General features: G+C 54.4%; 2 protein-coding genes and 1 pseudogene across 5 annotated transcripts in view; 1 reads left to right on the top strand and 2 right to left on the bottom strand.

Moving 5' to 3' along the window:
* MDFI (MyoD family inhibitor) overlaps positions 1-12,204 on the bottom strand; it is a 15,748-nt gene extending 3,544 nt beyond the window's left edge. Inside the window, exons 1-4 of one of the 2 annotated variants that reach the window (XM_058306705.2) lie at positions 12,106-12,204; positions 10,517-10,603; positions 3,051-3,230; positions 106-330 (exon numbers count right to left, since the gene is read on the bottom strand). In XM_058306705.2, the coding sequence (XP_058162688.1) occupies positions 106-330; positions 3,051-3,230; positions 10,517-10,592 (481 nt within the window). In that variant the 5' untranslated portion in view covers positions 10,593-10,603; positions 12,106-12,204. Of the gene's footprint in view, positions 1-105; positions 331-3,050; positions 3,231-10,516; positions 10,604-10,750; positions 10,873-12,105 lie in introns of those variants that run through there. The other variant, XM_004462849.4, reaches the window with a different exon arrangement.
* Positions 12,205-34,369: 22,165 nt separating this feature from the next.
* On the top strand, positions 34,370-41,094 carry LOC101413353 (dnaJ homolog subfamily A member 1 pseudogene; annotated as a pseudogene).
* A 20,814-nt stretch (positions 41,095-61,908) lies between these two features.
* Positions 61,909-120,033, bottom strand: FOXP4 (forkhead box P4). Of its 3 annotated transcripts, XM_058306703.2 has the most exons (18): positions 119,543-120,033; positions 102,640-102,814; positions 101,436-101,661; positions 83,390-83,485; positions 76,813-76,935; positions 76,136-76,222; positions 74,504-74,651; positions 74,186-74,399; positions 73,807-73,911; positions 72,994-73,081; positions 71,838-71,921; positions 71,217-71,424; positions 71,060-71,136; positions 70,202-70,303; positions 66,856-66,977; positions 65,510-65,576; positions 64,968-65,137; positions 61,909-63,697 (listed from the first exon to the last, which is right to left on the bottom strand). In XM_058306703.2, exons 3-18 carry the CDS (start codon positions 101,643-101,645, stop codon positions 63,550-63,552), a joined length of 2,049 nt encoding a protein of 682 aa, XP_058162686.1. In that variant the 5' UTR covers positions 101,646-101,661; positions 102,640-102,814; positions 119,543-120,033; the 3' UTR covers positions 61,909-63,549. The 3 variants fall into 3 exon arrangements, with proteins under 3 accessions (XP_058162686.1, XP_058162685.1, XP_058162687.1); XM_058306702.2 differs by lacking the exon at positions 102,640-102,814 and having other exon boundaries at positions 119,543-120,032; XM_058306704.2 differs by lacking the exon at positions 102,640-102,814 and having other exon boundaries at positions 71,217-71,388; positions 119,543-120,030.
* Between the last annotated feature and the right edge of the window lie 20,040 nt (positions 120,034-140,073).

Raw genomic sequence — 140,073 nt, 5'->3', positions numbered from 1 at the left:
TTGGAGTGAGGCTAGGAACTGCATTTCTAACCAGAACCAGGTGAAGCTGGGAAGGATCCAGCTTTGGAGACCTCTCCCAGGAAGAGGTGGGAGGCAGGTACTCACCCTCCTGCGCCTGGATGGGGATCTGGGAGGCGGCAGACTTGGAGCTGGCCCTGCTCTTTCTGCTGCCCTGGCTGGCGAGAGATGGGTGCGCCTGCAGCTTCCGGTGGGCCTTGGGGCCACCCAGGGCACCGTTCCCTGCCCGCCTGGCGCCACCCAGCTCCAAGGGGTGGCCAGAGCCGTTCGGCAGTAGTGAGGTGCAGCCCAAGGGGTTCCCCTGAGGCTGACCTGGAGATTTGAAGAGAAAGGGCAATGAGGAAGGGGGGTGAGCAACAGCCCCCCAGGGCCCTGCTCTACCTGTGCCTTCTCTACTCTTCAAAAAACCACATGGCACTTAGGGAGACTTGTGCAAACGCGGATGCTGAGGCCGAGAGAAGGCACGCCATGAAACAGCCACAAAGCTGGGCCTGGCTCTGGACTCCCAGTCCAGTGCTCATTCCACAACACAGTCCTGCTTTGGTTCTTGGCAAAGACAGAGAGACAAGGCAAGGGGCGGGGCTTGGAGCCCCGGGCCCCGCCTTCTTACCCAATGTGACATCAATTCTTCGGATCTTGGGGTCGTGGGCTTTGGGCAGGAGGTGCTTTGGCTGGGGTGGGGGGGGACAGCAACGAAGCAGTTAACCTTGGAGTTGGCCTCTGCCAAGCCCCCGGCTGTTTTTGCCCTTGGTGTGCTGGTTGATTTATTGGAAACATCTGTTTGGAGATGTACGCCCTGCCCCTGGAATCCAGGGGCTCCTCACAGCAGCCCCTCTATCTCCCGCTTCTCCCTCCCGCTCAAGCCTCCTGCCCTGCCCCGCCACCTCCCCGTCCTACTTTGGTGGGGGCAGCTGGCAGGAAGAGTGTGGTGAGGGATCTTGGGGATGGGGTGAGGAAGGAGAGAAGAAAGGGAGAGGGAGAGCAGCAGGGAGACCTCTACCTCCAGGAAGCCCGGGTCTCCACCCCAGATGGACGGACACACTTGAGCTTCGTCCGTGGAGAGCAGGCAGGCTGACCTGGAGACCCCCCAACGCCCCTACCTCACTCACGGATGCCCCACTGTTCTGTCCTCGAGAGATGGGGGTGTGTCTGTGTGTAGAGGCGGGGCCTTCAGCCCTGAGGCCCCCTCTGGACACGTAGGGCACTGGGGTCCCTCAAGCTCTGGGATCCAGAATCCCACTCTCTCCAAACCTGGCCTCTGCATTTGAATCGTGGTAGGAAGGAGGCATCTGGGCGCCCTGGGGGCCGAGAAGAGGGGAAGGTGACCTCAAGTGCTTCCCTCGGATGAGAGTGTCAGGCCTTCCAGTAGCGGGAGAAGTCATAACATGGAGTGCTAATTGAGCACTGACTGTGTACCAGCCCTGTGCAGAGAGCACTTGGTGTGCTAACAATTCTGTCACTGAGTCCTCTTAGGATTTCTACAGGGCCTTATCCTCCTTTTACAGATGAGGAAAAGTGTGGCCCAGAGAGGTACAGGAGCATACCCAAAGTCACACAGCTACCAAGTGGTAGAGGTGGGACCGGCCTGAAGGCTCAGAGGACAAGTTTAGGGGCAGAGGTTGGGAGTCAAGGGACTGGCGAATAACCTGCCAGGATCACAAATCATTACTCTTATAACCAGTAGCTTACTTTTTTTTCTGAGTGATTATTATGTGCCGGGTACAGTACTGGAGCTTTGTATGTAGCATGCAGTGACTCGTATAAGCATCATAAAAATTCTATTTTTATGGGTCCCATTTCACAGATTAAAAAATTGCAGTCCAGAGAGGTTTGAACTTGCCATAGGTCCCACAGCTAGGCAGTGGAGGGAGCGGATGGAGAGGAGGACCAGGAGGGGGAGGCTGGGAGGAGGGGCGCCCAGACAGGCTCTGGACAGGCTCCCTGCGGGGAGCCGCTGGCCTGGAGGCGTGCCGGGGGCGTGCCGGGGGCGTGCCTCTGCGCAAACAGGGCTAAGGCCGTGGGAAGCGGCCAGCCCTGACCCATCCCGCCCGCCCCCTCCCGACCCACGGAGGGTGACTGGACAGCCCTTGGCCAGCTCCCGTGCCCCCTGCCTAGACATGGGCAGAGGGACCGGAGGCCAGGAGGGTGTGGCCCGCGGAAGGCGCGGGGAGGCGCGGCGGGCGCGGAGCTCGCCTGTGGCCGCGGCCCCGGGGGCGGCGCCGGGCTGAGTCACAGAGCAAACACCCTGGGCCCACGGACACAGGCAATGTCTGTCCAGCTCCCAGGCCGGCCCCTCCTCGGGGCCCACGGCGCTGACCTCTTTCTCTAGATTCTGCGGGCGGGTGTGTGTGGAGGAGGCCGAGGGCCGGGTGCCAGCGGGGTTTGGTGACCCTGACTTCCAGGGAGCCCGGCTGAGCCCCGGGTGCCCGGGCTGAAGGCAGCCCCGGGCCCTGCGCTTCCCTGCCTGTGACCGGGGCGACTGAGCCTCGGGGCTCACTGTGGTCATCTGTAAAATGAGCTTGGGGAGAGCCACCCGGCTGGCCTGCAGAGCATGTGAGATCTTTGCAGGGGGAAAAAAAAAGTTGGGAAGTAAAAAAGTGTCTGTCGATGGGGTGGGGGCGGGTAAGGAGTAGCTGTGGCCTGTGTCCAGCGGCCCCTTCCCCTGCTCTGGAGGGGTAGAGAACTCCCTCCCTCCCAGGACCAGGCATGGGGGCCTGGGAACAGAGGGGCACGGTGCCCCTTTCTCCACCGAGCCGCGCTCCTTCCTTCCGCCCCTGGAGCCCTGCAGGCCCCCCCACCCTCCTCCCGGGGAGAGGGGTCTCTCCGCCCCTGCCTACGAATCGTCTTGTACGTGAACCTTCTTCCTCGGCCAAGGGCAGTGATTGTCTTCCGCCGTCCCACTGCCCGTACCACCTCCCTCAAGGCCCTGGCCAGGAGTGGGAACCCGTGGGCACCCTCCGCCTTCTTGCCCATCTAGCTGGACTGTCACCCCCACGTGTTCTACCCCAGCCCCCCAGCCTGCTAGGACTCACATGTCACAGCTTCTGTGGGGACATCGAAGTCAGGGCCACCCAGGGCTGGGTGGGCCCCAGAGCCACTGCCTTGGGGCACAGGGTGCGCCTCCTCCTCCAGGGAGTCCTCTGGTGCCGCCTCCACAGGGTCAGCGGATGCTGTTACTACCTCCAGCCCAGGTAGGAGGGGCGGGGTCTGGGCTAGGGGAAAAGCAGATGACCAAAGCACGTTTCAGGTGTCCTTCCGGTCCCCCAGTCCTGGCGCACTTCCCACAGCCCAGCATTCCCAGGGAGCCCCTGGTCTCAGTCTTTGCACCCAGCCCTTCAATCTGTCACCAGTGCCAGGCTCCAAAATAGCCAGTCCCCAAGCCACAGCCTGTGAGCGAGCAAGGGCGCGCGCGTGTCTGTGCGTGTGCACGCGGTGGGGGAGGGCCCAGGGCTGTGCAGTATAAAGGGAAGCCTCGAGGAGGCAGAAGCTCAGCGCGAGAGAGGACAGACAGATGTCAGTGATGGAGGGACAGGGAGTGGCAGAAGCCGTGGCCAGGGAAAGGTAGAAGCGGGCGGGAGAGCGCAGCCCAGCGGGGGAAGCCGGGTGGGCAGGAGGCACCCAGAGAAACCCAGGGACGCGCAGGGACGCGCAGGCCCGGGCAGGGAGGGGGCGGAGACCCCAGGGAAGGGAAAGTGCTCACAGAGAGAAGATAAAAACAGGGTCAGAGGCAGAGGCGCAAGAAGCGAGCCCACTGGAGGGAGACGGAGAGAAACTGAGTCACGAGAGAGGGTGACAATGCCCAGAGGGACTGCGGGCAGGAAGAGGGAAGGGGGGAAGGCAGCCCAGGGAACCGCAGCCCACGTAATTACAGTGGCGCTCCCAGCCCCTGAGGCAGGGTGGGCGGAGGGCAGAAGCGGCCACCTCCCAACCTACAACTCCCCAGGCGGCAGGGCCAGGGCCCTGGGGCAAGGCATGGCGTGGGGGGGTGGCGGGTGGGAAGCTGGGGGTCAAGGGGTCCGGGCAACCGGGCACCTCTCAGACCCCAGGGTGTGCCACGGAGTGACTGCGCTCCTGGGGATGCCCCCCCCCCACCATTCTGGGAGAAAGGGGCAGGGACGCAGGGATACAGCGGGACTCAGAGAGACACAGACTGAGGGGGAGGGGGAGGCCGAGCAACAGAGAGGGTGGAAGAGAGAGGAGAGCACCCACCCATCTGTCCCCACCCCCCCCAGAGGCGCAGGGAGCCGAGAAATGAAGAACTCAGAGAAGAGGGAGGTGCTCACGTCTGGTGTCCTTCTCTGAGCTGTCTCCAAATGAGAGGAAGAGAGAGAGGGGCAGGGGGGGATGATTAGAGGATGAGGAAGGTCTGGGCACACAGGTCAGGGCGTCCAGAGGGGAAGAGCCAGGGGCTCTGCTTGCTTGCTGGGCCTCTGGCCCCACAGCCCCTGCAGGGCTCTTGTCCCAAAGACCCTGGTCCCCTGTGACCGGGGGAAGGAGGCCCCAGAGGCCCCACCTGGGGAGCACGGGGTGGCCTGCTCAGGCCTGCCCAGGGGCACCACAGGCCCTGCCTGGAGGCAGGAGCTGGGGCAGGGAGGAGGGAGGGGCCGAGCTCCTGGGACACCAGGACGCTGCAGTTACTTGCTGGGAGCCCGGGTCAGGGTGCCCGTGGCTGCCCGGAGGGCTGGGCTCTCTCCAGCCTCATCTGCTTTTTGGGCCTGTAGCCCCAAGGTGAGAAGTCTCTGCTCCAGCCTGAGGTGCAGCCCACAGGTGCCAAGACCTGAAGCAGAGGGAAAGGGGAGAAAGCCTGGAGGTGGTAGGTGAGGGCACCTGCAGTGCCAGGCTTGCCCTGTGAGATGGTGGGGGGGCGGGGAGAACCTGGTGGGGGGAGTAGAAGAGTGCATAGTAGGTGTTCAATAAAAGTGAAACCAAACAGCACAGGGAGAGAGGGGAAGGGCAGGGGGAGGGGGAGGAAGAGAAAGAGGGGAGGAAGGGAAAGGATGGGAGGGAGGGAGGAAGGAAGGAGGGAGGGAGGGAGGGAGGGAGGGAGGAAGGAAGGAAGGAAGGAAGGAAGGAAGGAAGGAAGGAAGGAGAGGAAGGAGAGGGCGAGGGCAGGCTGGTTCATGAACTGCTCCCTGCATGCTTGTGCCACTGTGAGCATTTCATTGACTCTCTGATAAGCACTGGGATCCCCATTTACACACAAGGTAACCCAAGTTCTGGTAACTTGTCCAAGCTGGTAACTGGGGAAAAAAACAAAGCAAAACAAAACAAAAAACACCAGGGCTTGGATCTTACAGCTCCCAGCTCAGGAAATCTTTGATTCCACCACTTGCGAGAGTCAGGACTCCTGGTTCAGGGCCAGGCAGGTGCCTCTGGGGCCACAGTCTGCAGCTGGGAAGGTGGCGCCCTTCCTGGGAATTAGGGCCCTCTCCATGCCAGCGTGGCCTGAGTGGGGTGGCCCAGGCTCGGGGCCTGGCAGGCAGCCTCTTCCTCCTAGGTGCCCTCTCCCTGTGCCTGCCCCGCCCTGTCCCAGCCACGTGGTCTGGAGGAGCCATCTGACTTCTCCATCCTTAGCCGGGGGTGGGGGTGAGGGGGCCCCATTTTCTGGCCTCCCGTGCTTCCATTTAGTTGGTTCCCCTTTGGTGCCTCCCTGGGATCCTACGTGGGATCAGGCCCATCGTCGTTCCTGGGACGGGGCTGGTGGCACCTCACAGGGGGGGGGATCACCCCACACGGAAGCTCCGTACCCACTAAGTGGTAACTCCCCATTCCCGACCCCTGGCCTCTGGTACCCTAGAGTCTTTCTGTCTCTATGAATTTGCCGCGTCTAGATATTTGACACAAGTGGAAGAGGGTGAACCTCAAAAACACGACGCCACGTGAAAGAAGCCAGACATGAAAAGACAAACATTGAATGCTTTCACTTGCATCAGATATTCAGACTGGGTAAATTCAGAGTCAGAAGGATTATAGGGTACGTTCTGACATCCTGGGGAGCGGATGTAGCTCAGTGGTTGAGCGCCTGCTTCCCAAGTACGAGGTCCTGGGTTCAATCCCCGGTGCCCCCTAAAACAGGTCACCACCTCAGGGGCTCTGTCAGGATGGGGACGGGGCGGTCACATACACCGAGGGTCAGTTGTTACAGTAGGGGTAGCTACAAGAATTGTGGCTAGAAACAAAGGTACCATGCTAATACGAAATATTAATAATATATAGGAGTTCTATTTTCTGCATGGCTCTTCTGTAAGCCGACAGCTTCTCTAATTAAAAAAGAACCGTGGAGGCTGAGAAGACGGGTTTTTGGTCTAGACAGGGTGGTGTGCGGCCAGGCTTCGTGCAGAAGGCAATGCCTGTGGGAGTCTTGAGTTCTGAGAAGGGTGGGAGGAACCGCAGGACAAACTGCTGCAGCCTGAACTTGGAGCTGCAGGCCGCTTGGTGGGGTTGGGGCTGCTACGCTAAACCAACAGCTGGGGCGTGGAGGGCTTGCGTGTCACCTTCTAGGCTTTCTCTGAAGGTCACCAGGGTGCACGGGGAACACCACTAATTCCACTACAGAGAGCTAGCGTTTCTGCTCTCGTGGCTCCCAGGGTCAGAGGGGGGGCAGTGAGAGACAGAGTTTAAGGACAGTGGTGTCCCCATCTCTGCCTTCCTCACCCATACCGTCTCCACTCTCGGGGCAGCCTCCTGAGTCATGCACAAAGCCTTGAACCTGGGGCCAGGAAACTACAGAGAGCTGAGACCAAGTGGCCAGGAGATTCTCCTGCAGAAAATCTGCCACTTGAGGGTGACCATCAGCCCTCAGGAGACACCCGGGAGGGAAGAAAACCAAGTTCAGGAATAGTGACTCAGAAACACAGAGGGGCAGAGCTCCTGGAGCCAGGCAGGGCTGCAGAGGCGGCCAGCAGATGCCTGAGGAAGCCACCCTGGGGGCAGAAGAGGAAAGTGAACGAAGCGCTGGGAGACGTGGAAACAGAATAAGCCTATCCGGGAATGAGAACGCTGCCATGCAGGGACGGGACACCAAGAGGCCGGACAAAGAGAGGGCGAGTGCAGCAGAAGGAGCCGAAGCACAGGCAAGAGGCGGAGCCCAAGTGCGCGTGTCTCAAGAGGCCGGAGCACCCAGCTTTCCTCCTGTGACCTAGAGAACTGCTGTCCAGCCACAGCAGGAAGAGCATTTTGGAGGAGAAATTCCATCAGAGACGTCCAAGAGCGCAGAGATGTAGAGCGGGTGGGAGGGAAGGAGTGGCCGGCAAAGGCCGAGAGGGACCTGTCCTTCATCAAGGCGCCTGCCGCCCCTTCCTCCCAGTAGGGGCCATCTGCTTGCACAGCCTCACAACTGCTCCCTTTGATTTAAGGGGGGGAGGGAGTACGATACATGCTGGTGACAGTTCTAAGTGGAACCCTCCTCTCAAGAGCCCCTGTCCACAAGGGGGAAATACAGAAAGGCAGCAGCTGTCCCTGTGCCCCAAAGCTCTCCCGCCCCATAGAGGTCAATGCCCTGAGTTGTGGGGTGCTCCTGGACCTAGAGGAGAGGGAATGTCTTTCAGGTGCAATAGATTCACTGCGAGCTTGGACAGTGCCCTTGGGGGTTCTGGCCGCCAGGCCTCTGGCTGCGGTGGAGAGCCCACGTTCGGGATCTCCAGCGCCTGGTCCCTCACATCCAGCCCTCTCCAGGGTCTTTGTGGGCAGTGGATATGGCCTTTCCCCTAGAGCTCTGACCATCTCTGGAAAAAGAGGGCTAGTACCTGTTCTGGCTGGAGAGTGGCAGCTGGAACCCATCATTCAGATCACCCCTTGACCCAGCCTTCAGGCCTCAGTCTACCTCTTCAAGGTCATCAACGTACAAGGATACCATGTTCCAGGCAGACTGTCCTCTCCAAGGACCCGGGCCACCACCAGGCCTTCTGACCAGTTCACCCGTGCTTACATGTTCCTCTGGGCCAGAGGGTCCTACCCCTCCCCTCTTGCACCCCCCAAATCCAACCCATCCTCGTGACCCATCTCAAGTGCATCTCTTCCTCTAGAAAGCGTTCCCTGACCCTCCAGCCTATGGGCCCTCCTTGCTAAGAACTTAGCACCCAGCGCCCCTGTTGTCAATTATAGAAGTCTGGGCTTCTCAAGCGGACTATTCCTCTCCCCACCTCACTCCCTTGGGCCTGAGGAAGTGTCAGCATCTGGCTCTGCCCCCCAGCGGGCACAACAAAGGTCTGTGGATGACTACTGCGTTCTGCAGTTTGGAATGCCCCAGGTAGGGGGAAGGAGAGAGAATGGAGGGCCAAGGATTAGGGCACCTGGTTCTGAACCCCAAGGAGGTTGGAGGACACAGACTCCTGTAATGCACATGTTGTTAAGGAGAGCCCCCTGGTCACAGTCACAGGCCAGTGGGGCGAGGACCACGAGGCCCAGAGCTGCCCGGTTAGGCTGGGTCAGATTGGTTTTATTTTAGGTCTGAAGGCTCCAATTCCCCAGGAAGTTCAATTTAGAACCACGAGCAGGAATGTGACGCCCCGGTGCTGGGCAGAAATCTGCTGTGGGTTAGGGAGCCAGCCTCTGGGGGCTCTCAGGGGTGGGTGGGGAGGAGGCCACTGGGGGAGCCAAGTGTATGGGGGCTTGGCCATCTGCCCCAGCCAGAGCTGCCCCCGGTACCCTAGTGCCCCATCTGCTCTTAGGCAGCGGCTGGGAGGGGCCAGCTCGCTCTCTGGCTGTCCTGCCAGCAGGGCCCCCGGGGGAGCAGCGCTGTGGCCGCGCTGTTCTGTCAGTGCTCAGGAGGGAGCGTGGGGGATTCTGGTCTCGGCTGCAGGCGTCTGTGGGGTTTTGGCTGGGTTTCCTGTGGTTTGGGCTTCCTGGGCAGCAGGCTGATTCTCCCAGGGCGGCAGAGTGAGGCCTGGCGCAATGAAAGCGGCATTGTCTGGCCCAGCCCAGGCTGGGGAGGGGGTTGGGGGGCTGGGGGCCTCAAGTTACAGCTCTGGGCTTAGCCCTCCCAATAGTCCACCCTCTCCCTTGCCCCGGCCCTGAGCACAGTTAGCCCCCTGCACGTCCTTCTGGGGCTGGAGGAAGAAAGTGGGGAAAAGTGGGAGGCTGGGGGAGAGGCGGGAGCGTGAGCAAGGAGGAGGGAGAGAAGGCTGCCAGACTCAGAGAAAGACCTTTCCCAGCCCCTGCCCCCAGCTCGCTCTCCAGGCCCAAGGAGCCTCCTTCTCTGCAGAGCTTCTCCAGAAGTCCCTGCTCCAGGGGCCCTCCCAGGAGAAGAGGAAATCTGAGGATTAGAGAAGATGCACGGCAGACACACATTAGCCTCAACTATGTGTTGGCCCCTGGCCAGGCATCTCCCACTTGTCCTCCCTCTGAATTAGGAGGCCCCCCTCCACCTCCAGAGTCCTGGGAGCCAGGAGTTCCAGTGTCCCTACCAGGTGGACCTGTAGAGCAGCGTGGAGAGGGGCCCCTCCCAGCAGGCAGAGAGGCCCCTGCGGGCAGATGTGAAGGCTGAGGCCAGAGAGAAGGGGCTTGTCCAAGAACAGCCAGTCCTTAGCGCCTCACAGGGGTGCAGGGCTAGCCCCTTCCATATTCAGAGAGTCAAAGAGAGAGAAAGAGAACGGGGGCTGGGTGGGAGGCAGGCGAAGGAATGAGACTAATCTGGAGGTGGGATTAAAGTCCTGAAATCTGGCCGACACTCCTGCACCCCCTCCGCCAGCCTCTCCGCAAATCCCAGAGGCTCCTGGCCTCACCCTCGCCCAGTCTCTCACAGTGACCCTCCGTTGAAGCGTCTGCACAATAATGGGAAAGGACGGGGAACCACAGCCCACAGGATCCCCACCCCAGACCTGCTCAGGGAGTTGCCAACCCCACCCACCCCCACCCCGGAATCCCCGGGGGGGCTGCAGACCCCGTGAGTTGGGGAGCGCGTGCATTTCACCCAGGTTTGTAGACACTGGGTGGGGGGTGAGCGCATTTGCGCTTGTGTGTGTCTGCGTGGGTCTCGGCCTGCGGGGTGGGGGCGGCGGGAACTGGTCCGCCGGGGAGGGGAGGGCGGCGAGGGAGAGGAGAAGGCAAGAGAGAGGGGAGGGGCCGCTTGCAGCGCGGACAAAAGTTTCGGGAAGCGCCGGCCTCGGGCTGGGCGGGGGGGGAAGGGAGGGAGAGAAAGACTCACACACCACCCCCCGGCCCGAGGCCCCCACAGATATTTACACACTGGGCAGAAATGGCTGGGACACAAATCCCAGACGGACAGACAGACAAACACGGTGTGTGTGTGCGTCTGGCGTTGGGGGTGGGGGAGTTGGAGCCAACTTGGCGCAACCGCCGCGTGGGTCCCGCGCCCTCCCCTCACCCCAGCCCTCCACTCTCCTAGGACCGTCCCCCACTCCAAGATTCCTAGCCCCCGCCGCCACCCCAGCTCCGCCGAACCGCCCCCCGACGTCTCAGGGAGGAGGGGGTGGTCTCGCCCCCGCCCCCACCGCACGCCCCGCTCGCGTTCATCCTCTTTCTCTACGGCCGGTCCTACCTGGGCCCGTGGCTGCGCTGGCGGCTCCATGGGGCGCGTCGCAGTGAGGGGATGGCTGGCTGCTCACCTGGGACATCGGCCCGGGACCTGCGGGAAACGCGGCTCAGCGCGCGGGGCCGACCTACCCCCGCGACCTGGGAGCCGAGTGCCGGGGGCAGGGGGGCCGGGGAGATCCAGCCGCCGACGCGCGCTTCCCGCCTGTCCCCCCTCCAGCGCCGCCAGCGACCAACTTACTCGCGCCAGCGGCACGCTGCGCTCTCGCCCAGCGCGGGTCAGTGCGCGGGGCCTGCCATGCGCGCCTGCTGCGGGCGCCCCGCCAGCGCCCCTGCCCGGGCCGCTCGGCTCCTCGGTGCTCGCCGGGCGCCCCCTCCCCTCTCACTCGCTCCGTTCTCCCATCTCGGCGCCCCCCGCCTTCTTCCTTCTCTTCCACCAGCCCCCTCGCTCCTCCCCTGCCCGCCTCCCCGCCCCCTCCTCGCCTCCGCTACGGCCCCCGCCCCCACGGCCTCTCCCCCTCGGCTGTCTCCGCGCGGCCCGGGCCGGACACGTCTGTCCGCGGGGCGCCGTGGCCCGAGCCCCCACAGGAAGCCGACTCGGCGCGTTTCCTCCGCGCTCTCAAAGCGGGGCCCCGGTCTCCCCAAACCCCCCCCCCACGCCCCCGCCTCGGGCCCAGGGGCTGCAAGCAAGGGAGCTGCGCGTGTTCCTTCGCCTGCCCTCAACTCTGCAAAAAAGTTTGTGAAAAAAAAAAAAAAAAAAACAATAGAAAGAGAGCGAGAGACCGCGGTGACCACACCACCTCCGGCCAATTGTCTGAATAACTGCGGCCCCCGAGTTTTGTTGGCCCAAGGAAGGGGGCGATCGAGTCCTCCTGCACGCTTTTCCCGGGCTCCTACGGCGGGTGCCGCGGGTGGGGGACTCAGAGACCACGCGCCCTCCCCGCCGCCAGTTGCACCTCCGGGAAATCCGGTTAGTGACTACCCAGTCTCCTTCCCCGCTTCCCTCCTGATCCCCCCTCCCCTGCCAGCTGTGCATGGGAATTTGTGTCCGAAACCCAACTTCGGAGGCCCAGAGAGGTTCTCCGAATTCAGCGCCCCTTTCAGCTCCAGGCTGGAATGCGAGGCCTTCGAAGGTGGGGGTCCGTGGAGCAAGGCGAGGGAGGGGGCCTCTCTCGGCGGGGCCAGCGGGGGCGGCACATCTGGAATTGTGAGCAGGGTCCCTCCTCGGGCGCGGGGTGCGGGGAGGACACGCTGCCAGGTAGTACGAGGAAGTTCGAGGCCCCCCGGCGTGACTCCGGGCCCCCGAGAATGTTCCAAGGCTGGGAGCCTGCGGCCCGCCGGGCGGGACTTGGGGGGGCGGGAGGGTCCGCAGGCGGGGCTGCCGCGGGGGGACCGCGTCCCCGCTCCACATGGCCCGGCCGCCTCCGAGTCGCGTCTGGGCTGCACACCACCAGGGCAGCGAGCAGTCAGGGCGGCGGCGGCGCCAGCCCAGCTCTCGGAGCCCGGCGTTCCGGCCGCGGGGGAAGAAAAGCTGGGACGCGGGGAGCCGGGCTTGCCCTCGGTCACCCCTCCACCCTCCCCGCAGTCGCGACTTACCGCGCTCGCAGGTCCTCGGGGCGCCGTCGGGGCCAGGACCAACGTGGCCCCCACGGCGCCGGTCGCGCTCTCGCCACCCGCGCCTGCGTCCCCGCGCTGGGCCCGGGCTGCCGGGGGCCGGGAGGGAGAGGGCCGGGCTGGACCAGGGCGTCCCGCCCCCGGGGCCGGGCTGCGTGCTGCTGGCGTCCCCGGAGCCAGCCCGGAGCAGGCTGCTGTCTGGCAGCTCTGGGGAGCGGGGCGGGCACCCCCTTCCTGGCACCGGCTGAGTCACTGGGACGTGCCCGCGCCGGGACTTGGCGGCCGCTGCATTCTTACCGGCTTACCTGGACCTCACCTGCCTCCACGGGTCCAGTCGAGGTGGGGGCACTGTCTCCAGGGCACCCTCCCCCCATAGTTTTCCCCTGTCCTCTGGCTGCATATGCCCCCCCCCCCCCTCCCGGGCCTGAACCACAGACCCCCGCGCTGGGCCCCCAAAAGCTTCTCAGTCTCTTCTCAGGGAGCAGACTCTGGATGGCTCAGCCCTGAGTTTACTGTCTGAAGTTGCCTGCTCCTCTCAAAAGCCCTCTGAATTTGTCCCAGTACCAACTAAATAACATGTCTGATTTGGGGGAAATAAAGAAGAATGCTTTAAACGTAATACCCACGTACTAGTTACACAGGTGTGACTTGCTTGTGAAAATTCAACAAGCTGATCATTTACGGTGCATATACTTTTTTTTTGGTATACTACTATACTTGAATAAAAAGTTTAAAGAAATCGTTTTGTTTGTTTTTGAGATACTGGTCAAGGGCTATAACCCGGGACCTCATACATGGGAAGCAGACACTCGATCACTTGAGCTACATCTGAAACAAAACGAAACAACAAAAAAAAAACCCCACCAACCTCATTAAAATCAACATCCAGGACAGAGCAGGTAGGCTGCGATGGCCAGGCAGTAGGCCTGGCATGGGACTCCAGTTCAGATCCCAGCTCCATCATCTGCTGTGTTTCCTTGGGGAAGGCTCTTCACCTCTCTGAGCTTTAGGACAGAAGAGCACTGGGACTCTCAATGTGTAACGCCATCATTTCTTTATTATCCAGGTCCAGGACTAGGGTGAGGTGAGTGAGCACTTGTCTGAGGGGCAAAATTTAAGGGAATGCCAAGATAACTAATATTTTAACGTAATATTTAAAAGCAGTCAGCAAACTGCAGCCCCATGGGTCAGTCACCTGTTTTTGAAAATAACATTTTATTGGGACCAGGGCCACAATTCGGGTAAAGGGAGTTGGATAAAGTTGTGCAAGTTCAGGCTCAGACCCCGCCTTTATTTAAAGTTTGGTTCACCGCGGATTTTTTTTCACTAATTTTGACTTTTAAAAATATTACAGTACAATATTGTTTATCTTACTGAGTTTTCTGGTGCCCTCTTAAGTTTTGCACCTGAGCCAAGTGACTCACCCACTCCAGACCTCACGTGTCTCACCGTGGTCCCGGCCCTGTTCCTGCCTGGCTGGGACCCCAGGGTCAATGAGCCGAGGTTGCTGATGTGCCCCTCTCCTGCCCACCCCCGCAACACCAGGTGGGCTCTCCACCTTTGTCCAGTTTTCTTGGGGTCCATGTGTCAGTTCAGTGTGACATGAAAAGTTCTTACAGTGGCCTTCAGACCCCAAAAGATGGGCCCTGCCTCCATAACCTTCATCTCCCCCCACTTTCCCTCCCAGCCATGCTGGTTCCGCAATGTTTTTTATTTGTTTTTTACTTGCCAGGCATATTCCACCTCAGGGCCTTTGCACTTGTGTTTCCCTCTGCTCAGAATGTGCTTCCCCTAGATAACCGCAGGGCCCCCTTCCTCACTTCCTTTAGGTTCTGCCCCTGTCACCTTCTCCAGCTTCCTTCCCAGACCCCTCACTCTGTGTCCCCCCACACTGCTGTACTATTCTTCATAGACCTTCTCACCACTGGACCTATTGTTTAGTTGCTTGTTGGTGGAATGAAAGCTCTTTGAGAGGAGGGACCTTGCCTCGTTCTCTAGTATATTCCCTAGAATTGTGTCAGCTCCGGAATGTGCAATAAACATTTCCAGTTGCATAGATGGGAAAACAGAGGCCAGGCCGGGGAAGGGAGGCTAGAGCGCATCACGAGTTGAGTTAGCTACAAAACCTCACTAAATCCCAGGCTTCCAGGCGCCCAGCCCCGGGCTCTTTCCTGCTCCCAAGCCTTATTTCTCCCTCTCCCCCAGAGCTCTCCAGACAACAAAGGGTACCAGTCCCCTCCTGCACGCGCTGCGCCCGCCCTCCTGCCTCCCAAAGCGCAGCGGGCCACTCCAGGACTCGCCTCCCAAAGTCCTTCGCACACAAGCGTTCACGTGTCCTGGCGCAGCTCCAGCGCCTGGCGCCCACCCCTCCCCAGCGACGGGCACGCATGCAATTCTCCCCAGCTTCCTGTCTCTGGAAGAGGACCAGGCGGCTCTGCAGCTGGACCACAGCTGTAGCCTCAGCACCCTGGAGAAAGGCCCAGGAGGGGAGAGGAGAGGGGCACAACCTCCCAGAAGAGGGTGTGTAGGGGAGAGGTTCGTGTGTGCCAGGAGCTGCCTGATGGAGTCTAAAACCTCTTGCTCCCCTCCCCCACGCCCTCCCTGGTGGGTGCTGGGCTAGGAGTAGGGCTCTAACCCTCCCCCTTCTGGGAGGAGAGGGCGCCCCATGGTGGGGGGAGGGGAAGCTCTGGGCCCCAGGTGATGGGGGAGGATGGCGGCGTGTCCAATTGAGCACACATGAGTTGAGAATGTCTTCTATGCCAGGCCCTTGCTAAATACTTGTAGATTTGATGCTTTCATTAATGCCCACAACAGCCTAAGTAGTTATTATCCCCATTGTACAGATGAGGAAACTGAGGCACGGGGAGATGAATGACTTGCCCCAAGGTCACGCCACCAGGAACGAGTGGAACAGGGACTGGCACCACATTTTCTGAGGCCACATGCGGTGTTCATGCCAACCGTTGCCATGGCCCTTAGCTGTGATGCCCTCCTTAAGGCGCCCCCCCCCCACCAGAGCTGACTGCTGAAGATGGGACGTGGCCCTCTGCATCCTCACTCGGTCTCAGTGGTGCTTGGCAGGGTATAGCAGGAGTGGGGCTTGGTTTGGGGCCACAGAGACCCAATTTGCATGCTGGCCTGGTCACTTCTACCAGCCATGTGATCCTGGGCAAATCGCTGGGAGGCTCCGAGCCTCTGTTTCCCCCGTGTAAACCTGGGGATACCAGTACCCACCTCTCCGTTGTGCTGAGAACGAAGGGAGCACCTGGGAAGAGTCGCCTCCTGGTGAAAGTTAGCTCTGCTGCCAGCACTTCCCATCCCTGAGTGAGGGGAGCTGCGGAAGGCAACATTTCTGTTACATTGAGTTTTATTTACAAATACTTATACAGTGCTTACTGTGTGACAGGCACACTTGGTGTGAGCGCTTCAACAGTTACAATATTAAACACTGATTCATGTTAAGTGCCAATATTTTCCTCACTTTACAGCTGAGAAAACAGAAGGCCCAGAGAGGTTAAGTAACTTGCTGAAGCCCCTCAGCCCCCCAGCCCCACCTGCTGCCTCCACATGCTTCCCCCTAAGCGCCGTCTTTCTTTGGTGGAGGTGATGGTGGGGGCAGGGGTGGGTGAGGGGGCTTCTGACCATCAGGGATTCTCCACACCCATCTCAAAATCTCTCCCTCTCCCTCCCTGTGATTAGTTAATTGACTGAGCTGTTACTCACGGATGATGCCCTCAGGCGGCCATCTCCAAGCTATTTTGACAGGACACCTAGATCATTTTTTAAAAATCGAATGAACGATATACATCTACTTGTAAATTATATGCGTGTGTTTTTATATCAATATATAATGTGCATAATAAGCATATGTCAAAACAGAAAAGTAAAAAGGTGAGACAAAAGTAAACGTAAAAGAATCTGCTATACACAGAAGTAAATGTAGATAGACACTTCTTCCTGCACCCCACTTTGGAGACAATGGCTCTGTAGTACTGCTCTTTCTGAAGCATTATATGCACTTGACAGAGACCCTTGCCTTAACCTGCTGGTTATAGCTTTGTCTGGATCCCGTATTTCTTTGAGAATCTGATGGCAGTGATGGGCACCTTCTCTGAAAAAGTCCCCCCAAAATAAACCTAGCCTTTCCAATACAAATCTAGGAGATATACAGACCCCCCCAAACCCCCATTCAAGAATATTTGCCTTAAACTGAAGACCTGCTCTAGGGGAGGAATTGCCGCTTGGGGTGAAATTGGGGGATGGGGAGAGGGAATTGTGTCTACCCCTGTGGCCCTATTCCAACTCTACAGGTATAAAACAAATCAAGCAAACTGGACAGAAACTATGGAAAGTGGGATTGAGCCAAATAATCAGAAATCACTTCCTAAGAGCCAAGGAAATAAGACCGGATGGCAGGGGATGCTGGAGGGGGTAGAGCTGGAGGAAAAGTGTTGAGTGTGGGATGGGAGAAGCATATCCTGGCCCCTGAGGCTGCCCTTGGACTCCCATTGGGCTGTCCTTGTCCCAAACAGTCAAGTGGATAGGTGGGATGAAAACGTGACCCTACGAAGGGGAAAGTCGCTGACAGTTTGGGTTGGGGGTTTCCTTTCCACTTCGGATCTTGCAATAATAAGAATCAAATCACTTTCATGTTTATCACTGTAGTGTTGCCATCTGTATCAATTAGTGTCCAGTCAGGAAGACAGAAGCTATTTGCACTTCATGTTGAGGGGGGTTTAATATAGGTAGCTTGCTACAAACATGTTGGAAGAGTGGCTGATCAAAAGGGAGAAGGGGGTGACCTTTAGAGGCTAGGAAGCAGCTGCCACTTCTGGGCTGGCACCCACAAACCCACACTTGTTGCTGAGCAGATGTAAGTGCTACTGCTACTCTTGGAACTGTACTGCTTCCACTGAGGAGCAACCTGGGAGCCTAGGCATCTATGGATGCTGCTGAAACTCTTACGGAAACTGTTGGAGCCCCCTGCCAGATACCCACCAATGACACCGCCACTTTAGTAAGTCACCTCCAGAAACAGATAGAGCTGGCTTCTCCATTCCTTGTGCCTTACCATCTCTCCCCAGTTCATTCCATTGGCAGAACCTAACTGGAGTTTGGGAACTGTAGTTCACAGGCTTCCAGCCCCTGCCAAACACAGAAGGGTGGGAATGAATCTGAGAGCCAACAGGCAAATAACCTGCAAATAATGCAGCTCCTCACTCTCTCTCTCTTTCTCCCTCACAGCCTTTACACTAAAAACAGATTCCTTGTTTACAAGGGGACTTTCTGTCTCCCCTCACTAGAATCTGTCTTCCTTGAGGACAGGTGCTGTCTTGTCTGCCATACTTTCTCCAGGACCTAGAATGGTGCCTTAGTCAGTGTGCAATAAAAATTTTCTTACTCACTAATTTGAACTTTCTCAAAGAGATAGAATGAGTGTTCTCTACCTTGAACATACAAAAAACGGAGGTCCATAAAAGAGGTGTGACTTGCCCAAAGGGATCCAGCTGCCAGGACATGCCCTGCCTGGCAAGCGTCAGGAAGGCTCTGGGCAAGGACAGACTGAGTCGGCAGCTGCCCACTCCCTGCCACACCTCCCCGTCTGGCTGCCTCAAGCCAGCAGATGAGCCATGACATAGATGACGTGGATGCCTCTTTCATGTCTCCATGTGCTCATAGAGAAGAGGCCTAGAAAGGCTGACTCAGCCGTGACCTCCTCAGGGCTGGTAAGTTCCTTCTGCCCCAGGAAATGGGGCAGCCCAGCAGATCTGCTAGAAGATGCCATGATGGAGGTGGGCCAGTCTAGACAACTGAGGCAGGGGCTAGAGGAGACAGGGGCAAGGCCCTGTGCTGGCCCCTCCCTCCTGTCCCCCAGGGTGGAGCTCTCAACCACAGAGTCACCATATACTTATGGTGACCATACTTCCCAAACCAAAAATTAGCATACTCAAACACATATGACTGTCCTTATGAGGAAAATGGAAGAGAGTATTAGAAATGGGGTCTACACCAGTTTCCCACGCTTAGCAAATTGATATCTGGGGCTAGGTAATTCTTTGGTGTGTGTGGCTCTCCTGGGCATTGTGCGCTGGTTAGCAGCATTCTTCTTGTTCTTTGACCACTAGATGCTAGCAGCACTCTCGTGGTTGTGACAACCAAAAATGTCTCCAGATTCTGCCAAATGTCCTTTGGGGGGAAAAGTCAGCCCAGTTCAGAAGCACTGGTCTGTCTCCCAAATGCAGGCTGTGTCTCCTTATTGGACATGACCAGTGGCTGGGTAGCCAGGAGAAGGTGCCCACTCTGACAGTGGACACAGCCCTTCCCATCAAGGAGAGATTCTTCCCTCAAGGGAGAGAGGCACAGTCCTTTCTGCAAGTCTGAGGAGCAGAATCCTGCCCTTATGACCAATCCCCATCCCCCACCCCCACCCCCGGGCTAATGGGGGAGACTGGTCCCTAGACAGGCAGAAGTACATGGTGGTTCATGTCCCGGACTCTGGAGTCAGAATGCCTGGATTCAAATCCTTTCTCTACCATTTATAGGAAAAGTTATCTCTTTGTGCCTCAGTTTCCTTATCTGTAAAATTGGGATAACAAGAGCACCTACCTTGTAGGATTTTATTAAATTATTTTTTAGTAATAGACTTTATTTGTTTAGAGCAGTTTTAGATTCAGAGAAAAATAGAAAAAATAGTACAGAGAATTTCCGTATGTGTCCCACCAGTTCTCCCTGTTGATAACATCTTTGTGTGGTACATTTGTCACAGTTAATGAACTCATATCAATGCACCATTACTACCTAAAATCCGTAGTTTATTCAGTTTCCTTAGTTTTTACCTAATGTCCTTTTATCTGATCCAGGATCCCACGTTACGTTTAGGTGTCATGTCTCCTTAAGTTCCTCTTGCCTGTGACAGTTTCTTAGACTTTTGGTGTCTTCCATGACCTTGACGGTTTTGGGGAGTGTGAGGATGCTCCTGAACTGGAATTTAGCTCACGTTATTCTCATGATTAGAGTCGGGTGATGGGTTTTGGGGAGGAAGACCGTTCTCATTGCCGCATATGAAGGGTCCATTCTGTTACCATGATTTACTTATGATGGTGGATGTTGGCCTTGACCGCCTGTCAGGCTTCTCCACTGGGACGTTATCCCCCTCTTTTGCATACTGTACTCTTTGGAAGGAAGGCACTCTGTGCAGCCCACACTTAAGGAGTGGGGAGACTCACAAGATTTTTGTGGAGATTGAATAAGTTAAGAAATAGAAAGCCCCCAGAGCAGTGCCTGGTACACATGGTAACCTGTGTAAGGGTTTGCCATCCATAGGGTTGATGGGGAACTCTCTAAAGGGGGAGCTCGTACAGTCCCCCCCATAGAAAATATGCTTGGAAGACTTATAAGTTAGTGCACCGTGTTAGGCGGAGTCCAGGTCCTAATCCCAGGAATTTATGATGCGTGACCTCACGTGGAAAGCGGACTCTGCGGGTGGGACTCAGGGTTTGGACTTTGAGATGGCAGGATGATCCTGGATTATCCAGGTTGGACCAAGCTAGTCCTTAAAAGTGGGAAACGCTATCCAGCTGTGATCAGAGTGAGAATGATGTGAGGACAGAAGAAGGGGCAGAGAGATGGCCGCGTGAGAAGGACTCTACGCATAGTTGCCGCTTTGAAGATGGAGGAAGTGGGGCGTGGGTCCCCAAAAGGCACGCAATCCTGCTGACGCATTGAGTTGAGCTCGGTGAGACCCGTGCTGGACCACTCTTCCACAGAACTGTATCATAATACGTTTGTATCGCTAGCGTCACTGAGGCGTGGTAATTTGTTACAGCAGCAGTAGGAAGCTAATACAGGCGCTAATAATCATGGGTCTGGGAGGCGGACTATAGTTCTTAAGCAAAAGTTCCTCTTTACTAACTGCAAATTAGTCAGCTTGCCAGTCCCCACCCCTTGTAAATGCAGGGCTTCCTAACAATAATAAAATAAAGGTGATGATGGTGCTGCCGTTTATTGATGGCCAACTTTGTGCCACGCACTCTGCTAGACCTTTCAAAACATGGTGTCATTTCACCTTACACCACACCACACCGTCTTCCTGTATTTATAAGCACAGGCAGAGGGACAGAAGATGGAAAGACGTTTTGCCCTCCTTCTTTCCCAGATCAACTCCCTGTAATAACTGCCTTTCAATAGTAACTTTTCAATATGTTGGCAGTGGCTCTTTGGCAAGTCAAAGTCCCTTTAAATCAGGGGTTCTTAACCAGGGGTCCAAGGACCCCTTGGGGGTCCTTGGAAAGATTTCAGAGGGTCTGTGAGCTTGAATTGAAAAAAAAAATCAACTTATTTTATCTTTATTTTCTCTGACTTCTGATGCTGAGTGTCATAAAACTATCTGCTGCTACATTCTGAGAAGCGGGTCTGTGTTTTCACCTGACTGGCAAAGGGGTCCATGGAACAAAAAAAAGGCTCAGAACCTCTGCTTTAAACCTAAAGTGTTCGATGAAGGAGGTGTATTTAGTACTTTGGAGGACTCAGTTCAAGACTTTCTAACAAACAGTCCTTGCAGATTTATCAGAATATTGCTGGAGTATCTGAAGTATCCTCCAACCACTCATTCATTCACTCATTCATTCATTCAATGAGTGTCCATTAAGCATTGACTATTGAACACTTGCCCTCAAGAAGCTTCCACTCTACAGGGAGAATGAGGCACGGGTGTGGCCTTCAGGATACATGTCATGGTTGTTCGGCTGGGGAGGGGGCAGGTGGGAATCTGGGAAGGTTGCAAAGATGTGGTGCATGAGTTGGGTCTTGCAGAAGAGGCAGGCGTCACCAAGCAGAGATGGCACCGATGGCTTCCAGGGCGGCAGACGGCGTGAACAGAGTCACGGGGAAGGGAAGCGGAGGCCTGTGGATTAGCTCTCTTAGTCTTTGCTGCCTTCTTATTGAGTAGTTACTATTAACATCTCCATTTGGCAGAAGAATAAACCAAGGCACAGGGCAGCTGCATGGCTGTGCCCAGCTTGTACGTGGTGAGCTGGGACCTGCAGCCTGGCAGTCTGGCTCCAGAGCTCATGCCCTTGCTCTTTATACCTCATCCTCTGGGGAAATGCAAGCTTCGCCGGGGAAGTTTAAACCACGGGAGGGAATGAGTGAGACTCGTTTATTTATTCCCCTTCTCGTTCAGACGTTGGCTGAGCACCCACTGGGTGTCAGTGCTGGACTAGGGACACCGAGATGACTCAGGGGCCTGGCTCTCAGGAGCTGCTCTCTGGGGGAGGAGAGAGAAGAGTGGGTGGTGGACTGTCTCACTGCACCCCAAGAGGCCTGGAGAAGTGCGGACAAGGGCGAGTGTGGAGGCAGAATCAGACTCCTGGGGAGCCTCTTCTGGGAGGACGGAAGAGGGAGCAAAGTCAGGGAAGGAGACAGGGAAGAGAGAGAGGTAGGGGAGAACCAGGCAAGGGAGAGACAGGCCCACTCCGACAGCATGTGTGGATGCCGGGAAGGGCACCGTGGAGACCCCCCCACCCCCCTGACAGGGAACCCCTTTCTTTTCAGCCTCCCTGCTCGTGCTGCAGAGTGAGAGCCCTCATGGAAATGCGCGAGGCGATCCAAACACACATCTGCACCCACAAACAGCTGGCCCCTGATCATCCCACCGGCCCCGGGGTTGGCACAGCAAGTCCTGCTTCACCCCCATGTAAAAATCTCCGAGAAGGAGACCTGGCTGGCTCTGGAAGCGAGCTTAGGGCTGTTTGGGCAAAGAAGCCCTGAGTCCTGGGTACCTGGAGCATGCCGAGAGGACGAGTTACCCTCTCCCGAGGGCAGAGTGTCAAATTCTGCAGGGAGGTTGAATGAACGCGGAGTAACAGGAGGTCGCTGCAGGTCAAAGGTCGCCCCGGGCTTTGCTAGAGACCAGAGTCTGAGCAGAGGGTGTGGAGAGATGTAGGGGGGCGTGAGGCGAGGAATGGCCGGCTGAGAGGACAGAGCACTCTTTCAAGAAATTTGGCAGCCAAAGGAAATAAAGTGAGAGGAAAGGAGCTCAAGGGGGAGGTAGGAAAGGGAATATTTTTGTTTATTTGTATTTAGAAGGCAGTAGCCAGGAGTATGCTTTAGCCTGAGGGAAAACAGTCTGCAGAAAGAAGTTGAAAATTTAGGAAAAGAAGGGAATGAAGAGAAAGTATGGTCAAAAAGGATCTTTTTTTCCTCATCATCCGGGGTTACAATGGCCTTAGACACGGGGGACACTCTCAGAGTGAAGATGGCAGGAGATTGGCCTTGACTGAACCTGAAATAATCTCCCCGTCTATTGAACACACACTCCTGGTGTGCCATACGCTGTTTTAGTCGATAAATAGGTACTATCTTATCCTTTTCTCACATCAAGCCAATACTGTGATTATCTCCCCCATTTGACAGTAATGAAAATTGAGGCCCAGAGAGGATGAGCAACTTGCCCAAAGTAACACAGGCAGTTGGTGCTCCTCTCAGACCCGGGCAAAAGGGGCCCCGAATGGGGTCTGCACATCAGAGTTCCTGCATCCACAACCACACACACAAATAAATGTGTTACCACAACAGGGCTTCTGTTTCCGGCCATCGTGAAGCACCAGGTTACCTTCCTGCATGGACACACACAAGGATCCCAGAGGAAATCTATGACACAACGATTTGCAGAGTTTGGACCCAGGCAGCTCAGGACTACGATCCCTGAGGAAAGGAAAACAAACCGGATGAGCCCTACAGGTACCCCAAGGCTTCAGTGCGGGGAGTGGGAACCAGAGAGCCTGGAAATCTTGCTGATTGAGGAAACAGATTCAGAGTTCAGGGAACTAGAATTTCCAAGGCAGCTGGAACTTGCAGGGCAGAGTACCAAAGAGGAGGGACTCTCCCGGGTCTCCAGAGCTCTGCAGAGGCGGCTCCGAAAGTCTTTGCTTGAGTTTTTTTTTTCCTTCTTTCTACCTCCCCTCTCCTCCCCTCCCCTCGCTCTTCTTTTCTTTTTTTCATTAGAGAATTTGTAGATTTACAGAAAACTCATGCATAAAATTCATTGTTCCCATATACCACCCTATTATTACCACATTGCCTTAGTGTGGTATATTTGTTACAATTCATGAAAGAACATTTTTATAATTTTACTATTAACTATAGTCCATTGTTTACAATAGGGTTCACTGTGTTGCACAATTATATGTTTTTGTTTTATTCTGGTAACATATATACAACCTAAAATTTCCCTTATTCATCACATTCAAATATATAATTCAGTGTGCTTAATTATGTTCACAACACTGGACTACGGTCACCACCATTCATTACCAAAACTTTTCCAAAAACTCAAATAGAAACTTTGTATAATTTAAGCATTAACTCCCCATTCCCTCCCCCACCCTTGCCCCTGGTAACATATATTCTAGTTTCAACTCTATGAATTTGTTTATTCTAATTATTTCATATCAGTGAGATCATACAATATTTGTCCTTTCATGTCTGGCTTATTTCACTCAACATGATGGCTTCACTGTTCATCCATGTTGTCACATGTATTAGAACTTCATTCCCTTTTATGGTTCAATAACATTCCATTGTCTATATATGCCACATATTGGCTGAATTCTGATTTGCACACACATGAAAAGACAGGACAGGGAAAGAACCATTGAAGGCAGTAAGCAGTGCAAAGCCTGCAGCACACACAGGGCTGAGATCAGTTTATGTTCCCACCAGCCAGAGTGGGAATACTTCATACGGCATGGGACATTGGGTACAGTACTCAGAAGATGTCTAAGTTAGTAGATGTTTAAGTTAGACTCTATATCTGTCCTAGAATTTCTTAAAAGTAATCCCTAAAAGTATAAAAATGATTGCAAGTATGTTAACTGTGTGAAGAACAAAGTCCAGCACTATTTAAAAGAATACAACAAAATCTAGTACCAAACAATGTAAAATTCACAATATTTGGCATCTAATCAAACTATAGACCAATATTCCACATGAACATAGATGCAAAAATTCTAAAGAAAATTTTAGCAAATCAAATCAACAGAAAAATCACAAAGATAATACAAAGAGTTCTCATATGTCCTGCATCCAGTTCCCCCTAGTAACACCTTACATTTGCATGGTACATTTGTCACAATTAATGAACAAATGTAAATAGATTATTATGTATCAGTCTTATTCAGTCGACTACTGAGAAAGGAATGCTGAAATCTCTACCTATAATAGTGGATGTGATATAATTGCTGTATCTGTGCTAACTGACATATTTGCTAATTTGCTATAATTGTGGATTTTGAATCTAGCTAATCAACAAGGACATGGTGAAGTGGGATTTATCTCAGGAATGCAAGGTTGGTTTAATGTTTGAAAATGAATTGATTTAATTCACTGTATTTAAAAACTATACAAAGGGAAACTATAGGATCATCCCAGATACAGCAAAAGCATTTGGCAGTATCCAGCATCCATTCCTGATCAAATTCTCTTAGGAAACTAGGCATGGAAGGAAAGTTCCTCAGTCTGATAAAAGGCAGCTAAAAACAAACCAAACATCAGAACAAAAGACATGCAAAGAAATAGGAAATGCCCATAACCAGGAGGAAAATCAATCAATAGAAACAGACCCAGAAATGAAGAAATGAAGTAATCATCAGAGGATGGTGAAACATAATGTAAATATGTCTCATATAGTCAAGAACGTGATGAGGAAAGAAAAGTAGATTATAAAAATTATCCAGAGAATTAATAAAAATTAATCCAGAGAATTTCCAGAGATTAAAAATGCAATGTTTTAAATTAAAAATACATTTGAAAGTAATTTAAAAAATGGAAAAGAGAAAATACATTAGGATCAGATGTGGCTCAAACAGTTGAGTGCCTGCTTCCCACATGGTAGGTCCTGAGTTCAGTTCCTGGTGCCTCCTAAAAACAAAACAAAACAAACAACAAGCAAACAAACTAAAAAACCAACTCAGGGGAGTTGATGTGGCTCAGTGGTTGACTGATGGAGTCCCACTTACGAGGTACCAGGATCAATTCCCAGCCCTGATATCTAAAAAATTTTTTTCATTGGATAGGATTAAAAGCAGGTTAGATGCTGCAGAAGCAGTAAATTTGAATACACAGCAATAAAAATCATCCAAAATGAAAAATAGAGAGAAAAGAGAGTAGGAAAAACTGAAATAGAATATTCATAAAATGTGGGACAATATCAAGCAGGCTAATAAATGTATAATTGTAGACCCAGATTGGGAGGGGGACAGAAAATATATTTGAAGAAATAATCATCAAAATTTTCCAAGTTTAATGAAAACTAAAAGCAACAGATTCAAGAGGCTCAATTACCCCAGAAAGAAAACCACGCAAAGACACGGCATAATCAAATTGCTGAAAACCAATGCTAAAGAGAAAATTGTATAAGCAATCACAGAATAAAGACACATCACCTACTGAGAAACAAAGGAAAAGAATAATAGTGGATTTCTCATGAGAAACTATGTAAGCCAGAGGACAGTGGGGAAACATCTTTAAAGTACTGAGAAAAAAAGGAAGTATAATCCTGGAATTCTATACCCAATAAAAATACCTTTCCAAATTGAAGGTAACCTAACTTTATCAGACATAGAAAAATTTAGAGAACTCATCAAGTACAGACATGCACTGCAAGAAATATTAAAGGAATTTCTTCAGGCAGAAGGAAATTATATTGGATGGAAATTTGGGTCTACACAAAGGAATGAAGAGCGCCCAAAGTGGTAAATACATACATAAATATAAAAGATAAATGTAAATCTTTAGAAAAATCTCTTGAAATGATAATTGCTTAAAGAAAAAGTTTTTGAAGTTAATTAATTTTTATTTTTATTCCCAGCCCCCACCCTGAGATGGCTCCCTTGTCTGTCTGCTCATTTTTTTAATCTACTTTAATATTTTTATTATTCCATCAACCATAACCGAACTTTTTGTAGCATTCTCAGTCTAAAAATTAAACTGGATTTTTACAGCCAATACTTTTCTGTAATGCTTTTGTATTATTTATGGCCTCTATGCAGTTTAAAAACATTACATTCCTTCTCTCAAACTCCTTCCCCTGCTTTTCATTAATTTACTCTTGAACTTATAAAATCCTTATATTATTTCACCATATTATTTACATCATATTAAGCCTTGCACAATGCTTAAAATGCTAAAGACATTACTATATTTATTAATGAATACACTAAACATTTAAGTACAAATTAACCTATTCAGCTTCTGTAAAGCCATCAAATGTTTGAAAAGAATTTAAACACAATCCAGAGCCTAGTTTTAAGAACTTAGCTATAAATGGATGAGAGCACTACACATTTTATATAGTCCCCAGAATGAGTAACAGAATGTGTGAAATAAAAAGGTGCCTTGATTTGAAACTCTTCTGCTTCGCAATCCTGTCTTCTTCATTCAAAAGATTTGTAGTCATTTTCAGAATCCACCTCGGAAGACAACATTTTAATGTGGATATCAGGCAAACCATTCAGGGCCAAAAATACACGAAGAAAAACACCACCAGGTCGAAGAGGATGAAGAGCCAAAGGTCTAACCAGTATGAGACCTTCGGGTGCCCGTTGGTCCCGGACTGAGGCAGCACAACGGGATTCTGCTGCTTCCTCCCAGGCTCACGCAAGCTGCTCGGCTCCCGGAGGCCGTCCCCGCTGTCAACCGTCACCGCGGTCACCTCCATCCTGCTTGCCTCACCGCATGGCAGCCCGAGGCTGTCTGTCTGCTCATTGTCTGCTTGTCTTCTTTTTTAGGAGGCACTGGGAATCCATGTGGGAGGTGAGTGCCCAACTGCTTGAGCCATTTCCACTCCCTCCTGGTTGCATCATCTGCTGTTTGCAGCATCTTGCTGGTTGTGCCATCTGCTCATCTTCTTTAGGAGGTACTGGGAACCAAACCCAGGACCTCCTATGTGGGAAGCAGGTGCCCAACTGCTTAAGCCATATCCACTCCCCAAGAAAAAGTTTTAACATAATTTTGTGGAGTTTACAACATATGTAGAAGTAAAATTTATGACAACAATAGCACAAATGACGTGAGGGAGATCAAAGTTTACTTTGTAAGCTACAGTGGTACAATATTATTTAAACCTGGAATTTGATAAGTTAAAGCTATAAATTGTAAATTCTAGAGTAATCACTAAAAATCCAAATTGAAGAGGTTTACCTAATAAGCCAATAGTGGAGATAAAATGGAAACAAAAAATCTCTTAATTCAAAAGAAGGGAGTAAAAGAGGAAAAGAAACAAAGACCACATGGGGTAAATAGAAAACAAATGGCAGAATGGTATACTTGGTCTTTGTTTTCATATAGTCATATCAATAATTAAATTAAATATAAATGATCTAGAAATTCTAATTAAAAGGCTGAGATGATCAGAGTTGATGAAAAAGCAAGTCCCATTATATGTTATCTATAAGAAATCTACTTTAATTATAAAAGACATAAACAGGTTAAAAGTAAACGACTGGAAAAAGATATATCATGCTAACACTAATCAAAAGAAAGCTGGAGTGATGATATTAATAGCAGAAAAGTAGATTTCAGAAAAAAGGATTATCAGGTATAAAGAGAGACCTTTCATAATGATAAAGAAGTTGATTCATCAAGAGGACATAGTAATCTTAACAGTGTATGTACTTGGGAACATGTGTAGTTTAGTGACTGAGGGCCTGCTTCCCATGTATGAGGTCCCAGGTTCAATCCCTGGTACCTTCTAAAAAAAAAAAAAGTATATGTACCTAATAACAGAGCTTTAAAATGTATGAGACAAATCTGATAGAATTGAAAGGAGAAATAGACAAATCTACAATTATGGATGGACATTTCAGCGTTCTTCTCTCAGTAATTGATAGCATGAAACTGATGCATAATAATGTGCCAATATTGGTTTATTAAGTGTAAGATGTTAATAATAGGGAAACCTGGGTGTGGGATATATGTATTAGATTTGTAATTTTTTTTCTGTAAATCTAAAGTTGTTCTAAAATTCAAAGTTTATAAAAAATAAATTAATTAATGGATACTGGTGTTTTGTTTTATTTTTTTTAAGTGGAGATTCCCAGATTCTATCCCAGACCTACTGAATCTGAGAATCTGGAGTGGAGACTCTGAGAGCTACTGGTCATGCAGGAAGGACTCACAAATAAATAAACAGAAAACTCTGGGCCCAGGGGTTTCACAGGTGGATTCTACCAAACATACAAAGAAAAAAAAGAATACAATTTCTATATAAATACTTACAGAAAATAGAAAAAGAAGGAATGTTTTGCAACTCACTCTGTGAAGCCCGGGTTATTTTGGTAAAGAAAACCAAGTGAAGGTGCTAGAAGAAAGGAAAACTACAGACAAATATCCCTCCTGAACATGGAGGCAAAAAGCCTTAACAAATTTGAGCAAAATTAATTCAGCAATATGCAGGAAAAATAATACAATACAACTCACTGGGATTTATCCCAAGAAGGCAAGATTTGTTCAGCATTTGAAAGTCAATCAATGTAATTCACCATATGAACAGAGTAAAACTGAAAATCTGTATGATCATCTCAATAGATGAAGAAAAAGCATTTGACAAAACAACACTCAGTTAATAAAAAAACTCCAGCAAACTAGGAACATAATGGAACTTCTTCAATCTGATAAAGAAAAGAAGGCAAGGATGTCCATTCTTACCACTTTATCATTGTACTGGAGGTTCTAGCCAGTACACAAAGGTAAGAAAAAGAAGAAAAGGCATCCAGGCTAGAAAGGAGAAAGTAGGACTGTCTCTATTTTCTATGTAGAAAATCTAAGAATTTACAACAAAGCTGCTAGAACCAATAAGTGAGTTTACCAAAGTCACAGGATACAAAATCAGTATATAAAAATCAATTATATTTCTATATTTTATCAACAAACAGCTGGAAATTGAAATTTAAAAAGCAATACTGGGAAGTGGATATGGTTCAATCAGTTGGACACCTGCCTACCACATGGGAGGTCCCAGGTTCAGTTTCCAGTGTCTCTTAAAAGAAGATAAACAGACACTGCCACTCAACACAACAGAGCTACATGCTGCCCCCATGACAAGGAGCAGCCAGCAAACACAGGAGCCCATGGCGAGCAGATGTGGCTCAGCCCGTTGGGCATTCACCTCTCATATGGGAGGTCCTGGGTTCGATTCCCGGTATCTCCTGGAGAAGGCAAGCAATGAGTTAACCATCTAGGGGAAAGGGGGGATAAATAAAGTAAGTAAATTTTAAAAAATATCTTTTTTTAAAAAAAGCAATACCATTTGCTATGTGTATTAGTTTGCCAAATGGGTGCAGATGCAAAGTACCAGAAATCTGTTGCTTTTATAAAGGGTATTTTTTGAGGGTAAAAGTTCACAGTGACAAGGCCCTAAAGAGTCTGGCTCAAGGTTGTTATCTCACCAAAGTCAGTTGCCACATGCTCCTTTCCCTTGTTTTTTCCAGGCCTGCTCAGCTGCTCTGTTCTCTTCCGCTGCAAACTATCAGGTGAATGGTCTATTTCTTTTCCTAGGACTTAAGCTGTTCGAGCCTTCTCCTTTCTGTCACCAAGTTCTCTCTTCTGGTGTCTATGAAGCTCTCTCTCTTCTCGTGTCTTCTTGAGTGAGTGTCCGTTTATATGGGCCCACCAAGGGGGCGGGGACTGAACTTGAGTCATACCTTACAACCCTAATCTTGACAGGTAATTTAATCAAAGACCTCTCAGGTGAATCTATAAAATCTAAGGGTACTATACCTGGAGGAAGAGATTAATGTACAAATATAATCTTCCTCTTTTGGAGATGGACAAATAATCTGAAACTGCCACACTATGACATCAAAATATGAAACATTTAGGGATACATTTAATAAAATATAGGCAAGACCTGTACACTGAAAACTACGAAATATTGCTAAGAGGAATTAAAGAGGAATTTAATCAGTGGAGGAAAAAACTATGTTCCTAGATCAGAAGATTCAATGTTGTTAAGATCTCAATGCTTCCAAATTGATCAGTGAAATTCTAATAAAAATTCAACCAGGGTTTTTGCTGTTGTTATTGTTGCAGAATTTGACAAGCTGATTCTAAAATCTATATGGAAACACAAAAGATTTAGAGCAGCCAAAGCAAAATTTTTAAAAAGTACAAAGTAGGAAGATTTACATTACTGATTTCAAAAGTTATTATAATTTGCATTTTTCACATTTTAATTGTAATAGGCAATGTTGACTGTTTTTAAATTAAAAAATTTAAAAGTTTATGAATAGTTTTAATTTTTAATTTTTTACATTCTTAAAGTTCATTTTTGATGAAAATATATTCAAATATTTTATACTTTGTATACAATTATATTTTATTTTTAATCTTTTATATCATTACTATTAATTTTAAAATTACATGAAAATCTTGATTCTAAAAAATATAATTGGCATTTTTCCTGGAATAAAGACATGAAAAGGAAATTCATAGAATAAATTATAATAATCATGAATTACAGATGTCTTTATGGATTATTCATCCAGAAATTGCCATTCCATTGACAAAACCCCCAGACATACGCAATAATTAAATTCCTTGATTTTATCACTTTGCTGTCTTTTGACATATAAAAACCACAGCTTTATAGCCACACATGCATGCGCATGCACATTTTGTTTGGTCAGAATGAAGGTGTATTTGTCAGACCAGGCAGCTGGATCTTAGTTTATGTAATGGTTTGCCAGCTTGATTTGTGACTTTCAGCTATCGAAATGTAGGGTCTGGGTGCCTCTGTTTGTTCCCACTCTTGCCCAGGGCTCCACATGTGAGGAGTGGGCCTCTGGGGTGGGGGGGAGCTAGGACACCCCAGGGGGGCTAGCCCCAAGACACAAGTGCCTCCCACTGCATCACACTGCCTGCCCTGGCAGAGCAAAGCCCTGAGAAGTTTCCTGAGGCCAACTGAAGGTGCCACGGGACATGAGTAGGAAGTGAAATGTAATACTGAGTTGGAATAGGAAGAAAGTCTGATGAGGAAGGGAGGGAAGGGGTACAGATGGAGGCGTTTGTGGGATGTGGGGCTCGGCCCTTTCCTCTGAACAGGAGCCTCACTGAAAGGACGGAGGGTACCAAGAGAGAGCTTGTAGCGGGAGCTAGGACCTCCTTGGGTTCTGGCCCTCTCTTTACAGGGATCGACTTCCTCCTACTCAGAAATGGAAAGCCAGCGTCACTTGGCAATCATAAAAGTGAATGCAAGGGAAACAAAGCAACGTACTACCTTGTGGACAGATGCCGTAGCCTGTCAGGTACTGATACATGGCGAGCCAAAGATTTGCAATGTTAGTGCGTTAGGGACAGGCTAGCACTAACCTGAAGAGTTTGCTCTTCGAGCATATCAAAACGATTGAAAGAGAAGTCAAAAGTAAAGTCATTTTCGCACCATGTCGGAAGCCCCCCAAACACACCCGGTGAAGTCCCGGCTCCATCACCACCGGATGCAGCCCCACCCCTCACATGCAGCCGAGGGCAAGAGTGCAAATGGAGGCCCCAAATCCTACATCTTGAGAGTAGAAGGTCACAAATTAAGCTAACAAACCATTAAATAAAATAAGTTCCAGCTTCCTAGTCTGGCAAATATACCTTCTACCCTGGCCAGACTCCAAGAAGGTGGTAATCCAATTGGCCAAGTGACACGTCCACCGTTCGCCATCTACCACTTAGCTAACTTGCGCCGAGTCTCCAAAGATGGCCCCGACAATTCCTCCCATTTCTGTGCTGTGTCGCTCCCCCTACGGGAGGTGGAGGCTCTTTCCCCTTCCTGAGTCTGGGCTGGCCTCGGGACTGGCTTTACCAGGAGAACACAGCACACAAAAGTCTACCCTGCTGGTGGCAGAGGTCCAGCCGGTCCCCACCCGTTCCAGCCATCCTGGCTGAAGTGCCAGGCTTGTGAGCGGGGCTGCCTTCGGAGTTCCAGCCCAGGTGAGCTGCCAGGTGGGCTGACACTTGTGTGACTCCAGCCAAGACCACGAGGCTGTGCCCAGCTGAGCTCATGAGATGTGATAAAGAGTTGTTGTTTTAGGGCATGAAGTTTCAGAGCAGTTTTAAACAGCAATAGACAAATGAGACAGACGCCAAGCACTGCTGAGAACCTTACACATGGTATTTTTTAATCCCTACAGCATCTCTGTGAGATTTGTCTGGTACCTTTAGCTCCCATTTCATAGATGAGAAAGCCAAGGTTCAGAAAGGTGACATGACCTGCTCTACTGTCTCCCAGCTAGAGGGTGCTGGAGCCTAGGCTTGAACCTAATCTGTCTGACTCCAAGATGGGTGGGAAAAGGGGATGAGTGGGAGACCAGGAGCCTGTGTTGCCATGACACAAGGGAGGGAGAAATAAGGATTTTCATGACCCGGAGCTCTTTGACCCGAGCAGACTTTAATCCCTCCCCTGACCTGAAACACCACCAGACTTCCCACGGTCACAATTGGATATTATCCTTTGAAAGTTCTCCCAGCCTCATTCTACTGCTGTGGTGGTGGTAGTGAAGGGGTGTGTGTGTGTGTGTGTGATGCAAAATGGTACAGCCACTTTGGAACAGTCTGGCAGTTGCTTTTGAAGCTGAGCATAGGCTTACCATGTGACCCAGCAATTACACCCCTAGGTATTTACCCAAAGGGGCTGAAAACTGATGTCCACACAGTAACCTGCACTTGGATGCTTGTAGCAGCTTTATCTGTAATTGCTCAAAATTGGAAGCAACTGAGATGTCCCTCAGCAGGTGAATGGATAAACAAACTGGTACATTCATCAGTGGAATATTACTTAGCAATGAAAAGAAATGAGCTTTCAAGTCATCGAAAGACATGGAGGAATCTTAACTGCATATTGCTAAGTGAAATAAGCCAGTTTGAAGAGGCTACAGTATGCTGTATGATCCCAGCTCTTGACATTCTGGAAAAGGCAAAGCTATAGAGGGAGTAAAAAGACAAGTGATTGCCAGGGGCTCAGAGGAAGCAGAAGAGGGGTGAATAGGTGCAGCACAGAGCATTTTAGGATGGTGAAGTTATTCTGTATGATACTGGAATGGTGGAGACATGACATTATACATTTGTCAAAACCCATAGAATGTACATACAAAGAGTGAACCCAAATGTATATTACGAACTTTAATGATAATACGGATCAATATTGGCTCATCAATTGTAAAAAATATACCACAATAATGCAAGATATTAATAAGAGGGGAAACTGCTGGGGGAGGGGAAACACATGGGAATTCTGTACTTTTTGCCTTATTTTTCTATAAACTAAAACGGTTTTTTGGAAAAGTCTATTTAAAAATAAAAGTTCTCCTGGCTCATCGGACTGAGCAACCTGGTGACCCATGCGGCCAGCCTCCCCTGCCCGGTGCCCACACAGAGGCTGTCCAGGACTGAGGGGTCATGTCAGATGCCTTTGGGGACACTATCACCTGCTTCCTCTCTCTTGAACTCACTGCCCCCTCCTAACTCGCACGTCAGCCTCTGGCCTTCTGCCAGGCCACTGCTCTTGTCACCTGGCTAAACCTGCAATTCTCCTTCCCTCCCAGGCTTCCTGACGTATGAGAGGGGAAGCACGGGTTAGCCCATTAATGACGCCAGGACCTCCTCAGGCACGTAGCGCAGGGTGTCTCTGCTATGCCCTCACCGGGACTCAGAGTTGAGCTATGTGTGGAATGGCTTGGTGCGGGGCCCGTCCAGGCATCTGTTTGCATGAGTTTCTTAACAGGCAGGAAGACATTCTTTTGGGGCCTGGGAAGGGAAGGGACAGGGGCAGAGAGGGGAGGGATGACAGGAAAAGACGGAGGGTGGGGCGGGGGCCGTGCAGTGCTGCTCTCAAGCTGTGCCCCCCTTCTTCCGCGATGTCAGAGGGCCGAACGCCGCCGTGTCCCAAAACTCGGGCTGTGCCTAGGAATCATCTCCACCCGACGTTGATGCTCTGGGGGATATGTGGGAAGCGGAAGTGAGGCAGAGGCTCACTTTTTTTTTTTTTGGTTGTTTTGGCTCAGAGGTTCAGTGGTGGAAATGAGTTTTTCTTAGGGGCATTCGGGGCCTGGTCTGCCGTCTCCCGCGTGGGGAGAAGCAGGTTCGGCGGCGGGAGCAGCCGCGGCGCGTCCTGACGTCTCAGCTCCCGCGAGGCCTCGGAGGCGCCGCCCCTGGCGGGCCGCGGGCCGCCTCCTCTCGCGGGAACGCCGGCCCCTCCGCTCCTCTCGCGGGAACGCCGGCCCCTCCGCTCCCCTCGCGGGAACGCCGGCCCCTCCGCTCCCCTCGCGGGAACGCCGGCCCCTCCGCTGCCGCGCTGCCACGCAGTCGCGGGGGAGCCCCGTCTTCCTCCGCAGCCCCTCCTCCTCCTCCCGCAGGCGCTCGCCTCCTGGTTCTCGGGCCCTGCTGCCTCTCTGAATCCTCTCCCGCGTGTGCGCGGCGCGGCTGCCCGTCACTCGGGCCCATGAGGAGGCAGCATGGTCGTCGAAGGGGCTCGGCACAGAGACTCCAGAGATGGACGCCAGCGCCCCGGAGCCGCCACGAGGCAGGTCGTCTCCTCCCTGGGGGCCTGTTTGCGAAGCTGTAAAATAATAAGGTTAAAAGGAAAGCTTCCTTCCAGCCTGCACCTACAGTGACTCATTCCACAGACATGTCATCGAGGGCCGGCTGACAGGCCCTGGGCTAGGTGCTGGGGCAACAAGCTGAAGGGCGCCGGTCCCTGTCCCTGCAGAGCTCACCTGGGAATTGGCAGGCAGACAGGTGAGCGTGACTCATGACACAGAGGCCCATGCGCCGTGGGTGAAAGAATCAGCCAGCTCTACCCGGATTGTTAAGAAAAGCAGTAGTGGCGGAACGTTCCAGAACGCTCGGGAGAGGCGGAGGAGCTGCAGCCACCCTAGCTGCGCACAGCACCGCCTCCTTCCCACTCCCCCTCACCGGCCTGTGTCCGCTCACTAGCTGTAGAAAATGGTAAAAGAAACCACTTACTACGATGTTTTGGGCGTCAAACCCAATGCCACCTGGGAAGAGCTGAAAAAGGCTTACAGGAAACTAGCCTTGAAGTACCACTGATAAGAATCCAAATGAGGGTGAGAAGTTTAAGCAGATTTCTTAAGCTTATGCAGTGCTCTCTGATGCAAAGAAAGAGAATTATATGAGAAAGGAGGAGAACAGGCCATCAAAGAGGATGGAGCAGGTGGGGTTTATGGCTCCCCCTGCACATCTTTGATATGTTATTTTGAAAGTGGTGGAAAGATAGAGAAAGGAGAGGTAAACATGTACATCAGCTCTTGGTAACCTTAGAAGACTTAACAGTGCAACAAGGAAACTAACTCTACAAAAGTGTGATTTGTGACAAATGTGAAGGCCATGTGGTAAGAGAAGAGCAGTAGATGCTGTCCCAATTGATGAGGCACTGAAATGCAAATAAGAATTCACAGATAAGACATGGAATGGTTCAGCAAATTCAGTCTGTGTGCACAGAATGCCAGGGCCATCAGCCCTAAAGATGGATGTAAAAGTTGCAATGGAAGAAGGATAGCTTGAGAGAATTAGATTCTAGAAGTTCATATTGATAAAGGCATGAAAGATGGCCTGAAGACAATATTCCATGGTGAAGGAGACCAAGAGCCAGGGCTGGAGCCAGGAGATAATATCATTGTTTCAGAGTAGAAGGATCATGCTGTTTTTCCTAGACAAAGAGAAAGCCTTTTCATGTGCATGAACATAGAACTGGTTGAAGCACTGTGTGGTTTCCAAAAGCCCATATCCATTCTTGACAATCAAACCATAGTCATCACCTCTCATCCAGGTCAGACTGTCAGGCATGGAGATATCGAGTGTGTGCTAAACCAATTTATCATAGGCCATAGGAAAAGGGTTGCCTAATCATCGAATTTAAGGTAAACTTTCCTGAGAATGGCTCTCTCTCCTGATAAACAGTCTCTGCTGGAGAAAAGAAACTTCTACCTGAGAGGAAAGACATAAAAGAAACTGATAAAATGGATCAGGTTGAACTGGTGGACTTTGATCACAATCAGGAAGACATGCCATTTCAGTGGAGAGTGTCAAACCTCTTAGTGGGGCTAGTGGGGATCAGCGACTAACACTACTGATATTTTATATGCAGTTGTGAGTAAGTGAAGGACTATGAGCATAATATGCTCACAATTTGCTACCGTTTTTTAAATATTCAATTATACCAGTGTTTTTAAAGTTAAGTGAAAAATAAACTCAAATATAAAAACTCTTAACTGCAGAATTCTTGGAAGATGGCGGATTAAAGAGACAGGACCCACTTCTCACCCAGAAAGAAAGCTAGAGGACAGGCAGAAACAGCCTGGGGAAAAATGTTCTAGGGTTTAGGACACCAGGGGAAGGCTGGACACTACCTAGAGGAGAGAGGGGCAAAGGAGAAGAATATTGACAGCAAAACTGTGAGTTAAAGCTACAGTTTGCAGCTGCCAGCACCTGTCCCCCTACCCTTTGAGCAGACAGCTTTGAATTCTCCAGCCCTTAGCTGGCAGTTATGAAGAGAAGGGGGCACAGGGACCCAGCTCTCCAGGAAACAGGTGAGAGAGGAATACAGCCTAAGGTTGATGTGGCTTTTGGCTAACAAATTTGGCCTGCTGTGTCATATGAGCACTTTCTGGCTGGGAGGGGCCACGCCTTGTTCGACCTGGGAGCTGGCATAGGTCTAAAGAGATCCAACCCTCTCCATCACCCTCCTGACTGAGGCTGGTTGCTGAGGACACAGAGGGGAGTGGAATTATTTCCTACCCAGGGAAAGGGAGGTGGCTGCCAACAAAGGTTGGGGTACAGCCTCTGAGAAAGTTTTAATTGCAAGGCTCTGAATAGCCCTGAGGCAGGGTTCTCTGTCACATTGCTGCAGTCAGTGTTGCAGAGAACACACTATGGCCAGGGTTTGAACTGAGGGCTGCTGAAGATCTCCATCTGCTGGTGTATCAAGGATATGCATGTGAGAAAATTAAAAGTAAATATGTAAGAGAGACTTTTTCTGGCCTTTACAGTCTCCCTCCCCAATGCTCTTAGAAGTGGGTCTGCAACCCACTACGGGGTCCATGACTCATATTTGAACGACCAACAGGGACAATCCTAAAGATGTAGAACAGGTTGAACCTCAAGAGAAAGAAGGACAGAGAGAGAAAAGAATGGAAAAAAATTGGGCAGCGGCTCAAGGAATTGAATGATAATGGAAAGAGCTCCAACATACGTGTTGTGGGAGTTCCAGGAGGAGGCGAGAAGGAAAAAGGGGCAGAAAGAGGATTTGAGGGAATATGGCTTAAAATTTCCCAACTCTCATGAAAGATATGAATATATATGTCTGAGAAGCAAAGCATCCTCCAATTAGAATAAATCCAAAGAGATCTACCTCATGACATAATATGCAGAATGCCAAATGCCAAGGGTAAAGAGAAAATTCTTAAAGGAGCAAGGGAGAAAAGAAATATCACATACAAGGAATATCCAGTAAGACTTAGTGTGGATTTCTTTTTGGAAACTGTGGAGGCAAGAAGCCAGTGGTATGATATAATTATGGTACTGAAAGAGAAAAACTGCCAGCCAAGAATTCCTTATTCAGGAAGCAGATGTGTCTCAAGTGATAGGATTTCCACTTACCATATGGGAGGACCTGGGTTTGATCCCAGGGGGCTCCTGTTGAAAAAGAAGAAGAGAAAGCGTGCCTGCATGGAGAGCCAGTGCCTGTGTGGTGAGCCAAGTGCCCACATGAGTGCCCACATGATGAGCCAAGTGCCCACATGGTAAGCTGAGTACCCATGTGAGTGCCTGCATGGCGAGTTGAGTGCCCACGTGGTGAGCTGAGTGCCTGCATGGTAAGCCTAGTGCTCATGTGAGTGCCTGTGTGGCGAGCTGAGTGCTCAGGCAGTGAGCTGAGTGCCCATGTAAGTGCCCGCATGGCGAGCCGAGTGCCCACATGAGTGCCTGCATGACAAGCCAGGGCCCACACAGTGAGCCAGGGCCTGTGCAAGTGAGTCACACAGCAAGATGATGATGCAACAAAAGAGAGACAAAGGGGAGAGTCAAGGTGAAGCACAGCAGAAACCAGAAACTGAAGTGGTGCATCTGGCAGGGGAACTCTCTCCACATCAGAAGTCCCCAGGATCAAATCCCAGTGAATCTTAGAGGAGAAAAAAAAAATGAGAAGAGAAGCCCCCAAAAATGAGAGAGAAATAGATACAGAAGATCACACAGCAAATGGACACAGACAGCAAAAACAGTGGTGAGGAGGAGGGGGGAAATAAATCTTAAAAAAAAAAAATCCTTATTCAACAATACTGTCCTTCAAATATGACAATGAACTTAAAATAGTCACAAAATAAACAGAAACTAAGAGAGTTCATAAACAAGAATCCATCTCTACAGAAAACACTAAGGGGAGTTCTCTAGCCAGAAAGGAAAAGACAATAGAGAGAGGCTTGGAGGAGAGTGTAGAAGTGAATACTATCAGAAAGGATACTGATTCATTGGAGTTACCCAGGTCAGCTAACAGGGTGCTGAGGATGGTCAACCACCACACCAGGGAACCAAGAGAGTCTACAACTGCAAGCAGGAAACTCTCACCATCAGCCAATCTGGGATCTAAGCCCCCTCTCAATTTAGAAGTGGAGTGGACATCACCATCTCAGGGTCCACAGGATGCAGGAATAAAATATGGATTAGAGTGGACTTACTGGTATTCTACTATAGAATTATTGTGACTCTAGCAATGGAAGAAACTATCATTGATATGGAGACAGTGGTCATGGGAGTTGCTGAGGGCAGGGAGAGGGAAAAAGAGGTATCATATGGGGGCATTTTCAGGACTTGGAGTTGTCCTGAATGAAATTGCAGGGAAGATGCAGGACATTATATATCCTGCCATAACCCACTGAATGGACTGGGAGAGAGTGTAAACTACAAATGTAAACTATAATCCATGCAGTGCAGCAGTGCTCCAGAAAGTGTTTATCAAATGCAATGAATGTGCCACACTGATGAAAGAGGTTGTTGATGTGGGAGGAGTGGGGGGTGGGGTTGGGAGTGGGGCATATAGGAATCTCTTATATTTTTGAATGTAAAAAAATTAATAATTAAAAAAAATAAGAAAGGGTAAACAAAAAGGTAAAAAGATGGAAAAAAATAAGATATGACATATCAAAGGCAAAGAATAAAATGGCTGGTGTAAGTAATACCTTTACAGTAATAACACTTAATGTTAATGGATTAAACTTCCCAATCAAAAGACAAAGACTGCCAGAATGGACAAGAAAACATGAGCCATCCATATGCTGTCTGCAGGAGACTCGCCTTAGACCCAAGGAGGCAAATAGACTTAAAGTGAAAGGTTGGAAAAAGATACTCCATGCACATAGTAACCAAAAGAGAGCAGGGATACCTATACTAACATTGGACAAAACAGACTGTAAATACAAAAAAAAAAAAAAAATTATAAGAGATTCAGAAATTCATTTTATATTAGTAAAAGGGATAAAACATCAGGAAGAAATAACAGTCATAAATATTCATACACCTAACCTACCAGGGTGATACATGAGGCAAACTCTGGCAAAACTGAAAGGAGAAATAGACTTCACTACAATAATTGTTGGAGACTTCAACACACCACTCACATCAATAGATAGAACAACTAGGTAGAAGATCAACAAGGAAACAGAGAACTTGAACAATATGATAAATGAGCTGGACCTGATAGACATATGTAGAATATTGCACTCCAAATCAGCAGCTTACACATTCTTCTCAAATGCTCATGGAGCTTTCTTGAGGATAGACCACATGTTGGGCCACAACACAGCTGTCAATAAATTAAAGAAGATTGAAATTATACGAAGCATCTTTTCTGGTCATAATGGAGTAAAGCTGGAATCAATAGTAGGCAGAAGAGGAAAAATTTGCAAATATGTGGAGGCTAAATAGTGCATCAAAGAAGAAATTGCAAGAGAAATTAGTAGATATCTTGAGATGAATGAAAACGAGAACACCACATATCAAATTAGTAGAAACAGCAAAGGCAGTGCTGAGAGGGAAATTTACAAATTTAAGTGCCTATATTAAAAAAGAATAAAGAGCTAAAACCAAAGAACTAACCGAACTTGAGCAACTAGAGAAAGAACAGCAAACCAAGCAAACAGAAAGAAAGAAATAACAAAGATTAGAGCAGAAATCAATGAAATTGAGAACAAAAACAAAAGCAAAAAAGCAATAGAGAAAAATCAACAAAATCAAAAGCTGGTTCTTTGAGAAAATAAAATTGACAAACTCTTAGCAAGACTAACAAAGAAAAAATGAGAGAAGATGCAAATAAATAAAATCAGGACATTACAATGGACCCCACAGAAATAAAATGGATCATAAGAAGATACTATGAGAAGGTGAAGATGGTCAACCACCAGACCAGGGAACTGAGAGTGCCTCCAATTGCAAGCAGGAGAATAGCATCCATCAACAATGTGGGATCTAAGCCCCCTCTCGATTTAGAGGTGGAGTGGACATCACCATCCCAGGGACCACAGGATGGAGGAATAAAATATGGATTAGAGGGAAACGGACTTTGGCCCAGTGGTTAGGGCGTCCGTCTACCATATGGGAGGTCCGCGGTTCAAACCCCGGGCCTCCTTGACCCGTGTGGAGCTGGCCATGCGCAGCGCTGATGCGCGCAAGGAGTGCCGTGCCACGCAAGGGTGTCCCCCGCGTGGGGGAGCCCCACGCGCAAGGAGTGCGCCCGTGAGGAGAGCCGCCCAGCGTGAAAAGAAAGAGCAGCCTGCCCAGGAATGGCGCCGCCCACACTTCCCGTGCCGCTGACGACAACAGAAGCGGACAAAGAAACAAGACGCAGCAAAAAGACACCAAGAACAGACAACCAGGGGAGGGGGGGCAATTAAATAAATAAATAAATCTTTAAAAAAAAAAAAATATGGATTAGAGTGGACTTACTGGTATTCTACTATAGAACTATTGTAACTCTAGCAATTGAAGAAATTGTATCACTGATGTGGAGACAGTGGCCACAGTAGTTGCTGAGGGCAGGGAGAGGGAAGAAGAGATGTGATGAGGGGCATTTTTGGGACTTGGAGTTGTCCTAAATGATATTGCAGGGACAGATGCTGGACATTTTATATCCTGCCATAACCCATTGAGTGTACTGGGAGAGAGTGTAAACTACAATGTAAACTATAATCCATGCAATGCAGCAGTGCTCCAAAAGGCATTCACCAAATGCAATGAATGTGCCACAATGATGAAAGAGGTTGTTGATGTGGGAGGAGTGGGGTGGGATAGGGTGTGGATATATGGGAACCACTTATATTTTTTATGTAACATTTTTTTGTGATCTATATATCATTTTTTTAAAAAGGCAATTAAGTAAAAAATTTTTCAAAAAAAAAAGGGAAGATATGAGAAACTTTATGCCAACAAATTAGACAACTTAGATGAAATGGACAAATTCCTAGAAATGTACAAACAACCTACATTAACTCTACAAGAAATACAGGAATGCAACCAACCAATCACAGGTAGAGAGTGAATCAGTCAACAAAAATCTTCCAACAAAGAAAAGTCCAGGACTAGATGGCTTCATAGATGAATTCTACAAAATATTTCAAGAAGAATTAACACCAATCCTGTTTAAACTCTTCCAAAAAAATTGAAAAGGAGGAAAAATTACCCAATATATTTTATGAAGACAACATCATACCAAAGTTAGATAAAGAAATCACAAGAAAATAGAATTATAGACTAATCTCTGTAAGGTACATAGATTTAAAAATGGGAAAAAAATTTAAACAGACACTTCTCCAAAAGAAAAAATACAAATGGCTAACAAGCACATGAAAAAATTTCCAAATCTCTAGCTATTAGGGAAATGCAAATCAAAACTACAAAGAGATACCATCTTACTCCCATAAGGTTGGCAGCTATGAAAAAAACAAAGAATACAAATGCTGGAGAGGATGTGGAGGAATGGGAACATTCATCCACTGCTGGTGGGAATGCAGAAGGGTCCAGCCATTCTGTAGGACAGTTTGGTCGTTTCTCAAAAAACTAGCTATAGATTTGCCATATGACCCAGCAATTCCACTGCTGGGTATATACCCAGTAGAACTGAAAACAAGGACACAAACTGATATATGCTCACCAATGTTCATAAGCATTGTTCACTATTGTCAAAAGTTGGAATCAACCCAAATGCCCATCAACAGATGAATGGATAAATAAAATGTGGTATATACATACAATGGAATACTACTCAGCTTTAAGAACAAATACACTACAAACACATGTGATAACATGGATGAATCTTGAGAACCTTATGTTGAGTGAAGCAACCCAGGCATTGAAGGACAAATACTACATGACTTCAATGATATGAAATAAGTAAACCAAGATGCCTCAGAGAGCTAGAGACTGGATGATAGGCTTAAAGGAAATTGGGGGGTAGAGGAAGGATGTAAGCTGACACCTACATGGGTGAAATATATAATAAGCTGGAGGTATAAGGAAGGGATAAAATGGGTGCATAGGGTTACTTTTGGGTGGTGCTTTGTGGGCTTGAGATGGGCTTGTGATGGAAGGATGGGTAGTATTGCCCAAGAAATTGTGGGGAGGGTGGGGGAACATATGAACACAGGAGATTGTCAGATATTTGGTTGAGAGTATAATGCTGAGAAAACTTTTTCAAAAATATAATAAGGAAGGTCACCTGTTTAAGATGCTTAAAGGGGATAATCTGATGCAGGACAGACTTCTAGGGAGTGTGTGAGTGCTCATTTTGCTATAGTGGGTTATATCATTGGATAGAGACCCATATAATGAGAGTGAAGGTATACCCACATCCTGGGGAGGACTGATGTTCTCAAATAGAGGGAATTGTATCTCTCGAGAGAATGGTGGCTCCCAATGCATTAGGGCACTTGAGCATGTCAAGCCCTCAACATTGTTGCAAGTATCTCTGAACATGGTCCTTCAAGCAGTGAAGATTGACTGTCATTGTGGGCCCTGAGGGGAGGGGGAAAGAGGTATTGAATAGATGGAATCAATGTAACCATGTGGGCAATAAAAGTGTTCCACAAGATTACACAAGGATGGATATAAGGCATGTTAAATTACACCAAAAATGTATAGGGGCCGATAGGCTAAAATGTAAATCATAATGTAAAACATAAGATAACTAAAATTTTAGAAAATTGTATGGTCTAAAACATAAACCACAATGTAAACCCAATGTTACCTTGTTTGAAAGCTATTGTCTCAATATCTGTACATCAGTTTCAGTAAATATAGTATGAATATGTAAAAAGATTATTGCTGTGGAAGGGAAAAGGGTTTTATGTTGGATATGTGGGAGTACTGTATATTGTATATATGAATTACTGTGATCTAAAACTTTTGTGAAGACAAGCTTCATAATTAGGGAAAAGAAAAGAAAAAGAAAGGACGTAGACACTGAGGAAATGATGGAAGAAGTTGCCTTGCCCATTTGCATACAGGGCAACACTTGTTGCAGTGATGGAAGGCAAAACATCAAAAACAAAGCTTTTGCATTTTTTAATTTTTTGATGCCCCAATTTATTTTTACCTTAATTTTTCTAAATTAATATGTATTCTATATCTAACTTTTAAACTCATCACTATATTCCATTTTACTATTAATGGAACCTGGCATATTAGGCTTCATTTTTGAAGAAGTTTTGGATCACAGAGAGGTTCGACAATGGCAGGGGAGGAATACTGGTGTGGGATGTTATTGACAGGGGACACATGGTTGGCAGGGAGTTCTCCAGGGCATATATCCAGGGTACATAAAAATGTTTGGATATTTTCATAGTGGTTACAATTAAAAACAACTGAGGGAGTGTTGAGTTCCTAGTCAGGGGAGGTCTATTACATTCCCTAAAGAAACAGCAACAATCCCCCAAGCGCAATGGCAAAGCCCAAAAAAGAAGGATGGTCCAACAATGAGCCCTTGATACTAATGACTATGCTTATGAGCCTGTGCGCCTGAAATAAGAACTAGGCCTAGAGCTGCAGGGTGCCTAAGAGTTACCTCCTGAGAGCCTCCGTGTTGCTCAAATGTGACCAGTCTCGAAGCCAAACTCAGCATGTAAATGTGTTGCCTTCCCCCCAGCGTGGGACATGACTCCCGGGAATGAGCCTCCCTGGCGCCGAGGGATTACTACCAAGTACCAGCTGATGATGTAACTAGAAAATGACCTTGAATAAAAGGGTCAACGTGGACCAGCAGAATATGTCATTCTACATATAATACCAGGAATTAAAAATGCTTTTTGACCTGAATAAAAGGGGGAAATGGAAAGGACAAATGAGTTTATATGGCTATGAGTCTCCAAAAAGAGCTGGGAGGTTATCAGAGGGGTCACCCTTATGCACCCCTCAGCAGAGTCCCAGAGACAGATAAAGTAGATACAATATCAGGTATTGGTTCTTCTGAGGGCTACAGAGACCCACAGGTTCTATGGTCATGGCAGATGGAGTTCAGTGCCATGTCAGTTGGCCCTACTTTGGAGTTTGTGTTTCTGTGTGATGGAGCTGGACTCAGATGTGATCTTTGTCCACAAACCTCTCCTGTTACTTTTACTGGATCTGTAGTTGGCCCTGGGGTTTAGTGTATACCCAGGGGACCTGAATCTCTGGACTGACCATGTGATAGCCAGGCTCTAAGCCTCAACAGACTTGCAACTCCTACACTCGGGTTTATTGGACTTACCCCACTCAGCTAACATGGAGGTGAAGAAGGTCAGTCACATCAGGGAGCCAAGAGTGCCTACAATTGAAAGCAAGAGAACTGGATACAGCATCCATGTGGAATCCAAGTCCCCTCTTGATGTAGGTGTGGAGTGGACACAACCATTTTAAGGTCCACAGGATGGAATAATAGAGTATGGATTAGAGTGGACTTACTGATATGCTATTCATGAACTATTGTGATTAGTAATCGAAGAAAATTGGTGTGGAGAAAGTGGCCATAGCGGCAGCTGGGGGTCGGGAGTGGGAGGAAAAGATGTAATGTGGAAGCGTTTTCAGGAGTTGGAGTTGTCCAGGGTGGTGCTGCAGGGACAGTTACCAGACATTGTATGTCCTCCCATGGCCCACTGGGTGGACTGTGGGAAAGTGTGGGCTATGGTGTGGATCATTGATCATGCGGTGCAGTGGTGTTCAGAGATGTATTCACCAAGTGCAATGAATGTCTCATGATGATGGAAGAGGTTGTTATGGGGGGAGGAGTGGATGAGGGGTGGGAGGTATAGGGGGACCTCATATTTTTTGAATGTAACGTTAAAAAAAAATAAAGACAAAAATAAAAATGCAAAAAAATAAAATAAAATTACAGGCTAATCTCTCTAATGTACATAGATGCAAAAATTCTCAACAAAATACTTGCAAATTGAATGCAACTGCATATAAAAACAATTATACATCACAATCAAGTGTTTTTTCTTTTCCTGGTATGCAAGGGTGGTTCAACATAAGAAAATCAATTAATGTAATACAGCACATTAACAAATCAAAGGGAAGAAATGAGAGATCATCTCAATTGGTGCAGAAAAGGTACTTGACAATATCCAGCATCCTTTCTTGATAAAAATACTTCAAAAGATAGGTATAGAAGGAAAGTTCCTCAACATAATAAAGGGCATGTATGAAAAGCCCACATCCAACATTGTGCTCAATGGGGAGAGGTTGAAAACTTTTCCTCTAAGATCAGGAACAAGACAAGGATGCCCACTGTAATCACTGTTAGTCAATATTTTGCTAGAAGTTCTAGCTAGAGCAATTAGGCAAGAAAAAGAAATTTTTGTTAAGCCTACTGTATTAGTCAGCAAAAGAGATGCTGATGTAAAATATGAGAAATTGGTTGTTTTTTTTTTAATAAAAATCACATTTATTTTCACTTGCTTCTCTTTTTTAAGATTTATTTATTTCTCCCCTTTCCCTCCATTGTCTGCTCTCTGTGTCCGTTTGCTCTGTGTTCCTCTGTGTCTGCTTGTATTCTCATTGGGTAGCTCTAGGAATCGATCCTGGGACCTTCCAGAGTGGGAGAGACACAATCATTTTCTTGCACCACCTGCTGTGTCTCTTATTGTCTCTCTTCTGTGTCTCTTTTTGTTGTGTCATCTTGCTGCATCAGATCTCTACGTGGGCCGGCACTCTGCATGGGCCAGCACTCTACATGGGCCAGCTTGCCACATTGGCCAGCTTGCCTTCACCAGGAGGCCCTGGGTATTGAACACTGGACCTCCTGTATGGTAGACAGGGACCCAATTGCTTGAGCCACATCTGCTTCCTGGTTGGTTTTTATAAAGGGTATTTATTTGGGGGTAGAAGCTTACAGTTACCAGGCTATAAAGCATTAAGTTACTTCCCTCACCAAAGTCTATTTCCACATGCTGGTGCAAGATATCTGTGAGGGTTCAGACTTACTAGGTTCCTCTCTTTCCAGGGCTTGTTTCTCTCCAGGCTCAGCTGCTCTGCTCTCTCCACATGGCCAGCTATAGACTTTCAGACAAACGGCTTGTCTCTCTTCCCAGGGCCTCTGCCGTGTCTAATAGAGCCTTAGCTCTGCTCTTCTGTGTGTTTACTCCCCAGCCTCCAGCATTAAAACTCCAAACTCTGTTCTCTGCCATGTCTTTTCTCTGTGAGTCCCAGCCCACCAAGGGGGCAGGATGCAATGTCCCACAGATGTGGCCCAATCAAAACCTTAATTATTATTTAGTCAAGTAAAAGTGAAACCTCTGAATCCAATACACTCTAATATGCCTAGAGGGACAGACCAGTTTACAAACAAAATTCATTATCTACTTTTAGAATTCATAAACAATATCAAATGGCCACACCTACCAAGTCCACTTTTCTGGGTCAGAACAGTCTCTTCAATAAATGGTGCTGGGAGAAATGGTTATCCACAACCAAAAGAATGAAAGAGGACCCCAATCTTACTCCCTATACAAGAATCAACTTAAAATGGACCAAAGACCTAAATATAAAAGCCAGGACCATAAAACTCCTAGAAGGTAACACAGGGAAACATCTACAAGACCTTGTAGTAGGTGATGGTTTCTTTGTTCTTATACCAAAAGCACGAGCAATGAAAGAAAAAATAGATAAATGGGACCTCCTCAAAATCAAAACTTCTCTACCTCAAAGGACTTTGCAAAGGGGTAAAAAGGCAGGTTACTCAAAGGGAGAAAATATTTGGAAATCACACATCTGGCAAGGGTCTAATGTCCACGATATATATTATAAATAGATTCTACAACTCAACAATAAAAAACAGATGACCCAATTAAAAAACAGGCAAAAGACCTGCATAGTTTTCTAAAGAAATACAAATGGTGAAAAATGCATGAAAAAATGCCAGCATCACTGGCTATTAGGGAAATGCAAATCAAAGCTACAATGAGATATCATTTCATACCTACTAGAATGGCCACTATTAACAAAACAGAAAACTACAAGTGTTGGAGAGGCTGTGAAGGCATAGGAATGCTTATTTACTCTTGGTGGGAATGTACACCACTGCAGAGGACTCTTTGCATGTAATCTGGCAATACCACTACTAGGTGTATACCCAGAAGAACTGAGAGCAGTGACGTGAACAGATGTCTGCACACTGATGTTAGTAGTGGCATTATTCACAATTGCCAAAAGATAGAAACCACCCAGGTGTCCATCAGCTGATGAATGGATAAACAAACTGTGGTGTGTACCCATGATGGAATATTATGCAGCTGTAAGAAGAAATGAAGTCATCAAGCATATGACAACATGCATGAACCTGGAGGACATTATGTTGAGTGAAGCAAGCCAGACACAAAGGACAAATACACGTATGATTGTGCTATTATGGACTAAATACATTGTGTATACTAATGGATTTAATAACTAGAATATGAGTCACCAGAAAATAGAATGAGGTTAGGGAATGGAAAGCTGAGAGTTAATCTGTGCAGAATTGGTGAAAATGTTGTTAGTCTTTGGAAATGAATAGAAAAGGTGAAAGCCCAACGTAGTGTTTGTAACTAGCAGTGCTATTATATATGTATGACAGTGGTTGAAAGGGAAAGTCTAAGTCATGTATATTACGAGAAGGAAAGCTAAAAAATGTAACATGGGGCTGTACAGCATAGTAAAACCTCATTTGAAATATGAATGTGAGTAAAATTGCATATATAAGACTTTTTTCTTTGAAAATGAACAAATGTATATTAATGTTACAAGATGTTTATATCAGGCCAAAAAATGATGCTAAGGGAAAGAAATCAGACACAAAGTACTATATATTATATGACTCCATTTATATAAAATATAAATATAACTCAATTTATGAAGATGGAATTAGATTAGTGGTAATGTAGGGCTGTGGAAAAATAGAGGTACTGAGAGGTGACTGCTAAGGGGTGTGGAGTTTTTCTTTTTGGAGTGATGAAATTGTTATAAAATTTTTTGTGGTGAATGCACCACACTGTGATTACACTAAAAGCCATTCAAACAAAAAAAATTTTAAAAAAGGAAAGAAAATTTTAAAAAAGAAAAAAAAAATTTGAAATGATTAAAAAAAAGCCATTGATTTGACACTTTGGGTAGATTGTATGGTATGTGAATATATCTCAGTAAAGCTGCTTTTTAAAGAAAAGCTGTGACTTTGCCCTGTATGAATGACTTCAGTTTACAAGATGAAGTTTAATACTTGCGAAAACTACTTTTGGTTTAAAAAAAAGAAAAATCCCATTAGCACTTTTTAGTCCATGCCTTGTAATTGTTTTTTGCTGTATGCATGGACTAGCTTAGAGTAAAATGCTAGGTATAAATATATGTATTGACTTCAGTGTATGACCCTTGATTGTTAAGCAATGAAATTAAAACTGTATTTAACTGGCAATCACACACACACACAAATGTAGAGCAGCACTGCTCTGTATAGTTAGCTGTATTAAGTGGGATTTGTTGGGATGCTTCTGCATTTATTCTGCTGCCTTAACTGTTACTTGAAAATGGCACAGTATGTAATTTAGTCTGTTATCAGTAATAGAAATGATAGCTTTCTGAAGGGGTTCATCATACCGCTTCTTGAGGGCATGCACTTCTACAGTTGCATTCCCTTCTGTTGTGCCATCTTTAAAAAAAAAAAAGTGATGTTCCTCAGTCCTTTTTTTTTTTTTTAACCCATTCTCTTTGGACCATGATAAGCCCTGGATTCCAGAAGCTGGGTCACTAAGAAATTTACGTGGAGGAGAAGTTTGCATGTACGAGATACCAAGGTGTTCCTCAGGCTCACTCCAAACCATTTAATTTATGCTCCAAAGTAACCGTAATGTATTGTTGGTAGTCTAGCAAATTATGATGAATAGCTGTAACTGTATGCGGAAAAGTCATATGTTCACATGCTTAAATACAAATATCACAATTTAAGCGATTTTCGAAATGTATGAATGTCTCCTTAATATACTGATTACAATACAAAACAAAGAAAAGAAAAGATAAAAAGAAAAGCAAGCAGTCCCCTGGCCTCCCTGCCCCCTACTTCCTGCTCCCCAGGTACAACACTTTCAATTCCTTTAGGTGATTCCTTTGATATTCAGCATCATATCTGTAGAAAGACTCCTGCTTTGTCACTTTTTGATTTTTTCCGGTTTTAGGTGCCAATCAAATTTTCACCATAGAAGATGTCAATTAGCTTCTCTTTCATCTGCCCTTCCTATGGTAACTTCCCCCAGCAATCCCTGCCTGGCTCCCCATCCTCCCAGTGTGTTCACATCGTATTCTTGGTTAGTTTGGGATTTGGTGTTTTCATTTCTATGACTAAATGATTTGTACAGCTAAGCCATGTAGTATATCATTATTATTTTCCTTCCAATGTTTTGTTCTTTTAGAGTTAATTGTCCTTTTTATTTTTTTTATTTTCCCCCCTCTCCTTCCCTGCTGTTTCCATTGTGTCCATTCGCTGTGCGATCTTCTGTATCTATTTCTCTTTTTTTGTCTTCTGTTCTAGTCTTTCTCCTCTAGGTAGGATTCCCGGGATTTGATCCTGGAGACCTCTGATGTGGAGAGAGGTTCCCTGTCAATTGCACCACCTCAGTTCCTGGTTTCTGCTGTGTGTCACCTTGACTCTCCCCTTCGTCTTCTCTTTTGTTGCATCATCATCTTGCAGCGTGATTCACTTGTGTGGGCACTGGCTCACTGCGTGGGCACTGGACTCACCAGGTGGGCACTTGACTCACTGCACGGGCACTTGGCTGGCCACGTGGGCACTGGTTCACCACGCAGGCACGCTTTCTCTTCTTTTTCACCAGGAGGCCCCAGGGATCGAACCTAGGTCCTCTCGTGGTAGGTGGATGCCCTATCACTTGAGCCACATCCGTTTCCCTAAATGTCCTTTTTATATTTTCTTAGTTCTCTTTACATATATTCAACCCCAAAACTTACTCAGAAGTGTAGATCTCATCGTAACATGTTTAAATTTTAGGTATTATATGCCTTTTCATCTTATTGAAAGAATTTCATTCAAAGCCCTTTGACATCTCCAGTCTATCTGGTTGCCCTCTATTCTTTTTATGGGATCCCCTTTTCCTCTCCTCCTGTGAGATCCTCTCTTTGGTTTTTTTTTTTTTTTTTTTGGTAGAATATATCTTCCGTCTTTGCATTGTGAGAAATGGTGAAGGGAAGTGACATTATTTTGAGAATTTGCATATCTCAGCATGTTTTTATCCTACTTTCATAATAGATAATTTGGCAGCATATAGAATTCTAGGTCAGAAATCTAGAATTTACTATGACTGACTTCTCTCTTGAGAAGTTTGTAGGATCTTCTCTTGGTCTTCAGTGTTCTGAAATTTCATCATAATGTGCTTTGATGGGGGCACATTTTCATACACTTTTTGGCCTACTTGATTTGGGAGCTACTCGTGTCCATCATTCTAGGAAATGTTCTTGAACTACTTCTTTAGTGATTTCCCCTTTCTGTTCTTATTATTTCTCTTTTTCTAGCTCTCCTGTTATTGAGCTACTGCACTTCCTGGACATGACCTGTAAATTTTGTCTTTTCTTTTTTTTGTTGTTGTATTTGCTGTACTTTGGGGAAGATTTCTTTAACTTTAACTTCCAATTTTCTTGCTTGAGTTTTCATTTTGTTCTCTGAATGTTCATTTTTTTTTTTTTAAAGATTTATTTTTATTTATTTAATTCCCCTCCCCTCCCCCGGTTGTCTGTTTTCTGTGTCTTTTTGCTGCATCTTGTTTCTTTGTCCGCTTCTGTTGTCGTCAGCGGCACGGGAAGTGTGGGCGGCGCCATTCCTCGGGAGGCTGCTCCCTCCTTCGCGCTGGGCGGCTCTCCTTATGGGTGCACTCCTTGCGCGTGGGGCTCCCCCACGCGGGGGACACCCTTGCGTGGCACGGCACTCCTTGCGCGCATCAGCACTGCGCATGGGCCAGCTCCACACGGGTCAAGGAGGCCCGGGGCTTGAACCGCGGACCTCCCATATGGTAGAAGGACGCCCTAACCACTGGGCCAAAGTCCGTTTCCCTGAATGTTCATTTTTATGACATCTTATTTCATGGTGCATTGTCGTAGTTCTCTGATAATAAATTTGTTTGACGTTTTCCTCTGTCTGCATAAAGGTATCCTCCAAGTTAGCTTTTGTCTTCTTTTTTAAAAAATCTTTTTACTTTGATCTCTGTTTTTCAGAGATCTGGTAATCCTTGGATTCCTATTGGAAAATGGGATTCTAAAATGACTGTTGGAAGTTCCACGCCCAGGGGCGCGCTTGCTAGCCCCGGCCTTTGGGGAAATCCCTGCAGTGCCCCTGCCTCCACTATGTCAGTGTCCCCAGTCCAAAGACCCTCTGCTTGACTCATTCCAGAAAATGCATCTCCTGTCATCTGCGGTGGTACAGGGAGGGGAGGGGGCCTGCCTGCCAGATGGGGGGAGGGGATCGGAAGCCTAACTGCTCCTCCAACTGACTTTCAACAGTTCACCACTTTAGAGTCACCTTGACTCCTACTTAGAGAGGTAGCCAGTGCCAGCCCCCAGCTCCCGAGCCCGCGGTACGGTCTAAGTGCAGGTAGGAGGCTCTGAGCTCTGCTCACCGCCGGCTGAAGCCGCGGCTTTCTCTGTCCATCTTGTCTCTAGCTTCCAAAACCTGTCGCGGTTGTCTTCCACCTTGTCCTACTCATCTCTTTTCGCCTATGCCTTTTAAAAACATCCTTCTACTGTAGTTTAGCGGGGCTTCAGGAGGGCATGAAGGGAATGCCTGCGTGCAGCCTGCCGTCTTTAATAGATTCAAGTCGCTCCAGTTAGGTTTCTCTGTTGTTACAGCAAACTTAACTTGATCAGACCAATCCCCTCCTCTTCCACCACAAAATAACTTCATCCTCCACATATCCTGATTCCTGCCCGTGGCTTCTGTTAGTCTCTGTCATCCAAGGTCTAAAGCCTTGGGGTCCCCTCTGCACCTTTGCTTCCCTGGCCCCTGCTTGGGGAACTGCCCCCCGTTCTCCTTCCTTTCGGACAGCTTTCCCATGTCCCTTCCTCTCTGTCCACACCACCCCTTGGGTCAGGCTCCGCACATCTTGGGCCCAATGAAGGGCCTGCTGATGACACCCCTCTCTTCAAACTCCCCACCCCCACCAAACCTAGCCAAGAAAATGCCTGCTTTTAAAAATTGCCCCAGGGAGCAGGTTTAGCTCGGTGGCTGAGCACCTGCTTCCCATGCAGGAGGGTCGGGTTTAATCCCTACTACCTTCTTTTTAAAAAATTTTTATTTTATTTTATGCATTTATTTCTCCCCACCCCCTCATTGTTTGTACTTGCTGTGTCTGTCTTCCCTGTTTTTTGTTTTTTTAAAAATTTCTCTCCCCTTTCCCGCCTTCCCCCCCAGTTGTCTGCTTTCTGTCCATTCTGTGTGTTTTCTGTCCATTTGTATTCTCGTCAGCACTGGGAATCTGTGTCTCCTTTTGTTGCGTCATCTTGCTGCGTCAGCTCTCTGTGTGTGTGGTGCCACTCCTGTGCTGGGCGGCCCTCCTTGTGGGCTCACTCCTTATAGTGGGGCTCCCCTATGTGGGGACACCCCTGCATGGCACAGCACTCCTTGCGCATATCAGCACTGTGTATGGGCCAGCTCACCACATGGGTGGACGCTCTATCAGTTGAGCCAAATCCGCTTCCCTCCTTGTTTCTTTAGGAGGCACTGAGAACCACACCCGGGACCTCCGACATGGGAGGGAGGTACCTTATCACTTGAGCCACCTTTGTTCCCTGTCCCTCATGTTTTTTTCTTCTTGTGTCTCTTGTTGCATCACCTTGTTGTGCCAGTTTGCCATGCCTGCCCATCACGCCAGCTCACTGTCTTCTTTAGGCAGCACCGGGAACCGAACCATGGACCTCCCATGTGGTAGGCTCAACTGCTTAAGCCACATCCACTTTCCCCAGGACCTTCTTAAAAAAAAAAGAAGACAAAACAAAGCAAAACTGCCATGGTCACGAAACTCTCCTGCTCAAAAGCATTTCATTTTGTCTAGTGTGAGAAGTCCACATTTTGTAAGTTGGTCAGGCAAGCGTGTGCAGCCTGGCCCCGCTCTCGCTCTCGGCCCGGGTCTCCTGGCAGCCCCGCGGGGCACACACTGGCCTTGCGGGCTCTGTGCTTTGGTGCTGGCCCCTCCGCTCGCCCCTTTCAAGACTCAGCTCCAATGCTGCCTCTGGCAGGAAGCTTCCCAGATACCCCCAGGCAGGTGCACTCCCCTTTCCTGGGTTCCCAACCCAAGCTGAATGCTGGATTGTCGTTCTTCTGCTACATGGCCGTCTGTCTGGTTGTCTGTCTGTGGGGCCCCTTGAGGGGAGGGCCTGGGTCTCTCTCATCTTGTACATTCAGGGCTTAGCCTGGTGCCTGGGGTGCAGGAAGTCCTCAATGCATTTTGAATGAATGATTGATTAACTTTATCACTATACTTCGTTATTTGCCTATTTCTATTCCTATCTCTGCGGCTGCCTTCAATGTCACCATATTAATAAAAAATTTTTATAGGAAGACCTTTTTAATAATTAAACTCCTTGGACCTTGCCTATATCAGGGGCTGCTCACAGCAAAAGGAAAGCACGTTCTTTTGCGTGTTGGCTTCCCTTGACTTCTCATGGATTGGTTACTGTATTTCGGTCTCTTTTCCCTGTGCTGTGAGCCCAGCAGGCAGGGCTGCCTGGGAACTGCTCTCAGCATTCCTCAGAGCCCCCGCCTCGGCCTGGCCCCAGAGCAGGTGCTCAGCTCGGTGGAGTGGGCTTGCTGCTCCAGGGTGGGGGGAGGTAAGTGGGCCAGGCGGGGGAAGTTCTCGGGTGTGCCAGCAAAAGCAGGAAGCCCGGCCACCTGGGTCGGTAGACACGCCATAGCCGAGCTCCAGGGTGCCTTGTGGGAGGGGGCTTCTGGGAGCAGCCAGCCACAGCCCAGTATCGTTCTGGGAAACAGAAAGCAAGAGAAGGATGGGGAAGGAGTTAGGTGGGGGCGTAGAAGAGAGACGTGCGTGAGGGACTGGCAGCTGGGCGCGGGCAGCCAGAGCGACGGGGCGGGTGAAGGCGGGTGAGCCGGGCCCCCAGGGTGCAGCCTTAGGGGCCGCTTCTTCCAGGCCCGGCTCCCGCCCACTCCCTTCTGCGGCTCTAGCCTGACCCTGGTCACCGAACCCTGGCTTCCCACGTCGTGGTTCCTGGGCCAGAGTCTCCTTCATCAGGCCCAGACCAGACCCTCCCTGGGATTCGCACTCCCTTCTCTGCTCGCCCCTACCCGGGCACGTGCCCCACGCCGGTGTCCGGTGAGCCCCGGCCTCGGGGCCGCCCCCTCTCCTGGGTCTCGTGCTCCTGCCCGCAGACCCGCCCCTCCTTTCTTTGTGGCCACGTGCCCCAGCCAGGTGTGTGGGCCCAGGTGAGCTTCGCAGGGTCCATCTCTCCGCCCGCTCTGCGTGGCGGCAGCCGGGATCCTGCCAGCCCTCCGAGCCCCGTCTAGTGCTGTATCGTTTCCTTTGTCCTGTCTTGAGCTTGGGGGCAGAATGGATGAGAAATCTTCTGTGACCCAGGCCCCATACCTTGGACTCATCCTTCTTTTGTTTGTAAATAAAATATTCCAGTCACACAAAAGTGCAGAGATCAATATGATGAGCCCGTGTTCCCACCACCCAGCTCAAGAAATAACAGTTATCAATATAGCTGAAGCCCCCTGAGCTCCCTTCCCCACTTCCTCCCCGCCCTTCCCAGAGAGGCAGCCGTGATCCTGAATGTGTCATCATTCCTACAGACTCTTTAAATGTTTCCTGTGTGGATATGTGCCCTTACCTGACATAAAACATTATCATGCATGTTTTCAAACACAAATGGCAACACTATGTGTTTTCCTCCACTTCTTTTGTTTTGCTTAGATTTCCCTGCTGATACACATAGCTCCTGCTCATTCATTATCACTACAGTAGAATATTCCACTGTGAAAATGCGCCACACTCAACTTACTTCCTCTCCTGTGGATAGACCTTTAGGATAGATCCCATTGGAGTCATTCCAGACCTTTCTCCCATGCAGTCTCACCATCTATTTTTATTCTCCTGGTGGACTTGAGCAGATATTTGCACACTGATGTTCACAGCGGGATTATTCACAAGAAGCGACCCATGTGTCCACCAATGGGTAAATAAAATGTGGTTTATACATACAGCAGGATATTATTCATCTGTGAAACGGAAGTCCTGTACTTGCGACAACATTGATGAACCTTGAAGACATCAGCTTGAGTGAAATAAGCCAGACCCAAAAAGAGAACTATTGTATCTCACTGATTTGAAACAATTAGAATAAGCATCCTGATAGAATCAGGATCTAGAGTATAGGTCACCAGGAGATGGGGACAGCGCGGGGATAGGGAATGGGAAGTGAAGGCTTAGAATGTTCAGGGTTCCTACTCGGAATGGAGGAAATGGGAAATGTTTTGGTAATGGATGGTGGCGATGGTAGCAGGGCATTGTGAATGCAATTCACAGCCCTGAAATACGTACCTGAACAGGATTAAAAGGGGAAATGTCACATTTTATATATGGTAACAGAATAAAACTTCAAAAAAAGAATCCAAGGAACTACACTAGACAGTGAACCCTAAGTTACATCATGGACTTTAATTAATAGTACAACTATAAAAATGTGTGATCATCAATTGCAACAAATGTTCCGCACCAGTGCAAGGTGTTGGAGTGGGTGGTGGTGTATGGGACTCTTGTATTTTATGTAGGATTGCTCTGTGAATTCACAACTTCCCTAATAATAATAATAATAATAATAACAACAACAACAACAATGGCCTTCTGGTGTCATTCCCCAAGCAGCCCCCTGCTCCTAGACTCTGTCGCTGGTTCCCTGATGGTCCAGCGAGTCTGGTAACGGGCTCACGGCCCCAGTGTCCGCCTCGTCTGTTCCGCCTTCGCCGTTCCCTCCCAAGCCCAGGCCGACCTCCTCGCTCCTCTGCTGTAAATCTTCCCGCGGGCTCCACTCCCCCCAAGAGCGGGCCTGGGTCCCCCGCGTGGCCTTGGGGACCCTCTTTCCCAGTATCACCAGCACCATCTTCCGCTTCTCAGCCCTCCCGGCTCGCCCCAAATGTCCTGACCAGGCCCACCCCACCGTCCCTGCTATTGCGCCTCTTGGAAAGTTCTCTGGCTGAATTCATCTTTCTCTCAAGGCTCCCCATAAACCGTATCTTCTCCAAGAAGCCTGCTCCGAGGCCTCCGCGGGCCTTCGCACTTGGGGTCTGAATCATCGGTCTGGGCCCTGCCGGATCCACCACGTGCTTATGTAAGTACCAGACTGGCCCCCTTCAGCTGTGAGCTCCTCGGTGACACAGGCTGTGCCTTTCAGCCTTCGTCACCAGCATCGTCAGTGTCACCACGTCAGTGTCCACTACTGGGGACCGACAGGCGTGGGCCTGGGTACGCGCGTCACACCCTGCGCCGTTTAATTCTCCCTTTCTTCTTCTGAGCGGCCCGGGATTCTAGCCGCCACTCTGTAGATGGGGACGGTGCGTAGCAGCTCACCAAGCCCAGGCCTGGCCCCGCCTGCAGGGGCCGCGGAGGGCCGGGGTCCTGCCCCCTGCCTGCCCCTCCCCGATCCGGCCCTTCTGTTCTGCCCCGGGAGCTCCTCCAAGCCCCACCTCAGCCCTCTGCAGACCTAGCCTGCTCCCCCTCTCCTCTTCCTCCCCACTCCAGCTCCAGGCTCCCTTCTCCAGGCTCCTCCCGTCCTCACGGAGCACACCCATCCCACACTCCTATGGTAACACCCAGGACTGCACTTTATTAATCACGACCGTTGCGCTGACGCCGGCCAGTGCCAGGTGCCTTTTTGTATAATCTTTCATCAATCTTCTCAACAAGCCAGCAATGTAGAGATTGTTTACCCCACTCCATTCTACAGCCGAGAAACCTGAGCCCCAGAGGGGTCAAGCAGCTTTCCCAAAGCCACCCAGCTAGTGAGTAGCAGAGTCAGGATTTGAACCCACGTCAGGCTCACTCCAGGGCCTGAATTTGCTCTCCCACAGGGCACGGCATGCTGCCAATTTCCATTGGTTTCCCAGCCAGAGAAGCAGGTCTCTGGGAGCAGAGACCCACCCTGAGGTCTCTGGGAGCAGAGTCCCACCCCCTCCCCCCACCCTTAGCATGCTCCTAAGCTGGGGTAGCTGCCTGATGCAGACATGCGGATTCCTGAGTTCCGTGCTGAAGGGTGGCAGGGCCTGGGCTAGAAGCCCCAGTGCTCACGCCTCGTGGGGACCCGGCTGTGTCCCCCCACCCCTCCTCCCCCTCTCCCTGCCAATCCCACCCATCTTCAGGAGGTGGCCCGCCCCCATGACTGGTCCTGATCTGGGCCCCTCCTGGCCAGGACAGGGAGCCTTTCAGCCTTGGCTGCCCCCGTGCTCACCCTCTAGGGAGGGGCCGTGTTTTTCTAAACTTTTGCTCCCGAGCTGGAGGCAGACGGCAGCCAGCAGAGGGGGTCCCGTTTGGGACGTGCAGGTATGTGGCCTGCGTGACAGGCTGACACTGGGGCTACGGTGTGGTCTGTATCCCCCTGGCTTCTACAGGCCAATCACAGGCTTTCTAGGTGGAAGGGGCCTCTTGGGTAAACTTGCCCAGTACTGGCGTGCGTGTGCGCCTGCGCTCAGGTGGGTGCTGTGCGAGTGGGCGTGTGGGATGCCCGCGTGGCCCAGGCTGTGGAGTCACTGGGAACGCCCCATCGCAGACAGGGGCCTCTTTGTCTTCCTTGCTGTCCCTCCCTGTTCCAGCAGAACGGCTCCCCATTTGATTATTTTTATAGGGTGTTTCAGTCCTTTGTCCAGTCACCTCTGTCCCTCAGTGACTGTTCCAAGTCCCGTCTACCTCCTTCTGCCTGGAGAAGAAAGGCACCTGGGGTACTCTGAAGCTAGTGCTTAATTAGTCCCTGGTTCTGAGTACCCCAGGCCTCAGTTTCCCTACTGAGAGTCTGCAAAGAAGGAGGGAAAAAGTCAAAGTAAATAGTGCTACTAGGAAGCTGGCTTGAGCCATGGAGCCTTTGTCTCCTCTTTCCCCACTGTAAGCCACAGACTCTTAATTCTTAATCCTTCATCTCAGTTAACCTCTGGTTCTCTGGGCTTCAGTTTCCCTATCTATAAAATAAAGATGATAATAGTATCTGACTTGGAGTTGGCTGTGAGAATTATAAACCTTTTACAATAGTGTTTTTCTGGTATTTAAGAGCTCACAAGATGCTGGCAATGATCATTTCTATGATTAAAAATGTTTACCGGGGACTTCTTTGGGCCGGGTATGGGTGCTGTGCCTTCATCTCTTTTGCCTTTTCCAGGTTCTGTTTAGGGTGTTTCATAGGTCGTGAGGTGGAGGGGTTCTGGGAGGCCTACAAACAGCAGAATGAGGCCTTTTCTGACCTGGGCTAGGGGCTGCTCTTTGGGGATGGGGGTGTAGGCCTTTTCACAAGAGGCCAAGCTCCTCCACCCGCGAACGCCCCCCCCCCCCCCCAACGGGCAACTTTGCTCAAAGGAGCCGGTCTGCTTTGTCTAAAGCGCCCTCTGCTGGCTCTCGGCAAAAGGCCTTGGGCGGGGAAAGTGCTTTCTGGTGGGAGGGGAAAGGGGATTCTTTGATGCAGAGCGGAGAGGGCTGCATACCCCACCTGCAAAATGTCCAGCTTCGAGTTTCTCTCTTTAGCTAGCCTGCAAACAGCTTCTAAAGATAGGTTCCCTCTCCCCATAAGAGCTAAGACAAATGAAGAACCGCCACCCGGGGCTGCCAGGCTGCTTTGAAAAGCCACACACGGTTGGCAGGAGAGAGGCTGAACACACGCAGCTTCCTGATAGCAAAGCATGGTTGGGGGTGGTGGGGAGGGTTGGTCCTTATTTAGAAAAAGGGGATACTGGGGCGTGGGGGTTGCCCGAAGTGGGATTTGTCAGACCAGTAAGATAAATGAGTTATTGAATCTACAAGTTCAAAGCACCCGGAGGTGGTGGTCCACAGAAGCCTCCCGTTCCTTCTATGGTAAGACCCTTTCCTCTGCCAGTACCTGGGAGAGAACTTTACCCCGTGTCCAAATCCACTGGCCATGTATTTTGCCATATAAAGGAAAAGGGGGAAGCAGATTTAGCTCAATAGAGCATCCGCCTACGACATGGGAAGTCCAGGGTTCAAGCCCCGGGCCTCCTGACCTATGTGGAGCTGGCCCAGGCGCAGTGCTGATGCGCACAAGGAGTGCCGTGCCGCACAGGGGTGTCCCCCACATAGGGGAGCCCCATGCGCAAGGAGTGCGCCCCGTAAGGAGAGCTACTCCACGTGAAAAAAGCGCAGCATGCCCAAGAGTTGCACTGCACACACGGAGAGCTGACGCAGCAAGATGACGGAACAAAGAGAGACACAGATTCCTGGTGCTGCTGGCAAGAATGCAAGCAGACACAAAACACACAGTGAATGGACACAGAGAGAAGACAATGGCGGGGGCGGGGGGGGGGCGGGAATAAAAAAAATTCTTTAAAAAAAAGGAAAAGGACTGTAGTGGAAGGAGAAACCGAAGTTAGATAACTTGTAGGACTGTCCTGCGAGGCTGAGTGCACTCGTCATTTAGTCTCTGGCACCTGAAGGACCCGCCCGGCGCCGGCACGTAGAGAGGCCCCTCTTCTTCAGCGGTGGACCGAGGGAGCTGGGGGCTTAGCAGCCAGCACCTCTGGATTCTCCAGGACTTCTAGGGGGCTGGTGGGTCCCCAGAGGGGAAAAGGTGGGGGGAAGCTGCCACAGCGAAATCGTGGGTCATTATCTTATCGTGTTGTAGAGAATGCGATTGTCCACGCAGCTGGACAGGGCTTCGGCAGCCCCTGCCGAGGGCCGGCAGGGCAGGTGACAAGCCAGGGTGGCGCTGCTGCTTTAAAAGGGTCTGGTGGGCAAGCGGGCGGGGAGGCAGGGGCTGCCCCTGGCCGGACTGGCCAGGCCCCTTCCCAAGTACCCCAGGCACTATGCAAGGGTCCAGAGGACTGAGGCAGGGGGAGGAGGCAGAGAGGATGGGGGTGAGGCAGAGGGAGAGAAAGGAGGGAGACAGCAGAAAAGGGGTGGGAGAGGAGGTGGAGGCAGCCGAAAACAGAGGAGGGCTGAGGAGGAAGGCAGGAGACAGGTGGGAGCAGGCAGCGCCCAGCAGACCCACCTCCTGATCCCCGCCTCTCCTTGCTCCCCACCTTCCCCCCAAACTTGGCTTTTGGAAAGTTCCAGCAGTTCAGCAGAGGTTAGTGGGAAGATTGCCTTCAGATCTGCTGTTTCCTCAACAGCCCCCCCCTAATACCCCAAATACCCTCCTCTCGGCCAGAGGCCTGCGCAGCCCTGCCACGAGGCAGCTCTGGAAGGTGGCAGTGGCGCTGCAGGACGGGGACTGGCAGACAATGGTGGAGGCCCTGGGAACGGCCACCAGGACCTGGGACGTGAGGAGGGGGAGGCCCTGTTGAGGGGGGTGGTGGGGTGGGATGAAAAGCCAGTGGGCTGGCCTGGTGGGGGCCGGGGGAGGGCTCAGGACGGCCCTCTGGCTTAGTAGCTTACATGGCCTCGACTCGTCCCCTCCCCTCGCCGTCCGGAGACCCCCTGCATGTGTTTGAAGCGTCCCAAGCCCACCGGTACCGAGGTCCTTGCACACACACGTGCCACTTAGGCGTGGCACCCACAACACCCCACCTCGCGGATCACCATACTCGCCAACACGGGGGCGTGCACTCCTGTCCTGGCAGCCCCCCCGAGGACGCAGGTGACTGGGGCTTCCTCTCCGTGGGGGCAGCTGGGCACGGGGGCTGAGCTCGACAACGGTGGTGGCCGAGGTCCTGCAGCATCCTCTGTCCCTGGAGGAAATCTACTCCCTGGCTGAAAACATCCTGGCAGGAACGCAGATTTCAAATGCAGGAAAGGAGGGGCAAGGAGCTGGGACAGGTAGAAAATTCTGGTTTTTGAGAGAAAAACTCCTAAGAACACAGGATGGCCGTGGAGGGGCGCCGGAGAAGCCGGAGGGAGCCCTGTCCGTGAGCCTGGGACACCTGCTGCCCACGCCCTCGCAGGCCCACCCACCCCCACCCATGCACTTGCGCAACCGCCGCTACGGAAGCCCCGCTGTCCAGCCGGTGCCCCCAGGCGCCCCGGGGTGGAGCTGTCTCCCAGCTGGAAGGCCCCCCCCAACCCTGGTGACACACACAGGGCCCGGTGAATAGAGGACGTTTAATATTTCTGTGCTGATCAAACGGAACACAGGTGGGGAATACATGGGGGAGGGGTGGCTTGTGAAGGGGTGCAAGTGGGGGGTTCTTGGGAAATAGTCCAAGGAGTCTTCTCAGCAAAGGGGCCTGGCCTGGGGTGTCGGGGGCATCAGACACACCCGGTCTGCGGCCGTATGTTGGGGTCCCCCATAGGGGGTCTGTGGAGGGTCTCACTTTTTTCCCAGCTCCTTGGCTGGAATCCACACTCCCAGCGTGATGAGGGGATTGGTCCTGGAGAGGGGTCTGGAGAGCTCCCAGGAGCAGCCCGGGGGTGGGAACTAGGGCTCCGCGGCCGACAGCCCATGGAGTGGGGGCCCCATGGGTGGGCAGGGCTGCCTGCCCCCACCGCCCTCAGTCCTCTCCCCCTCCGCAGGCGGGCAGGGCTGGGCAGGGGCAGAGGGGAGGCGAGCAGGGCCGGCCCACGGGAGCCCCAGGGCCCTCAGCGGGGGGGGGGGGGGGGGTAGAGGAGGGAGGGGGCGTCTCGGCCACCAACAGACACTGTAAACTTTGGTTTAAAACAATAACTTAAGTGGAGGGGGGGCGTCCAACCTAGGGCGGGGGGGGGGGGGCGGCAGGGAGAGCAGGGTGTGCAGGAGGCGACAAAGGAAAAGCCAACAAAAAGTTTTGGTTTTTGCTTCCGGCATAAGAAAGGTCTTTGGTCATCCGTTTAACTGGGGGGGTGTGCTGAGGGAGGGCGAGGAGGACTGCAATGGGGTGAGGGTGGGGCTGCAGGCTGAGGGCTTCCTGGGAGGGGGCCGTGCTGCCCAGCTGTCCCGGCCCCACCCATGGGCCCCCCTCTAGCTCAGGGGTGGCTCCCTCCTCCAGAAGGCGGTGCCGGCCTCCCCGGTGCTCCCTGGGGCGGTGGGGGGTGGGGGTGCTGGCCCGGCTCAGCCTGGCCTCTGGCCTCGGCCGGGGGGGAGGGGGCAGTGCTGGAGGCGGGCGGCCCTGGGGGAGCACAGTGCTGGGCTCCCGCGGACCCCGAGGCCCAGCCTTGCTCCAGCCCACGGTGGCTGGAGGACGCGCCAGCGGAGGGGCTCGTTTCTTCTGGGGAAGATCTGAACCTGCACTTGGTTCCCCCTCAGGCCAGGGCAGGGACAGGAGCTGGGGTGGGGCTGTATTTCTTCACAGTACCGAAAAGGCGGCGGAAGGGGGCACGTGTCAGGACAGTGGAGGGTCTCTGATGGCCAGAGACACAGCCAGAGCTGGGGGCCGGGGGCCCTGGGAGGGAGGGGTGGCTTAGCCCCGCCTGCGGGTCTCCACGGCACCGAGGGGCCGTGAGGGGAGAGCTGGTGAGGGGAGTGGGCCCTGCTGCTGCTGGTGGTTGGGGGGCGGGCATCCAGATGCGGGGGAGGGTCTGAGGAGGGTCTGGGCCCTCGGGTCCTCCACCGGTCCCAGGCCAGGGGTCCTGTGTCTTCTGGGGTGGCACCGTCTGCCATTCGGGTTACTGTGGGAGCTGCTGGCCCAGGGACACCCCCATCGGAGTCCTGGAAGTGCCTTGAGGTGCGGGGGGGGGGGCTGTGGAGTGGGGGTGTGGGGGCCCAGGCTCTGCGAGGGAGGGGTCTCACCCCTGCCCTGCCTGCCCCAGCCCCTTAGGACAGCTCCTCTCCCGGCAGCTCCTCCTCCAGGTCCCTGTCCTCCGGGGGCCCCGTGGTGCTGGGGTTGGCGGGGCCCAAGGGGGGCCCCGGTCGCCCGTCCTCCTCCGCCTCGGCCGGCTCCTCCTTCACCTGCACCTGATGGCTGGGCAGAAGGGGCGGGGTGGGCACTCGGGGGGCCTGTCCGTGATTCCCCGAGAAAACCCGCTCAGAACGGGGCCCGGTGGGCGTCCCCGGCCCCCAGAACTGCCAGCCCACCCCTCCCCCAGGACGCGCTCAGCCCTGAGCCCCCGGGGCTGGCGCCTTAGGTCTGAGCGCCCCCAGGCCACGCCTTGAAGGAGGGAGTTGGGACCGGCTGCCTTTGCTTGGGAAGGAGAGGGAAAAAGAGGAGGAGAGGAGAAGGGAAAGAGGAGGGGAGATGAGAGAGCAGAGGAAGAAGAGCGGAAAAGAGGAGAGAGGAGGAAAGTAAGTGTTGGCGAAGATGTGGAGAAACAGAACCCTCATGCATTGTCAGGGGGGATGTAAAACGGTGCAGCTGCCGTGGACAACAGTTTGGCGGCTCCTCAGAAAGCCAAACATATCATTATCGTGACCCCACAATCCCACTTCTAGATAGGTACCCCAAAGAACTGAAAGCAGGGACTTGGGCAGATACTTGTACTCCAAAGTTCATCGCAGCATTATTCACAACAGCCAAATGGTGGAAGCAACCCAAGTGTCTATCAGTGGATAAACAACACGCGGCATATACAAGGAATATTACTCAGCCGTGAAGAGGGATGAAGCTCTGACCCGTGCTACAGCATGGCTGAACCTTAAAGACATCGTGTTGAGTGAAATAAGTCAGACAAGAAGGACAAATCTTGTATGATCTCAGACCTTATCTAAAATAACCGGAATATGAAAATTCACAGAGACAGTAGATTTGAGCTGCAAGGATGAAACGGGGATAGGGAATGGGCGTTAATGCTTAATTGGTACAGTGTTTGGGGTGAAGGAAAAGTTTTGGTGATGGATGGTAGCACAACACTGTGAACGTAATTAATACCACTGAATTGTATACTTGAAATGGGAACTGGCATGTTGTATGTATGTTATCCATACAACACAACACAAAATTTAAAACAAATTTTTAATTGAAAGAAGAGGGAAGAGAGGAGAGGGAAAAGAGAAAGGAGAAAGGGAGAAGAGAGGAGAGAGGAAAGAGAGAGTGAAGAAAGGAGGCTGGGAGGAGAGGGGGGAAGGAGGGAAATGGAGGGGGGAGGGAGGGGAGCAGAGGGGGGAGACGGGAGAAGAGGGAGGCCAACTGTCAGGAAGAGGGCCTGGAGGGGGTCAGGTGGGGAACCCCTGGAAGGAGACTCTTCCTGCCTGATGTCTGAGGTGCGGGGGTGGTGGGGTCCCTGCGGCGTGCTCACCTGTACTGGGGTGGGGAGAGGCGAGGGGGGCTGCTGCTGCCGTTGCTGGGCAGCGGCTCCCCGGGGGCGCCCATGTCGTCGTGGCTGAGCGGCAGGAGGCTGCTGGCAGAGCCGGGGTTCAGCATACCAGGGCTGTTGAGGAGGGGGAAGCTGCTCTCGGCCAGGGCAGCCTGAGGGGCACAGGGGGGTCCCGTCAGCGGGCTCCAGGGGGGTGCAGCCCCCACCCCCTCCAAGTCCCCGTCCTTGGACCGCGCCCCGACCTGCCTGCCCGTGCTCCTGGGAGAGGCGGCGCAGGCTGACAGCCGGGGGGGGGGGGGCCCTCGGTGCTGCCAGACCCCCCGCCCCCCCCCGCCCCAGCCAGCACGGCTGGGCCCCGAGCTGCAGTGGGCAGAGGCCTGGGGTTCGAGCAGAGTGGACTTCCCGCCCTCCCCGGCCGGCCGGCCTCCAGCAGGGCCTCTGCAGGGGAGGGGGTCTCCTCCGGGAGGCGGAGGCGTGGAGGGCAGGCAGGCAGGGCCGGGGGGGGGGCGCGGGCTGTGCGGCACCTGGTAGCTGGCGTTAAGTGCTCCGTAACTGAGGCCCGAGAGCATGTTCTTCACCAGGGTGGGGCTCCTGCAGGGCAGAGAAGGCGGGCATCGGTCCCCCCGCCCCTCCTGAGCCTCCCGTGCCAGCCGGCCTTAGGCGTGCTTGGCCTTGCCTGACCCTCACGCCGACCGCGCACAGGCGCCGACGGCTCCCCCGCACAGGAGGGCGCCCAGGCTCGCGCGACCCCAGCCACAGAGCTGCTCAGCGGGAGCCCCAGGACCCCTCCTGTCTTTAGCCCGTGCCACCCTCGGCGCTGCCCCCTCTCAGGGTCAGCCAGCTGTGAGCCCGGCCTCGACAGCCCCTATTTGGAAAGCCCACGCTCTGATGCCACTCTGTGCTCAGCCTGTCCCCATGTGCTCTGTACCAAAAGCTTCTCTGCGGGAGGGGTGTTTGGGAGCTGAGTCAGGGAAAGCAATGCTTGAGGCTCTCCCTCTTCCCCAGGGACTACCCCCCATTTACAAGGAGGCTCAGAGAGGTTAAGGGGCTGGCCCGCCGTCACACAGCTGCTCGGAAGAGGTGCCTCGGGAACCCAGTCTCCTGGTCCCGAGTTGGCGATGAGACGTGAAAATGCCTGGCGTGGAGAATGGCGCTCAGGGTGCTCAGGAGGGGGCAGCTGCCCTGCCCCTTCCCAGGCCCACCCCTGGCCTCAGCCCCCCGACTGCCTGGGAGGAGGGAGCTTTGAGGAAAGCAGGCACCCAAGGACACAGCCCTGTAACGGGCTTTAGACTTCTCTCTCCTCCACACAGGCCTCTGGCCCCAGGGGCACAGGCAAGAGGGGGGCTGAAGTTGGGGGGCCTGGGTGGGGAGAAGGCAGCGCTGGCGCCAAAAGGGAAGCCAAAAGAGAATGCTCAGACCCTCTCCTGGGTTCCTTTTCCATATAAACTGCACAGAGAGCAGAAAGCAAAGGAGCCAGAGGCCAGAGACCAGGTCCGCAGCCCAGCTGTGTAACAAATCTGCTGGGCGGTCCCCCACCAGCCCCTCGTCCTCTCTGGGCCTTCTCCCCCTATAAAATGAAGAGGCGGGGTTGGGGGATCTGTGGGGACGTGGGCACCTCTCTGTGAGCTGGGGGAGGCGTGAGGCGCGGGGAGGACAGCTCCCACACCGCTGCCCCCACGGGCGGCACCTGCCCACGTCCAGCTCCTGTCTCTGGCACAGGTCCCCGTGGCCCCCTCCCTCGGCCGGAAGCGAGCACAGGGCAGGCCCTAAGTAGGTGCCTGCTTTCTGGTCCTCCGTCACTTCCTGACCTCAGCCTCCCCTACCCCTTTCCTCCCCACCGTCGAGCCTGGGGGGGGGGGGGCCCGCGTACCCCGTCATCTTTGGCGGTCTCCGCTTCTGGTATTCCCGCTCGTCCACGGTCCACACAGCACCCTTGACGTTCTCCACGCGGACAAAGCACTTGTGCAGGCTGAGGTTGTGGCGCACGGCGTTCTGGGGGTGGGCAGAGGCACAGAGGTGGCTGCTGGGCCCCTCCCCGCCCAGGGGAGCACAGGCAGGGAAGTCCACCCAGCGGCGGCAGCGCGTCTTGGCCACACCCGGGGATGAGCAGGTGCAGTCCCCGGCTGCGAGGAGACCCAGGGGCTCGCGGCCTTTTCTCTACCAACAGCCCGTTTTCCTACCTGCCCCCTCTTCTCCCAGCCACGTGTTGGGAAACTCGACCTACTGAGTGATATCTAGTTAGTGACCACTTGTCTTCCCATCACTGCTAATCAAATGCACGAGTTGCTGCTCGTTGGGGCTTCTGACCGGCGTGAGGTAACACTCCAGCCCAAAGCAGGGCTCCGAGCCTCCGGGAATGCTACGCGCCGTATCTCGGGCACGTGCAGAATTCCCATCCAGCTTTTTAAAGTTTTGGCGACCACACCTGGGACCCCACTGTACCTTCCCAGACCCTTAGGAGTGTGGGCGCCCCAGCTTTGAGCTCTGGTTCAGAAGAGACAGCTTATTGAGAGCACAAGGTATTCAGCAGAGCCCCAATACATACTTGTTGAAATAAACCCGCTGGGAGAAGAGAGTGTGGGTTTAGCAGCTGGAAGGCAGGAAGGGGAGAGAAAAGAAGAAAAGTCACCTTGTCACTCCCACTCCTCCCAGCAGGATAACCGGGAATTGAGGTCATCTGGTTTGTAGGACAAACTTGGGTGAGGGCGGGGGCACGTGGTCCAGCTCTCCCCACGGGAGAGACCCACCGAAAGGCCCACTACCCACCCCCACGCCCCTCAAGCCTGTCCCCGCATGTCCTCTCTGCGCCCCCCCCGAGAAGCCCCCAGCCGTCCCCATCCCTGTCTGCCTGCGTCCCTGTCCCTGTTACCTGTCCTCCCTCAGCCTCCCCCTCCTCGTCCCCATCCTTGTCTCCTCTTTACATTTCTAAACGGGGAAGAAAGCGGGCAGGGCGGGCAGCCGGTGCCCCTGGAGATCCCCTCTCCCTCTCTCCCTTCCAACTCTTGCCACTTGCAACTGGCCCGATTTCATTACCAATTTTAATTTGCCTCTAATTAAATCCTGTGTATTTTTCCGACTCGCTTGCTAATCCACGAGGGAGGCGGGCGGCTGGAGTGGAATCTCTTGGAGTGATAATTACAAAGGGCCTAATCACGCCGGGGCTCCTGCCTCGGAATAAATTTGCCCGCATTACGGGGCTCCGATCCTCCGCTTTGCAAATGAGAATGACCCCAATTTCCGAGGATGGCCTCACTGGGGCTTTTTTCCCTCATTTCGAAGCCTGATTCGTGATGAGAGACTAATTCGTTACGCTGAAACATTAACGGCAATTTAAGGGGTCTGGCGGGGGCTGCGTAAACAAAAGGATGGGCCCACAACACGGCCTTGGGAGGGGATGGACACAGGGGGCGGAACAGGGGGACCCTCAGCTTGGCAGATGGCAGCTCTGGCCCCGGATGAACAGCAGCTGGTCTGGCCGCACTCTTCTGCCCTGGCCCAAAGTGGACAGCACCTCAAGGAAGGGTGAAGTAGGAAGAAGGGAAGAAAGCTGGAAGAGTTGAGGAGAGAAAGGAGGGACCTCAACGGGCAGCCAAATGGGCAATGAATAGACAGTAGGAGGGAAACAGAGTTGGGTGCAGACAGGGCACATTTCCCAAGTAACACGAATGACACTTGGCTATAAAAAAACCTGAAGGTCAAAGTGGACCTCAAGCTGAGGTGGATTCGGCACTGCCACAGGGAGGGAACACACCACTCAGGTGGCCAAGGCTGGGCAACCCGTTGAAGGTGCCATGGACGGCCAAGGGGCTGGGCTATAGGCAATGCCAGTGGTGGCTTCACACCGAACATCAAGTGGTTTGAGGAGCTCACCTAAACCAGCTCTCCTGACCTCAAAAAAGGAGAGAAGCAGAAACTGCAGTGGGCAGGTCGAGGTAGGAGAGAACAGAAAGGAAGGCAGGTGCTGAGTGGACTCTGCCCCAGGGAGGAGGGTATCTTCTGGAAAGGAGGCCCTACATTGCTTCTCCTAAAGGCAAAGCATTAATACGTAATTTTAAAGTAGCAGTGTTTGCAAAACATTACATAATAACTGTAGGGGTGGTCCCTTACATTTGTATAGGACCCTGTCATTTACAAAACCCTTTCTCCAAACAGGCCTGGAGGTTGGGGACTGGACCAGGTGACCCCAAGGAGGCCTGCTGGCTCGGAAGGAGGGCGGTGCTGCGATTGGCAGCCGATGACATCACTCACAGCCAATCGCCAGTCTCACAGCCTCTCTCCCAGGCCTTGGGAACTGGGCCCGGGGACGTGGAAAGTCATGGAGCAGTCCCCCCAGCACACTCCCCGAGCTGGGTGCTGTGCAGACCCGCTGAGTCCTGGGGGGCAGGGACCCCCCCCCCAGCACTTGTTGAAAGCTGGTAGGATGAGGGGAGGTGGCCTGTTTAGACGCAGTTTCCACGCGGGCCAGCAGGGGGACTCAAGAGCCAGGGATCCAATTCAGGTTCCGAGCTGGGACTCTCCCTGTGACTACCCACCCCCTCCTCCCTTCCACCGCCCCCTCCCAATTCTGATGTCCCTTCTAACCCCGCTGCTCTCACACCACCTTAGCGGCAGGAAAACAAACGGCTGAGCACACTGGCCCACCTCCGTGTCCCACTTTTCCAGCCCTCCCCCATTTCCCTGCCTCTAGTCCCCCAGGAAAACTCTTATGGCTGAAGGTGTTGAAATGACTAATTGGATGGAGACAATTATCTTCCCGGCCCTGACGGCAGAGCCGGGGAGAGAGTGCGGATGCCGGCGCGAGCCTGGCGTGTGGGGCCACAGGCTCGTCCACGATGCGCCCCCTCTCCCCGCTCCTGGGGCTTCCGAACAGGCCCCTTTAGCCAAGGGACCAGCCCTTAGGGTCCCTGTGAATTTAGTCCAGACCTCCCATCGGGCTTGGCCATTCCCCTCTTCACGGGGCTCGGGAGGCAGCACCCCAGAGGGAAGGGGGGCTACCAAGGCTGGCAGGAGGGGCTCCCCGGGAGGCAGCCGAGGGACACCCTGCCACTCCTGCTGAGGTGGGGGGACACTGGGCCCAGCCTGGGCCCTGCTGGGGGCGATTCTGCAAAACCACCTCTGGGGAAGGGACAGATCGTCAGGCAGCCTTGGTCTCAGAGAGATACGGAGACGCCCAAGGGTCCGGGGCCCCTGGGGGCGGCGGAAGGGGCACGCCTCACCTTCCAGGTGGCAGTGTTTCTCCGGAAGTAGGCGAACATCCTGGTGAACCAGTTGTAGATTTCATTCAGGGTCAGCTGCCTGTCGGGGGTTTCTAGAATGGCCTGCGAGCAAGAAGGAAGCAAAGGTGCCTGGTCCCACAAGGAAGGGTCACAACCTGAGTTCTGCCTCAAGGAGGTCTCTTCTTCCTGAACCCTGTGGGCAGAGGGGGCCTACTGCCGAAAAGTGAGGACCAGGGGGCCAGAGGAGCTGCTGGTGACACCCAGCCAGAGGCCGGAGGGAGCACAGCCTGCAGGGCTTGGCGCTTTTGCACAGAGCGCAAGGGAATCTTCTGGAGGGAAAATGACTTCCAATGCTCCTGCCCCGCAGGGGGAAGGAAAGCAGTATCCTCAGGAGACAGGGGGCATGGGGGCTCCTAGGAATTGGTCCTGATTGTGACAAAAGGCACCTTAAGCCGAGATGGCGCGTGTGCGTGTGAGAACGGGCGAGAGGGGGCGTGTGCCAGTGGGGGATATCAGAGGGGGCGGGCCCACGTACGTGTGCTTCGTGTGTGACTAGTACCAGAGCATTAAGGACACGAGGGAGGGAGGGCGGCAGACTAAGAGTGTGCGTGCGTGGAAATGAGAAAGCGAATGGCACAGCGGGTGCGAGTAGTAAAGAAGAGTGCGTACGCCTCCCTAGCCACGTCCACATGACCGGCAGGCAGGCAGAGCCAGGGGAAAGAGGAGGAGACCTGTGGGAGGGTCCACAGCCCAGAAGGAGAACGGTGTGGGAGTCCCCGGGCCTGGGGCCTGGAGGTGGGGGTGCAGTGAGGGCTGGGGTACGGCGGCGCGCTGCTCTCCCCTCCCCGTGGGGCTCACCTGGCGGATGAGGGAGGCGTAGGTGAAGGGGGGCCTGACGTCGGCGTTCTTGTAGAACTCGTGATTCTGGGCCAGCTCTGGGGGGACAGGCAGAGGGTGAGGGAGCGGGATGGGGCTGCCCAGCCCGGGACGCGCCCCTCCCCTGCGGCCTCCTCACCTGAGGAGATGGGGGAGCAGAACTTATCGCTGCTCCTCCTTCGGGCGGGGCCCCCGCTGTGCAGGGAGGCAGAGCCCAGGCCGGGGGGCCGGAGGGGGGTGATGGGGGCGGCGGCCGAGGTCGGGGGGTGCACGAGGCCGTCTGGGAAGGAGTCGGCTGCGGAGACGGTCACCTTGGAGAATGAGGAGGAGCCGGGGACCGGGTTCAGCTGTGAGCAATGGGGAGGGTGCTGAGACCGGCCCTGAAGGGTGGGGGTCCGAGGGCAGCCCAGGGGGCCGTGGAGGGGTCCTGGGAGGGCCGTGGAGGGGTCCTGGGAGGGCCGTGGAGGGGTCCTGGGGGGCTGTGGAGGGGTCCTGGGAGGGCCGTGGAAGGGTCCTGGGAGGGCCGTGGAGGGGTCCTGGGAGGGCCGTGGAGGGGTCCTGGGAGGGCCGTGGAGGGGTCCTGGGAGGGCCGTGGAAGGGTCCTGGGAGGGCCGTGGAGGGGTCCTGGGGGGCCGTGGAGGGGTCCTGGGGCCGTGGAGGGGTCCTGGGGCCGTGGAGGGGTCCTGGGGGGGCCGTGGAGGGGTCCTGGGGGGGCCGTGGAGGGGTCCTGGGGGGGCTGCGGGCAGGGGGCACCGCTCACCGGCTGGCTGAAGGGCTTGGGCTCCGAGGGCCGCATGTGCAGGTGGGCCATCATGGCCTGCAGCCGCTCGCTCTCCTTGGCCAGCTGTGGAGAGCGGAGGGTGAGGGGGCGGGGGGGGTGGCACCTGCGCCCCGAGCCGCTCTCCTCCTCCCCCACACCCTACCTCCCCTGGCCCCCGAGGGCCATGTCCCCAGACTCCTCCGAGAGTGCCCTATCCTCCCTGCCACTCACCTCCAGGACCCCGTGTCCCGGCTCCTGGAAGGCCTCGGCCCCTTCTCCGACCATTCCGCGCCCCCCAGCCTCAAGGCCAGGTGCCGGCTGCCCACTCCAGGAAGCCCTCCGCCCTTCTCCCCAGACCAGACCGTGTCTGCACCTCCCGGCTTGAGCACATCGCTACACATAGCCACAAACCAGGGGCCTTCTTCCTAACAGCTCGTCCCCCTTGGGGCAGGGACACGGCTGGCGTGGCTCTCAACAGCGCCCGAGCGCCCAGTCCAGGGGCACCTACACGTGAGAGGGTCCCCAGGCAGGCAGTGCAGGCACGGAAGGGAGGGCGAGCGACTCATTCACCCTCATTAGTAGACTCAGTGCCTCTTCCAGCACTGCCTCTCACGACTGCCTGGTTTGAGGGCACTGGGTCAGGGCCGACCGGCCGACTGTCCTGAGTATCTGGACAGCCAGCTACGGGGCTGGGGCTCGGGGGCCGGGCTGCCTGGGTTCCCATCCTGGCTCTGCCACTCACGGGGTGAGTGACTTTGGGGAAGTTATTTCACCCCTCGTGCCTCAGTTTCCTTCACCTTTAAACGGGGATAACACTAGCACCCGCCACCTATGGGTGTTCTGGGAACGAGCAGAGTCAGGTGGGTGTGACGCTCAGTAGGGCACCCTGGAAGCCCTCCACCCGCTAGTCATTATTCTTCGGTTGTTTTTAGGTAGTGGGTCTCTTCCCAGAGATCCTGGGAGGGATGCCCCTGGCATCTGTTTCCCTTCAGAGTCCAGCCCCTCGCATTGCACAGCCGTGATGACAAGAACCTAGAAAGCCTGAGGGTGGCCACACGACGCCCCTGGAGACCCCAGACCACTCGTGCAAGGCAGTGCTGGGGCAGGGGCGGGGGGCTGAAGCCCCCCACCCCCGCCCCTCACCCCAGGGCCACACCTGGATCTCCAGCTGCTGGACCACCTGCATCTGGACCCTGCACTGGGCCGTGCTCCGGTCATCCAGGGCGTGCTCCGTGTTGAGGTGTCTTCCCGCGGGCAGGGGCAGAGGAGAGAGAGTGGGCGCAGGTCCTCCCGCCGTCACCCCTGCCCACCCCAGCCTCTGGCCCCGCCCACAGACAGAACCAAAGATACAAAGAGAGGGAAGAGGTGGGAAAGTGGGCCGAGGAGGATGCTGCCTCCATCGTCGTCAGCCTCCTTTGATGTCTTTGCTAAAATCCCAGCTACAGAGGGATCTAATTGCAAATGAACTAATTAAGTAAACCTCTGACGAAGCGTGAAAACAATTTGTTTGACCCTGATGCTGCAAGGGTCTGGGAGACAGCGGAGTTAATCAGTCAGTGACAGAGCCTGGCACGGCCGTGGCAGCTGGCCGCCTGCTGCCAGGCTCCTGTCCGCCCCCCCGCCCCGCCTGTCCCCCTGTCCGCCGGCCCTGGGCCTGTCACCAGGCCGTCACTTCAGGGGCTGAGCCTGGGGGGGATGCTGGTGGGGGCAGTGGGTGGAGAAGTGCTTCCGCTCTCGCCTTGTCTGCCCAGGGCTGGGGTGAGGAGGCTGCGGGCCCCAAAATACAGACCAGGGCGGGGGGGCAGGAGGGCGGCAGAAGGGAGCCAGGGGGGCGCTGACTGGGGGCGGAGAAGGGGTGAGTGAGGTGGGGCAGCTGGTGACTGAGGGCCCCCGAAGGGACAAGTAGGTAAGTGGGCTAGGGGTGGGGAGGCTGGGGGAGACCCGGGCGCGCAAGTGGGGTGTCACCTACTTGATAAACTGGCCCAGGTCTTCGCACAGGGTCTCACAGCCTGGCCACTTGCACTCTCCGTGTCCGTACAGGGGGTGGGAGCCGGGGGTCTCCTCGTGGGAAGAGCTGGGAGGGCAGAAGGGAGGTGGAGATGAGAGACTCTGGACGCCCCACAGGCCAGGCCAGGCTCAGCCCATCTCCCTGGCTGGTGACGTCTCTGTCCCCCCACTGGCTTCTCAGAGGCCGCGCGCCCACCCCACAGACACTGACCGTGTGCCCGCGAAAGGGGGAGAACATCCGGGTCCCTCCCAGCCCCCCACCGGGACCCCATCCCTTCAGGGCCCCCAGGGGTGCCCTCGAGCCGGTCTGCAATGCCCCCTCCCGGGCTAGACCCCCGCACCTGTCTCTCCGAGGCGTGAGCACAGTGGGCTGTCCGTTGGGCAGGGTGTGGTGGGAGAGGGGGGGAGAGACCTTGGGGGGGGCGGCGAACGAGGTAGCGGTGGCGGCCGTGCCGGTGAGGTCCAGCCCCTCCTGCTTGACGCTGTCCTCGGCGGGCTGCCCCGGGGTGCCCTCGCCCTTCCACAGCTGCGGCAGGTCCGTGGGGCACACAGCAGCTGCGGGAGAGCGAGGGGAGGCTGGCGGGGTCCCGGGAACGCGCCCTGGAGCAGGGGCTGCCCACCCTTGGGTACCGGGGAGGGGAGGGGGGCGGGACGCTCACCTTGCGGGAGGGTCTGGAGGGGCCCGGAGGCCTGGCTGGGCTGCAGGCTGACCAGTCCCTGCCTCTGCAGGTTGAGCAGGTGCTGCTGCTGCAACTGTTGCATTTGCAGAAGCTGCTGCTGGAAGGCCAGCTGCTTGTTCCCCAGTGCCTGGTGGGGGGCGCGGGGGGGTGGGCAGAGAGGAGGGCCGTCGGCCTCAGGCATGCCACCTGGCCCCCACCCCGCGGCCACCCCCTCCCAGGGCCTGTCAGTCCCCGGAGCTGCCGTTGCGGCGTCCGCAGCGGCAGCGGCCTCTCTGCTCCCGGCCCAGCTTCCATAGGGCTGCATGCCTCCTCGCAGTAAACACACGCATGCACGCACGCACGCACGCGCGCAAACACACACAGCCGGAGCCAGACGCGCAGCACGACGCCCGCCCGCTCCCCTCCTCCCCCTCCCGCCCGCGCTGCTCCAGCTCCCCGCACCGCAGCTGTGAGCGCCCGGGAGGGGGGAGCCCCTCTCATCACAATGATCGATGAGCCTGTCAGACTCTGGGGGCCCCTCCCGCCTGGCAGGCACCCTTTCCCACATGCCTGGGTGCCCCGCTTCCAGGCTGGGGAGGGGGCGTTCTCTCCTCCAGCTCCTCACCTCTCCTGCTTCTTAGATACAGAGAATCGAGGAACCAGAGGGGGCTTGGGAAGACCGGCCGGACCCCGGGACCCAGGCTCAGGGGACGGTCACATGGCCTGCCCAGGCGTGCGCGCGTTCTCGCCCACACCCTCCTTCAGCTCTGCGCACAGGCACTGACAAGTCAGGCTGTCAGCAAGTCTTTCCTGAGCCCCAGGAGCCCAGTGCGTCCTGGGTGCTGGGAGCCGGGAAGCCTCTGCCTGCCCGCCCTGGGGGTGGGGTGGGGTGGGGGGGCTGGCCATTCAGTAAGGAGACTGGACTAGCACCCGGCCTCAAGATTTATGGGCAGATAATGCTGCAATTACAAGATTGCTGGGGGGCGGTGCACCGGTGGAGAGTGACTAGGTTTCATTAGGGCCATTTTTGGGGAAGGGGCAACTTAGAACTCGGCTGAGGTTTGGACAGCAGGAGGTGCGGGTTGGGGACGTGGGTGGGGGTGGGGGCATGGGCTGCAGGGCCCGTGTGGTAGCTCAGGAGGCTGTGGCCCAGATGGGGTGGCCGTGTGACCGGGGGTGAGAAGGGGTGGCTGGAGGGGGCTGGCAGGATATGGCAGAAGTTGGAGCAGGCTGGCGGTGGGGTTACTTGGGGGGGGGGGGGGGAAGTGGCGAGTTGAAGTGCTGGGTCACAAAAAGACAAGGGAGCTAGATGACTGGGCGTGAAAACGAGGCAGCTGGACACGAGTGATACCGGTCACTCGGACTGATGGCAACATGCACACCCATCCACGCGTGTGTGCGGAGAGACCACAACACTCGGCCTCCCTGCTCTAACCACGCGAGGTGGTGAGAACGAATGGCGTGAGGGCAGACGGAGGCATCCAAGGGAGCTGCGAGTCCCACCTCTCCCACGGGTCTCCGCTCCCCTCCCCCAGCAGTTCCTGGCTTTTCTGCTATGCCCACGAGGCAATTCTCTTCCAGCCCCGTGCACACTCCCAAGGGCTGCAGGTGACGGGGCAGGGGGTCCCTTACCTCTTTGGGTTGCTGTTTCCCAGCCTGCTGTTGGGTGAGGAGTTGTAAGTGGAGTTGCTCTTGCTGCTTCTTGTAATACTCCTGCAGCTGGGGGGGGGGGGGGGCGGGGGGGCTCACCGAGGGCAGAGCAACCCCAGCCCTGTCCTCTCTGGGTTCCCGGGACAGGGGTGGGAGTTTCACTAGGATAGTCAAACAGGGCTCCTGGCAGGGAGATGTTTGCTCTCTCCAATATGCCTTGAGAGGGGGGTGGTCCCTGAGCAGGGCCAGGATGGGGAGGCCGTGGGGAGGGAGAGGGGAACCCCATCGCGCAGTTCTGAGCCCCCCTTCTTGGGGTGGGTCTCTGGTGCAGGTCATGACAAGGGGCCAGCTGTTCTAGGATTGATCTCTCGCCTGGGGTTCTGGAGATAGAGGTGGGGCCAACACACAGGAAGGGTGTGGGGGGCTGGAACAGGAGGGGCCTGACTGTGGAGCACCCCCCTCCCCCGAGCTGCCCTAGAGGAATGCAGACCAGTCCAGCTTGAGCAGTCTTTCTGGGCACCAAAGTAGTTTTGGTGACAGCTTTGGCTTTCAGTGATACGGGCAGTAAACAGGGTGGGAGGTGGGGGGCTGAGCGGGGGGACACACCCGGCCCACCCCTGCCTATCTGGGACCCCTTAGCTGCTCCAGGGCAGACCCACCTGTTGGAGCATGAGTGCTTGCTGCTGCTGGAGCAAGGCCTGCAGCTGTGGGGGCGACAGGATCTGCTGCATCTGCTGGGGGGTGAGCATCTGGGGCGACATCATGGCCACCGACACGGGCACCTGCGGATTTGGCCCATTAGCCTGCCTCCTTGGTCCCCAGCCTGGGAGAGGCACAGCCCCCAGGCCCGCACATAGTACGGGAGAGTGGCTCCAGAGTCACTGGGTTCGAATCCCAGCTCTGCCACTTACTAGCTGTGCATCTTTGGGCAAGTGACTTAACTTCCCTTTCTATTTCCTTGGAAGTAGCAGCGGTGCTTACCTCTTAAGGTGATCATGAGAATTAATAAGTTATAATCTTGGAACAAAGCTGGCACATGGTAACTGCTTGGAGATTTGGCTATTATTGGAGGATACGTCATTTTGGGGGCGGAAGAGGAGTCTCTAGTGACAGCAGTCTGTAGAACCCACACTTTAGAGGGGCTCCCCACCGGGGATGTGGAGGGGCAGCGCCAAGCCACTCCGGACTCTCGTTCCAGCTCTCCCCAGACCACTACCTGCAGAGTGGGCCTGCCCAGAAGGACAGTCTGCAGCCAAGGGGGGATTCAAAGAGTGGCCACAAGGCAAGGACGCCTTGACCTTGGCCCTGCTCACACACATGCCACGCACTCCAGCCACTTGTCTAGATGGCACACGGTGGCCAGGGCTGGAGCCAGGGAGCACTTGGGGCCTTGAGGTGTGTGCACGTATGCATAGCTGTGTCTGTAGGCGGGGAGAGAACCAGGCAGGGAGGCAGGAGCGCCGCCTTCCACTCCTAGCTCTGCACTGGACTTGCTGTGTGACCTCAGGCAAGTGCCTTATCCTTTCTGTTTCCTCAAACATACAACACAGGGAGCAGTCTACGAGAGGTGACTCTACCCAGCTGGAGTAGACAGATTCTACAAGTAGAGCAGCTTTCTGTCCCCCGCCCTGGGTTAGGCCTCTATAGGAGGCCCCCCCAAATCCAACTGTAGGCAAAACCCCAGGAGAGCAGCAGTAATATACACGGTCCTTTCCCAGCCCACCTGCCCTGACACCCCCAGCCTTTGCCGTCATAGCCGGGAGGCCAGTGCCACTACGCTGTCCTGTCCCCTTGTGCCACAATGGACAGGTGCCCCAAAGTGGCCGCTGCCAGCCACCCCTTCACCCTGAGAACCCCGAGTGCACAGGACTCTTCTCTCAATTCCCCCACTCCCAAGCCCTTGCAGGGAGCAAACAGTAGGTGCTCAAAACAGCATTTGCTGCCCTGGGCTGAGCTGCCTTCCCCAGCAGAGAGAGGCCCCTCTGCAGGCCCTGGGGTGGGGACAGGGGCAGGGGGGAGCGTCCTGCAGAGACTTGTCCTGGGCAGCACCGTGACGGGTTCGGTCCGGAGGACTCCGGCCCCCTCCGCTCCCCCCGCCACAGCCCCACCTGCTTGCCCTCCCCCAGCCCCAGCTGCTTGCCCCCCCATCCCTGGCAAGGGCAGGCCTAAGCCTCATGCCACCGACAGGAGATCCCTAGGAAGAGGAGCAACCAGGAGCCTGGTGAACCCAGCACCGCGGGGAGGGCCCAGCGCCCGTGACCCCAGCACCGCGGGGAGGGCCCAGCGCCCCTGAACCCAGCACCGCGGGGAGGGCCCAGCGCCCCTGAACCCAGCACCGCGGGGAGGGCCCAGCGCCCCTGAACCCAGCACCGTGGGGAGGGCCCAGCGCCCGTGAACCCAGCACCGTGGGGAGGGCCCAGCGCCCTTGAACCCAGCACCGCGGGGAGGGCCCAGCGCCCGTGACCCCAGCACCGCGGGGAGGGCCCAGCGCCCCTGAACCCAGCACCGCGGGAAGGGCCCAGCGCCCCTGAACCCAGCACCGCGGGGAGGGCCCAGCGCCCCCAACTCCTCACGACTCAGGCCGCGCCCAGGCCTGGGCTGCCTGCTTCTGGCGGCCACTGCCGAGCTTTAGCCATGGGCTCGCCACCAGAGCGAAGGCTCAAAGGCCTCGCCGCAGGCGCCGGATGTGCTCCCGTGGGGTCTTTTGACCCCCATCCCCGCCAACGAGGAAACGGGGTAAAAAGGGACCAAGCAGCGCATCCAGGCTCGAGGCCTCAGGTGGCAGGGCGGGATTTGCGCCCAGGCCTGCGCACCCCCTGGTTCCCAGGGTCTCCGGGGCGCGCTGCCTGTCCTCTGCCCCCCCCCACTCCTGACGGCCCAGCTCGAGGAGGGGTAGGGAGAGGGTGTGGAAACTGCACAGTCCACGGGGCTGGAGATTCCGGGGAAACGCTTCCCTCTTCACAGCTCTGTCCCGTTAGCCCTCCCGGGCAGTCCAGGCTGCAGGGCTGTCACCGGCCCCACCCTCCAAGGGCCCTGGGAATGGGGGCGGACAAGGGCACAGGCCTGCCCCCTTGCAGAGCTGGCCCCGGGTCTGCTCTTGGGTGCCCCAGAGGTTCTGCCATCCAAAGACCTGGGGTGCAAAATTCCAGGCGGGGGGGCACCAGGCACCCACACCGAAGAGCACCCCGGGCTGGGCTCCCCTCCTTCCCTCCCACCCATGGCTCCCAGCAGAGGCCAAGCCCAGCACCCTGCATTTCTGAGTCAAGGGTCTTAGGTTCTGGGACATTCACTAGTCCTTGAAATCGCCACGCCTCCCCGTCGCGCCTGCTATGCTAACCGGGGCTTGAACACCTACTGGCTTCGCAGACCGTGCTTGGGGGTGCCCGTCACACGCCATCACTGCTAAGCCCCTTCCGTGCGTCATCTCACTGAACCTTCACAGCAGCACTGTGAGGAGGGTTTCATATCAACACTGCCGTTTTGCAGATGAGAAAACTGAGCCAAGAGAGGTTCCATAACCTGCCCCCATCCCCCAGGGAGGCACTGGGAGAAGGGGCGAGTTAAAGTGATCCATATGCCCTTAAATTGTATGTAAATGTAAAGAAAACCCGCTTTTTAGAAAATTCAGATTCTCCCTTTCCCTTTGTCCATTCCCCTTTCCCTCTCCCTTCTCCCCATTTGTGCCTTTGGCCCTCCTCGGGCCTTGGAGGGCACTGCCTGGCCTGGTCACTTAGCACCAAAGGGCCTGGGATGTTCATTCTCATCAGCAAGAGCTGAACCAAGGAGCTCGACCTGGCCCACGGCAGGGGCGGCCGAGACCCGAAACCACAAGATTTTTCCAGGCACTAGGAATGTGAGCCACGGAGACTGGCATGCGAGAAAGGATGTGGCCTTACTGTCCTATTCAGAGACCAGGGAATGGAAGGGATGACCTTGGAAGGTCTCCCTGGCTGCGGCCATCCCTGTTCACTGGCCTAGCAGCAGGCGACAGAAGCTGCTGCAGAAAGCTGAACGGGTCACTGTCTGTGCTTGTCTGCTCAGGTGGCCCAGGGGCCAAGGGGGCCGGTGAGGTAGCTACACATGCTGACCTGAGCTGGCTGAACCCATCGCCCACCACCTCCCGGCCTCCTCGGGGTTCTGAGAGCTATCTGGAGCCCTCCTTTCCCCACTGACTCCTCGCAGGCCGGGATGTGACAGGACGGGCACCTGTCAGCTTGCAAGCTCAGTGAGGCCCGCGAGTCACCATCTGGAGAGGGGCCAGGGCAGCGCAACTCCTACTACAGCCCTGGCAGTGCGGGCCTCAGGCTAAATGCCCTGGGCTGTGCCACCCCCAGGCCACCGCTCAGGTCCCTGCACCCTCCCCTCACCATGAATGCAGCTTGCTGGGCTGGAGGAGACGTGACAGGCGTAGGGGAAGCTTACTCAGGGGCTGCTGCGATTTAGCACTGGCGTCAAGGACCCTCACTCGAGCTCTTAGGATGAGGTCTAGGGTCCCTGGGTGAGTGGGGAGCAATGTGGGGAGACCAAGCCAGGCCTGGTTTAGGTGAGACTCCTTTGTAAACAGCCGACGGGCATTCCTCTGGCTAGTTCTGGGTCAGAGCTGCAGGAAGGAGGGTGGTGGCCATCCAGAAGCCTGCCCAGAAATGCCAGAGAGGAAAGTCTGCCGGTGGGGAGGGGACTGAGGGGATGAGAGGAGGGTGGGCGGCAGGTGGGGGGGCCTGCCCTTGCCCCCCTCCCCTCCCCTCCCAGCTCCCAGCACTGCCTCCCTGGCTGACCTCTCCCCTTCCTGGGCCCAGTCCTGAGGACAGACCAGGGTGGAGCTGGAGGCCCGACAGGGCTTTAGAAACTTCTGAAAGCTGGCTCTGGGCAAGGGGTGCCGAGAGAGGCTGGGGGGTGAGCGGGCAGCGACCCAGCCCGGAGCGGAAGGGGAGCAGAGCAGCGGCTGTCTTCCATCTCCCCCACTCCCCATTTCAGTCAAGCTCCACAGCAACACCACGTCCCCTTGGGCGAGGGGCCCAGCCCTCCTCGCCCCTATCCCCCGGAAGCCTCGAGGGCCCTGGACCCCACTTGGGCACAGAGATTTCCCCTCCCTTGGAGACTGTGATTGTGGGGATGGGGAGGCAATGAGGGGGTCTGGGGTTGGAGGAGAGAGAGAAGGGATGAACAGATGGGGCTCCAGGCTCCCAGGGAAGCTCAGGCACGGTTCCAGGAGCTCCAGCCTCCCCGAGACCCAGGGAGCCATCCCGCTGGGGCTTCTGGACCAGGTGAACAATTGGTGTTCGTTACTGTGCTAGGCACAAAGACAGCACCACAGTGTAGGGATTCAAAGTGAGTGCTTCCAGGCTAGTTGTCTGGGTTAAAATCCTCACCCTGCCCCTTTTTAGCTGTGTGACTCTGGACAAGTCACTTAGCCTCTCTGGGCCTAAGCTTCCTTGTCTGTAAGATGGGGTTAACAAAAGCACCTCCTCCACAGGACTGCAGAGATGTGTGCAAAGCATTTGGTGTCTGGCCCACGGTAGGCACTGTCAACCATAGCTGTTAGTTTAGGAAGTACTCAGTATTTCTCAAATGAATGAATGAGTGACTGGAAGGTAAGGAGGCAAGGCAGAGAAGGCCTGAGAAAAGGAGCGTTTTATCCGTCCCTCTCACCATCGAACGCTCTCATTCTAGGACCTCCCTCATTTTGGGGGGGCGGGCCTCCTGAGGAGGATGGCACAGCCTCGCTTCCTCTCTCAATGACTTCGGATCTCCTACTCCTCCAGCTGGACAGAAAGCTCCCCATGCCTGACTTGGCCCCTTTGCCTTGGGTGAGAAGGCCTTTCTGATTTGGGGAGCATTCTGTTCAGCCTACCCCTCCCAGCTCCTAGAAGGGGGTGCTAAGCTCGGCCTAGGGGGGGGGCAATTCAGAACAGTGGTCCCAGAGCCACTTCAGACCCAAGGGGGGGGATCCCCACACCAAAGAGACCCTCCTACCTCCTTCCAGCGTGGGAGGTTTCTCCTCCACCCCCCACCCCCCCCCCACCCCCCCCCCCCCCCCCCCGTTATTGATTTCCCAGAGTCCTGCCCCCACCCCTCCCACCCCGGCCACTTCTCCCTCTTTGCCCAACTCCTCCCCCTTGAAGGCGCTTTCTTTAGGGTCAAGATTTTTTTAGAGGGCTACTACTGAGCCGCACATCTGTCGGGCACCTTGAACTTTCAAAGCCCTTTCTGAATACAAGCTCGTTTTACACAAGCCCGGGACCCCGCGGTCAGAGCACTGGAATCTCTCCCCAGGACAAAGCCCAGTGGTGGGTCCTCCGCAGAGCCCCGGCAGCTCCTCCCCGCCCTTCCCTCCTGCCCCCCCTTCCCTCGGCACCCCCCACCCCTGGCCCCTGCCCCGCCCCCCCCAGACTCCAGAGCGTCTCCTGTTCAGGATCTCGCTCGCCCTTCCTCCCTTAGATAAACTTCCTTTCAAAGCTCCACTTAATCCTCTCCCCAATTCCGAGCCTCCCCCGCTGCTGTGGGAGGGGTGCGGGGAGAGCCGAGTGTGGGGGGGGGGCCGCTTGGCCAGGGGGAGGGGAGCGGCCGCAGTGCGATGACCTATCCCCGACTCAGACGCCGAGTCTCCCAAGTTCTTTGTGACACAAAAGGTAAACAGAAGGCCTCGCTTCCCCCTGCCCATCCCCCCCATCCCCTCCCCCAAGCAGCCAGATGGGACTGCAAGCTGGGGGAAGGGAGAGGGAAAAAAAAGGGCAGATTGTGCGAAGAAAAACAAAAGAGACAGGGAGACACTGAGAGACAGGAAACGCAGCGAGACCGGGAGACGGCCGAGGTGGCGGGTGAGAGAGGAGGGCATGCAGTGCTGTGTGACAGCAGCGAGAGCCTGGGGGGGAGGGGGGCAGGGTCCCAGCCCTGGGGACAGAGAGGGCTGGACGGAGGGACCCATCGGCACAGGAAACAGAAGGCAAGGGGCAGGGAAGGGAAGCAGGGAGAGGTACGGAGAGACAGCGGGCGAAGACACACCAACTTTCCCCGACAGACAAAGAGGCAGGCCTGGGGCAGCAGGTGGAGAAAAGGCAGAGTGGACGTGTCCTCGCCCCACCCCTGCAGCGACCGCATTCTGGCCCGCTGCCCGCCATTTGGCACTGGAGGCTGGCAGGCGCAGCTCCCCGTCTGGCCCGCCCCGCCCTCTGGGCCAGGCCCACCCTCCTGACCGGCCCGGCCCAGCCCCAGTGTGGCCGGGTGGCCCCTCCTCACCTGCACGGCGGAGGCAGACTGTTTGCTGTCGCTGTTCCCTGGGGAGCTCAGGCCCGAGGCCTGCTGCAGCAGGAACTGCCGGGCCACCTGGAGAGCCTGCAAGAGAGGGGCTGAGTCAGCGCCATCTGGCCACCGGGCCCGGAGGAGGAGTGGTCCAGGGCCAGCGTGGGATCCAGGCTGCAGGGAGAGTTTGGAGCGGGAAGGGGGAGGAGGTCAGGGCAAGGTGGGAGGTCTGGGGGGTGAGTGGGTGAGCCTTGGGGTCTACGTGAGCTTGGGGGTAAAGAGAGGTAGGAGTCACTGAGAGGCGCTCTTAGGGTTTGGGGGTCACAGCCTATAGGGACACACCCTGGGAGCTGGTGAGGTTTTGTTGGAACCCCAAAGGGGGCAGTGAAAGAAAGGGCCCATGGTCCAGAAAGGACTCCAGAAGAAAGCACAGGAGTGGGTGCTGCAGAAGTCAAGGACACACCCAGCCACCACCGCCCCCCTTGCCTACCCCCTCCTTTTCCCCTCTTGCTTGTTTATACAGGTGTTTGCTTCCTCTCCTGTTTGTTTACATGCAGGTGTTTGGTATAGGTGTCTTTTGGAAGGAGAGGGCCTTTAATCTTAACTAGTCCCAGCTGCTCGCCAGGGCACCAAGGCACCAAGGCTGGCCGAGTCCCCTCCCCCTGGGGTGTATAAAAGCTCATCCCTCAGTCAGTGCAGGTGTCCCTCATCTCAGACACAAACAGAGGCATACGAAGCTGCTGAGCAGTCAGGCTCCCTAAGGACTGGCCAAGCTGCAGTCTCTCCCCCTGCTCTTTTGTGCTGTGAAAGCAATAAAGTGGTCATTTGCTGGAAGCTTCTGTTGAACCTGAGCCTGTGTTCCCATGATGCACCAAATAGCAACTCACTCTACAGGTTTTGGCACAGTAAGCAGGGTACATGGGGAAGTGTGGAGTTGTGTTGAATTTTTGACGGTTCTTTTCATCAAGCTTGCGTTCCTTTTGTTACATGCCGTCTGGAGTGTCCTGGGCACACAGGACTCGTGGCTCTGTGGGCTACGCTGAGGAGCTGCCCCCATCCTACCAGCCGGGGCAGGGTACCAACCCGTAGCTGGGGGACCTATGGCATGCTGGCTCCATATTCTGGGGAAAAGACAGCAATAAATGGGATTTTGAGAATCCGCCTATGAGGGCCAGGGAGCTGAGATCAATGAGGCTGGGGCTTCCAGCACCCCGGAGTGCACTCCCCTGCCTCAGGGCCTCGTCTGTCTGTCCTGGGACCAGGCACACCTGCAGTCAGGCCACCCAGACTGATCTTGAGGTTGGCACGAGGCTTAGGAAGGGGTCCTCGGAATGGGCGACAAGCTGGTTCTTCTCTTCACCCTAGGCCTTCCCCTGGGAGACGTGACTGAGGGGGTTGGTTGTATCCTTCCTCTCTGCACCCCCCTTGCCAAGCAGTGTGCTTGTGGCTACCAGAGGTCCTGAAGGACACCAAGGGTGGGCTCTCCAATGGAAAACTCTGGGAGAAACGTGAATTAGAAAGGGTGGCCCTGGGCTCGACGGGGACAATCCGCCCTGCCTGGCCCCCTCCTGATTCCCAGATACTGGTGGTAGAAGAGGAGCAGCACCCTAAAGATCTCCCTTCCTCCTTCAGCCCAACGAAGGACTCCGGTTCCCAGGAAGGCCCTCTTTGTCCAGACTTGACTAACCTGAAAGCGGCCAAGGGCCCCATCCACCCCCAGGGACCGAAGGCCCTATACCGCAGTACATACACAACTTGGGGGCGGTGAACAAACCTTCATCGCACATTTGGATACAGATGCCAAGGTCACTGTCATTCTGGGTGACAGAGGGGAGGGGTGAAAAATAGCGTTGGGAGGCTTCAGGCATTCGGCACGGGTACAGGGACAGGTGGTTCCACTACCCTGCGGGCGGGCCCGTTCGGCTGCCCCTCCGTCACGTTCCCCGGCGGGGAATGCTTTATAGGAATCGATATCCTGCAGGGACACGCACCCCCATCCCAGCAAATTCTGGCCATCACGGATGGGCAAGCGACAGACCACACACCCCTAGTGCGCCCACCTCCTTACTGCACCGTCAGGAGCGGCAATCCCGCCTCCCTGAATCTTACGAACACTACGGAACTCATAAAAGCCCTTCTATCTGCAGGTGTCCTCCACTCCACTGCCTCCAAAACAGCCCGGTGTGGCCAGCGAAACAGGCGAGCGGAGCGTGGCAGGTAGCTAGACTACCAGGGCTTGAATGCAGACGTGCCCCCGCTGGCGTCCGCAGTCCCAGGCACTGTGACTCTCCCGGAAGCCCTCGCGGCTCCAGCGGCGTCGGTATGATGCGGTTGCTGAGCTGGTGAACGCCCTTTCCCCGTTCACTCCCTAAGGGGGACCAGCATCAACTTGCTTTCCGGTGTCAAGGCCCGCGGTACTGCCGCAGGGCACTTCAACCCCGCCACCACTGAGCGGGACAGGATTTGCATCAGTGACCCCTGCCCAAAGGACTCCAAGTGTCCACTGTGTCGGTGGCCTCATGTTGGTGGGCCAGAGCAGGGTGCCAGCCGCCCAGGGATCGCACCCACTGCTACCTGGGCTCCGCTGGATCATAAATCCCAAGACACAAGGGCCAGCCCAGCCGGTCGCCTTCTTAGGCAGCAAATGGTTGAGAGCCCAGTGCCAGATTCCTCACCCTCTCTGGGACATATTATGGTCCCTAAAATCACCCACCTCCAAAAAGAAGGGCCTGTGGTATTGGACCACCTGCAATTGGCACCAGCAGGTACTTCCTACCAGGAAACAGAGGAGGAGCAGGTGCCCCAAGAGTCAACTCGGCCGGTTCAGCCACCCTGCCTCTAGATCTTTAGGGCCGGGATCTCTGTTCAAGGCACAGGTTTCGACCACTCAGACAACACCAGTGGGTTCCTCTGGCAGTAGGAATTGGTAACAAGAAGTTCCCAAACACAGCCCGGTACGACTCTCCCTTCGAAACATAACTTCTGGCATGCTGTTGGGCCTTGGCAGAAACAAAAGGGTCCCTGAGAGCTCCCAGATCCTGAGGCCAGGAATCCCCACGAGGTCCTGTGTAATGGGAACACTCACCCAAGCCATGCCCAACAACAGAGGTTCACCAAAGGGAGGTGGTACGTTCAGAATCATACCCACCCAGGGAGTGACGCGCTTCCATGAGCAGGTGGCGGAGGACCCCTCCACAGTGACCCTGTTGCAACACCAGGTGAGGGCCCCTCCCTCCCTGCACTGGCGTCCTGGGGACCCCACCTCAAGGACGCCCCACCAGATGCTGGGCGCTGGTTCCCTGATGGGGCAGCCAAGCTGAGGCCGCCTGGCCGTTGGGCAGCAGATGATATTCCTTTGCCTCGGGCAGATTACACACCACCTCTGGTGCTGGAAAAAGCACCAACGGGCCAATTAGCCTGGAACACGTGGACCCAGGCACCCCATGTACCTGTCTACCGACTCAACGGCTTAGCAGTCTGTCAGGTTCATGGGGGGAGCGCGGTTAGAGAACCAGTGGTTCCCCGGTGCGGGAAAGGGACCTTTGGAAACGCCATCAGCGAGGCAGGGCACCCTGTTACCCATGTAGATGTGCATGCAGGGGCCCACGTCACAATGAGTTTCACTGGCGTGACCCAGCTGGTAAAGAACCCACCGAGCTGCTTTCTGCCCCTGATGAGACTGGATACCTTCTGGGAGAGGGGCCGATAATGAGCCTTGCTCAGAGGATGAAGACAATGAGCCTTCCCTAGGTGACATTTGCGAAATAGCTGGATTTCCCAGTGCGGCTGCTGCTGCTGGGTGGACCCATCACCAAACTGGACGTGGAAGTTCAGACACCATGACATGACAGGCCCAGGAACATGGAGTAGCCCTCTCTTTAGAAGGCCCTATCTGCCACTTACCAGTGTGAGAGATGCCAGCTGCAAGCCAGAGCCTAAAAAGGGTATTTAGGGGCTATTCCAGGAGGGGCTACACCAGACCACTTATGACAAGTGAACTATATCCGCCCACTCCCACCATCTCAAGGTGTGTGCTTGCCTGGGTCACGGGAGACACCTATTCAGGCTATGCCTTGCCTTTCCCATTTGTCACATGGACATGGTACATATAAAGGAATACCTTGGAAAAACAGCTTTGTCACCACTTCAGGTACCCAGATGACATCTCCTCTGACCAAGCACCCACTGTACCGCACCATCCACTCAGCGACAGGCCCAGCTTCGAGGAATCAGATGACCTCCCATGTCACCCATGCCTCACAGGCACTCAGCACTGTGCTGTCAGAGGGTCGTCCCACATCTTACACCCTCCACACAATTCCCAGGATGCTGGGGGTAGACGGGTGGGAGGATGGAAGACGGGTGAGGCCGGAAGTGCTCAGCACACCTGGGGTGACAATCCAGTGGCTGGCACCGCGGGGCCTGACACGCGCATGCTGGACGTTCCTGGGACACGCCTGCCCTTGGTTGGGCCACCAGGCCTCTTGGGAAGGGTCAGGGGACACCTTCCAGGAGTCTTGGCAACTCCCATCTACAAGGAAGGGGTGGGAGTGAGCCAGGAGACATGGGGGAGGCGCTCAGATCAACAGGAAAGAGGTCACACAGCCCCACGCAAGGGACAGAATGTGTGGCCTTGGAGGGAAAAGATCAACTACTGCAACGGCCCAGCGGGGAAAAGTGTTTCCCACAACCACCCCACCAGGACTAGCTGCTGCTCCCTCGTCCTGTTTCTGCAGATCTGACCTGGCAGCAGCCTGGAAGGAAAACACCCTGGCCAGGCTGACCTGGGGCAGCACAGCAGCAGGGCACCCAGCCAGCGGCGACTCGCTCCCTCTCCCCTTTGCTGAGTCCGCTTGCCACTTAAGGAGCTGACCTCTCCTGCTTCACATTTGAACAACCATCAGGAAGCCCTTCATTTACACCTTGTGACAAAGATAAAGGCACAACCGTTGGCTGTGCGTCTTCTTCCCCAACCCTGGATAACCTGCCTGGATGCGATGAACCTGACAGGCAGCTCGGGCATCTTTCCCCAGAGATAACCAGGGACTCTCAGGGGTGGGCTGAGCCCCTCCAGGGTTCACCTTCCTTTGTGGGGGAAACAAAACCCCCACCCGTTGGGCAGCCTCGTGTATAGGTCATTGGACAAGGTGGGAAAATGCACCCTTGGGTTTTGAAGATCCCCCTGAAACTAGCCCACTTGTTGTTCCACGCAGGCCCTCTTCAGCTGGCGCTGGTGGTAGAGGGGGGAGGGCAGGGGGCATGGATGCGGGCGTTTCTCCAGACAGGCCGGGTCACCCTGCTGGGAATAAAGGTCAGCCTGGGAATCGTCAAAGCCCTCCTGCAGGCTGGTCACCCCAAATTTTTACTGTCAGGACTATTGAGAGCTGTGTGCCAACAGACCCAACCCATCTCCACCTTTGTGTCCGAGGTGCAAGGTGGGCTTGTATTGTGAAAGCTACTGTGGAGGAGTGCAGGCTAGGCCAGATCAAGAGGCCAAGGGGTGGGCTGTTGGGGAAGTCAAGGGTACACTCAGTGGCCATCACCCAGCCCTGGCCTGTTCCCCTCCGTGCCCCTCTTGCTTGTGTATTTGTTCTCACCCTTGTTTGTTTGCATCCGGGCGTTGGGCATGTTTCTATTTGTGCTTGATGGCATGCAGGTGTTCACGTTTCTATTTCTCAAGAGTCCGCAGGCAGCCAGGGGAGATGTTAAATCTTAACCAGCCCCAGCTGCCTGCCAGGACTCAAAGGTTGCTGACCGGCAGAGCCCCTCCCCCTGGAGTGTATAAAAGCTCAGGACTCGGGCAGTCCAGGTGTCCTCACCTCCGACACAAAGAAAGACACAAAGAGCTGCTGAGCAGTTGGCCTCCCTGAAGGAGCAGTCAAGGTGCAATCTCGTCCCCTGCTCTTGTGCTGTGCAAGCAATGAAGTGGTCATTTTCTGGAAGCTTCTGTTGTCCCTGAGTCTGTGTTCCCATGATGCACCACATAGCAACTCACTCCACAGCGGGCTCAGGGCACTTTACAAACAAGCTCTCGTTTACTCCTCCCGCCAGGCTGTGAGGTAGGGATTATCAGCCCCACTGTGCAGACGAGGAGACCCAGGCTCCAGGAGGTTAAGCAATTTGCCCAAGGTCACACAGCTGGGAGGTGAAAGAACCAGGAGTCTGGCCCAGGAAGCCTGGCTCCAGGGCCATCTGCTGACTGTGTGGTCAGCCTGGGGGCTAAGGAGGGGCACGCAGTATGGAGTCAGGGTGCACAGCTGGAGGGGTGGGGCAGCGGGGAGAGTTCAGTGGTACAGGGTCTGAGTTCAGGGAGTCTGCAGGGCCTTGTGGCACTGGGGCAATATGGTCAAGTCCCTAAGGGTATCTCTGAACTATCAGCAGGTGCATGGACTTGGAGGCCAAGGTCGTTGGGGCCGGCCTCTGGGCTGGAGGGATCACTGGAGTGGGAAGTGCACGAAGTTTGCCGAGGAGCAGTTCCTGTCAGCGTGACAGTCAAGGAGTCAGTTTGGGAGGTGGGTGGGTGGGCTGTGAGAGGTCTAGGAGCGTGAGGGCTCAGGGAAGTCCAGGAAATTATCTGCACATCAGCCAAGCCCTCTACACCCCCGACTCTAAGTCAGTGAGGTGGGGTCAGAGGCAGGGGATGTGGGTACCTTTCCTGAATCCACATTCCAGAAGCACAGAACCTACAGTCTGTCCCCCAAAATCCCGGGAGCCAGAGGAGTTGTCTGGGAATTCGGCACCGGCTCTGGCATTAAGCAAAACTGGGTTTGAATCTCAGCTGTGGTGCTTACCAGCTGTGTGACCTTAGGCAAGTTACTCCTTCTCTCTGTGCTTTGGTCTCTGTATTTGCAAAACCGGGACATGACACATCCACAAGTCACTAGGGGGATTAAAGGAACAAGGACCAAGGCCTGGACCCTCATGGGCACTTGGGCAGCGATTACTCCCTTCCCGTTAATCTCGCAATAGTTCTCACCTCCTCCAGCCTCTCCCCAGCATGGGCTTATGCCTGGCGCACTCGTGAACTGAAAGGTGCGCGCTTGGGGCTTGCTCTCACATCTGTCCACACGCACGTGTTTCTTCTCGCTTCTATTCCCCTATCCCACCACCTCGAGCATCTTCAAGGCAGACCCTCTAAAGGTGGACCGTGGCTGCACTCGTACACACTCACCACTCGGCAAACACTTAGGGAGCGCCCACTGTGTACTAAGCATATCTACGCATCCACCTGCGCAGCCCTCTCACCGTGCTATGGAATAGCTTCGCCTCCCCGGCTTCCACCTGGCTTGCCCGAGGGTGGCATCTAAGCACACCCTGGCCTGCCTAGGAGACGGTGTTGCACAAGCAAAGCTGGAGTTCAGGTCAGCATCTCTCCCTGCCCCCTCGGCCTCCCCCCACCCCACAAACTCTTGCCCGGGGTCTCAGGCCTGGAGAAGAGTATTGGGCTTTCAGAGGGAGGAAGAAGGTTTCTTCTCTCCAAGATTCACTTCTGCAAGTAGAAATCTGAACTTTCCGAGTCAAGGGGCTCTAAGAGGCTGTGGAGAGAAGGGCAGGGGAGGGCGGCGAGGGGAAGGGCAGCGCCCAGATGGTCCTCCGGACGGGTTGCTGCTTCAACCTGGCTTGCTTTTACTAGCTCCCTCTAGGTCTAATGGCCAACGCTCTTTGTCTCCCGAAGGTGGAGGTAGAGTTGGTGATCTGGGGGTCAGAGGCCAGAGGGGAAGGGGGGAAGGGCGGCAGAGGAGTTGGCCAGCCGAGGGGGCCCAGGCAGGATGCGGGTCCGGGAGGGGAGAGGAGGCACGGCAGATCCCCAGGAGAGGTGCAGCAGGGGCCGGGGCCCTTGTATTCCTTCCCCACTGACTCTCACTTTGTAGCCCCTTGGAGCATGACTGACGAGATTTATAGGAATAAAATGACCCGGCCTTGCACACTCACTGCTGTGGGACCTCCTGTGACAGGTCCTTCACCCAGCCCCCCACCCCACGCCGGGCCCCCAGCCGCATCCATGGCCCTCTCCTTTAGGCGAGGTGAGAAGGGGCCACAGAAGACGCGCTGACCTCACACTATTCCCTCCACCATGCAAGTGTTACTCACTCCTTCCTGCACTCACATTTATTGAGCGCCTGCTGTGTGCTACCGACCACGCTAGGTGCTGGCGATGCAGAGAGAAAGAGAACACAGTCCCTGCCCCCAGGGGCTTGCGGCTTGAGTGCTTTGGTGACAGGCTCTGACGCAGAGACCAACGAGAAGGTGGTCGGCCTGACACAAGTGGGCACCCAGTGTCCCCAGAGACGGGTCTTCTCTGCCTGGGGCAGTCTGGGAGGGCCTCCCAGAGGACATGGCAGCAGAGACTGAAGTCCCGAAGGGTGAGTTCAGCAGATGGACAAAGAGAGTGAACCCACACCCTCCAGAGGTGTGAAGTGGCCCATTCCCAAGGGCAGGAAACTGAGTTGTGCTGGGGGTAGTAGCAGGAGGGGCTGGAGAAGTCCACAGAGGCCCCCAGGTCACCAGGGCCTGAAATCCTGCAGGCAAGCCACTCATTCCTTCTTTCCTGTCATTCATTCCTTCTTTCCCGCACTCACTCACATTCTGGACCACCTACTTGCACTGGCCCTGTGCTTGGAAGAATGTCAGGGGACAACGCACAGTCAGCTCACGTAATCTGCTTATGGCCCAGCCCAGACACCTTTTGTGACCTGATGCTGCCTAAAATTCACCCTGCACGTGCCCGGGGTGGGTGTGTGGTGCAGACACTGGGCCTGGGGTCCCCAGATGGCAGGGATGTGTCCCGGACTGCTCAGAGCACGCTAAGGTCACTCCGCTCCCCACTCCCCGCCACACCCTCACCATCTACACATCCAGAATCCCAGGGCCCTGGGAGCCCGGGGGGACACCCATCACACGGACACACCGAGGCTGTGTCTACACCCGCTGCTGGCTCCTCACCTCTGAGAGATGGTGGAAAACAGCAGCCCTGACCCCGGCAGGTCCAGCCCACTTCCTCCTCTGACGCCAACCAGACTGTAACCACTCGAGAGCGCCGACGCTGCATGTGTGCCTGGATCCCCCCACCCCAGGCACCAGCACCCAACAGACACGCAACACTTGTTTGTGAAATTCCCTGTGGGAGGCAGGCTCAGGCCGACGCAGGGTGAAGAGCCACTGTGTATGCAGTGACTACCCGCAGTTTTCAAAGCGCTCCTAGGAACATCTAACTGGAGCGTCATCACACCGAGCCAGGCTGAACGGGTATCACCCTCTCCATTCGACAGATACGGAAACCGAGGCCCAAGGCCCCCAGCTAGGAAGTGGTGGGGTCCCAGCCCCTCCACGCCACTAAGGCGCCTCCGGACCTCACGCGTAGGCCTGTGCATCTGCCTTCCTCGTGCCGTGTGTGTGCCTTGCAGCTTCGGGTGCTGTGGGGGGAGAAGACCAAGGAAGGAAGCTCCAGGAGAAAGGGGGGGGCCAGTTCCCCTTCCCTGGGGAGAGGAGACACACAAGCAGAGCCCAGCAGAGCCCTGAGCTTTTAGACTCCCATGCCCGGGGAAGTCATCCTAGAAAACCTGGGCAGGGTGGGGGGAGAAGAGGGCACTGAGGACAGAGTAGGAAACCGGGAGGCACCTGGCCTCTTAAATCTCGCTCCCCACCCCCATCTTCCCATGGACTGAAAACCAAAGGCCCTGCTCTCTGGCCAGGGGGATAAGGTCGACGTTTCCTCTAAGGGAGGCAGCACCGGTCCATTCAGGGCATGGGCCTGGCCAGAGAGAGATGGCTCTAAACTCAGGCTCCACAATGCACCGAGTGACTGTGCTTAAGTCCCTTCCCCTCTCTGAGCCTCAGTTTCCTCCTCCGCAAAATAGGAATAACCCTGTACTTAACTCCCAGAGTTGCTGCGAGAAGTGCGCAGGACAGCGTGCCTGGAAGCAAGCCACCAAGTCCCGTATGAACATTAACCATTGTTAATTATTATTGCCCTTTCACCTTCCCAGGAGGCTCCTGGTCATTTGCCCTGTGCCACCTGAAGACCTTGCTAACCGACTCCTCTTCATGCCCCATTCCCTCTCCAGCCTGAGAACTCAGGCCCACTAATGAAGCTGAACTCCCCTCCCCCAGCACCATTTAGAAGTCATTAGCACGATCTCCACAATTAGGAACAAATGGCTTATAACGGATGGCATCCAGGGAGGGAGGGGGCCAGCTGGAGGGGAAGGGAAGCTGGAGCTCTGAGGGCAAAAGGGAGCTGCCAAGAAAAGAAAAACAAGTGGGGTCTTCCACCTCTAAGATGGGACCACGCCCCCATTTTGGTCTCTGCGAATTCGAGGGGGTGGTGGTGGGATCCTCTAAGGGAGCCAAGGGCAGTGCTTTGCAGCATTCCTTTCTCCAGGCTGAAGGATTCCAGATCTGTGTCGCGCAGTCCCCGCTTTATTCTGTGTGCGTTTGGGGGTGATGTGGCGTTCAGGGAGACAAGTGGGAAGGGCTGGAGTTTGGGTATGCAGAGGTAGACTCACAAACCTTAAGCCTGGTGAGCGGCAAGCATCAGAATATCTAATACGGTATTTTCCAAACTGCTGGTCAGGGCCCAATGGGGATGATATCAATTTTGTGGCCCAGAGAATAGGACTTTCTCTCTAAAGATATAGTATTTATATGTATAGAGGTGTATATATGTATACGTATGAATATACATGACTGTGTGTGTATATATATATGTGTGCGTATATGGATAGAAAAGAAAGCAGAGTTAACCAGGTGAGCGGAAACACTGTGACACGAAACTGGTCTCCGGGCTGTGTGTGTCTACACACTGGGGCGCCAAGTAATTCTTACTGCAGTTCTCAAGCAAAAAAGTTTCAGAAGCCCTGATGTAGCTCACTTTATAGATGAGGGAATGGAAGTCCCGAGGGAGACAGTGAGTTGCCCAAAGCCACACAGTGGCAGAAATGGGACCTGAATCCACCAGGCCTGAAACTGGACCCTGCACAGGGAAAAGGAGGTGCGAGCTGGGCGGGCCGGCTGGGGGCCCACGAGCCATCCTGTGGTGAGGGGCAGCCCAAATAAACAAAATCTAAACCTCCTTTGTCTGCCGGCATCTGGCTCAATTTTCAGAATTGGCATTTGGACTTCTCTACCTTCTCTTGGTAATTTTAACTTGGAGTGGCTAGATTTAGGGAGGGGACCCCTGGAAGGTGTTTGAGGGTGCTGGCTCACCTCACCCTCCCCTCAAATCCGAAAACCACTCCTGGGAAAGCCCATCACCTTTACCCTAGGACCACAATGTGAGTTTCTATTCTTTTATCCATAATTCAACAAGTACTTATGAAGGCACTCACACTGTCCCAGGCACTGGAGACGGGGTGCACTTGCTTTAATGGAGTTCACATTCTAATTGGGCTGAGATAAACACTAAATAGGACTAGAGTGGACTTACTGGTATTCTACTATAGAAATATTGGGACTCTAGCAATGGAAATTATATCATCGATGTGGAGACAGTGGCCATGGGAGTTGCTGAGGGCAGGGAGAGGGAAGAAGAGGTGTGATATGGGGGCATTTTTAGGACTTGGAGTTGTCCTGAATGATATTGCAGGGACAGATGCAGGACATTATATATCCTGCTGTAACCCACTGAATGGACTGGGGGAGAGTGTAAACTACAATGTAAACTATAATCCACACTGTGTAGCAATGCTCTAAAATGTACTCATCAAATGCAATGAATGCACCACACTAATGAAAGAAATTGTCGATGTGGGAGGAGTGGGGGGTGTGGGGAGTAGGGTTATATGGGAACCTCTTATATTTTCTAATCTAACATTTTGTGTGATCCACGTATCTTAAAAAAGATAATACATTTTAAAAATTAAAAAAGAGAAAAAAACATTGGGAATTAAAAAAAAAAGAAAAGAAACACGTAAACTAAGACGTGATGCTCAGACTGGCTAGCTGGAGAAGGCCTCTCTGACGAGATAGCAGGAGCCAACTTTTCCAGGAAGGGAGGGACTATTTAAGGTAGAAGAAAAAGAGCTGGTGCAAAGGCCCTGAGGTAGGAATAAGCTTAGTGCATTATGAACTAAAAAAGGCAGAGTGGGCAGTTCAGAGGGGTAAGAAACCAGCAGGTAAGCAGGGACCAGACCACAAAGGGGCAGTTAAGTTTTTATTTCCTTCTAAACTTGAGGAAAAATCATTGAAAGATAGCATCTCAGAGGGTAGATACCTAACCCGCTGTCAGTAAGGAGTAGTGCCTAATAAGTACTTGATGACCTGAAGGCAACAGGAAACCTCCCAGTCTAACTTTGCAAGTCCAGAACCCGAGGGTGGAGGGAAGGGGAGCAGAGGAAGGGGTCAGAGGTCAGCGGTCCCAACCTCTGAGGGACCTGGGGGAGATCCAGCTTCCCCACCCGTCAGGCTTTGTCCTCCAGCAAAGAGACATAAAAATGAAATTACACAGAGAAGGTGGGGTAAAAGGGGAGAGGGGGAGGAAAGGAGACCATAAAAGCCCTCAAGTGATTCTACACCTTTTTTCCTTGGGGGAAAAAAAAACCTTTTTGGAAAAGGCTGTAAATTTTTTTTACACCAACCTCGTAAAAATGACAGCGGCGCATTCTCAAATTAGAACCACTAAAATGAAAACCAGCAACGCGCAGACACGGGGCCAGGTGGTGGGGGGCTCACATCCCGTGTGCACAGCCCGGGCTTCAGGACCCCTTTCCCACCAAGGCCTGGGAAATGCCTTCCTCCACAAGGAGCCGGCCGCCAGCCTCAGGGAGACCGGAGAGAACAAACCCAGCAGTCCTGAGAAAGGAAAGGCTTCTGGGAACGGCTCCTCCCTCTCCTCTCCAGTGCCCCCGCCCGCCCTCCACGGCTGCACACCGGCCGCCCCGAAGCTGCAAGAGGCAGGAGGCAGGAGAGGCAGGAGAGGCAGGCCTGGGCATCCGGCGTGGCACCCAGGAAGAAGCTGCGCTGGCGTGGTGGGGTGGTGGTCCCGGGTGGGTGGGCCGAGCGCTGGAGTCAGCGCCCAGAAGCGCTTCAGCGCGTGCTGTGGAGTTCTCTGGAAGTGGGTCTTTCCCAGGCCTGGGTTCAGAGCCACGATGCGCTTCCTCCTCTCGCCCTGGCCCCTGCTGCGGGGGCCATAGCGGAGGACTTAGGGTGAGCGTGTTTAGGGGCGCGCAGTTCCCCTCCCAAGGACTTCCACCGCCTCAGGAAGGAGGAGCTCCCGGGAGGAACCCGGCTCGCCCACTGAGAAGTCACCTCCTCGCCCCTGGACACATTCCTTGAGGGTTCGAGGCTGGAGTGGCTCTGGGGGGGGGGAGTCTCTGCACTTCAGTCTTTCATGCTCAATTCTTCACCCTCAGAAGAGGAAACATTCTCCCACCTTCTCTAATTTCTCCCCTCTGTCCCCCAAATCCTCATCAGTAAGGGCAAGATCTCTGGCATAAAAGGGGGTGGAGGAGGGGGGAAAAGGTCTCTGAATCCCCTATCAGGAGGGAAAGCAGGGGCCTCTCTGGTAGAGGGGGCTGGCTCCTTCCTGCTCCCTGTAAGCAGTGTCCGGGGGTCTCTCCCCCAGGTCCTGGGCCTTCTTCCCTCCTTCCCCTGGCCCCCCATAGTGCAGCCCCCTCCCAAAGGAGAGACAGGGAAGCAGATTCACAAACCAGGGTGGCCTCAGCCAGAACCCAGGAGGGGTGCCAGAGGGCAAGGAGAGGACCCCTCCCCAGACCCACCCTCCTGCAGCCACCCGCCCAGTCACTGGCTCCCCAGCCCCACCTCCCGCCTGCCCTCCTCCCACTACCTCCAGGCTGAGGAGGAGGAGCGGTTTCCTAGCACTTCCCAGAGGCTGCCGGAGTGAGGACTTGACCAGTCCCAAGAGTCTCTTAGTGTCCCCTGGGGGGGGGGTGCACACCCCAAGGCTCCCTCCAGGCGCCCAGCACCTCCTGGAGAAGGGCTCCTTCTCAAGAAGGAAAAGGAGAGTCCAGAAGGTGTGGGGACCAGAGATGGGGGAGTCTGGGGCAGGAGGGCGGGCGTCCGAAAGAGAAATGTGCCCAGGCCCGGAGAGGAAAGACAGCCGTTGACTGTGTGAGGAGGCGGAGAGGGGGGGGGGGGGGCGGAGGGGGGGTGCTAACTCACCTCAGAGACCTCCCCTTCCCACCCCCTTAAGGGGCTTAGGGCAGGGGAGAGCCAGATGGGAGAGGAAGAGGTAAGAAAACTCTCTCGCATTCTTCTTCTTCCCCTCCCCCAACTCCTGGATCACCCCCCCCCATCTCTTTAGAGGGGGTGATTTAAAAGCTCATTAATGTGCAGAGCCCCCCAACCCCTTTGAATCTCCCCACAGGATGTGAACGTGGTGGGATTTGGCCCCCGTTGCCACAGCAACTGCAGTGGGAGTTCCCAGCCGCTAAGCAACCCTCCAGTGACCCTCGCTGACCTGTCACCCCCACAACCGTGGACAATGGGAACGTGCACTCTGGAGGCCCGGGACGCCTTTCAGCCGCAGCCCTGCTCCCCCCACCCTGCCTGGGCCCAAGTCCAGCTCCTCTGGGCCAGAGTGCCCACTCCTCAAGACTGCCACCTCCCTGAAGCTGATACACACTTCTCCCAGCCCTCCCGGCTCCCCATCGAGGGCCCAAAGGGCCCTGCGGAAGCACTGCCCCCTCGCACACACTGGAAATATTCTCATTCAGGTAAAATCAGATTAGGACAAAATGAAGGGCAGCCGTCAGAGAAAAGAGCGTCACAGAGGAGACATACGTGGGGGAGGATCGGCCAGGCAGGGGACTGGCCGTGGTGAAGGGTGGGGACTGTCTATGGGGGTCCAGGTATTCTCCAACAGCACCTCCTCCCCTGGCCAGCACAGTGCCCAGCTTGAAATTAGGTTTGATGTGTGCTTGCTGAATCAACGAGCACTCCACAGCCTACCACATTCGGTAGATTCTCTTGGAGGGGATGAGACTGGGACTTGGTGAAAGCCCAGAGGACAGAGTGGAGGGCTTGTGCCACTCCCAACAAGGGGCTTGGGAGGAGGGAGTGGGAAGCTGGGACCTTCAGCACTGAAATGGCGCAGCGGGCCCGGGACCCTCTCGTCAGCAGACCCTGTGCTGCAGCTAAGCCAGGTCCCTGCTGCCCATCCCCTGCCCCCTCCAACCTCTGTTTGAACAAGCGCCGGGCCTGCTCGTTGCGTGGAAACGAGCGCCTGCGCGTGTCCCAGAGTGCCGCGGATGCCCTCTTAGGTGCTGTTTCAGCCTGAAGTCCTGCCACCAGCCTGACTTCTGACTCGCCCTGTTCATCTCTCTCCTCTGTCAACTCATTACTCCCCAAGGCCAGGATTGCATTTCCAGGCTTGCTTACCCAGAGCAGAGGGGCAGGGACCAACAGAAAGACAGATGGAAAGGGGCTTGGAGACCCAAGGAGGGCACGGGAGGACGGGAGCAGAGTGCCTCACCCCCAGACCCACTCCAACGCCCTTCCCCGGGAGCTCACACTTGGCACTAGACCGGCTACTGAGGGCCAGAGGGCTAGTGTTCGCATTTGTTTAGAGGGCACTTCTGGGTTAGGAACGGAGCGCCCCTATTCACCCACCAACAGACGTTTAATTTCCACCTGTGTTCAAGGCCTCGCTCCCTCCATCTCCCGCTGGGGCCTGCGAGTGGCGGGAGCAGAGAGCATGCCCTGAACCCTGCACTGAACAGGGAGCCCTGAGGTCCAGCCACAGCCTTTACTGTGTCCCCTGGACAAGCCCGTGCCTACCTTTGAGAATAATAATGGCCTGCAGGGATGGTGATTAAATGACACAGTGTATGTGAAGGCCCAAAGCTCCCAACAGATGCAAGGTATTTGTGGGTCCTCTAAGGACCCCCTGGTTACGGCTGGGGTTGAGAGGGAACAAGGACAAACCTGAGGGCCAGGCTCTCTTTCCTACAGTTTTTCTATACCACAAAGAGTCATGTGTTGTTGGGGTACCCCTGGAGCACCCCAAACGCCTCATTCATATTTCAAGGGTGGAGGGATGGCCCACAAACTGTCCCACTTTAATTAAAAGTGGTGGAATTTTAATTTTGCAGGGTTCTTTTCGTAGGTTAGAGCCAACAAAACCTTTTTTTAAGTCTCAAATATTTTCCTTGGCCCTGGGCACAACGCCCATAGTGAGTCCAAATGGATAAAACAGCCCTCTGCCTGCCTCCAAATCCCCACCCCAGTTTATTTGTGAAACAGATATAGGATTTTCCAGGGCCTTTGGGATATGCCCCAAAACAAACAGAAATAACTGGAACTTGGAATAAAGGTGGTAAGGCACGGCTTTTGTGCAATGCAGAATGAAGAAACCCAATCGGCATAGACAGTGCTGTCTCTTCCCACCCTAAACGTCTTCCCGGTTATCCAGACACGCGTTTACTCTTCACTTTAAACAATTTTAAAAAAGAAACTTTCCAGTTTTGCTACTCCCTCCTGCCACACTCAAAAGTGTGCACAGCTTTGCCTGCAGAGCAGTACGGGGGCGGGGAAAGCTGGCCACACAAAGTGGGTGGACCTGGGCCTTCTGGCGGGGTGGGTCTTGCTATTATTTTGATAAAGGACGGGATTTTGCCCTTTGACGTTCTGTCCCCAGCAGATGGCACAGGCTCTGAGGGTCTCTTCCTGCTTAGGAAGGTTTGGGAGATGCCGGCAAACGACCAAGAGCCATCTCTCTACATAAGGCAGGCAGACCCCTCCTGCTCCGGTCTCCACTGTTTCCAAAAGGAAGTCATTTTTTTTCGAATTCTCAATTCCATTCGCATCCACATCACCCAGCCAGTGCGTAGAGGGATTTCACACCCAAATTGCAACTGATCCTAACAATCCAGTACCGTAGGCTCCAAGGAGGCCAAACCTCTGAAGGCCCGTGACTCAGCCAAGGCTGCTGCTGGCTGGGATTAACCTGTTGTTTTTTTCCCCAATTCCAGCTCCGTGCAGGGGTGCTGGACTTCCGATGGCGCTGCCGCCTCCTAGTCTGACCTCTGGTCCAAGGAGTGTGGCGGCCTAGTGGGGAGCAGGGCGGGAGGAGCTGGGAGAAAGCAGTGCCACGAGGGGCGGGGAGGGTGGGGAGGCCATGTGGGTACACACGTCTGTGCGCTGGGCAGGCAGGGGTGGGGGGCCCTGGGCAGGGAGGTGTGTGCAGGGCCCTGCTTTTCTACATTCCCAGCAGGGCCCCCAGGGGCCAGCACCACCAGTAGGGATGCGAGGAACAGAGTCAAGTAAGAGAAGGAGAAGCCCAAGGCCAGGGCTGGCTGGGCCGGTTCTCCTGAACTTGTCAAGCGTGATTCTCCCTTTTGCTCCGGTGGGGCAGGGACCTGGGGCCCCTGCTTTGTCATCAACCAACCAGGCTTCCCCACCCTAGTGCCTCTCGATCCTTGGAGAGGCTGGTCCTGAACTCCTGAACTCTGCAATTCAGGGTGGGGATGATGGAGGGAGAAGGAAGGGGGCACAGATAAGGATTCCCAGCCGGAGCCCTAAAACTGGAGATCTGCCTTTGCTTACTTCTCTTGGATTTTTCCCAGCTGCTTTGGCCCTTGGTGCCTGAAACTTCAGAGGATACCCCAGGACCTTTTTCCCAGCACTGAATGTACTCTCACCTACAGCCCCCGCCTCCCCCCCAGCCCTGTAACATACCAGCCAATCTACTAGCTGGTGTGCCGTGGGGAGCTCAGGTGCCTACCCACCTGCGACCAGTCCCCCCCGCCCCCCGGTAAGCTGCATGCCCAGGAAAAGGGCTGCCCCAGTGTCTGTCCTTGCTGGCATTTCTGGGTCAGTTCCAAGCTCTAGGGTCTCAGACGTTCCCAAGTCCCACTTCTCCCTGGGAACGCTGTGCTCCCCCAGCCTCAAGGTGGCCTCCCGAAGCCACGGAATGCCATGCCGTCGGCAGGCAGGGAGACCCTGGAGGCTGGACCTTCTCGAGAAGGTGGGTGCCGAGCGGCTGCTGGTGGGGAGCCAGGCGCAGTGCCCGGTCGCCAGGCCCGAGTGGGCTGAGGCCTGCCTGGCTACTCTCCGCCGGGGGGCCAGGGAGGGCGCCGGCTCCTACCTGTTGCTGCTGGAAGTGCAGCAGCTCCGCGGGACTCATCTCGCCGTTGCTGTCGGCGCCGGCCGCCGCGTCCCTGCCCGCGCCGCCTCCGGCCGCACCCGCGGCCCCGGCCCCGCCGCCGCCGCCATCAGCCTGGCCGGAGAGGCTGCCCACGCCGTTCTGACCAGACGGAGCTGACCTGATTGTCTCCGAGGCGGATTCCACCATCATGTCGCTCTAGCGGGACCTGGAGGGGAGGAGAGACACGGGGGAGGGGCTGAGGCCCGGGGCGGCCGGGCGGCGACCCCTCAACATTCCTCCCCGCCCCGCCCGAGTCCCCGCGCTCCTGGGCCTCGGCTCCCCCTCAAGTCCTCGGGGGCCACCGCTGGGACCCTTCACGGGGTGCAGCCCCTCCCAGCGCCCCCCTTCCCCAAGGCCCGCTAAGGGGCAGCTCCAGACTGAAGGCGCCTGTGCGCCTCCCCATGCCCACCTTGCAAGCCTTTTCCTCAACTTCAGGAGACCCCGGCAGGGAGGGGGAGGCCCCGCCCCCGCCCCGCCCCCCGGAGCCTAAACCTGTTCTGGACTCGCCCTCCCCGCCCAGACTCTGGGGGTGTTTGGGCGGGGGACAAGGAGGGGTCCTGCGAGGACCTAGGCACAGACGCGCCGTTCCCTGCGGAGCCCTCACACCTGCGACGGCCTCTGCGTTCCCCCCAGTCCAGGTCTCTCTCCCCTGGACGGTCAAAGACCCCATCAACGTGCCTCGACAGCAGCAGGGGCTGCTGCTCCCCGAGGCCCTGCAGGCGCCGGGCCCGGGACCTGCAGCGGCCGCCCCGCTTCTCCCACCTCCCCCCTGACTCCCTCGGCCCAGCGTGGGGGAAACACGGTAAGGATGTACTGTCTTCAGGCACCGTACCCCCCTGACCAGCGTAGGAGAGGATGATTATACCCGTTTTACAGATGGAACAAAGGAGGCAAAGATTGTAGGCCTGAATTCTTTTTTACCCTGATTTTTTTTTGGGGGGGGGGGAGGGTGTTACTAGTCCCCACTGCTTCTCACAGAGTGCCAGAAACATCCCCAGAAATAGAGGGTGTGCTTGGAGTGGTCAAGGGCAGGGAGGGGGGAGCGGGAGGAGGGGAGGAGGGAGGAGAAGGAGGGGGGGGGGGGAGACCTGCACATCCCTCCACAGCTCATGCACGTTGGGATATCTCAGGGACTTGAACGCACTGCGATGAAGACAGAGCAGCCTTTAGTTCCGTATGTCTCACTGTTCTCAAATTCTGGGGAGTTCCCAACTACCCCAGGGCTGTGGCTCTGGATTTCAGTCAAACAGGACATGCTTGGTATCCACCGTAGGCCTTCCACATGCTGTTAAAAACTCCCTGCACTTCAGTTTCCTTATCTGTAGAACAGAAGTAATTGTTCCCAGCCTCGCAAGCCCTAGAGTAAATAAAACAGCACATGCAAAGTGAGCACCGGCGACCACCGCCTGCCCTGGTGCGGAGGGCTCAGGGACCCGGCCCAGATCACGCCGAGATCAGGAAGGGCCAAGGGGAGCCACAGGACCGTCCAGCAAAGCCCGTGGGAGCCAGCCCAGTGCTCTTCCCTTCGTGATCCCCTCTTGGCCTGGGCAGATCCCACACCCACGAGGTCGCTCTGACCCGTGCAGGGAGGCTAGAGAAACCCCAGGTGAAGACTGGACTGCTCCATCCCTAGTTCCATCCCGGAGAGCGGATCCCAAGACTACACCCACTCCCGTCCCCCCAACTTCTCTCCTGTCACTCCGGAAACTCTCTTCCCTTACTGTCCTGGGCCACATGCCCTGTTTTTCTCCCTGGTGGAAGCAGAGAGGGGAGGAGTGTGAGGGTGTGTGGAGAGCAGAGGACCGAGCAGGCGGGGAGGGCACGGGGGAGCCACTGCTTCTGCTCCTGGGGTCCCTCTCCTTCTGTGACTCTGCGTGCCCCGCTTCCCCCACCCACTCAACTGCCGCTTCTACTCCCGGGCTCTGAGAGGAGCTGGGGGGGGGGGAGAGGGTGAGGATGGGGGCGACGGTTCGGAAGAGATTGAGCACTCGGTCTCAGGCCTTAATGGCCGTGTCAGCCTGAGGGCCAGCGGCCGCCACATGATGGATGGGGCGGGCACCGTCCTCCACCCACCAGAGCACAGGGCTCCAGCCCCCTCCCCACAACCGCCCACCCTGGTGCCTCCCAGCAGCCTACAGTGGGCCCAGAGCACCTTCTGTCACTCAGGCCCGGGCCTCGGCTACACGGAGGGGGGCAGGGAGTCGGCAGGGGCTTACCCTGCACCCCCTCTCCTCCACCTCTGGCCCTGCTGGGGGTGGAGAGCAGCTGCCCAGCCTGGTGCCAAGTCTAGCTTCTCTGAGAGCTGAGAGCTCCAGGGCCCCAAGGGACAAAGAACAGCGCCTCCGGGGTGGACACACAGGAGAAAGGAAGAGTGCCCCCTACCCAACACTCACACACACGCCATCAAGTTATAGGCTAGATAGCAAGTTTGGAAAAAGGGAGCAAAAAGGAAGAAGGACACAAACAGAGGTGCCCCTTTCTTTTCATTTTGGGGGGGGGGCTACAGAGCAACACCCAGTGAACACCCAGTGAACAACATAATTGCTGCAATGTGGCGTGTAATAATAGCTATTCAAGGGCTGATCATTCATATTAAACAGGGTGAAGCAAGCCTCTCATTTGCATGCTCGGGATTATATGCATTTGAAAAGTCATTTCCGCAGGGTGTATGAATGGCATTGATTCCCATGTGGCATGCTCTGCCCCCTCCCAGGGCCTTCACCCGCTGACACACACCCATACACCTCCTTCCACGCGCCCAGCCGCCCACCTACACCTCCCTCAAAACCTGCATGTCAGGTGCTCCCCGGCGATCTCTGCAACCTCACCTCTGCCCTCCAAGGATGAGAAACCTCATGCCTCCAGCCTGCCTCTCCACAGGGTGGTGTAACGACACTGGGGTGTTCCCTGCACGGGGGTGAGCAGGCTCTGGTGCCTGGGATCCAGCCAGCTAGGGAGGGGATGAGCTGGAGGGTGGCGGAAGGCCTCGCAGTCTGTGCCCAGTAACTAGAATGGCATGGGGGGAGGGAAGGAAGCCCGTGTCCACGGGACCTGGACACCAGGTGGCCTGGATCCTAGCCTTGCTTGGTCACAAACCAGCTGTGAATTCTTCGCTGCTTCTTTCTCTGGGTCTCAGTTTCCCTATCACATGGAGAGATGGCCTTGAAGTCTCTTCTAGCTCGGGAGCTCCTGGAGTAAAATTCCCTAGGCTAGTATGTGGACAGGAAGCCACAGTGGTCCAGTGGCTGGCGGCTCACTCAGTTTCCAAAAGGTTTCCACTCAACAGTGACCCGAGTCGCCTGCTCCGGTACGGGGGGTGTGCCCTCCAAGAGCCCCCTCCTCCCTTCACACGGCGGTCCTTCAGCCCTCTCTCCACACACTCCACCCTCCCAACCCAGGCGCCCATTTTCTCAACAAAGAGCAGCTGAGCACCTGCAGAAGAAAAGGGGAAAGCTCTGAGAATCGGGCCATCTGGTCTGAAGGCTCAGCTGTGGAATCCTGGGCAAGTCACAGCCCCTTACCCAGTCACTGGGCTGCCCGTTCTTCCCAACAACAAATAAGGAAGGGGGAGTAAAAGGGCCTTCTAGGACTGTTAAATGGGGCTCTCATCCCCTATCCCAGCCTTCCCAGAACCCACTCCTATCACGTGTTTGGGGGCCAGGGGAGAACCACAGAGCCGGGGGCATCTGGGATAGTCTGGGAATTCTTGGAGGCACTCTGGGACTGAACTTGGGCTCGTCCAGCTTCCCACCCCTCAGGGCTCCCCCTGGAGGAGCCGGAGCACCTCAGAAGCTCTCTGCCAGGGCCCTAGGCTCCTGCAGGCACCATCGGAAGGAAGGAAGCTGGGTCAAAGCCGCAGCCACCTCTTCCGCTCTAGGGGAGTCTGTGGGCCGCCGGGGGCTCCCACTTCCCCTCGAGGCTCCTGGTCCTTCGAAGAACCTGGGTGGCCGCTCAAGGAAGGGCACCTCGGGACCCACCCCGGCCCGCCCCTTCCCCTCCCTGGCCGGAAGTGACGAGATTCACTTACCCTGGGGCTAAAGAGGGACCCCAGGAACTGGGGTGCTTATGGAGGAAGGGACACAAGACAGGGAGCCGCACACGCGGGGAAACCTTTTGTGCCTTTTTGCGGGCCCAGATGGCGTAGGGAGTATTAATTACCGTAGCTTTTTAATTAACAATCACTTAATCTGAGCCGTAACATTTGCCACGACAACCTGCGCCTCGCCACGAACCCGCGCCTCCCGCCCTGCCAACTCATCAATTAATTTTTATTGACGTTTTCTTCCCCAAACAGGCACAATACCAGGGTTTTCCAATTAACACCTCCGCGATCTCTAATTAGTGCAATTAACAGACTGATGGATGCCCGGAGTTTACCCGCGAGGGAGAGGAGGGAAGGAAGGAGGGGCGGGGCAGCCCCCGGCGCGCTCCCGGAGCGCGCGTCCCGCGGAGCGCACACGTGCACGCGCGCAGCTGGGGCTGGGGCGCGCCCCCCTCCCCAACAAGGGCTCAAAAGGGAGCACGCCGGCGCGAGCGCTACCAAAGGCAACCTGTCCCCACAGCAATAGTGATGATCGGAGCTGAAATAAAAGAAGATACCGTTTCCAGCTCTCCGGAAGTCTGTACTCTAGTGGGAGACAGCACGGGCACAGAACAGGCTCTTGCTCAGAGCCTGAGACTAGAAGTTGGGAAACATGGAGTCTTCCGTCTATGCCAAACTTGCTGTATGGACAAATTAATTCTCCCTTTTGGCCACCCTTTTCTCATCTGTAAAATTGGGAGAGCTGCACTAGATGTGGTCTGTTTGTAATTTATACCCCCATCAACTTCCAAGAAAGATTAGGAAGCAGGCTGTAAAAAAGGACAGATATAAGCTTCTTAAAATACCATCAGAAGGGGGAAGTAGTAGGAGTGGGGAATAAGTGCACCCAAACTATAAGCCCGGGGATCTCAAGCTTGAGTGCATCGGGAGCACCTGGAGGGCCTGTGAAGATACAGCTTGCTGGCCCCAACCCCTGAGTTTCTGATTCAGTGTGTCCGGAATGGGCTGGAAGATATGCATTTACAAAAACTTCTCAGGTCAGGCTTCTGCTGCTTCTTCAGGGACCACCTTGAGAGGTAAAGGGGCTCCAATGCACAGACGCTGATTTTAGTTACGAGCTTCCTGGCAGCGGAAACTAGGCGATCAGTCTCCATCGCCATTCATTGACTCAACGTATGTTAAGTGCCCGATTAAACTAAGCACTGAGGATCTAGAGGGAAGAGGAAATGTGGTCCCTGCCCTCCGCAGGCTTATGAAAGACAAACGAGCCAGTGCAGTAGTGTCCTAGATGCTTTAAGGGCAGTGTGGAAAGGACACCGCAAGGGCAACTTAGTGATAATGGATATCCAACCCCCACTCCTTTTTTAAAAAATCTGGCTTTTGTCTTTTTGAAAATTTAGCCACTGGTGGAGCTCTGGCCACGAACGAAGTCATTCTTCTCTCTCCTCCAATGGCTGGCCCTTCATTCAATCATTGGTCCAGCAGGTATTTCTGTACCAATGATGTCCAGGCACTCAGTATGCAGAGCTGAGCAGAACGGGTCCCGATCTCACGGAGCTTACGTTCCCATGAGGGGGCAGACAATAAATAAGTTCAAGTGAGACATTCTATGGAAGATAGTGGAGGGAACAAATAAGGGGCTCTGATTTAAGTGTGCAGGCTGGGCAGGGAAAGTCTTCTTTTTGAGGAAAAGGCATTAATGCTTAGATATGAAGGCTGAGTAGGTACTGACCAGACGAAGGTAGAAGGAACGGCATATGTAAAGGCCCCTATTCTGTGCAAGAGAGGTCACCAGGTTGACTCTTCCAGAGATAAGTCTTTGAAATGACACAATTCCAGATGATATAAAAACACAAACGTGGGTACACTACATTGACTAGAGAGAATGCTGTAGTTTCCTTCTCTCTCTTTCTAGCCACCTGCTATTGGCTCTGACTTGGGTCAAGGTGTATAAGACAGAGGACCTCTCAGAGCCACGAGCACTGTGTCCCTACACTCACCTGAAGTCAGTCATCAGGAGATTCAGGGACCACCCTGCCATTCAGCTCTGGACCCCAGAGGAACACTGGCCTCGGGCTGCCAGGGGAGGGGAGGGCTCTAGCAGCCTAGCCAACCCCTCCCGGCTTATTATCTTCGTGACATTGAGCAACTAGAGATCAGCAGTCTCAGCCTCCATTTCCTTATCTGTAATGTGGCACTAACACCAATAAACCATTCTTTTAGGGTTGCTGGGATAGCAAATAAAATGCACCTAAAATGTACCGCATGAAGACTTTCAGAGAAAGGCAGTTACTGATTATAGGGGTCCAAGAAAGTCCTGCTATAACTCAACTCTGAGTAGGATATGGTTTGGAAACTGATCCCATCCCCTTCTCCCAGCCCTTAGTTCAGCACTTGAGGGAACTGAAGTGGGACCTGAGGCTTAGAATGTCCCTGTAGTTCCAAAACAGGTCCTGGAAGCAGGGCCGGGTGATGAAGACACGATCACCTGGCTCTCTGATCAGGCAGGAGTGGCCCTCGCCAAGCAGAGGGGGCTGAGCTCCAGCACGAGTGTAATCCCTCTCCCAGGCCCTGCCCGCTGTAGTCTCGGACTCTCCCCGCTTTGGTCAGAGGCTGGCACCCCAGGCTTCCCTCCCCACTCCCACCCTTGCCTGGATCCCTGGCTTGAGATTCTCCCCAAATGACCTCTGACACCGTAGGAGCCCCCTGGCCCAACTCCACAACCCACTCAAGGCCTCTTCTCTGCACAAAACTTCAGGGTTCCAGGGGCTCAGCTCAGAGTGGCAGCGTAAGGACGCCCTATCTAAAAGGCTGCAACAGGCCTCTCATCTGGAAGGTGAGCCACCCTGCCATCCCGTGCTGTCTGGCTCACGTTCTCTCCCAAGTTTCAATCATAAAAGTAAAAGACATCCTGGTAGAAAATTTGGGGAAAAGAAAGTATAAAGGGAAAATAAGCAGCATCCATAATTCTACCACCCAGAAATAATGTCCCTGCTGGCCTCTCGGGATACACCCTTCCAGTCAGTCTCATTTTGTCTCTTCATTGGCATATAAAAATTTTAAAAAGGAAATTGGGATCATAATCTATACATGGTCTGAATTTTACTATTTTTTCACTCAATACTATTCAAAGCGTTTCCAGGATGTTTTCCACATCAATTATTTTAAGTAAAAAATGTTAATGGTCACAGAGTATTTGAATGGGATGCATGTTCAAAATACATGCAGCCAGTTCCCAAGAGTTGGATAGCCAGGTTATCTATTTTTTTTTTATTATAACTCTCCAATAAACACCCCTGTGCAGACAGGATACTCTGCATTTCTGACTACTTGCTTGGGGTTTCTAGGAGGTGGAATTCCTGGTCAAACGGTAAGCGTATTTTGAAGGCCCCTGGCACGCCCAGAAGATTCCCAAGCCCCTCCCCTTTTTAGAGACTTCCCTCCTTGCTCCTCTTCAGTATATTTTGAGGTTCCTTTTTATGCATTCAAAACCCAGTACTCCAGGGGAGTGGATGTGGCTCAAGCGGTTGAGGACCTGCTTGCCACATGGGTGGTCCCAGGTTCGGACCCGAGTGCCTCCTAAAAACAATCAAACGAAAAAAACAATTCAGGGGAGCCAATGTGACTCAGTGGTTGGGAGCCAGCTTCCCACATACGAGGTCCCAGGCCCATTCCCTGGCCCCAGTACCATTAAAACACACACACACACACGCACGCACCACACCAAAAATCCAATATTCCAGACCCTGTCAAGTGTGAGTGAGTTACAAGGTAGAGAGCTGGGTCTGGGGCCTCCACCAGCAACCGGTGCTGAGCACAGTGGGTGCCTGGAGCTGGCTGGATAAAACACAACCCCTACATTTGGGGGTCTTAAAATCTGCTGGAAGAGCAAGCAAGACAGACAGGTATAGACACCAGCTTCCCTGCTTATATATCAAAATCATCTATGGAGTGTTTAAAAAAAAAAAATCAGTGCTGGGCCCCTACTAAAGATCAAGTAAATCCGATTCTCTGGGGAGTAGGATCCAGGACTTTTGTTTGTTTTTTAAAGTTTTTATTTTGAAAGACTTTCAAGTTTACAGGACAGTTTGAAAAATAACACAAACCTCATACAAACAACTCCAGCATACCCCATCCCCTAATTACCCAGACCTACTGAGACACAATTTCACAGACATTTTTTAAAGCTTTGCCAATTCATTCAAATCTTCAGGTGTCAGTATTGAGAACATCTGCCCTACACAATGTACATACCCAACTTGGCAGATGTTTTGTTAGATATATGCTGGGGGCTATGGGAGCTAAGAAGGGAACAGTCAGCCTGGAGCTGGGGGTACTCTGGGAAGACTTCCTGTAGGAAGTGACTTCCGAGCTGAGTCTGAAGGAAGTGAGGCCCTAGCACATAATTTGTTAATATATTTTATTATTTAAAAATGTCTACATTGATACACTCTGTACCGTACAGTATGTTCAAACTATTTTCACTAGTTTTTTCATTTTCTTTTATTTTCTTTGTAATGTTTTTTTAAAGAGGTACCAGAAATTCAGCCCAAGACCTTGTGTGTATGAGGCAGGTGCTCAACCACTGAGCTACACCCATTCCCCCCATATTGAAGTCTTAATAACAATTATTCCATTCAGTATTTGAAAGTCCTTTCCTATACCCTGTCACCTCTCCTCTCCTCCATACAATCTCAAGCTCACTTTGACAGAGGAAGGAAGTATATACTTCAAAGACCCCAAGTGACCTGACACGGTCACCAGGCTGCTAAGGGGTTGAGCCTAACTGAAACCCTGGCAGCCCTTCTGACTCCCAAACCAGTGCTCTCCTCAGAGACCGCAAGTCTTGGAGGAAGTGGTCGTTCTGAAACTTCCCGGATTCTAAACCTTGTCTTATGCCTCGCCCCCCACCCCCCATCCCATTTCACCTCTCCCTGGCTGCGGCCCCAAAATGCTCCCACCAGGCCCTGGCAAGGCAATCTTCCTCAACACCCCCTTCCTTGTATATGACCAAAAGGAAGAATTAACAATAAGGGGGGAAAAAAAAAGAAAGAAAGAAAAGGAAAAGAACCAAAGATCCCACTCCATCTCATTAGGAAAGTAAACATAAGAGCCATCTAAGTGTCTAATTAAGCTTCTAATTAGTCCCTGCTTGTTACTAATGCAAATTAGATTACTCCGCTTAACTACAGCATGTCCACAACACCCTTGTTAATTGCGGCCTTTTGAAATTAAATTACTCCCTAATTAGCATATCAAAGCCATTGATTCGAAGCTGGGAAAGATGAGGGCAAGAGGAGCCGAATGCCAAGTTTGGTTAATCAGAGCCCGCTAATTAAATAGTGACGTCTTACGTGGGGGGCCTGCTGGCGAAGGGGTGGGGGTGCCTCGCCCAGGGCCGGAGGGCCATCTGGAGCCCGGTTCCGCCGGTGCCCTTGGCGCTAGGGGGCTCCCGCGGGCACAGGAAGGGCCCCAGCCAGCCCGCGCCAGGCCTGGCCCTCCCGGGGGTGCTGCCCGCCCGCCCGCCATGCCCTGGTGATTCCTAGGGGCGGTATCACAGGGACCTTGGGGACCAGTTCACGGGCATCCAAGACCCATCAACATTCAAACAGGCAAGGCCGTATCCTCCTCCGGCCACACGGCCTTGTTCCAGAATGGGTTCCAGAAGCGTGACTTCTGCCCCTCTGTCCTCTAGCCCTCACCTGTGGTTCTGTTCTCGGAAGAAAGTTTGGGGGACACGCCAGCTGTGAGCGCCAGCTCTGGGCCCTCATCTGCTCTGAGGGCTTGTCTCCTTGAGCTCCCTCTGCTGGGTCCCCAGGTTTAGCTCAGGGCTCTGCTGGAGGGAGCAGTGGGAGCCTTCCTGAGCAGCCCAGCTTCTCTGGTGCCCAGTGCTGGAAGGAGGAACTTTCTGAGCAGTTCTCCAGCAGAGGGCCTGCCCGTTGATGTTATGTGCCAAGTGCTTTCACATGGTACGTCGTCTAATTTTCACAGCAGCCATGTGGGAGCAGAAGAATAACGCTCATTTTGCAGATGCAGAAACTGAGGCTGGCGGGAGTCCAGAGTCCGTTTAGTGGCTGCGCTTTGGCCTAAGCCTGGAGCAATCACCGGGCACCCCCAGCGGAGAGGACGGGCAGGGGGAGCTGGAGGCTGAGGCTCAGCGGCGTGTCCTCGCTCCAGGTCACCAAACACCGTCCTGACCCCTGACCCCGACAAGAAATACCGAAGGGGAGTGAGTCTGGGGAGGGGAGCCCCTTTTATGGAGGGGCTCATCCGGGCAGGGGTGGGCTTGTTTCAGCTTAACAGGTCTCTGGAAGACTGAGGTCCTAGAATTCCCTCCACGGCAGGAAGAAGGAAGAAGAGTCTCTCCTAGTCCTAAGCAGCTGTAGGGGAATCAGGTTTGGGTCAGCGTGTCCTTGAAGGTCTTCTTTGACCTTGCACAGACCCTGCCCAGTGCCTCAGACATCGTCCCCCTCCTAGCTAGAGTCTTCCCTGAAGAACGCTGAGGACAGGTGAAAACTCCGTGAAGGCTAAGGTCAGGTGCTAGGCAGGCCGCCTAGGAGACACGGTGAGCAGTGGAGGCGCAAGGAGGCAGCTGGGCTCCATCCCAGTCTATCTTTACCCCACGGAAATGCAGGCCCAGTGATGGCAGGGCTTGGATTTTTTCCCCCAAAGGAACCAACCTGGGGGCGTTCATGTAAAATCTGCCATTGTAATGAACTTTGGGTGGGTCAACAAAACTCATTACGTGGCGTTAGTGAACTGTGGCCTCAGCCCATATGACCAGTATTCAGGAGAATCAGGTTCCAGTTAGCTGTGTGACCCTGGGAAAGTCACATCACCTCTCTGGGCCTGGGTCCCCCACCTGAATCTCTCAGTGCTGTTGTGAGGAGGATCGGAACACGGAGCTAAGTGAGACAGCATGGCACAGTTCCCCAGGCAGGGTCTGCCGAGCACCTATTCCCACCCTGCCCCTGCCACAACCTCCTCCCAGATCCCCCAAGCGGGAGCCCTTGTCGAACCTTCCTCCCCATCTCCCTGCAGGGAGCAAAGCCAGGGCTTCTAAGCATCCTGGAAATGCCGCGGGATTGTTCCTGCAGGTGTCCGCACTGGCTGCTGGTCTACACCAGGGCCCTCTGCACCCCCACTTAACAGATGTACGCTGGCAGGGCAACAGCTCCTACATGACTCTTCTTTTACAAATAAATAGATAAAAAAATACGTTTAACAAGAACAAAATCCTGATGGCTGAAAGGTCCCTCGCCTGGGACTCAGGGCCACCCTCCCCCAACTAGGGCGTGTGCAGGCGTGAGGCGAGCCTCCAGGGGTCTGTCCCCAGCCCGCCCCCCCTCAATTCTTCCCGAGTCTCTAGCTGGCAGCTCCTGGAGCACACAGGGTCAGTGTTGGAACCAAATTCCCAACAGGTGAAGTTTTGTTTATTTAAGGAAGGATCAAACAGGGCTCAGGAGAGAGGAAGGGGCCCTCACACAGCCCAGGAAGGGGGGATCCCAAGCAGTGCCCAGCCTGCTGAGGGCCATCCGAAGGGGGCCCACGGCTGTGATTTTATTTTAGAAAATGAATGAAATTAAAAGCAAGACAGAAAAAAGAAATGGTGGGGGGAGGGGAGGCTATCCTGAGGGGGGGAGGGGATATGGCAGCGCAAGGGCCAAGCGACGGCCTGCCGCACTGAGCTCTCTCTCCCAACGAGATTCAATTAATTGATAACAAGAGGCATCAAATTAATTTCTGGAGGATGTGAGATTCTGATGAAGGGAAATCGTCAATGGGGATCAGGCAGGAGGGGGCGGGCAGCTCCCCTTCTCTAATCAGGCTCCGCGTCCTAATTGGGAAGGAGGAGACTGGCCCAGGCTGCAGAGGCCCTGCCCCGCGCGCCACAGCGCCCCCGTTGGGAAGGGCAGGTGGGGGCAGCAGGCCCCTGCGCGCCGTCGGAACAAAGCGGGTGTGCACTGAGACTTCTGGTCTCCTCTCGCCTTGTGCCCAAGCTGGAGCTGCGGGGACGGGACTGCGGGTGCTCCCTCGCCAAGCGCACCGTTAGGACAGCCAAGGCCCAGAGCCTAAGGTCACAGAGCAATTAGGGCGCTGGCAACACTGCTCCCTCTGGGCCAGGGGTGGGGGAGCCACGGTGTACCCGTTGTGTGTCCTGACCCTGTTTACCAAATCCTCCTCTAGCGGAAGGAGAGTAGCCCGCGGCGCCGGGACCCTCCTCTGTGGCTAGAAGACCGAGGCCAGGCGGCCGGAGACGCGATCCCTGAACCCCGAGGCGCCCAGCGGAGTGAGCCCGGCGCCCGCGGCATTTTCTCCGCGCTCTGGAGAGGGCTGCAGACACCGGGCGCTGCCTCGCCGAGCTCAGGATTTGGAGATCAAGGAGCTTCCCGCCACTCACAAACACAGATGCGCTCGCAGAGGCTCCGGGAACTGCCGGCCGGGCGTACACCCAAGGCGACCCCGCTCAGCGGGGAGGAAGAACCGGCGGCTTCCTAAAGCAAGGATTCGCCCCCTGGACTCCGGGCACCCTCCACGCCGGCCGACGGTCGGAAGCGCCTCCGAGCCCGGATCCAGAGCCGCGGAAGCCCGGGCGAAGCTGCGAGCCTCTCCGCGCCCGGCGCCGTGCCTCCCAAGCGGTTCCCGCAGCCTCGCTCCCGCCCTCCCGCACATCTTGACGTTCTGCCGCTCCCCCAAATTGTCCTCGGCCGGCGCGTTTTCATTTTCCGGGTGCTCATCCGGGCAGGAAATCCCTGAAGGAAAGGAGGCGGTACCCACCCGCCTCTGGGTCACCTTCTTTTAGGCACGGGTCTCCCGGGCATGTGAGCTCGAGGGCCGGGCCACCGAATCCGCAGGAGCCCTCCCAGGCCTGCTGGACTGAGAAACCGAGAGCCGAGGCCCCGTCGCCGCACCGTCCCCAGCTGCCCTCCACGCGGCGCGGCTCTCCGGAGGGCTTCCCGGGGCGGCGTGCCCGTCCTGTCCCGGCTGTGGTGCGCCAGGACTCGAGCCTGCTCGTGGTGGCCGGTACCCAGCCGAGAGGTCGGCGCACGGATACCTGCACCTTGCAGTTGCGGGCGGAGCCACTTCTTACTGCACCCCTTCCCCACGTCTCTCCCGCGAGCCCCTGCAAGGGTAGGCGCCCCGCATTTGCGGAATGGACACGACGAAAGGGCCCCGTCTCTATTACTTAAGCCACCCCATACCCGCAACACTCGCCCACCCCTTGCTGCCTGAAATTCCTCCAGAGTTCTGAGTAACTTTCCGCCCGGGGGAAACCTGCCTACATTGACAAAAGCGAGGGTAGCTACTCTACACGCGCCACTTTATTACTACCCCCAACACACACTTGCATGGTAGCCCAGCAGGTACCATCAGAACCAACCCTGAGCGGGAAAGGAAACACCGTTTATCCTTGGCATGCACTAGCAACCGCCACGCCCCAGATCCGGGCGCTGGAGGCTCCGGAGGCAGAAGATGTGCCCGCGAAAGGAAGGCAGAACAGGTGGAATTCGGGACACCGGCCTCGAGGGACACCCAGAGCTGGAAAGAATGGGGCAGGGCTGCGCGGGAGAGCCTGTGGAAGACTCCGGCCCAGCCCAGGAAATATTCCTGGGAGCAGGGATTGAAGGAATAGAGGGTGTCAGCCAGCAGTCAGACCTGGGCCCCCTACTGAGCTGCTTCCTGGATGCCCAGACTCTGCAGCCTTACGCCCTGCCGCCCTGTCCAGGCGCCTCTTGTCCAGGTACCCCGCAGTGTCTGCCTGGCGCCATCCCAAGGCCACTGCATCCGCAGCCACAACACTGCGAGGAAGGAGGGATCCCGCTGTGATTCTTGCATGGCAGAACTGGCAGTGGGGTGGAGAGATGTGCATTTCCTTGGAGAAGCTGGGAAGGCAACCGGGAAGATGGCCAGCAAGCTTCAGGCTCAAGGGAAGTTTCGTCTTGTTTCTTTTCGATGCATCCAGTAGTTGGATCCCAAAATGGTCCGAGACTCACTGTCAAACCTGTCTTCCCAAAGGGTGCATAGGCTAGGGTTTCCAAACCCTAGAAATCTCCCTTTTTACAAAAAGGGGATGCCAGTCATTTTTCCTCTTTTGCATTCTGGGGTAATTATCCCTCCCATTTATATCCATTCCCAGGAGCATCTTAGGTGTGCCTGGGGGACATGCTTGAAATGCAGGAGGGAAATGTCAAGTTTTGAATCCAGAAGCCTCCCTTAAAGGAAAGTCAGGAAGGGAAGACAGTCTCACACTGGAGGGAAGAGAAGAGGAGGGGCAGCACGTCCCATCCCAGCCTTCTCTCTTCCCGGTGAGAGAAGTTCAAGCCCTACTCAGCACACTGGCAATCAGGAGCCCCACATTTTCACCTCTGCTTTGCCAAGTTCCTTCCTTTCTCTGGGCCCCCTTTTCCCAACCTATAACACAGAGGTTAATACTCAAGTATTTCCAGTATTTAGCTTACATGTGGTGGGGCAATGCTGGGATTCATAATAAAAGCCACCCCTTGGTCATGCACCAGGTACAGTGCTAGTAATTTACATCTGCTCTGCCTTGAGCACCCAAGCTGACTCTCTAAACGTGGGAATAACTGACCTACTTTACATACAAGAAAACCAAAGTTTCAAGAGCTTAATTAAGTTGCCATCAAGTCCCATCATTATTGTCACATCATGTTCTCTGACATGTGTTCTGTCCTGGGGAGGCCCGAGTTCCTTGCTCTGGGTTCCAGAGTTCTGGAACCAAGTCCAAGGAAGTCACTTCAGCCAATGGGGCTTCAGAATCCTGTGAAAAATAGTACATGTCCTGCCTTGATCTGGAGAAGCTGGGAGAGTTGTAAGATCACGAAGGGAAACTGAACAGCTCCTTAGATGGAAGAGATTACTATTCTGTACAGTTCAGGCTATTAGAAAAGTAGACATTGAGCCTGTTGGAGAGACAGGAAAACCACCAAGTTAGTGGGAACAGTGAAGGGTTGGGATGGAAGGAAGGAGGACGCAGCTTGGTCAGGGTGGCACAGGAGACAAGACTTCTGGGGAGATGACCCTTCCCTCTCCTACCCAGAGAACCCTGCCCTGTGTAAGTCTCCCCCGCACCTCACATCTCCCCTCTGAAAGACAGCCTGCTCCCACCCTTCTCTCTCTGATGTGATATCTGTCTTCTCTACCCCAAAAATGTGACATCCAGAGAGCCAGTGCCCAGCCCAGGACTTGCCCAGACAGAGTAAGGGCTCAGCAAAGGTTTGGGGAAATTACTGGATCAAAAGAAATCCCCCAGCCCCTGTCTCCCCCGCCTTCCTCAGGAAGAGGTGTGTTTGGACTAGGGGCCCAGCAGGAGGTACACATTCTAGGCAAGAAGGGACCTACCTGCCTTCCAGAAGGGAAGTTCCTGGCCAAAGGCAGGGGAAGGACAGATTGCTGTGTCTAGGTGTGACTCCAAGGAGGGGGGGCACCTACCCAGAAAGGGATGGGGCAGGTCCTTTTGCAAGTTGGACCCAGCCTGCCGTGCCCCTGGGGCTCTCCAGTCTTGGTGTCAAGCCTTTCCTTTAGGAGGGCTCAGGGGTTCCCCAACCTCATACTTTCTGGGAATCCTGCCCAGGATCAAGAGATGCACAGAAAACCCCACCCAAGGGCCCAGCACCTAGTGCCAGCAGAGAACGTTCCCCTGGTCTCCTTCCACTTAATGCCAAGTCTGGGGCCAGGGTAAGATAGGCTATTGGGGGGGGCAAGAGGGGCACCCACAGCACCACCTCCTCCCCATGCCACCCTACCCCGCTGAAAAGAGGGAAGCGACTCTGGAGAGGGAAGGCCCAAGGGTAGTAAGCAAGCCCTCCAGTAACCACAGCAGGCCCTACCCCCCTTTCTGTCCAGCCTGCCAGGTGACAAAGAGCCCTCTGGCAAGACAAAGTTTCTCAAGCTAAACACACACACACACACACATGCCTGGAGACTTCCCCACAGCAGTTTTCTCCAGGGGCAGCGAGGGGTTGTCTGAGGCCGGTGCCTCCAGGCGCCCCTCAGGACGGCTCAGTGCTGGCTGGGTCCCGCCTTCAGGCCTCTGCTCCCCAAGCCGTCCCGGGTTAACCGGGGGCACCAGTAATCAAAATGCCCGGTGCTGGCAGAACCGGGGGCCAGGGAGCTGTTCAGTCCCTGCGCTCCACGGAAAGCCAACTCCTGGGTTCGATTTTTCAAGCGTCGGGAGTTCCATTAGCCACGGGTTCAGCGATGAGACCCCTCGGCAGCTACAGGCCGCACAGGCGATCCGCTGCTCCTCCTCCTTCCTGGGGAGGTGGAGGGGGCACTCCCGCCAGCACCCTGGCACCGCTACAACCCTAGCAAATGCCCCGCACGCTGCGCTCCCGCGGCCCACGATCCCGCACCAAAAAGAGTTCACTGTGGGAGAATCCAGGCGGGGTGCTTTCAAACAGGCGCCAAGATGCCGAAGTTCAGGCAAAAACCCGCTTTGGCCAAAAGGTTCCAGGGCTTTCCCGGGAACTGCCGGCACCGCAGCTGCAGATTCGGGTCCGCTCCTCCTGGACGTGGTGGTCCCCAGCTCTCCCCACCCCACAGCAACTCCGGGTTCCAGCTCTAGACTGGCGGGGAGACCTCGCGCTGGGGCGCGGAACTCACTGCGATCTCCAGATAACCTCAAATCCCAGGCACCAGGCGAGCGAGAAAACCGGCCAAGTGGGGGTTGGCAAGACAGGCCCGGAGTGCGAGCGGATGAGCAGGGTGGTTCTTCGGGCTCAGGGTCTCCCCGTTTCCACTCCCTCTTCTCCCCAACCTAGACAGTCCGGGGTAGGGCGCGGGTGGGTTCGCGAGGTCGTCCAGTTGGGGGAGGGGAGAAACCCGCCGCCGCCGTTAGGGCCTCTGGCTCAGAATCCGCGTCCGGCGAAATCACAAGGTCCTTTGCGGGGGCGGCCGGGACCCCAGGTCGCTCAGGGCGCCCAGCATTCTAGCGCCACGGGCTCTGCCCCGGAGCAGCCTCAGGAAATTTGTTTGGCGTTGGTGGGGAGCTCGAGGCTGGAGCGCGGCCGGGTGGTCTCCGGTCAGCAAGGGCTGTCCAAGGAAGACACTAGAGTCTCGCTTCTGGGGGATGGGTTCCTGCTTGGTTACTCCGAGATCCCCTTCCGTGGTGGCCTTCAGGCCCCTCTGTCCCCCTCCCACATGGTGGGGCGGGGGTTCTCCCCAAATTGGGTGAGCAGAAATATCCGCGGGATAGGTCCCCTACTCTCCAGCTCGGGCGCCCAAAACCACAGGGGCCGTTTCCAGACGCTCTCAAGTCCCCAAGAAGTTTTCGGCTCTATCTCGGAGATGACGGAGGATGGGGGAAAGGGCTGCGTGGCTCCGCCACCTCCAAGACGCGACCCCAGCAGGGCGAGTACCCTCCGCACCCGAGGCAGCGCGACCAGTGGACCTGCCCTCCCCCCCCCCATCTGCCCCCGGCGCGTCTTGGGGAGTTCCGTGGAGACTGGGTTGGGGGGGCGGGGAGCCCATTTCACCACTTCCCTCCCCAGCTCAGGAAAGTCCGGGCCGGGAAGTATTCTTTGTCTGACTTCAGGTTGGGGGCTAGTTGCGCCCCCTTAACCCCCCCCCCCCCATCCCCAGTGGCCAGGCCGGGAGGGGGTGGGGCTCAGATTTGGGGGGAAGAACGGGCCTCAGTGGCCTCTCCAGGCCCTCCCCCACCGCACCCCGGGCCAGCCTCTGGCTGTCCCCCTCCCGCCGCCGCGCCCAAGCCCCCACCTGTTCCCAGGACAGCTCCGGGCCGCGGGGGCCCGATCGAGGGCGAGGTGTCGCGGCTGCGCGGGGTCGGTGCGCCGGGGCCGGCCCTGAATGGAACAAAGTGCGCCGGCCCGGGCCCGGCTCCTCCTGGAGCCCGGCGCGTCTCCGGCGGGCAGTTTGCAAACACAAAGTGAGCCAGTGAGCGGGCGAAAGAGTGCGCGAGCTTGGGAGTTGGTCTGGTCGCCGGCCCAGCCCCCACCCGCGTCCCCGGGCCTGGCCCGCCACCTACCTGTCCGGCCCGGCCGCTCTGTGCGGGCTCCGGCCCGTCAGCCCGCGCGGGGCATGGGGCTTCGTCGGGTCGCAGCCCGGGCCCGCTGCCGCCAGCCGGGGCTGCCCCTCCGAGCCGCGCAGCTCCCGGGCGTCCTCCCTCGGCGCCGCGCCGGCCGCCGCGCGCCCTAGCCCCGCCGGGGCATCGCACTTAGTGGGCGACTCGGCTCGTTCCGGCTCCGCTCCTCCTCCGGTTCCTCCCGCGACGCTCGCTCGCTCGCTCGCTCCGGGTCTCCGGGACCCCGGCGTCCCCGCCCCCAGCCCAGCCCTGGTTCCGGCCCGGGCTCCTCCCCGCCGCGCCGCCGCCGCCTGCGCCGCGCCCTCCTCGCGGGCTGGGGGCTCCTTCCCGGCCGCGGCCGCGCTGTCCGGCCCGCCCGGGCGGCCGGCTCCGGACTCCGAGGGGCTGCGACTGAGCCGGGGCTGCGAGTGGCTGCGAGCGGGCGGCGCGCGGGCGGGGCGCACGGGGGAGGAGGAGGAGGAGGAGTGCGGGGGGAAGGAGGGAGCGCGAGCGGAGCGAGGGAGGAGGGAGCGGGCGAGCGCGCGGCGGAGGGAGGGGAGATCAACTTCTAGCGCTACCATAATTCGCCTAAAGCAGGTGCAGCTGCTTTCACCCCGCGAGGTTGCGGGCGGAGCGCGAGAGAAGACCACGTGGACCAAACTTCAGGGGAGGATCGGTGGGGAGGGCCTGGGGAGAAGAAGTTGGGCTGCAGACCTGAAAAGGGGGAGGTGGCGAGGTCTCCAGAGAGCCACCCAGGCCTCGGGGTGCTTTTAAGGCGTGCTTTCCAACCTCGGCCTTTCTCTGGAGTCTGGAGTTACCGCGGAGCCCGGCTCCCCCAGGGTTCAGCGGCTCCGGGCGGGCTGCGTGCGCCCTTAGCGGGGAGTGGCCCGGGGCCCAGGGCCAGGAGCCGGCCTCTGCGCTCACCTTTCCTTGCCGCGCTCCGGCTCCTCACTGCGTGGGGGCTTGGGGTGGGCTTTCTGAACTGAAGGTTCTGGGTTTCCTTCGGGGCTTTGTGAACCCCACCCCCCGCCCCCGGGTGCGCTCTGTCTGCCACGCGGGAAAGGGGAATTTCCTGTAAACTGCTCTGCGAACCAGTGATCAAGGGGCCCAAGGCCGGATCCACGCGGGCAAAGCGAAGTGCAAAGTCGAGGCAATTATCCGAACAAAATTAGACTGAAACTAAACTCCGCGTCTCTGAATACCGCTCCTGCCCAGGAAGGCTGGACGGACTGTGGCGGCGCCGTGTGTGTTTTCGATTGGGATGGGGAAGTAGGGGAGGCAAGGCCCAAGAAAGGAGAGCGAGAGCTGTGTAGCGAACGCCCCACTCAGAGACCCGTGGAAATCTGAATAAATCCTCCCACCCTCCACCCTAAAACCTCTGACTGTGTTTTGGGGTGGGGGAGGTGAGCGATGCCTCAGGGACCCCCTAGGAGGGCTGAGGGCAGGAAGGAGTGGCTCTTGGAGGCTCTCTGGGTCCAAATCACCTGAAGCAGGTGGCTATGGGGCAGACACACGATCACCGTCTTGGAAAGTGCCCTGGGGGTGCTTTAGCTTTGCCTGGGAAGAGAGGATTTCTTGGTGAAGGCCTTTCCAAACGGGGCCTGGAAAGGGGGGGGGGGGTTTGGGACAGGAGGCCACCTCTTGGATTCTCTACATCGTTTATTCTCTTCCTTTTCTGTGGGTGCACAACCCAGAAGTAGCTGAAACGACGCCGATCCTATGTGGTTGCTCTTTTGGGCAGATGTGACAGGCATGCTTAGGTCTTCCAGGAGCCTTTCAGATTCCTAGGTGTGAAATTATTGGGGCGAAGATTTTAAATGTCATTTACTTGGATAACACCATGTCCTTTCCAGTGTAGCAATAGCAGTCGCCGTAAGAATAAACAGCAGCGAACATTTGAGTCATTCCACGTGCCAGGCAGATGGACGCATTTAATCTTCAGGAGATCCTCATGAGGTAGACAGTATGATTACTTCCACTCCACAGAGGAGGAAACTGAGGCATACATAGAACGGTCACATGCCCACAGTGCCCCAGGTGGGAGGCGATGGAGCAGGATTCCAGCTGGACTCCCTTCTTCGAGGACAGGGAAGCCCCTGGAGCTCTTGAAACAGCGTTGCCAGCATGGGGGCTGCCTGAGGAGGAGGTTTTGGGAGGGAGCTGCTGGTAGTGTGACCCGATTTACCTTCTGTGGAGAGCCGGCTCCTGGGGGGAGTCAGGGTGTGCAGGCACCCCTGGCCAAGCCTGGAGTGGAGGGCCCTTGGGAAAGGCCGGCTGGGCCGGTGACCTCCCTCCCATCCTTCCTGCCACAGAGGCTGGGGTGGGAGCTAGGGACTTCAGATACAAAAGAGGGGTTCCACCAAAGGAATGAAGAGCTTCTCCTGTTCTTTTCTGGTGGGTTCTCCTACCCACTGAGGCCTTTGCCCAAGTCTTCCTGCAGCAAACCCCACCCACCCCCTCCCTCTGGGGCTCATTTGCCCAAAGGGGTTTCCCTGGGAAATGTTTCTGCTTTCATTTCAGAAACATTGGCCAGCTCTGCTTCCAACCCCACCCCCCAGTGAGTCACAGTGGGGGGCCCAGGGGAGACAACGGGTGTGTCCCCACCTTAAAGGACTTTTTTAGTGAAGAAAACAAGTCCTAACCAAGACAGATACAGAACACCTTCAAATCAAAGCAGCCAGCCCAGAGCCCTTCCTTCTGGCACAAGGAATCTGAGAGAAAGTTCGAAAGTGTACCCTCGGCTCCTGAGGGCCAGGGACCGGCCCGGCCGGAGAAGGCTGCCTTCCGTCCTCGTTCTCTCGCAGGGGCCGCAGAGCCCAGGCTCTGGTGGCGGGAAGGTCGTGGTTAAGCCTTTAGGGCTGGAGTCAGGCAGTCTTGGGCTGAACCTCAGCTATGTGACCTAGGCACGGTACACCATGTCTCCGAGCCTCAGTTTCCACACCTACGAAATTCAGAGAATACCTCCTAGGGTGGTTGGGAGGAAAGCATCAAAAAGACAGTGCAAAGGGTCTAACTTAGTGACCTGTTCATTGAGTGCTCTCCATAAATGCTCATTTTCCTTTTCTGTGAGCTCCAGCTTCTTCACTTAAAAATGAAGAATACCTACCTCACAAAACGGTAAATCGTAAGAGTTGCACTTATTTATTTTTTTAAAGATTTATTTTTTATTTATTTCTCTCCCCTCCCCACCCAGTTGTCTGTTCTCTGTGTCCATTTGCTGTGTGTTCTTCTGTGTCCACTTCAATCCTTATCAGCGGCACGGGAATCTGTGTTTCTTGTTGTTGCGTCATCTTGCTGTGTCAGCTCTCCATGTGTGTGGCGCCATTCCTGGGCAGGCTGCCCTTTCTTTCACGCTGGGCGGCTCTCCTTATGGGGCGCACTCCTTGAGCGTGGGGATCCCCTACGCGGGGGACACCCCTGCGTGGCAGGGCACTCCTTGTGCACATCAGCACTGCGCATGGGCCAGCTCCACACGGGTCAAGGAGGCCCGGGGTTTGAACCGTGGACCTCCCATGTGGCAGACGGACGCCCTAACCACTGGGCCAAGTCCACTTCCCAGATTTGCACTTATTAATGCCTGCTGTGTGGCAAGCACTTGACCAACATGCTGTTCTCCTTTATCACCTCAGGCATGGTGGCCTTTCTCTCCATTTTATAGGAGAGGAACCTGAGGCTCAGAGAGATTAGGTAACTAGCCCCAGGTCACACAGCTAGAAGGTGGTGCAGCAAAGACTTGCACCCAGATCTTCATGTTCCTAAGCAAGTGCCCTTTCCATGGTTAGCTGCCTCCCTGCTGTACCTTGTACCAGAACTGGCACTCCAGGAACATTGATATCCTATTGCCACAGTCCTAAAACACCAAAGCCCAGATATTTTCTGTATCTATTCATTGGACTGTTTGAGCCTTACTTTGTTTTCTCAAAAAAAAAAATTTTTTTTAATTAAGCAATAAAACTTTGCCATTATAAAAAGCAGCTCCACTCCTAAGAGTACACCAACAGATACGTGTACGTATATATGTTCACAAAAGGCACACACCTCAATGCTCTTAGCAGCCCTAGTCACAGCAGTTGTCAGCGGCGGACTAGGTAAATAAATCCTGGCCTCCTCATGATGGAATAATACTTAGCAATGGGAAGGAACAAACTATTGCCATCTGCTGTTCACAATAACATGGATGACTCTCACAAACACAGTGCTGAACAGAAAAAGACATACACCGAAGAGAACACACAGAATGAGTCTATACATCCGAAACTCAAACACAGGTCACCTAATCGATGGTGTTAGAAGCCAGAAAGTGGTACTGTAGGTGGGGGAGCAACTGAGAGGGGACACAGGGGTTTCGGGGGGGCTGGAGAGGTTTCGTTCTTTATTTGGGAATTGGTTACAGGGGTATGTTTGCTTTGTGACAATTCATTGAATTGTATACTTAGGATTTGTTCACCTTCCTGTGTGCTTAGAAATAAAAATTTTAAAAACTGACTCTGATATAGTTGAGGCTCTTTCTATATACCTCTGTCCCTCTCTCCATCCTCCCCTTCCTCCAGGTGACTACTTTTCTGAAGTTGGTGGGTAAAAGTAAGTTTTTCACGCTAAACCACATGTAGTATTGCCTGGCTGTTTTTCAAGTTTAAATATAAGATATCCGTCAGCAACTTGTGTTTAGTTTCTGTTGCCACTGTTGCTTTTTACTCAACTCCATGTTGCCGAGGTTACCTCAGGTCTGATACTTGTATTTCTAGGACATTTATTTAGGAGCCTGCTGGAAAGAATTCCACCACATCGGCATGTCCCCTTTCTTCAGCCGGCCTCCGGTGATGCACGGCAGCCACTGCGGTCCCGCCGTGGTGTGCACGATGCTCCCACGGTGGGCGTTCTGTTTCCCTCGCCTCCTTTGGCCCCCATCCCTTTCCCCCATGGTTCCTCCACTCTGCAGTCTCCTCTTCCTCTCCCCTCCCCTCTCCCAGCTGTGCCCCCCACCCTGCTTCCCAGTCTTCCTGACTCAGAAAGACCCAGGGTCTATGCTCAGTGGAGGTGGGGGAGGGAGGAGGGGGCAGCCTTCTCCACAAAGGCCCCTGTTCCCCAAGATCAATGACGATTTTAACAAAGAAGTATCTCATTAAGGGTTGATATCTTAATGAACTGTGCCAGGAGCCTTCAAGGCACTCTCCAGACTCCCCCCCTTTTAAGGAGGGGGCGCCTGCTCCTGGGGAGGCTTATCAGTTTACCATATTGCCCCTAGTAGAGGACCGTGGTAGTGTGGGGAGTTGTCCCAGGGGCAGTGGGGGAGAGGGCACCCAGAAGTGGGGGGGGGGGGAGTGGCCCTTCTTAGTGCTAGCCTGGTTGGGTGCCTGGTCCCTGGAGAATGTGAACACACACACACACGTACCCCATTACTTTTAGGGACTCAGAGATTCAGGCCTTGTCCATGGGGTGGTGGACGTGGGACTTCAGGCTGATTGGTGGAAAATCAGTCCTTGAGGATCAGGAAATGAACAATAACCTGCCAAGCCATGAACAATTTTCCACAAATTAGAGCACAGCATCTTTGGGTCACATGAGATCCCTCTACCGAGGGCTTCCCGGGTAGGGAGAGAGCAGGACAAGCACAGGCATGGGACAAGAGAGCAGACCCACCCCCACCCCCCGATCCTCTCCCCGCATGCACTGCACCCCACTGTTCACCGAGGAGGCAGAGCATGCATGGGATAGGGCCAGGCCGGGCCAAAGAGGCGGCAGAGAGAAAAGAGCTCCTTCTCCCATCATCCAGTTCTTCCTCATCCCTCAACAGCTCTCCCCTGTCTTGCTCCCGCATGAAGACTCTTGGATTGAGATTCCAGTGATGTCACTTTCTAGCCTGAGATCCTGACGCAAGGGCTTAACCTGTTTCTTCAGCTGTGGAGAGGTATAAGGAATAGAACTCCGTAGGGTTCTTCTCAGTGTCGGCATTGCCTAGACTGTGGCCACTGTTATTTCTTGATATCCCCCTCCCATTGGGATCTCTTTCCCTCTCCTCTTTAGCACTGAGGCCATTGATGTTACAATGTTTTGTTGACTAACTTATTTTTTTTTGAGGGACCATGGATTGAACCTGGGAACTTATGTGCAGGAGGCCGGTGCTCAACCACTAAGCCACATCAGCTATTTGTTTTTTTCTTTAGGGGGCACCCGGAACTGAACCTGGGACCTCCCATGTGGGAGGCGGGCACTTAACTGCTTGAGCCATATCTGCTCCCCTGGGGTTTTTTTTCTTTTCCCTTCCCCCCATTGTCTATTCTCTGTGTCCATTCGCTGTGTGTTCTTCTGTGTCCGCTTGCATTCTTGTCATGCGGCACCGGGAAACTATGTCACTTTTTTTGTTGAGTCAGCTCTCCGTGTGTGCAGCGCCACTCCTGGGTGGGCTGTGCTTTCTTCACACAGGGTGGCATTCCTTGCAGTATGCACTCCTTGCGCGTGGGGCTCCCCTACATGGGGCACACCCCTGCATGGCACAGCACTCCTTGTGTGTGGCAGCACTGCACATGGGCCAGCTCATCACATGGGTCAGGAGGCCCTGGGTATCGAACCCTGGATCCTCCATATGGTAGGCAGATGTTCTATCAGTTGAGCCACAACTGCTTCCCCTGGCTAACTTTTATTTGAAAGATCTGGTAACTTTTTAAAAAAAGATTTATTTTATTTATTTATCCCCCCCCCCCCTTGCTGCTTGCTTGCTGTCTGCTCTTTGTGTCCATTCACTGTGCGTTCTTCTGTGTCTGCGTGTCTCCCTTTGTTGCATCATCTTGCTGGGCCAGCTCTCCCTGGGTGCAGGCTGTCAGCTCTCTGCAGACGCCAGCCAGCCTGCCTTCACAAGGAGGTCCTGGGACACAAACCCAGGGTCTCCCGTATTGTAGACGGGAGCCCATTTGATTGAGCCACATCTGCTTCCCAATACCTAGTAACTTTTTATTTTTTCAAGATTTATTTATTTATTTCTCTCCCCTTCCCGCCCACCCCGGTTGTCTGTTCTCTGTGTCTATTTGCTGCGTCGCCTTCTTTGTCCACTTCTGTTGTTGTCAGCGGCACGGGAATCTGTGTCTCTTTTTGTTGCGTCATCTTGTTGTGTCAGCTCTCTGTCTGTGCAGCGCTATTTTTAGGCAGGCTGCACTTTCTTTCGTGCTGGGCGGCTCTCCTTACAGGGCGCACTCCTTGTGCGTGGGGCTCCCCTACGCGGGGGACACCCCTGCGTGGCAGGGCACTCCTTGCGCGCATCAGCACTGTGCATGGGCCAGCTCCACACGGGTCAAGGAGGCCCAGGGTTTGAACCGTGGACCTCCCATGTGGTAGACGGACGCCCTCACCACTGGGTCAAGTCCGCTGCCTCATCTCTCCAATTAGATAATAAACTCTTTGAGGTCAGGGGCCCACGATTTTAGTCCTTCTGGGATTCCCCACTGTACCAAGCATAGTGTTTTTTTCACAGTATGTGCACAGTAAATGTTTGCTGACTTGATACTTTAAAGTTAAAAAACCAAGGGTGCATGACACCCCAGAACAAGTTGGTGTCCTGCTGGTACCAGCTGGGTTTGTAGGATGTATGCAGTAACTGTGCCTTCACTGATTGGAGGGAAAGAGCTGGGGGCCAAAGTAGGGGTTTGGATAGAAAATGGGACAAGGAAGCACTCTCACTCCCTCGGGGCTTCTCTCCCCAGAGAGCCACGTCCCATGTCACTCTCCCCGCTTCCTTTTGCTTGTCCACTAGGGAAGTCCTCAGAACTCTGCGCTCCCCAAGGAAATCATCCCTGCCCCATGGAACTCGGGCCTTGGGGTCTAGCTGGTGGGCCAGAGGGGTCAGAAACTTGGCATCGGAGGATGAGGTAGGTGTGAAGGAGGAACGCCAAAGTAGAAGTAGCCTCACACGAAAATAGCTATCACCTATTGAGCACTTACTGGATACTAAACTATTTATGTATGTATCCAAGGTCCCCAGGATGGCCCTGAACTTGTTTTTTTTTTGAGAGAAAGCCGTACCCCAAAAGGAGGAGGCAATGGGTGTCAGGGAGGTATGTATAAGGGGACATAGAGAGTCTTTGTTGCACATGGCATCTGGCGGGGCCTGCGGAGTGGGGCTCACACCTTTGCCTGGGGCTTCCAAAGTGGGCTGGCAGGAAGAGTTTGGGAGGAGTTGTGGCAAAAGGACTGGGCAGAGGTGGCACAGTCCATTTGCTCCATGGAGCACTGGGACAGCTCGCCTCCTTCCCAGTTTCCCTGCACCCCTTCTTCCTGGCTTTCCCCCCATCCTCCAGTGCCTTCTCCCCTCCAGTCCCCTTTGCTCTTGACCCCTTGTCCTCTGGTCTCCAAGGACCTCCCTCCTGATCGTTAGGTAGCTGCAAATCCTCGGAGTCAGGCCTTGGAGGCTGGAGCAAGGCTGGATCTTGAGGAGAGAAGATCCACTCTCGGATACAGGGTACTGTGCCAAGTGCTCTTCATATGTGACTGCATCCCATAGATCGCAGCCCTATCAGATGACGTAACAGACGCTGCTGGGGCCCTGCCCGTACCCCCTCCCCTGTAAGGCTCCCAGTTGCTAGCACTTGCCTTCCCTTGCCTGAGGTCTCTCCCTGGCTACGGAACCCTCTTTGCTGCCCGTGCAGAGGCCAGAAGTGCTGGGGAATTAATGCCTTCTGGGAAAGCCCCTACCCATAGCTGGGGGGAACCGGCCATCAGTACCCCAGCTCTCCCATCCCTCTGGTGGGATAACTCCAAGGCAGGTGCTCTACACGGCCTCCCAGGGTTTCCCAGTGGGACTGAGCCCACCTGGTAGCTGGCTTGACAACACACGCTTTACTGCCTTCCTTCCTTTCTCTCTAACTTCCCCCCTCTTCTGTTGGTGTTTCCTTTACCTCCTAACTCAGCCATCACACTGGAATAGTCCTCCCAAGGGCAGCTGCTGGGGGCAATCTAGCTTAAGTTGTTGTAATCCTTGTTTTACAAACGGCAAGACCAAAGCACAGAGACACTGAAATTTGCACACCATTCTAGGACTCCTGAGTGAACGGCCAGCATCCTCCCTCTGGCTTGTTTTAGTCCCCAAGTGCTCACTTCCCGGCTCTACAGGTGGCTTCTGGAGGGCCCTTCCCCCATGAAGTCTCCTTCAGGCCATTCCCCTTGCTTCTTGCCTTGACGTAAGAGGCGAGGAGCAGGGAGGCTCTCTGTGCGTTGGCTGGAAGTGGAGAGTGTTTCCAGGCCACCCAGCCTACCCTGCCTCCCTCTGGGGGCCACAGGTTGCAGTCCTAGCCAGTCCCTGGTTCACAGAGAAAAAAGAGAAACAGTGAGTTCCTACAGGGCGGGACATACGATGAATGAAAACAAAATGAAAGGCAATGGGAGTCCCCGGAAAAGAAGGACTGAGCCAGGGGTGCTGAAGAATCTTCCCACACCTTTGAATTATACGAAAGTCCATGACCAGGCTTCCCTGGGTGCAGCAGCCTCGGAAAATGCAGGAGGAACTAAGATGAGAGATAGGAAAGGATTTCTTGATGGTGAAGTTGGCCCAGCCTCTGAATAAAGGAAAGTCCCCTGTTAAGAACCTCGGGACCAGGGGAGAACTTGTCAACGCAGGCATGACCTGCCCCCTCCCCCCAAAGCCAAAAGTTCCCCGGAGGGGACATCTTGACATCTTTTACCTCTTGGGTTTTCTTGACCCCTTTGCCTTCGTTTAGGTTCTCCCAGAAGCAGAAGGATTCCAGCGCAGGGGGGTTTATTTGGGAAGTGGCCTCGGGACATCCCAGCAGGAGGTGAAAAGGAAGGGAAGGAGGAAATGGCCTACAAGTGACCGCAGCTGTAAGAGGAGCCCCATGGCTGAAGGAGCCCCGGAGGATGGACGGAACATGCCTCAAGCTAGACTCCCCTTCTGTCCTTGCTAGAGTAGCTCTCCAGCACTTCCGGCTTGCCCAGAGCAGAAGCAGTGTGCGTCTCCTTAGCCAGAAAAAGGCCCTCAGGCAGAGAGCAGGTATTGCACTAAGCAGCCCTCTGCCTTCAGAGGTGAGTGTCCAGAGATGAGGGCAGGGGCTATTGCCTGCCCCACTCTGCTCTCTTGTTCCCTTCTTGACTTGTCCTTTTTCTGTGCCGCCCTGAAATGTTCCGTGTGCTCAAGGCTTAAGCCTTGACTCATCGCTCTCTTCAAGCTAAAGCTCCTCCCATCTGCTCCGTGGCTTTCACTACCACCGGCTCCAAGGACCTGCCCCATCTTGGGCTGGCTACTACCCCCGACTGTGGGCCTCCAGCCACGGCCTGCAGACTCGACGTGTCCTGGACCCAGGCCATCATCCCTACCAAAACTCGGCCCCCCACCCCTGCATTTTCTGCCCACTGCACCTGACCCACCTGCCCACTCTAGAAACTAGGGAATGCCCCTTGGTTCTTTGTCTCCCTCCTTCTTCACATCCCATCAGTCACCAAATCCTGTGGGTTGGCTTCCAGATATTTCTCAGTCATTCCCTCCTCTCCACCCCCACTCCAGGGCTTGGGCCTGTGTCATGTTCCAGCTGCAGGATTCCAGAAGCCTCCTAACTGGCCTCCCCACTTGATCTCTTCCAACCCATCCTCCGTGGTGGTCAAAAAACTTCTGTTGAAAGTGCCGCCACCTACTTGTCATGTCTTGCTCAAAACTCTTACCCCATAAGCCAAACTCAAGTACCTTGAGTGTTTTTTTGTTTTTGTTTTCTAAGGTACTGGGGCCGGGGATTGAACCCAGGACCTGTGTGTGGGAAGCCGGTGCTCAACCACTGAGCTACATGGGCTTCCCTGAGTTTTTTTTTAAGATTTAAAATTTATTTTCCTCTCTTTCCCTCCTCCCCCTCTGCTGTTTTTGCTGTCTGTGTTGTCTTCTCTTCTCATTTTCTCTCCTCTAGGGATTCGATCCTGGAGAACTCTGATGGGGAGAGAGGTTCCCTGTCAATTGTGCCACCTCAGTCCCTGGTTTCTGCTGCGCTTCACCTTGACTCTCCCCTTGTCTCTCTTTTTGATGTGTCATCATCTTGCTGCGTGACTCACTTGCATGGGGCACTGGCTCACCACACAGGCTCTTGCACGGGCACTGGCTTGCCATGCAGGCACACTTTCTCTTCTTTTTCACCAGGAGGCCCCAAGGATCGAACCCAGGTCCTCCATATGGTAGGCTGAAGCTCTATCACTTAAGTCTCATCCACTTCCCCCCCAAGTTGGTTTTCTCATTTGTTTTGCTTGTTGTTTTCTTTTTAGGGGGCACCGGGAACTGAACCTGGGACTTCCCGTGTGGGAGGCAGGTACTCAACCACTTGAGCCCCATCTGCTCCCAGAGTGATCTTTTTTGAGCTTCTCATTCCATCCCTGCCTCTCCTAGCTCTGCTACTGGGGACTTGAGGCCTGCGTCCTCATGCCACACCTTCTGCTTGGAATCCTTTTCTCCCATCTGCTTTCTCTACTGACTCTGACTTCAAGACCTAGCTCAGACAGGCCTCCCCTTGGAAGTCTTCCTTGATACGCTAGACTGGATTAGGCTCCCTTCTTTTGTGCTTTTGTATCAGTATATCAAGAAATCCACTTCTATAACAATGGGAATTGATTGGCTTGCGCAGCTGAAAAATCCGGGGGTAGGGCCTGCAGCAGATGACCTGTGATCCACTGGCTTAAAATGTTGCCCTGACACCTGGGTTCCCTCCATTGCTTAGCTCTGCCTTTCCCTGATGGGCTTCATTCTCAGAGTCCTCAGAGGGAATCCCATCAGCTTCAGGCTCAAGCTGCCATATTCAGTCCAGTGAATTCTTCCAGCAAATACTGGGTTGATTTGGTCCTGATTAGGTCTTCTCCAAACTGATAAAAAAATGGCCAAAAGGGAAGTGAATGTGACTCAAGTGGTCGGGCACCTGCCTATCACATGGGAGGTCCCAGGTTCGGTTCCCGGTGCCTCCTAAAGAAGACAAGCAAGACAGTGAGCTGATGCAGTAAGATGATGCAATGAGAGACACAACAAGCAGGGAGCAGAGGTGACTCACGCCATTGGGTGCCTTCCTCCCACATGGGAGGTCTTGGGTCCAGTTCCTGATGCCTCCTAAAAAGAAGACGAGGGAAACGGACTTGGCCCAGTGGTTAGGGCGACCGTCTACCACATGGGAGGTCCATGGTTCAAACCCCGGGCCTCCTTGACCCGTGTGGAGCTGGCCCACGTGCAGTGCTGATGCGCGCAAGGAGTGCCCTGCCACGCAGGGGTGTCCCCCGCGTAGGGGAGCCCCACGCGCAAGGAGTGCACCCCGTAAGGAGAGCCGCCCAGCGCGAAAGAAAGTGCAGCCTGCCCAGGAATGGTGCCGCCCACACTTCCCGTGCCGCTGACGACAACAGAAGCGGACAAAGAAACAAGACGCAGCAAATAGACACAGAGAACAGACAACCGGGGGAGGGGGGAATTAAATAAATAAATAAAATTTAAATAAATAAATAAATAAAAAGAAGACAAGCACATAACAAATGGACACAGAGACCAGTGAGTGCAAACAATGGGGGGAGGGGCGGCAAATAAATAAACCTTTAAAAGAAATGACCAAGAGCTTACAGTGCTCTACTTCAAGTATTAGCAATCCATGACCAAATCCTGCCTATTCCTTGTTTCTTTAATAAAGTTTTATTGGCACACAACCATGCCCATTTGTTTATACGTTGTCTATGGTTGCTTTTGTGCTGCAACAGCAAAGCTGAGTAGTCAGAGACTGGTAAGTTTTTTCAGTAAAGTTACAGATAGTAAATATTTTAGGCTTTTGGGTCATGAGGCAAAATCAAGGATATTATGTGAGTGCCTGTATGACAAGAGAGAAAAGAAATTTCCACAAGATATTTATTGATGAAATTCTAAACACTAATAATTGGGTACAATTTTTTGGTAATGCAGGTCTACTAGGGAGAATGAAAAAAATTTGGGAGGGGGTTGATTAATTGGAGTTCAAAGTTAATGATCCCTATAATCACATTGATGGCAAATAAATTCATCTATAAAAACCTTTCTTAGCTCACAAACCATACAAAAACAGGCAGGCTGTGGTTTGCAGACCCCTGAATTAAATCAAATCATTATAAGCTAAGAGAAGATATTGTGGGAAGCTGGGAAAAGACATACCAAACCACTCTTACCTTGGAGGCGATACCATCACTGCAGGTAATGCCTTGTGAGGTGCGATGCAGAGTGAGGCCTAGCGGGCATTTTATAAGGCCTTTCTTTATAAGGCACGCTCATGTCCATTGGGCCCCTTCATCCTGACAGTATCCCTATGAAGTAGGAAGGGAAAGGGGTGGTTGTACCCTCTGTAGAGGGGAAACTGAGGCCGAGAGAGAAGTGGACTATCTGAAGTTTCCTAGAAAGGCCTCTCTAGGACAACTTTGAGGATTAAGCCATGGGCCTGGGAACGTGTGCACCACTGAGGGCAGGATTGGACAAATGTGGCACCCCTGGCTGGAAGGGCTGCGGCTTAGCCTGCAGGGGGGCGGCTGGTGTGGGCATTGCTGCAGAGGCTGGGTCTCCCGCTGGCTCTGCGACATTCACTGGTTGACTGGGATGGGGCTGATCAAAACAGGTGCTCAGGACCCAGTTCTGCTTGGAAATTCTCTAGGCACAGGCCTGTCCTTCATCTAACTCCCCATACAGGACCGATGCTTCAAGTCAACAGCCCAGAGCCGGGAAGAAACCAGGCTTCAGGCAAGGCCACGCCAGGGCCACGAACGAGTTGCCCGCCCCCGCCCCTCAGTGCCTCCAGCCTCCGGCCCTGGCCTCCCGGGGGTCTCTGATGAGCACTCCCAGGTCCAGTGGGCCAGGGTGGGTTTAAACCTTGGTGCTGGGATGACTTGGGAGCCAGGGTCAGGCTGTGGCAGCCCTCAACAGGACCCTATCAGACCCCCTCCAGGGCTGACGGCCTCAGGCAGGGCTGCACAAGGTCAGGGAGGGCATCTGGGAGCGGGCAGAGGCAGCTGGCAGTGAAGGACGGATGCTGGATTCCTTTCTAGGAAAATGATTTGTGGATGCCAAGCTCACTCCCGTGGCCATGCAGTTTCTCCCTCCCTCTCACACACACACCAAGCCACACTACCAAGGCCACACACATTCTCACACTCCTTGGTCTCACACACATAGTTACACACTCCTGTAGTTACACAGCAGCACACACATATACTGCCAAAGTCACATAGACACACTTATTTACACACTCATAGCCATATAGTCACACCCACACTTACTGCCACGATCTCACACACCTACATGCACATTCCTATGGTTTCCCACCCTTCTTTACACACTCCCAAGCTCACTCAGCATGTTCCTGTACACCGATGGCCATAACCTCTCGCACGTACATACCAGAGCCCCAAAGTCCCATAGTGGCACACACGTACACACTGTCAGAGCCCCACAGCACACACACGCCCGCACGTTCCCACAGTCACAGAAGCTCACCGATAAATCCCACCAGGATCACCACACGCATTCCCGCACTCCCAAGGACTCGCACACCCAGTGGGACACTCTCAAGGTGCCACCACAGACCACGCCCACACTCGCACGCACAGAGCCACCCTGTCCCTCGGTCTCCCAGTCTTCCGCACACCCTCACCCCCCCCCCACCCCCGCTTTCCCCAACCCCTCCCCCCACGGCCACAGTCAGCGGCCACCCCCGAGGTCCTGCTGAGAGCCAGGCACGTTCCCGGCCCCACGCTCCCCCCACCTCTCACATCCTCTCCCACCCACACGGTCTCCTCTCGGTCTCTCCCCTTTTGACTCCTCCTCCATCCCACACACCCCATCCCCCCCCCAACCCTCAGCGGTAGAGGTGGCAGAGGGGCCACTCCGTCCCACCCTAGCCAGGGCACACGTGGACACCCCTGGCCCACTGGAGTCAGGTGCCCCCAACCAGCCCCCTCCTCGGGCTCCCACCCTCCCGCTCAGGGGCCGCCCGGCGCATGCGCACACGCCGCACACGCCCCTCCGGCAGCCCCACGGCAGCAGTCTGTTCCTCATTATGGGCCAATGCGCCTGTTTACTCACCCAGCTGGAGATGGTTAGAGAGTGATAAATAATGAAAGAGAAAACAGGCTTTTCCCCTCTGCGGCTTCTATTTATGTAACATGTGTCACAGCTCACTCACAGACTTTGTTTCGGAGCTGGTTGCAGGAAATAGTTTATTTTTTCCGGACGGTGGCTTGTGGGGTGGGGTGGGGGGCCGGGTTTGGGTTTCTGGTCTCACGCCCATGAAAGTTTCGGGATCTGGTTCCCAGAGTCCCCTTCCCCTGGTATCTCCTCTCCCTACCCACCCCCCCACCTCCGACACCCCCAAAGGCAGACACCATAGCTTGAGGCTACCTTAGAATGGGATCCTACCACCCCACGGGTTTGGAAGGCGCTGGGAACCCCTCCCAGCTGCCTCTGAAACTCCCCAAACAGATGGGCTTGCTTAAGAGCCAGACAGCTCGAGGCTAGGACTCCCCGAGAGGAGGCAGTGGGACAAGGGGCTTCCTAGGTAGCCTGCACCTGCTGTGGGGGGGTGGAGGAGGGGATGCAGAAGGATTGATTCATCCTATAAAATAAGAATAAAAGGATCCCTACCTTGTGTTCACCTAGCACTTTCCTAATCCCAGGTCTCTCTGGGGCCTCGCAACTTTGAGCTGCTGCTCCCCAGGTGAGGCAAATGAGGACAGGGAGGGGAAGGGACTGGCCCCGGTCTGCTCAGCCGGCCAATGACGAAGTAGGAGTTCAAACTCAGGGCGGGCTTCTGACCGGAACGCTTGCTTGCCCTCCACCCCCGCCCCAGGGCCTCCCTTTCTGGCCACCTTCGCTAACGCAGAGGGAATGTTGTAATGGTGGGGGGAGGGCTCTACGTTGGGGGAATGTAAGCTGGCAGGGATCTGAGAGGTGCCACCTCCCCATCCCTTCCCAAACACTAAGGCAGCGTCTGTTGGGTCATGCACTGGGGAAGGAAGAAATGATAGAACACTGCCCCCTCCCCAGCCCCCAGAGCAGGCAGGTTCTTGGGAGGTTTGAAGGCAACTCAGCCTCCCCTGGTCAAGAGAAACGGCCCCTGCCTGAGTCTACTGAACGCCAGGGACTTCGTTCATATGATGCCCCAGTGGTGTCCCAGGCCACCTGCTGGGGGAACCCAGAGCTACTGCTCATTCAGAAATGCAGACTCTGCTGTGGGATTCGGACTGGGAAGTCCCCAGCTCCCACTGACCCTTGCGGAGGTGTGCACACAGGTGCAATGGCATCTCAGCAGCAGGTGCAGAATCCTGCCCCATGGTCTCAGGGGTTCTGGCCGGAAGTGACCCTCAGGGACCTCCCGGCTGATGGGACAAGCAGCCATATCCCCAGACGAGGACTTTGAACACTGTCTAATGAGCATAGCTGTGCACAGTGAGGGCCCCTGCCCCAGGGGAAATGTGCAAAGCAGGTGAGCCTCAAATCTAGGGGGTGTCCGAATCACGAGGAGGGCTTGTTACGTGCTGATTCCCAGGTGGCACCCCTGGGTGCTGATTCTGCAGGAGTGTGCGGGTGTTCAGGAACCCACGTGTTTAACAAGGGCTGGAGACTCTGGAACTGGTGGTTCACCAAGGACTTGGGGACAAGTGCCCTTAGTGGGGCCAGGAGGCATCTGCCCCCACCCCCCTCCGTGATGAGAAGGAAGTCTCACGGGCAGATCAGGCGGTATTAGATTTTCCTCAGAGAAGGAAGGCATGTATCAGAATTTTTGTAAAATTGGTGTGGTTGGAAGAGAGAGGGAGGGAGGGGAAGAGGAAGAGAAAGGGAAGGCAGGAAGAAAGGTAGGAAGGGAGGGAGGGAAACCAGCATTCATCAACACCTATTTAGGTGCCAAGAAGTTATACGACATTTTGACCTGGCTGCTTTGACTTTTTGACATCTATACTCATTTCTGGAGCCTAGAACTCTACTGTCAACATTTTATTTCTTATTACCAAGCAATGCTCATATTGAGATATGCACCCCACCCTGAGTTAAAAAGTTCTGTGTCAGTGGGATTTTTTTTTTATTCCCCCCTTCATGGCCTTTTTTTTTTTTTGCGTTCTGTCCGCTCTCTGTGTCCATTTGCTGCGGGCTCTTCTGTGTTCTCGCTTATCTCCCTTCTTTTTGTTGCGGCACCTTGCTGAGCTGGCTCTCTGGCGTGGCGTGCGGGGGAACCTGCCTTCACAAGGAGGCCCCGGGACGCGAACCCAGGGCCCCCCGTATGGTAGACGGGAGCCCAGCTGATGCAGCCACAGCCGCTTCCCCTCAGTGGGATGTTTTTACACATTTCTGAGTACTTCCTATGTGCCAGGCACTGTTTTCTCTCTCTTTTAAAATCTGTGGAAATATATATACAACCTAAACTTTCCCGTCTCAACCCTCCCAAGCGTACCACTCACCGTGTTGCAGCAGCCTCACCACCATCCATTACCAATAGTTTCCTTCACCTCAGACAGAAACCCTGCACTTGTTATGCATGAATTCCTCGTTGCCTCCTCCCCTCTAACCACTGTAACCTGTAATCTTTCTGCACCTGAAAATTTTCATATTCTAGGTATTTCATAAGAGTGGCGTCATAGGGTATCTGTCCTTTTGTGCCTGGCTGATTTTACTTAATAGCATGTCCTCAAGGTTCATCTCATGTATCAGGACTTCATTCCTTTTTTACAGCTGAATAATATTCCATTGTATGCATACACCACATTTTGTTTATCCATTCTTCTGTTGATGGACACTTGGGTTGTTTCCACCTTTAGGCAATTGTGAATAATGCTGCTATGACCATTGGTGTGCAAATATCTGTTTGAACCAGCTTTTAATTCTTTTGGGTATATACCTTGAGTTGGGCTTCCAGATCACGTGGTAATTCTATGCTTAACTTTTTGCGAACCGCCAAACTTTCCCACAGCAGCTGCATCATTTTACAATCCCACCAACGGTGCACGGGTCCCTGTTCCTCACATCCTCGCCAGCCCTGGTTACAGGCACTGTTTAAAGTGCTTTACATGAACGCATCGCTGACAGCCCTGGAGCAGTTCATGTCGGCTGCTAAGGTTTCCACTACGGATGCAAGAAAAAGAAGGTCCTCGCGCTTTCTGTCCGTCTGGTTGTGGCAACCATGATTGAATGGGGGAATACAGGAAATTCTAAAAACACGGGGAAGGGGAAATAATCTTTGCAACTCAGAAATAAACTTAAAAACAACAAATAGCCTTTTTACTCCACACCACACACAGAAATAAAGTGCTTTACAGGTATTGCTTTGTTTTTTCCTCACCACTTTAGGCAACAATCCCACTTTACTGGTGGGAACATCAGGGCTCAGAGAGGTTAAGTAACTTGTCTAAGGCCACCCAGCAATGCAGAGCCTGACCATAGGAAGAGCCAGAGCTCTTTCTACTGCTCCAGGGAGGAATCATATTGAGGAGGTAGAGGAACTGAATCCAGAATCTGATTTGCAGCCCTCTCCCTAAGACTCCCTCCCTCCAAGGAATGGAGAGGTTGGGTGGGGAGACAACCCCTCTGCCCTTTTGCCCTGTCCCTCTGCCTTGGGAAGAAGACCCCTTGCCCTAAAGACTCCCTGAGGCCCACCCACCTGCACCTGCATCTCAGAGCTTGCCGTCTAAAGGCAGGTGCTCGGGCCAGGAGGCTGAGCCCCGGGGGTCTCAGGTGCTGCCTCTTGTGACTTGAGAAGGCAGTGGAGGCCCAGGAGGAAGGAACCACGTTAAGTCACATCCCTCTCTGAGTTTTCAGGAGCTCGTCTATCCCCGTCCCCGTGGATGGCGGTAGACAGGTGGATGCATGAGTCACAAGCCGGAGCAGGGGCTGTGGGAGGGGCAGGGCCGGCCAGAGCCCACTGCCCTGGGCGTCCAGGCTGTGGGTGAGTTTGATTTTAAAGAGGGATCCAGCAGCCCTCCCCAGACCCTGCCATACACACCTCCTTCACACACACCTGCTCTCCTGGGACACCCCTGCCTACGGAGCACCCATTGATGAAAACCCAGACAGAGCTCTGGACTCTGTAATATCCTCTTAGGACAATGGCATAAATGGTAAAAATCACCCTAAACCCCAGAGCTGGGCACCCTCACCTGCTGTCTCTAAACCTCGTATGGATCCCGGAGGGAAGCTTTTATGGCCACGCCCTCTCTTAGCTGAGAAAATGGGACTCAGAAAAGCCGAGTACCTGGTCCCAGGCCATGTGGCCGCTCTGTGGCAGAGCTGGGTTTGGGACCCGGGTCATCTCGTGCCACGCTCACACTGCCCTTTTCTGCAGCCTGCTTTGCCTGTTTTCCTTCCAGCACCCTGCACACAGTAGGTGTTCAGGAAGCCCTCGTCGATTTGATCAGCAGATTCGTGTGTCTCTGTGCACTCCCTCGTGCACTCCCTCTTGGGCTCATGCCCACTTGGCGCAGGCCGTGTCCACCCCTCTCTCCAAGCCAGCCCGGAGCTGGGCTCTCCCTGCAAACACAGCACATCGCCAGGCTGCCCACGTCCTCCACAGCCAGAACCAGCCCCGGTCTGAATTCCCCGGGCGCCCGCCTCGGTTTCCCCTCTGTCTCAGCCCGGCGCGCCCGAGCAAGGCCCTGCCTGCTCTGCGGAGCCCAGCAGCCCTGGCTGAGCTGGCCCGGGCCCGACCCTCCCTCCGGCAGCCGCCTGCGGGGTCCAGCTGCCTCCACCGTCCCCTCTTCTCCTGCAACTTCAGGGCTGGCACTGCCCCCCCCTGCCGCCCCCGCTGCCTGCGCCCCCCTGGGAGCCCAGGCTTTGCTTGAGGGCAGCGAGTGAAGCTGGCTGTAACAGAGAAACCTCGGGCTCCTCTTTAGAAGTCCCCGGAGGAGGCAGATCTGAGGAAAGGCTGCCGAGAAGGCGCCCGCAGCAATGTCAGCTTGAGAACAACCTGGCTGACAGGATGCTGAGCGGGGATTAAGGTCGGGATCAGGGAAGCCAGGGAAAGGCGGAGAAACGCGGGCAGCTTCGCCCGCGCCCCTCGCCGCCACCGCTGCGTTTGTCTTCTTGTTTGTTCTCGCTCTGGGAAAGTGGGCAGGGAGGCGGGCGTGCAGGGGCGAGGTGGGGAGGCGGGGGCAAGCACTGGGGGGAGGCGGGGAGGGGAAGGAGGTGGAGAGGAGAGAAGCCAGGTCTTCTCTGGTTCGCAGACCTTGGGGGGAGGACGGGCCCCTGCCCCTGTAACCGCCCCCCCCCCCGTTAGCTTTCCTCCATGTGCAGAGCCTGTCCTGAGCGTTGGTGGCAGGATCAGTGGGGGGCACAGTTGACTTAAGCCCCCAGAGGCTCCCAGGCCAATGCGGCAGAGACCGTGTACCCTCAAGAGGGGGGACGAGCCTGTGCCCACCTGCCTACAAGGACGAGGGGCCCAGAGTCCAGACCCCGTTCCGGGAAAAGGCCATCGCCCCAACCTGCCCTATCGCTGACATGTCCCTGGGGCCTGCCAAATGGGCTGCTGATTTACAGGGCACCCAGGGCC

The sequence above is a fragment of the Dasypus novemcinctus genome, chromosome 11 (assembly GCF_030445035.2).
Source record: "Dasypus novemcinctus isolate mDasNov1 chromosome 11, mDasNov1.1.hap2, whole genome shotgun sequence".
Classification (NCBI taxonomy): Eukaryota; Metazoa; Chordata; class Mammalia; order Cingulata; family Dasypodidae; genus Dasypus; species Dasypus novemcinctus.
Note: the sequence above shows the minus strand (reverse complement) of the source record. Positions and strands in the feature narration are given on the sequence as shown.

What these genes read in the sequence shown, in the direction of transcription:
- FOXP4 (XM_058306703.2), bottom strand. Translation starts at nt 101,645, where the DNA reads ATGATGGTGGAATCCGCCTCGGAGACAATCAGGTCAGCTCCGTCTGGT. An exon ending in CCTCCAGACCCTCCCGCAAG is followed by an intron (nt 74,400 to 74,503) that starts GTGAGCGTCCCG and finishes GCTCTCCCGCAG; the next exon opens with CTGCTGTGTGCCCCACGGAC. An exon ending in GAAACACTGCCACCTGGAAG is followed by an intron (nt 66,978 to 70,201) that starts GTGAGGCGTGCC and finishes GCCCACCCCCAG; the next exon opens with AACGCCGTGCGCCACAACCT.